Here is a 144,179-nt window from a genome sequence, read left to right as displayed (position 1 = left end):
ATAATACATGCATACCTCAAATCCAAGGGCTTGGGGTGGGATTTGGGTGGAGAGTGAGAGAGTTTGAGTGTGGGAGGGAGGGAGCAGCAACTCCTGCTGCTGTTTGGGCGTGTGGGAAAGGAGAGGAGAGTGAGGGAGTTGAGGTGGAGTGGTGGGGTTGCTGCCCAAGTGAGGGAGATGGTGTGGGTCCGGCCAAAATGGGTCCCACGCGTAAGAGAGAGCAAAAGTTCAGCTGAAAAACAAATCTTTCTCTCCCCAATATAATAGCCCAAAGATTAGAACTCTAGTGTTTCAAATATTCTAGGAAATTTGTGACCCAATTTCAAAACGAGATGAAACCTTTCTAAAAGGATTCATTTACATGCATAAGCGGAGGTTTTAACTAATGACAAATTTGTCATCGGGTATTTTTAAAATACATATAAATAAACAAATCGTCAATTGATTTAATCAAGCAATCCAAATGCTTAATAAATAAACATAATGCTTATGATGCTTAATTATGCGTAATGACATGATTAGAAATTGGGATGTGACAAACCTCCCCCCCCTAAAAGAATCTCACCCTGAGATTCGGTATGAGTCAGGGAAGAGTTCGGTGAAACAAGGAACTTCATGATTTCATGAGAAACCATGCTGTGAGGATTTTAAACTAGAGCAACACTCACGAGTTGGAGAAGAACTCGGGATAATCGTCACGAAGTTGATCTTCCCGTTCCCATGTTGCTTCATCTTCGGAGTGATTACTCCATTTCACCTTGAGAAATTTGAAGGTGTTGCGTCGTGTCTTCCGTTCGGCTTCATCGAGGATATGGATAGGGTGCTCGCTATAAGAAAGGTCGGGTTGAAGTCCTTGGTCATCCAATGTCACAACTTCGGTTGGAACTCAGAGACATTTCTTCAATTGTGAGACATGGAAAACGTTGTGCACGGCAGAGAGGGATGGAGGTAGCTCCAACTGATAGGCCACCTCGCCACGCCGGGCAACAATTTTGAAAGGACCAACATATCACGGCGCTAACTTTCCTTTCATTTGGAAATGCCGCGTTCCCTTGAGAGGAGAGACCTTGAGATAGACAAAATCTCTGATTTTGAAAACAAGTTCACGCAGGCGATGATTGGCGTAGCTTTTCTAACGAGATTGAGCTGTGAGGAGATTCTTGCGGGTGGTTAGGACATGCTCTTCTGGCCTATAAAAGCTCTTTCACCAGACTCGGACCAATTTAGAGGTGTTCGACACCTCCATCCATAAAGCGCTTCAAAAGGCAACATCTTGATGCTAGATTGGTAGCTGTTGTTGTAAGAAAACTTGGCAAATGACATCCAAATCTTCCATTTATTTCCATAGGTAAGAGCGCAAGCTCGCAATAGGTCTTCAAGAATTTGATTCACCCGCTCGGTTTGACCGTCGGTTTGAGGATGGTAGGTAGTGCTATGGAATAACTTGGTACCCATGGCTGCATGAAGGCTCCTCCAGAAATGAGAGACAAAGACGGATCCACGGTCAGAAATTATCTTCGTGGGAATGCCATGCAGGCAAACTATTCGAGTGAGGTATAGCTCTGCATATTGCTTAGCAGAGAATGTTGTCTTGACAGGGAGAAAATGAGCAGACTGGTTAAACGGCCCACAATGACCCAAATCGAGTCATACCCCTTAGAGGTCATAGGAAGTCCGGTAATGAAATCCATTCCGATATCCTCCCACTTCCAAGAGGGAATGGGCAAGGGTTGGAGTGTACCAGCCGGCTTGAGATGTTCGGCTTTCACTCTTCGACAAAGTTGCACTTGGTGACATAACGAGCAATCTCTTGCTTCATGCGGCTCCACCAAAATCTTTGTTTGAGGTCTTGATACATTTTGGTGCTTCCAAAATGAATAGACAACGAGTCATGAGCCTCATCCAAAATCTTCTTCCTTAACTCATGGACCCTCGGGACATACCCTCCTTCATCTTATCACGAATTCGGGACATACCCTTATCATTCTTCTGTGCTTCCCTGATTTGATCGAGGAGTGTGGATTTGACCTCAATATTTGCAAGAAATCCCTCCAAGACCATATTGAGTCCAAGTGTCCAAAATTCATCACAGAGTGTGGCATTTCCATGCTTGACCACAAGACCATTGCACCAAGCCTTTTGGCTCAAGGTATCGGCAACGATGTTCGCCTTGCTAGGATGATAATGAACCTTCAATTCATAGTCCTTGATCAATTCAAGCCATCTTCTTTGCCTCATGTTGAGGTCGGCTTGAGTGAATATATATTTGAGGCTCTTGTGATCAGTGTAGATATTACAAAGATTGCCAAGAAGGTAATGACGCCAGATTTGTAGAGCATGCACAACGGCATCAAGCTCTAAATCGTGAGTTGGATAATTTTTTCTTCATGGCGCTTCAATTGGCGAGAAGCATAGGTGACAACTCGGCCCTCTTGCATGAGAACACAGCCGAGGCCTACACGGGAAACATCACAATAACTGTCGAAACTCTTGTCCACATCTGGTTGAGAAAGGATAGAAGCAGTTTTGAGAAGATTCTTCAAAGTCTGGAAGGCTTGTTCACAAGCCTCGGACCATGCAAACTTTACTCCTTTCTGCAAGAGTTTGGTCGTAGGCTTGGCAATTTTGAAGAAGTTCTCAATGAACCGGCGGTAGTATCCCGCAGGTACAAGAAAACTCTAGATATCGGTGACATTCTACGATTGCCCCTAATTGAGCACATCTTGAACCTTGCTTGGGTCGACAGCGACACCATTTTTGGAAAGGACATGACCAAGGAAAGCACTTTTCTTGAGCCAGAATACGCATTTGCTAAACTTGGCATATAGACGATGTTCACGGAGCCTTTCAAGAATGATTCGGAGACGCTAGGCATGTTCTTCTTTGGTCTTGGAATAAACAAGGATGTCGTCGATGAAGATTACGACGAAAGAATCCAGCTCTTCCATGAACACTGTGTTCATTAGATACATGAAGTAAGCCGATGCATTGGTTAGGTCGAAGGACATGACCGTGTACTCATAGAGTCCATAACGAGTGGAGAAAGCCGTTTTAGGAACGTCCTCTGATCGAATCTTTATTTGGTGCTAACCCAATCTTAGATCAATCTTGAAGAAGAAACGAGCACCAGTCAATTGATCGAACAAGATGTCAATGCGGGGAAGCGGATATTTATTTTTGATGGTGACCTCATTGAGAGGATGATAATCAGCACACATCCTCAAAATATTATCCTTCTTCTTGACGAAGATAGCTGTGCATCCCCAAGGTGAGGAGCTCAGACAAATGAAACCCTTCTCAAGTAATTCCTTTATCTATTTCTTCAATTCTATTAACTCATTCGGAGGCATATGATAGGGTCTTTTAGACACCGGGGCCATTCTGGGTGCGAGTTCCTTGACAAATTCAACGTCCTGGTGGGGCGGCATCTCGGGTAATTCTTCAGGAAAAACATACGGGTACTCGCACACTACTGGGATATTCCAAAGGTCAGTGGTTGCGGCACACTCCAAACCATAGAGATGGGAACCACCCTCTCCCAAGTGGAGGGGGATTCGGACACCGGTCAAATTTTTGAGAGAGATGATCCTCCGAGCGCAATCGATGAGAGCCCCATATTTGGTCAACCAATTAATTTCTAAGATGACATCCACTCTCCTAGTATCAAGAATGATCAAGTTCGCAGAGAACAAAACTTCTTCAATGAGGATCTCGGCCAAAGGAACGACTCTATTGGTTTGCATCTGGGTGCCGGGTGCACCAAAATTATATGAACAAGGTAGAGTCTTGGTGACCATATTGTAATGCAAGACGTAACCCTCCCTAACAAAAGAATGAGAGGCTCTGGAATCAAAAAGTGCAACTGTAGGGTAGGAATTCACAAGTATCGTACCAACGAGCATGTTGTCGTCCGCCTGAGCCCCTTCAGCGGTGATGTGGTTCACTCGGCCATGCTTGGGAACTTGCATAGCCTTGGATGCCTGCTGAGAGGGTTGTGCTTGCAGTGGCGGCCTTGGAGCATTTGCCATGGCTCCCATCTTTGGCAAATGACACTCTCGGGCGAAGTGCTCAACACGCCCACAATTGTAGCATGGGCCATCGGGACCACCAGTCACACTTCCTTGTGACACTGCAGGCCTTGGAGTCTGACCTGGCAATGAGGAGTATGAACGTTGCACCACCCACATTGGACATGGAGCAGACGGTGTTGACATGGCAGACGGAGGGAGTTGATTCCCCGCTCGCTGATGTTGATAGCCCCCGCCCACAGAGGATGATGGGACCCTCTTACGCTTCTTCTCCTCCTGATGGTTCTTGAACTTGTGCTCGATGGTGAGAGAGGTACTCACCAACTTATTGAAGTCAGTAAACTCATGAGCTAATAAACGGTCTTACATCTTGATGGAGAGACCATTGACAAAGTGATCTTTCTTCCGAGCATCGATACCGATTTTCTCTGGCGCATATTGTGGCAAGTGGTTGAACACTTGCACATATTCCATGACCAACTTGCCTCCTTGCTTAAGGTCCAGAAATTCTTGCCGCTTGATATCCATTATCCCTTTAGGGATATGATAATCGCGGAAGGCTTGACGGAACTCTGCCCATGAGACACGATGATCGGTGGTGTGCATGGCGAGGTAGTTGGTCCACCATGTGCCAGCCGTGCCTTGGAGTTGATGTGCGGCAAAGAGGGCCTTATCGTGGTCTTTGCACTGTAGGAGAGCGAGTTTTTGCTCGATTGTGTGTAGCCAATGATCCGCGTCGAGAGGATCCTCGGCGCGTGTGAAGGTGGGAGGATTAGTATGGAGAAAATCCGAGTAGTCATCACGGCACCTGGCTCCTCCTCCTACTTGAGGAGTCATGTTGCGCACCAGCACCTCGAGAAGAGTTGTCTGCACTTGACGGTTCTGCTCGATTTGCATGAGCACATCTGCCATGCTGGGTGGCAGAGGCGGCACATGATTGTTCTCGTTGGACCCCTCAGGAAGATCTCCCGAATTGCCGCGGGTCCTCATCCTGCCGTCAATTCCAAGATTAGTGACGACAAGATCTTGACAAGGAAGATAACAAAAAGGAATTTATGATGACAAGGGATGGTTAATTCAATATGAATGCGGTCGGGCTCCTTAAAGCCCATAATCAGTAAATGCGTGCAAAAAGAGACATGAATGAAGTATGCTCGATCCTTATCTATGCGTATCTTTCTCGAGTGCATCACTCCCCACAATCATCACAGACACACATATGCATTAATCCCCAATCATCATCACCCTTCACATGAAAATGAAAAATGGTGTTCGCACGAACGGTGCTCGTGCAACTCGCCGCACAAGCGACATTTCATACGTTGTTGCCAACGTATTCACTTCCTGTACTATCACCTTATAGGACACCCCATGTAATCGTCACATGGGTAGATGACCATAACTATCATCGTATGGTAGATGTTCATACATTATTGTTAACATATTCATTTCCCGTACCATCATCGTACATGACATACCAGGCCTCTACCTTGCACTGGCTGAACCCCTGATATTTACTACCATCGGGATGCGTCCCTTACATTCTTACCTTTTTGTCGATTGCATTGATGCAGTATGAGTAAAATGACAGAATAACTGAATTGAAAGACATATTAAACAGTCATAATACTCATACAATAAAAATGTATAATATACAAGTCTCATACATAGGGCATAGTATAACTAATTTTAATCATCATTTTTTTTGCGAACAAGAAGCTACACCCTAGATCTCGTGACTTAAGTTCAACTAATTCTAGCTAACTAGCCCTGATCCCTATGCACTTGTTTAATCTAAATCCTCAGCGTAGAAGACCTGCTCCTCGTACATCTCTATCTCATCTTCCCTTGGTCGGTAGCTCCCACCACTGCATCGTTAACAAGAAAAAGCACAAATGTGTGAGAGGGGACCAATGGCAAGGTGAGGTCCAATAGATTATGGATCAAGAGTTAGATAAGACACAAGTCCTTAAACAGAACACCGGAACTAAGAGTTTTTCAAACTCGCCTTTAACCCAAGGGAGAATAAGGTGAGTTAGAGAACAAATTGAGTCATATTAACAAGCACAAGACAAGGGACAGCTCTAGGAGAGGTAAGAACCAAAGGGGAGCACATCCTTAGAGCATGAAATTAAATGTTGATGGGTTTCATTAGTGAGGTTGACATGTTTTATTAACCCATCCTAAGCATTTTTGGCTACTTTATTAAACCAAGCTGTGATGCCATGTTGTGGGGAACCGTCTAGATAATATTCTAATTAATCATCAAGTCGGTCATTTGCATAACCACAACTACAACGATTAATAAGAATATCACTCTGGTAGCCCCGGCATGTGTTTCCTCCAGGATCGGAAAACACTCCTTTACAACAAGCACATCATCAAGACATAAAAAGTGTGAGTAATTAAATTAAGTTACAAGTCTTTAAGTAGATTAACTTTATGACAAAAGTATAAACCGAACAATATTAGAGTAGCAACGCAGCGGAATAAAATACATGACAACAAAACATGAGTAGCGCTATTTTCCCTCAGGCGCTACTCTAAAATAACATCAATCAAGTATACGACACTACTCATGCCCGTCGCCAACATCGGCGGGCGTAATGTAGCCAAAAACTAAACCTTCCTCACCTGAAAAGCAAACTAACCACGTGAGTACGAAGGTACTCGCAAGACTTAATCCATAATAGACACTTATAATTAGCCTGACTCCAAGGAGAATGCAATTTGGATAATTAGCAAGGACTCGACCACAAGTCAAGTGAATTTTATATGCAAGAGTAAATTTTGACTCAAGTGTAAGCATCTACATCTAACCATAAACAACCTTCTATCCCGAGATCATTTCCATACCATAATTTTAACTTGAGCCATATCAAAACTTCAACAACATCACCATACTTTTCCCAACATACCATCACAAGCATAATCGGAACTCTACGATTGATGCAAATGGACAGAAGTATGCTCATAACCGAGAGCGCGGCAATTCAAATTGTTTTACACCCTGTAGGGGGTACTCCATTACCCACACAACTTGAGGACCACATGGCTTGCGTGACCACATAGGTCCACACAAGGGGGTACTCATGTCAACCTTTCCCAAATAAGCCCCGATCGTTTGAACATGCGCCTCGGCGTGCGGGGGTCATCTAGAACCACTCCCAGAGCAAAATAGATACCCCTTCCAAGCCTATTATGCCGACAACACCCGAGACTAGTGCGCCAAAAGATCACAGCTACATAAGGTATTCGGCTCATCTGTCCTATACACGGATACGTGGTAAGTACGGATAAATGCTAAAGCCAACTGCAACAACAGACGGTGCTTAATCGATTCAAGAGGGCCTATAGCATCCGAGACTCCCTTCTCGAGCTGTCCCTATTGCCCGCCTGAATCTCGGCTCATCCTCACTAACTTACACCATTCCCCATCATCATTATCTTTGTGATATAAAGTAAGCCCTAAGCTCGCGAACGATGGCCGAACCACTGCTTGACTTCTATCGAGGACCTAAGCCATGCTAAGCATAACACATTTTTTTTTAAGTTAGACCATTATGTGACATGAAAAACCTAGGTTACAAAGGATCAAGTGATAAACAATGTCAAGGGAGGGTAACGCAATAAATAGGATCTAACCCAAAACCCGACATAAGACTCATTGACATGCAAACATACATAAAGCATAACTTATCAATTGACACAATATATGATCTAAATTAATGGGATGGAAATGCTTATATGCTTGCCTTGTTGATCAGCTTCACAAGCAAGGGAAACAACCTCCGTATCGCCCTCGATCACGCCCACGTCACCCTTCGGTCTTTCGTTCACTAATGAAGAACGCATGCAATGATGAGTATGAAAGAGATGCAATGAAAATGCTACAAAATTTTAATGAGGATGTGGTACTAGGTAATGAACATAATGCAGCAAGAAACACTCGAATTTAAATATGTAAGCTCATGGTAAAAAGGATTTATTTAAGATCTATCCAAAAAGGATCTTAATTAACCTAGCTATCAGGACTAAATGAGCTTCAACAATTTAAACAGAACTTTCATACCAAAGTATATTTTTCCTAGATAGCACTGATCATAATATGAATTGTACAAGTGGTTCCATAATTTTAGAACATAGCATTAGTTAACTATGATTTAATTAAGCTGAAATGCATTTAAATAATTAATTAAATATAAGAAAGTATTTATTGAGTTCCAACATTTTTAAAATGTAGTTCATACTCATACAAAGCTAACACAACTGGTCATAATTTTTGGAGTTTGTATGAATTAACTATGAAATATACATGCTATTAGGACAAAAAGAAAATGCCTGATGAACAGTAAAATCCGGAGTCTCCAGGTGAACTTGGACTCTCCGGGTTCCGAAGTATCTGGTGACCCTCCGAGAAGGGATCCTCAGGTATTTTTGGTTAAAATCACCTGGAACCTCCAGGTTTACCCGGATAGTCCGGGTTTTAACAGCAGAACACGAGTTTTTTGACGATTCTTCTGCCAATTCGACTTGCATGTTGAAATCTATGCCACCTAAACATGTAAAGGTACTAAAGCATTGGTTCTAAACCGAATTTAGTCTCTCTACAAACTCGAATCATTAGCTCAACTCTATCTAAACATTTCTTCTAACTTTAATGTCTCAAGAACACATGGTTGCATCACCATTCTTCAACTGCAGCTCCAAATTCAAAATCCACCATTCCAAAACATGCATTTTCAGCAAGAAAACCTAGGAGACTTACCCAAGGTGTTTAGCCAAGGTTTGTGGCCATCAATTTGGAGAAGAATCGAAGGAAAGCTTGGAGAAAGGAAGACCAAAGGTCTGCTGAAATTTCAGAACAGATGGGGTGACGAATTTTGATTAGCAAACCTTGAAATCTTCATGCCTGTGGGCAAGAATTAGAGGGATGGAGAGCTAGAGAGGAGGGGATTTCAGTGATAAAACATGCATACCTCAAATCCAAGGTATCGGGGTGGGATTTGGGTGGAGAGTGAGAGAGTTTGAGTGGGGGAGGGAGGGAGCAGCAGCTCCTGCTGCTGTTTGGGCGTGGGGAGAGGAGAGGAGAGTGAGGGAGCTGAGGTGGAGGGGTGGGGTTGCTGCCCTAGTGAGGGAGAGGGTGTGGGGCTGGCTAAAATGGGTCCCACACGTAAGAGAGAACAAAAGTTCAACTAAAAAACAAATCTTTCTCTCCCCAATCTAATAGCCCAAAGATTAGAACTCTAATGTTTCAAAAATTCTAGAAAATTTGTGACCCGATTTCAAAACAAGATGAAACCTTTCTAAAAGGATTCATTTACATGCATAAGCGGAGGTTTTAACTAATGACAAATCTATCATCAGGTATTTTTAAAGTACATATAAATAAACAAATCATCAATTGATTTAATCAAGCAATCCAAATGCTTAACAAATAAACATGATGCTTATGATGCTTAATTGTGCATAATGACATGAGTAGAAATTGGGATATGACAACCTGGGAGTTCACAGCTGAGAAGGACCTGACCCAAGAAGGTGAGGCGGGTACTAGTGTGTCCCGAGAAGGTCAAGGGTAGGAAGTACTTATTTCTTATGAGTTATTCCTTACTGCAGATCTCTCCCCGCCGGAAGTAGAGCAGAGGTACAAATTCCTCTACGAGATAGCCTCGAGGGACACCACCCAAACATCCTAATCCCCATCATAGAAATGGAGGCCGAGGCTAGGGATGAGATCTTTTTGGTAAGCCTCACTAACATTTTATCCTCTTCTTTCCGAATAGCCCTGATGAAGCACTTGGGACCCGGGGGGCCTGACTCAAAAGCTAAGAACATGGACGTGCGAGATGAGAACCCGGACAAAATTGAAATCATAGAGTCCATGTGCATAAGTGGGAGCATAACTGTGGCTACCACGCCACCAACCTCATTCTCTATCGATAAAGACGTGCTGAAGGACGTCATGGGCAGTGGTGAGTGGTGATCAGTCGGCCGGTGATACTGTGGTACTGCTTCCAGCTTTGACTCCAGCCCCTGAGCCTTCATCCCCGCCACTCGTGGCTCAGGTGAGTCCAAGCTTTCGGATGAACTTCTATCGCAGCAATAAGGATTAGTCTGAAACACGAGTAGGTGCAAGACTAGGACTGTGGAAAGGCAATCATCGGCACAGGGACCTCAGCTAAATGGCCTTATCCATGCCGGAGGTAGTGATCGAGGTGGTCATCCCTCACGAGACACCCAAGAGGGTGGTCTTGTCAAGTTAAAGATGACTCATGAACTCAAGAGGCATAGGAATGGGCGTTTGCCTTGACACTCTTCTTACATTCTAGAAACATGATTTTTTAACTTCTTTTATGGATTGTCGGATGGAGACTCGCCGCTTCATGCGCCAGTACCCGTCTTTGAGCCCTAGAGCTCCATGCTCAGGAGGGTAATGTTTCCAAGATCGGAGAAGACCATCCGGGCGAAGGTCTGGTGAATGGGATCGCTGAGCCCCCAGCTTATGCAAGAGGAAGCAGGGAAGCTGAAATCATGGCACCTCAGGAGCACGAACCCACTTTCCTCGTGCTGCCTTCTTAGATGACATGGGGTGAGGTTGTCTAGGGGGCCCGATCCGATAGTGGACACAACAAGGAGGACTTTCTAGGTTCCTTTCTCACGGTAAGTTATACCCTACAACATAACCTTTAATCGAATGACCTTACATGCACTAATCAGAAGCTTTGCAATTAGCCATGTCGAGGATGCACGCTCTTCGCATGAAGAACCATCATCTAAGGATGTAGCTGGCCAGACATAAGGCAGAGAAGGAGTGACAACTAACCGAGAAGGACAACCAGATGGCCAAGAAGGACCTCCGACTATACAAGGAAGCCACCAAGAAGGAGGGACTACGCTCCGAGTTGGACACCAAATCCTAGGGTAAGCTTCTAGTACATTACATATATCTTTGTCATACTATACTTGTCTTCTTTTGATCTGGATGTCATTTCTTGAAGAGCTATCTGAAGCCTAGGATGCCCTAGTCCAAGAGGGGGGCCGATGAGCTCCGTCCAACAACACCTTGCCTTGGCCCTAGACATGTTCTAGGATGCCCTCAATAGAGTAAGACTCCAAGAGAAGCCTTTGGGAGCTGCTACCACCAGTTGGCCAGTAGGGTCACACAACTTGGTTAGGGCTTCAAAGGTTTCTGGCCATGGCACACTATGTGGAAATTGACATCGACGTCCTATAGGGGGACTTCCCTGGGAAAACCGAGGAGGAGGCTATAACACCTAGTTTTAAATGAACAAAACCGGGCACAACACATGTATGCCAGGATCAAGTTTCATACATGTGCTTACATCATTAGTAATATCATCACAGTGCATTTATTACAACATCGTAATTAAATTAATATAAAAGGACCCGAGGATCTAAAGAAAACACAGCGGGGAAACTAAAGGGTCTTCAGCGCCAGCGGCTCCATCTTCCACAGGCATCGACCGGGGGCAACACAACCTAGAACAGCAGCTCCGGGTCGAAGTCATCGTCGAAAGCTCCAGCTTCATTGCCAGCTTCTGAACAACAGTAGATTGCAGGGTAGGGGACAACAAGTGTGAGTACAAAGATTGTACTCCGCAAGCGTAGGGAAAACATGATATGCGGCTTAAGTCAAGGAACGGCTTTGACACTGGCTAACAGCACTAAGCAACTACGATCTGCTTATGACTCCAACATTAGGCATCCTATTTACTAAGTGAAGAGACACGACTGTATCCAAAGGTTTGACTCATTGGACTCCATCCGACTACCAAAACTCACCAGATAATTCCATTACCTGGCTACCCCAACCCACCATACCAAACCCTGACCCCAACTAATCCTGAAGAAGTCCAAGCTCGCTCTTATCCGTGAGCACGGCTGATTGACCAGATGACACTCTGCAGAGTTTGCACTGCTTTCCCCACGAGTCGTGATTCCCTTGTTGCTTCAAACTTCCAGGGTGTGGAGTCGGGGTCTCACTACAAGGCCTTTACAAAGCTCCCTCTAACCCGCAGACACCCACTGAGGTTTCACCGCTAACAGGCAATTACATTGCTGTAGAAGCCCCCTCTTGTGCCACTTATACCAACCTATGGTGCCCACTAAGCTAGAAGGTGACTAATCAGTTGGCCAGACCGTACCCATATAGGCCTCGTGGTTGTGCGGATAAAACTTGGTTACATGCCCAAGAACCGGTCCTTAGGACCCCACACAGATACAAACACAAACATGCCATAGGCTCCACCTCAAACCATCTATTCTGTTGGGGAAAACCTATACCATGTTGCTACAAAAAGAATTACCATCTCCCAACATTGTTGCATAGTTCATTAATTAATATTAAGATTTCCCAGCCAAGACTGTGCTAGCATAAACTACCCATTTTCATAACATGATGAACAACGGCGACAAGGAAATATTGATTCAAATCTAGTAAACCCTAACATAGGATTCATGTTTAGACAAGCATGCATTTTGAAGGTTAAAAACTACACCTGCAAATTCTAAAACAGGATAAATATGCTCAAGGACACTTGCCTTCAACAGGGTGCTGCTCAACGTCCTCAAAAGCTTGGTCTTCGAGATTGCCGAACTGCTTAGCTCCTAAACGACAGACCAAAAAAGCACACACAAAACAAACTTCTAAGATCAGTACACCAGATGATACAGAATCTAAGCAAAAACCCTATAAAAAGATTCTACACGTCGCTACAAACATTTAGAAGCGAAAATCGCCCAAATCGGAGCTACGAGCAAAAAGTTATGCGATAAACAAGTTTAGGGTTACATTTGTAAAAGAAAAGGACTTATATTAAATAAAAATAGAGAATTCAGGGGCCTTTTGTAAAATTAGAGGGACCTATTTGTAGCGATGAGAAAGATTATAGACTAAGATGTGAAAATACAAGGGCTTTTAGGTGAATATAGAAAAGTACAGGGGCTAAAGTGAAAAAGTGCCATTTTTCTGATTTAAAATAAATCGAAAAGTTGACTGGATAAAGGGTCGATGATGTGGCATGACACGCGTGCGAAAATGCTGAGGTGGGCGACTTACGTGGCAAAGGGCGGCTGATTGGGATACAAATGACACGTGGTGACACACGATTGGCTCGGCGAAGGGGTAAGGCTACATCTAATCGTGGCCGCCCACGAGAGATCCGACGGCCAACAGCAGATGGGGGAGAAAGGGGTGGCCGGCAGCAACAGAACATGGCGGCGCCGCCGCGGGCACGGCCGGAGCATCGCCGGCGAAGCACCGGATTGCGCTACCGGCTACCAAATTCAACGGGAAAAGGCTCAATCGAAAGAGACGGCGACAAGGAGTCTCACCAAGGGCTTCTCAACGGCCGGAAGAGCTCGAGGACGGCCGGCAGCAACGAGGAGGCGACGGCGGGCTCGAAGCTCAGCGGGAACGGCTTCCGGCAGTGAAGGGATGTCGAGGAGCAGCGGGGTGGACACCACGGGAGCTCGCGGATCCGGAGATGTCGTCGGTGAGGGTGGAGACTGCTTGGACGTGGAGATCCTGTGCGGTGGAGCTCCTCGCCGGAGCTCGGGAAGAAGGCGGCACCGACGGAGAAACTGTGCGGAAAAGAGGGCGTGAATGGGTGGAGAATGAGCGGAACTTCACGGAGGTGGCCGAGGGCGGCTTAAATGGGCGCGGGAGCAATTGGAACGGCTGGGCGCACGGAGAAACAGCCGGCGACACAAATGGCCATAAGAGCGTCGATTTCCGGCATTCAATCGAGCAATAGAGAGGGGAAACCGTCGGGGAGGAGGGAATAGGGGGCGTGGAACCCGGCAACGGTGTTTAATTGGCAAGATAGTGCGTGGGGCGGCTCGGATTTGAATCGGCGGTGGTGGATTTTGGGGAAAAATGGCCAGCGGCAGGAGGTGGGAGAAGCAGAGCCACGGCTCGGCTCAGGCGGGGCTCGCTGGACAGAGAGACAAAGGGGAGAGGGGTGGCTCAGCAAACGGCGTAGGTCAGCTCGGGGCGCGGCCCAGCCCGGAAAGATGGGAAAGCAGCCCACGCGGGTGAAGGGAAAGGGAGGGAAGCAGTGGGCCAGAGAAGAAATTGGCCCGAGACTTTTTTTTTCCAATTTGAAAATCCTTTTTCTTTTAGAATTTTGAGCAATTTTCAAAAGGATTTTAAGTGAGCGACTTCTAGCGACTTTTTGCAAACTTTTTCCATGCATGAAAACCTATTGCAACTACTATGGCATGAATGCATCAAGAACAAATATAACCTATGGCCAAATTAAATTTAGAAATTAATTTATCTATTGAACAAAATTGCAACACGTAATTAACTTCTAGCAAAATTTTAAATTATTGCAAAAATTGAAATTTGGGGTGTTACAGAGGCGAACTAGCTTGTGGAGGCAATGTGCGCGCTGGCAAAAGAGTATGTAGACATAATGACCTTTGCATCGTTGCCTTAGGATCCTTTATTTCCCGTATTCTTAGACAATAACTCGATATTTTGTTAATAACTAAGATTTTTGTCTAAAATGCCTATGCACAAAAAGGGAGCTTCATAGGTGTTGGATATCGAACACATCCGATAACTTATCATGTTTAGCATTAATTGTTTTTTCCTCCGATTAGTATAGGAGACATTAGCCACTATTCGGGGCACTTATTAGGGTCAGCCTAAGATTCGACTTGAGTGGAAAGTGTCGTGGCCTCCAGGACTCATGGACATGATAAAGAACCATTTTGCAACCCCAAGGTCGCAACTTAGAACACCATCCCTTCTTATTGGAATCCACTTTGGTGCACGATCAATATGCTGTTTTAATTTTTAGTACCAAATACCTGTTAAGCCCCTGACTGGTTATCTAGGAAGAGTTCCCAGATAGGTAGTCTAAAAGATGAAAAGTAAATTACCGGCCGTAAGGAATTAGTTTTTGGGCCTGGATAAACAATGTAAAGAAGTAAAAACTCATACTATCCTTTAGTCGTAGAAAAACTTTTTGTAACCTCGGCTAGAAGCTTACCCTTGCATTAAGGTGCAAGTTAGAATAGATAAGGTCAAAAAAGAAGTTCATGCAACTTCTTGGGCAATATGTACAACTAGTACTTACACATGGAACTTACAAAGCTAGTTGATGTTCCAAGAGTTATTGAAGACCCAACAAGTTTCCATCGCTAACCTATATGACCTAGGATGATTGGATTTAACCACTGTATAAGGACCCTCTCACTTCAAGGATGGCTTATTGCTATTTCATTGGTTTTGAACAAGTCATAGAACCATATCCCTGGGTTGTAGGGTTCACTTCCGGACGTTCTGGTTGTAGTAGCGATGGAGACTTTACGACCACTTTTAGCCTTGAGTTCTAGGTCTCCATGCCAGGTTGGTGTTGTACCCCTATGTCAAGGCTCTGCTTGTTGCAGCGTAGACCGTCTTGGTTCAACCCCGGATGGTAATGACTCACTTGCGCTCTAGAATATTCACACACTGGTCAGCGTAGTGTGTGGCAGCCATGAATTTGTCTTGGGTTACTCACCCTAAGATGACATTGAATGTCATCTCAAAATTGACTATGTAGAACAGAATTTTCTCTATTTGGAACTTGTGGGCTTCCTGAAAGTGACGAGAAGCGTTATCTATCCAATAGGCATGGACAAAGACCTAGGTATACTGTGGAAGGCTTGGGTAACTGGCTTGATGCCAGATCGAGAGATCTGCATCACATTGATCATGGGAACTTCCTCCGTCTATTAGCACTTGGGTAACCTTGTAGTTGTTGATCATGGGCTTGACCACTATTAGGAAGCACCTTGAACTAACGAAGTTCTCCGGGAAATTATCTTGGTCGAAGCAGATCTCAACGTTTCACCACTTGATGGTGTGGAGATTCTTGGGGATAATCGATGGTATTTCTTTGGCCACCATCTTGTACTACCTTTTATATTCATAGGATGCCAAACCGCTAAACATATGGTTGACGGTCCTGTCCTTTTTCTGGTAAGATAGCTTATCCAAGTTGTCACTGGAACTAGAGTCCCCACTCAGGGTTGCGATCGGAGTCAACTTCCCCTTAGCCAAAATATTACCAGCTTTAGTTTTCTTACCTTTGCCCCCATTCGAGTTCTTCTTCTTGGGCTTGTTCTTCGACGAGTTTTCAACTAGTACGGGTTGAGGGCGCTGGATGCCTTGATCCCTTTCTTTCATGAATAGGAGAGCCTCCTCGGCATTGGTTTTCTTGTTGACAATCTCCATTAGCTCTTGGACTATAGTAGACTCTTCCATGAAGACATCATCAGCGCATCGGCAGCTCCTAACCCCTCGGATGAACGCTTGGCTGACATAAGAATTGGTTATCATCGGGATGGTTTTTTGGGTGTTTCAAAGCATTGGACGAATTCACACAGGGTCTCCTTCTCTATCTAGATAACATGGAAAATGTCATTTTTCTTGCTAGTATGAACGTACGTGCCTTGGAAGTTTGCTCAGAACAGGTCATAGAGCTACTCCAACGAGTAGATTGTCCCTAGTGGTAGATTGGTTAGCCAAGTCCTAGCCGACACTTCAAGAGCTATAGGGAGGTAATTTGCCATAACCTTGTCATCCCCCCAGTTGGTTGGATATCCGTAGTGAAATTTGGAGGAACTCAACGGGATTGGTGGTCCCATTGTACTTCTTGATTGACCTGGGTTAGAACCAAGCCAGCTAGTACCTTTCTAGAGATTTTGAGAGAAGACATGATACCCATTAATGGAACTATGAGAGATTTGAGCAACAACGAGAGCTCTGCCTATACAAGTAGGAGACCGGCCACGATTTCTAATCAAACAATTGTGGCACTGAGGTGATCTCTAGTTCGGTCATAGAGGAGAGGTCGACTATTCCTCAAGGGTCCTTGAATGTCTTCGATCATCGATGACTTCACGCATGTCAATGACAGGATGGTTTCTGACTGGTGAGGTCTTGTGGTGGCGATGAGCTCGGTTGTCTCCTCTGCCTATTTTATTTTGGGGATTGCGTCTTTCTGGATCTAACACATCACAAGAAGGAGTGGCTTGAGACTTGCCCTGAGTAGAGCTTTTCGTGGCCACTACTTGATGAGAGGACTTGACCTGAGCTCGTGCTTTCTTGGTGAGATCATCTATCAAGTTGAGCCATCTCTTACCCTCAAGAGTAGACAGATCTGTAGTAGGGGGCTATTAGAGCACATCATGTAGACTTATGAGCCTTTGAGCAGCCCCAGATCTAAAATGCTAGACACCTTTCTAATGGTGCAGAGTGGTAGGCTCCAGGTTCCCAGTAGGGTTTTGGATATGGTCTGAGATGTTGTCATTAGTGGGGGTTGATTATTGTTTCCCCTTGCGGATCAACGATATCTTGTGGATTCGTGGGTTATCGTACGGATTAGATGGAGTGGTGCTTCCATCCCTGATAGCGAAGACTTCTCGGTGGTATGCCCCACTGGAGGAATCAACATCCATCATGGATTTGTCATCGGATGATGCCTCTAGATAGGTTCTTAGATAATCCATGTTGTCAAAAACCGCAGGGAAAGATCTTGCCTTGTGGTGAAAGTCGCTTGCGCGATTGTCTTGGTCATTGAACGATTCAAGATAAATTCAACAATCTCTAGCACACTGGTCTATAAAATGACTTACCACATTGCTGGACTCATCACTAGGAAGGTCATCTCCTAGATCCACCAGATCAATCATCAGATCCTTGTCGGTTGAGAGGGTGAAGTTGTCGTGGAACCCCTCATCCGAGTAGCCGATTCTTGTTGTAGACTTGGGTGGATTCTGCGACATATTTTGTGGCAAAGATTCGGCATCATTAGTCATGATCCTCACTGATGGCGCTAGCTACTGATGCTTAGTAAATCGTTGATCTTATGAATACGAGCCTAGAGTTGGGGATACTCACTGTTGTCGAATCATGCACCAGAAAACATAGATTTATACAGGTTTAGGCCTCCCGAAGGATGATAACCTTATGTCCTTTGTTCTTGTATTGATCTTAAAGACATATTACAAGTAAGGTCTTGGCTAGTCTAGATGGGATCTAAACCTAGTTGGGGGCACCTCGTGTGTAGTTTCAGCTTATTGTGACTTGACTTGTTCTTTGCAGGGTTGCCTGGCTCTGTATATATGAGGGTTGCCGTGTAGCCTCCAAACTCTTTTCTAAGTAAGATTCTGTTATCCTTAGAGATAAACTTCCTTGTTTATGGGATATCAGGGTACCTACAGGTAGTTTCCATATATCTAAGGATTCCTTTGCTAGAGACGAATGTATACTCCGAGAATGCAAAAAAAAAAAACCCTAGGGGATCTGTATTCATATAGAATAGTCATATATAGTAGTTTTATACTACCAATCATCACATTTACACTATTGCAGATCTGGGACACACAAACATAACTCAGTACAGCCCCAAACCTTCGTCATCAAACAAAATGCATAAAAAACTTCAATGCATTTTGAACTCACCTCAGTGCAGCCCCAAACCTTGATTCGTCATCCGGATCTCAATCCTCCCTCATAAAATCAAACCCTAAAAAAGTGTGGAGCATCAAAGAAATTCTAGGGAAATGGATGAATCACTCAACAAACTGAGTAGATCGAGTATTAAACAAAGTAAAATTGCCCAAATATGACATTGAACTCACCATTACGTAAGGGGATTAGATGGTAACCAGGGAGAAAAAAGATGGATGAACTTCATCGCTTTATATAAGGGGGAGATGAGTGGTTTGTATAAAGGGGGAGATGTAGTGGGGGAATAGAGTGGTCAAATTTAGGACAGTACCGGGTCTTTAACTATAGGCGGATATTTATGAAAACTGTTTGTGTTCATCAGCTAAACACATACGATTTTCATAAAGAAACTATCTACATCATAGTTACAAACAGCTTTCAAGGAAACCCGTATGTAGGAATTGACATGCCAGATGGCGGCCTATGTGACAAATAATTGTTGCCTAACAGCTGTTTGTGTGTACTTAGTGAGTGACGGGTCCTAGGTTACCATGTATGACACTTCGTCTACTTTGACTGTTTCTGTAGTAGTGCACAAACACACTGTGAGGCCTCTTCGCTTGACAACATGCAAATGGGCTGTAACATTAGATGTATCAGCAAGTATAATGGGAATAACCACATAGACGTTAGCTCCATAATTATGGTTATGTGCGTATTATTGCAAACTACACAACATCATTTCTGAATAGATGAAGTATTGCATATAGACGGACGGGGATCGTCTGATGTACTGCACAGTCACTAACACATGGGGCCCGGGCCCGCATGTCAACGACCGTGCAGTAACTGTGCAGTACGTTAGAGGATCTGTGTCCCATATAGACCTCACTGTAATAACAACTTGCATTGACGGATTAAACCATCTGGACCGAGTATACAATAATTAAGATAAAAAATTTGCCTAGTTACGTATCATAATCTTTGGTTTGCTAAAATATGTAAGTCGATCTTATGTTTGTTAGATCAACCTTTTTTTGCCTACTATCAACTTTAATTTATTTTTGGAAAGCAATTAGTAAGATATAAAAAAGTTTCTCACAACCTTATAGTATAGTGCCTTCTTAATGATGGTAGAAACGACTACGTGCAAAATATGAAATTAGAGGGGGTGAATGATTGTAAAAGCCAAATTTAAATTTTAATTCACCATAATTAAATATTCAGTTTAATATCAAAATCAGTTCAGGACAAACTGCTATCACATCACAAAAGCTATGGATAGAAAGATCCGATAGTCCGATTGCCTTCAACTTTTAACTGTAAAGATCAAGAGTTATGAATTTTGTAATCAAACAATAACATATGGTGATGAAAATAGATTAAACACTAAATTCATGATTATGCAACAATTACAAAAATTCAGCCAACCAGAATTTTCACAATTTTACCTTGATGCTCTAGGATGATTTTGTATGGATCAAACTAAAATCCACCAAAAATCAACTTCAAACAACGAAAATGAAAAAATGGGTTGAAGAAACGAAATTACCAACTCATCAACTTACAAAATTTGTTCTTAATTGCATGGATGAGTTCACAAGATGCATCTCCAAAGCATCTCCAATTTTTTTTTTGATGAAACCCTAATCCTAGATGAGTTTCTCCTTTTTTTCCTAAAAGAAAAAAACTCTAGCTCTTGGTTACTATTCCTATCTATCTCGCATTGTTCCCAAACCGACAAACTCCTGAGTTTTGTCGGTACAGTAACAAGTCTCTCGACCTAACACGGTCACCGAACTGCCTTGGCTTTAGCCTTCTTTTTTTTGAGGGAAACAACCCCGAAGGGTCTAGAGTGCTCCATTAAATTCTTTTACAACTCCTTTTACAGAAACACATTTGAACAAAAAGAAAATTGCAGACACACCCTTGGGAATTCCTGGAACTGTTTCCATCGGAGAAGAAGACGATGGCTCCATTGTCTCCAGTGCCAAAAGCCGCCGGAGGATGGCGTAGACCCTGAAAGAAACAAAAATACAAGCAAAAGCACACATGTCCTGTTCTTCTTCTCCGGTTGTCCTTCTCCCTGTCCGTCGAGGGCACATAAACTTTTTGATGCCGCAAGAGTCAGCACCTTGGACAAACAAGGCACATATGAACCAATGAACGAACGTGGCCAACACCTCGCCGGAGTGAGAGGAAGGTCAAATCCAGAATGACTTAGATGGGGGCCGCAACTTGGAGACCCAGAAATAGGAGCACGAAGAAAAGGGGGAGAGGATCTCGCACTCAAGGGAGGAAAGCCCATGGACGATGAGACACGATCCAACTCCACCCATCCACATGAAAATCCACAGAAGGGGATGAACTGAACTCCTTCCCTTTCGCAAAAAGGAGGAGGTATACTAATCTCGAAGCTGCCATACTGGTGAACTCGAGGACGCTGTCGCTGCCATCGTCTCCTTCACTAGACCTGCCTTGGAGGGACAAAAGCCCAGGTGGCTGTCGCAACATCACCATCAGGGGAGCAACTCCGTCTCCAAAGAGACGACACAATACAACTTGTAGATAGTATTAGTAGAACTACTAACTACCTATACACCGGCATGGATGCCAAAACTATCGGAGGCGAGGGGGACCAGCGGAGATGGCCAGCGAAAACGCGAACGATGAGTCTCCTTCTCTCTACTGTAGCAAAGGGGAAAAAAGTCGAGGACTCTTCTAGGGACACACCAGTTAGGTTGGCTTTAGCGTCCTAGGATAACCTGGCCTTCAACTGGGCTGTGACTTGCCGCGAGTGGGCCACGCGTTGCAGTTTGGCTTGCTTGCTCCTACGCGCTTCCCGCTATGGCAGCCCATGGCAGAGCCACCACGCATGCCCCATCGCCGGCCCATCTTGCCTTGGGCTGCCGAGCTCCCAACTATGTCTGGGCTAACGCCCACCTGATTGAGCCACTGTAGCACCTCTCGGTCACCTGGGCCGAATAGAGCGCACACCCGACCGGATCGGCCACATCAGAAGACCTCCAGGCCGTGCTCGTATGCTCCACACCCGTGAACGGAGCCATCGTAGCACAATACTCCTTTTGCTTTTTCTTTCTACTAGCTACATGCCCGTGAGTTATAATAGGAGAAAAAAATTTCACGAGATAATATAATTAATTGAATGAAGCACATACAAAATAACATTCAAATTCGAAGCCCAACAAGTTGACCGATCAATGCAATCAAAACTTCTTAGCCAGTTTGGTTATTAAATATGTTAGGACAAGTATGATCGTCTGACATTAGTTGGGAACATTTTCACCAGTGTTATTCGACTCTATTTCTCCCACTTTACAAAGACCAGTAGTACATCGAAAAAAGCATCTATCTTCAATGCTCTTGTAATGAGCAATCCTATGTATTTGACAAATGCATGAGTAAAGCCACTATTAGAGAATTCATTTGTACAGAAGGTTTGCAACCCCCGTACGGGACACTTTTTTGAACCGTCTGTGAAAAAGAGTCTGTACAAATCAGATTTATACAGACGGATTTTGAACCATCTGTACAAATGATTAGTATAGACGATTCTAAAACAAGAACAGTCTGTACAAATAATTAGTACATACGATTCTAGTTTAGAACCGTCTGTACTAGGACAAAAAAATACAAAAAATAAAATAAAATTGCAACTTAATCAAAGCTATTGTTCCAGTTTAGAACCAAATTTAGTGCCACATAAGGTTCCAGCAAATCATCAATCTTCATAATCAAAACTATCAAATATTACAACTCAGGATTTCATAATCAAGCTATTGTTCAGGCTATTGTCCAGCAAACCATCAATCTTCATAATCAAAGCTATCAAATATTACAACTCAGGATTTCATAATCAAGCTATTGTTCAGGCTATTGTCCAGCAAACCATCAATCTTCATAATCAAGGCTATTGTCCGGGAAATGAAAATGAAAGGATCAAAAGTTGCCTTTGCCTGTGCAGAAAGAAGCATCAATTCCACTGTCTTCCTTGTCCATGATCTCATATTCCATCTGCACAACAATGAATAACCTGAAACAGACAGAAAATAATGGATAAAACAATATAGAACTGCAATAGCTAAAACAAAAAATAGATCTGAATATATGGGATTAAGTTCCAAAAATAGATCAGCATCTAGTTTGTTGTGTTGCTAAGCGCATGAATCTAAGTAACGAATACAAGATCCATACATGTACAAGCTAATTAAACAGCAATACGGTCTCTCTAGTCTACCTTCGTAGTCCAACACTTGCCTCACACAAACGTAATGAACCAAGCTACATACATCGGAGCAGAGTGGATGATCATACCTTTGGGAGGCGGCTCGAGGGTCCGGAACTTGCTGCACTTGATCTGCTCCGCCTCCCCACTGCAAAAACGCCACCACAACCATCAAAACCCCCGCACAAGTGACAAATCGACAGGGCACGAAGCATTCAAAGGGAATATATGAGATCTACCTAAGGTAGCGCGACTCGAGGCTGATGAACCTGGCCTTCTCATTCTCGTTGCACAAAAATAAGGGCGAAACACCCAAACAATCGTCCGACGAGATTTGGTGGAGAGTGGAGTAGGGGACTTGCCTGATCTCGTCGAGCTTGGCGACCGTGGTATGAAGAGTCTCGAGCTTCTCATCGACCGACATGGCTATGGTGGTGGCGGCCATCTTTGGGATTCGTGAGGCTTGGAAAGGAAAGGACAGGAGGAGATGTCAGACAAGCAGAGGAGTGCGGGCGAAGGGTCGTGACCATGGCAGGAGATGGCCAATAATGAAGGTTTATTACAAAATCCTTAAAGAAACCAAATTACTTGAATAAGGATCAACACTACAGAATTGCAATATTAAGTACAGAATGCACCTTCATAAAGAAACCAAGAAAGAGTACAAGGCTACACAAAACTAATACAATTTTTCTTTGTCCATAAGTTGAACATAGATAACAAGGTTCATGCATGAAACTGAAGGAATAGAGGAAATTAAATATAGCTATTGCTCCCTACTAATCGAATTCAAGTAACCAAGAGATTAATATAGTTTTTAGCGCATAAAGAACAGAAGACATATAAAAATTTCAAGAGACATAAAGACCTTTTTTAGTTTGAGATCTTGCCATAATCAATTATCCTCCTTATATTTTTCTGCTGCTTCATCACGTTCCTGTAGAACCATCCTAGTAGCCGACACTACATTTGCATCACCTCACTGTTGAGCAGATAAAGCTTATTCAGATAAGGAGGTTCTGGTGAGAAACAAAGTTGCATAAAAAAAAATCAAGAGATTCATCTCAAAGCACTTCCACTCCAGTTGGTAGAGTTATGATCACAGTGAATCGAAGGACCAAGATAGCAAAACATTGGTTTTAAAAAGTACCAATAAAAAATTTAACACAATGATACCTGCATTCCATATCAGTTGAGGCATTATCAAGAATATCACATATATAGTCAAAATAGTCCGTGATACCTGCATTAAATTTCAAGAGAGCTACCATGACACTCGTACCTTATTTGTTCTAATTGTACTAATTACCGTTCAACATTAACTAAATAGATGTTACATACCTATAAAATTTGTCTCTTTGAGGCCAAACAGGACCATTGAGCAAAGCATTCTGATAAAAAAAAATGGCAGCAAATTGGGAACATTAGAACAACCTACCAAGCTGTCATCCAAGAATTCTGTAACCCTTGTTTGAAGTATAACAAATCTGAGAAGCTACACTAGAACCCGCCCTTTCTACCCACTCAGCCTGAACAAGACTTTTGCACTGCAACTGCACAACATTATCTGACTCTAACAATCAAGAAAATTCAAAGGCAAAACTACACCTTGAAAGGCCAAACTCAAGTCACCCAGATTAACTACATGCTGGTGGAACAATGCATTGAGCTCGTCCCACCAGCATGAAAAATAATTGATTGAGTAATGCTAAAGAAGCATACTACTATGCTATAAGCAATTACTTGATTGAGTAATGCTAGTGGCGTAGATCTGCATCACATGATGCTAATGGCGTCCTTGACAACGTCAATAACAAGTGCAGCACACCTGCCAAAACAATGCAAATGAATAGACTAATCACATGACGACTGAAGGATCAACCAACATATAGCAGACATCGCCAAACATCATGCAAGCACTGCGAGTAAAAGCATAGCAGTATTCCAACAGCAACCACAAGCAAACAATCGTAAAAATCATCTGCAACTGCAAAGTAAATCACTAACCAATCATTCCGTACACCACGCACATCTCGAGATCTCACCGCTAATAGCGCTCACGCAGACTACCAACTCAACTAATCGACAACAATGCAGGCAAGGACGAATCAAAAATCGATGGAAGGGAAGGCAGGGCAATACATTTGGCGAGGTTGGTGAGCTTTTGGGAGGTATGGTGGATCCTGAGCCTGATCTTGGAGGCACGACGTTTGAACTCTAAGCGCGTTGATGAGGCCTCGAGCAACGCATCGAGGGGCCGCCACCGCTGCTGCTGGCCGGTGTGGCGAATGGGGACAGGGTGGCATGATGACGCGTGCTCTCGACGGTGATGCGAAACACGTTGGTGCACTCATGGAAAGATGCCTGTGTGGGCTGTGTTGGGTTCATGGCCAGCGGCGTTGGATCTAGATCTCGCGTTCGCCCTCGGCCTCAATGGTTGGGGAGGACCGGAGGAGCACGTGAATGAGGGAGGGAGACACGGAGGTAGAGCAAGAAAACCACAGATCAGAGCTCACATTCTCTGGCGCCTGCGAGGCCTAGGGTTTAGCACCCCGTCGCGCGAGGGAGGGGAGGATAGGGGAGGGGAGCAGTGGAGTTGGATGCAATGATAGACTAGAAATGGATGGCTCACGTGTCACTGGATGGCAACAAGGCGGTGCGCCCATGTGTCGGCGCGCCCATGTGTCGGCGCGGGGGAGAGGGAGTGTGCAGCGGACGATGGATGAAGTGGCCAGGAAAAAGCAGACAATTCATGATTTATCGCTTTTTTAAGTATGAGAGATTCTATAGCACACATGCATGCATGCTCAATGGAATAATTCGTTCGCGCTCATACATCAGATGACACTCCGCACCATAGACCGTACAACTCCCGTAGACGTCTCGTAGTGCAAACCGTCTTCACGCGCACCACTCCCTAATCCAAACGTCACGTGTGACCTCCTGCCACCTTGACCTCAGTTTCTCCTTGGATCTAGTCTTAGTCCCTGTCACCGATCACATCCGCCCTCAGGACACACATGTACACGAACAAAACCAATAAAAAATTATGAGCACAAGTTGTCACAAACTTGACTCACGTCAATTTGCATAACACAACTCACACGAGTGTATTGTACATATCAAAATCATAAAAATCATTACGCTATCATGAGCATATCAAGCAACATATTAGCAACATATGCACATCATCATTGCGCTTTTGCTTCACAATAAAATCAATTTTCATCATACATGATCTCACAATGCTCATTCCCTTCACTCGTCATTATTGCACCTGGAGTTTACCCTGTAATGACCTCAGGGTCATTACAAACAAAAATATTAAATGTGGTGTTGTAAGGTGGGCCAGTTTTGAGTTGTCCAAGTTGAGTAACACGCTAAGTAGATATCACGTTGAGATTAACCTTGACATTAAGTGTTTGGATGTTGGTTTACAAGTGTACTTTTTCTTGCTTAATACAGCTATAACATGTGTATCAATTACCAGCCCATTGATTGTTACTGCCAATCATGATCTAGCCCTATTTATATCGTGTCAAGATTGTGTATGCTAACTCAGTATAATCGAGTGACACGGCACAACATGTCGGCAAAATGGCTGATGTGGCTTGCTGACTGGGCATGCTGATGTGGCATCAAAGGTGTTAGTCGGATCGAGTGACACGGCACAACATGTCGGCAAAATGGCTGATGTGGCTTGCTGACTGGGCATGCTGATGTGGCATCAAAGGTGTTAGTCGGCCGACTAACGGCATTGTTAGATTCATTAAATCTACACCGTCGATCTATCATGGGATGGCTCAAACTTAATCGGCCGAAGGGGTAGTGGCTATCTAATCTCGACTAGTCATAGCAGATCAGACGACGGATAGCTCACCTTACTCGACTCTGACAGGCTGGACGGTGGCGAAAACGATCTCTATGGTGACTATGCATCGGAGTTCAACCGAAACCTTGTCGTTGTGCTCCTTTTACACTGACGAGTGGTAGAACAGGACCACGAGCTCACAACGAAGTTGTATGGGCTACATGTTGATGTCAGCGATGTCTCGGCGATGCTGGCGACGGTGAGTGGTGGACCTAGGTTTCAGAGCTCGTCGATGATGAGGCTCCGATGACAAATTCATGTTGAGAAGCTAGGCGAAAGGTGCTGGATGCTCTGAGGAGTACGTCTAGGTGCATATTTATACTTGGGAGGGCGTAGGGAGGCTTAATCGAGACAGACTTGATTTGCGGCGGTGGAGAGGATCCGAACTAGATCTCTTTCGTTGATCTGGCTCAGCTATGGATAGATTGGGTGAAACATGGCGTGAAGCTCCTAGAATCTTTCCCTTAAACCACATAGTCTCTCTCTTTTCCCATCTCATGAATTTGGTTGATTCCCATGTGGCTGGCGGACTCAATTTTGAGGTGATCTCCTTTTTCCCTTTGGGCTCAGTCGGCAATGGCTTGGACTCTAGCTTCTAGAGGTCTAGGTGACCTTGTTTTGGTGATGGATGGGTGTTCTCCGGCTCGGTTACGACAAATCCCATTGTGTCTTCCTCTGTTGTCGGTGGTGTGCCAGACGTGAACAGAGAGGGAGAGTGAGAGGAGGAAGGGAGAAGGGGAAGGAGGCTAGATTGGCACAGGCTGGCGCACGCGTGAGCGGGATGGACGGCATCGGCCCATGAGAGAAAGAGAGAGGGGAGGAAAGAAGGCCGGCAGGCCAACAGGCCGAGAGGGAAGGGGAGAAAGGCAAGTGAATTGGGCCGGTTTTGAATGAAGTCGGACCAGCTGAGTTTAATCTTTTTCCTTTCCTTTTCTTTTCTATTTCTTGTATATATATACATGTATGCTTATACGACATGTATATTGCATATACATATATATATATATATATATATATATATATATATATATTCTATAAAAAGGCATATATAGACTCAGCCAAGCAATATTTATATATTCAAACATTTCAACCAACCAATATATGGGTATATATACATGTACCCATATATGCACTTAGGTTTTATTTAACATGCAAATTTTATTTTCTTTATAAAATTAATTTTTATTTAGGTTTGGGATGTTACATATCATCAATTATATCTCAATTCTCAGGAGTGATGTCAATATTTCCGTGGCTGCATGCAGCACTTCACTACTTGGGAATGAGCAGCACCGGGAAATAAGACAACAAAGATATAATGGTTGTGTTTGGTTCTCGCATCTCTCCCATCTTGCCCCAGTAGATACATGGAATCCTGAAAATAAGCTAGTTTCGTTGCCTACGTTCACTATTGCAGCCTAGTCTAGCGAGTGAAATATACAGTCTCATCCTGACCTGGCGGATGTAGGCTTTGTATCCGCTCATGCAGGTGGGCTCACTTGTCAGTGACATAAAATTATCTTCATACGAGTAACTAATCACAATCTCAATTCTTGCACCTGCTCATACGGCCTCAAATTTAATAAACTAAACAGAAAATTAGCTCAACTTGTTCAGACAAACACAACTAACCAAACACAATTTTTAATAAATATAACTCCACTCAACCTTCTTCCCCTCAACCTGCTTATACTATGCAGCTCTACGAAACCTTGTACAAAGAACCAAACACACACACTACTACAGAACACCTCATATGTAGCGCCCCATCAGTGCCGGTTCAACAGTAACCGATATTGTTGATGTATCAGTGCCGGTTGTTAAACTCCCGTGCGTGAACAACCACTGAGGAGTTAAGAATCAGCACTGATACATCACTACTGGTTCCAAGTATGAACCGGTACTGATAGTGTCTATTAGTAATGGTTCTATATACCAACCGACACTGATGGGGCACTCCAGTATAAAGCCCACCTTCTCTCCCAAGCGCGATCAGAGCCGCCGCAAGCCCACCAGAATAGCGTCGATCGCCATTTTTGCCATCTCTACGGTTGGAGGATTCAAGATTTGGAAGAGTCAAGTGCTCTAAGGTTAATAAGATGATCTATATTTCTTTTTTAGATAGATTTACTTGGTAGATTGCTCTAAGGTTGATGGTTAGTGCTTGTTCTATGGTTATGGATTTAGAGATGCAATTGAGATCTAATTTAGGAAAAGTTTTCAACTTTGTCATTATTAAATGTATAGAGATCATATACATTTGATTCTTAGTTAGATTTAGTTGCTATATTGCTCTAGATTTGAATTTAGGTGGTTCTTCCTTGGTGTTGAATTTTGGAATGAGCAAGAGCTATCAATTTACTTCAGAACCCCTATGAAGGAACAATTTATTAGTACAACTATTTGTGATTATACACAAAAGAGATAGCGCAAAGAACATATTTAAAAAAGTATTGTGTTGATATGCTTCTTTAATAAGAAGACTTTAACATTAACAAGTAGTTGTGGCAATATTGTTCCATCTATGTCCTAAAATGACGTAAGTATATATATATGCAGTCATGGAACGAAGACCTTATGTCTAGCACATGTATCACAAAAGGTTTTTTTAGACTCATCACACAAGCATTAGAAGAGCTCCCCTGAAATATTAATTGAATTAGGGCTTATTCAATGCATACATACCATCTAAGTGGTGGAAAGTAATACTATCTTTTGGCCCTGTTTGGAACAAATGAATCTATATTAAGAATTTCACAAGAAGTCCATGTGTGTGTGTGTGTGTATGACTTGAGGCTACAAAACTACAAGAGAGAAGACGATGTGTATTATAATCATGTTGCACTTTGCTACATCTTTTTTTGTTTCATAGAAGTTTATAGATGTTGCATTTTTTTTGTTTCATAGAGTCGCTACAGGAAGGCATCCAATGCATGCACTATCTCCAAATTACATACCTACACTTGGTCCATACACCATCGGGACTTGTTGTATATAAACAAAACTCAATCGATTCTCAACTCACACATCATCTGACCTTGAATTAAATCGAGACAATGGCGTTTCCTCATCCTCTCGATGGCCCCATCGATCCACCACCTCCACACCCCCATTTAGACGTCCATGGCAGATATTTCTATGGAAACTACATGCTCCTCCTTGATCGTTTTGGCCACCATGTTGACATGGAGATAATGTTGTAGTCCAGGTTTATGAGCATTTAGGTGACACAGGTCGTCGCTTCTTTAGTTGTCAACATTTCAGAGTATGAACAAACAGTACCTACTTTTTCCTATTTTCTCAAAACTATTTACTTATCTCATCTATCACTTTTTCCAAACAGACGATTGTGGGTTCCACTACTGGATTGACCCGCTGATAGAATCACACATTCAAGAATACATCCGTCACCTGCACGTCGTTATCGAGGAACTATAGGAACAATTGCGCCAAGAGAGATGCAACAACATCAGAAGGCGCTCTATCCCACCTCGTGTGGTAGGTCAGAGGAACAATTGGGAGTAATAAGGATGTGTTCTAGCGGTCGACCGAGGATTTGATTTCGTATTTGACCTGTACTATGTTACCATTCTCTAAATGTGTGAATCCCAATAAGTACCCAGGAGTAACCAAGAGCTTGCTCCCCCACCACCACCACCACTAACGCTTTATGGTGACGTGTTACCTCGGCATTTTATTATATTTCCTTGTACCGTGTTGTTCATAATTGAATAAAGTGTACCCCATCATGTAATGTTTTATTGTATTTGCAAGTGTTATAGTAGTAGGGTTTTTTATGCGAAGGCTTTTTATTTTGAAAGTTGCAAGTGAACGATTTAAAAGGGGATATGATCGCACGATGGTCTTCCTTGGTATCGATCGAGAACACAATTAATAAAAACATGACTGATAATGAAGATCCCATATTAACATCTAACATGATATGATAGGCACATAATATAAATACTAGAATGGAGTACACGTAAAACAGTAACACGGAGTACTACTATATAACACCCTGAAACTAAAAAAGACATAGAATCCTACATGTTACATCCCCTCTTAAGGACGACGCCCCTGGTCGCATCTGTCCTGGGGACCCTGCGCCTCATCACTCGCAAGTGGTGACCTGAGTACGTCAGGCGGTCTGGTGGAATGACCGGCCGCTCAGGTCGGCCAGCAGGCAGTGGAGTGGCATAGTCGTCCTGGGAGGGCTGAGTCCCCGGGAGTGGCGCACCAAGTAGCTACGATGCACCGAGCTCGTCGTTCTGTCCGACAATGAAGTCGTACCTAGGGACCTGACTAACGTCCCTGCTAAGCAGCTCCATGTAGCTACCATGTGCCTCTATTTCCCGGAGATCGTCGAACTCTGCACATGGGACAACAAAGAAATCAAGTTACCACCGGTAAACCGTGACATACGTAACAATATGGTATGCATGAAGCGAGTGTCCTACCTGCGCCAGGGACGCGAGAGGAAGAGTGTGTCGCACCACTGAAGGCGTGGAAGTGGCCAGCGGAACTGTAGCAGGGGTCACTGACGCCGGAGAATGAAAGCCGAGGCAACGTGCCACTATAGTGGGGGTGACAAGCAGTAGTGAAAGACTGCCTCGCTGTCGTAGGGGTCAAAGAGGAAGACGGTGTCGAAGACATCCTCGACGGCTCATCGGCGAATGGTGGAACTACCGGTTGGTGCGGCGGCACGATAAATGTGGCACACGGTCGTGCTGGCATTTGTACCGACGCTCATGGTCCAGTTGTAATGTTCAAGGATGAACTGCAGCTCAACGATCTTAAGGCCTTCACCACGTTCTAGATAATCCGACCAAACGATGCGCTCATCTCGGCCCTGGGGACCTCACCCCCACTATCAAGCCGCAGTCTCGACGCACGTGCTTTGGAATCAATCTGGCGTAGTATGTCCCTCTGCAAAGATAAACTTCATCTCACTTCACAATTTTTAAGCTAACAATTGAGGTAAATGATGAATCGCGTAGGGTTATTCGTACCTCAAACGAACGAGCCTGGTCCTTGTGCATAGGGAACGTGTCGCGCACGTCCGCCACGTGCCTTGGAAACTCGACTGATGTGTACATCACTCGGACCCACGTCTGACGCACGAACCACGAGAAGTACTCCACGTACGCCTCCTCCGAGTATGGCCGCTCCTCATCCACAATGTGCTCGACAGTTGCGCCCCATTCTTCAACCCACCTCTGCACACGCGATGCAAACGCACTAGTGGAATGAGCCTCCCTCCGCGTCAACCTACAGAAACATAAATCCGTGAATACAAGGTGTACACGTTGGTCGTATGAAAATCTAATTACAATGTTACGCACATGTGTATGTTGATAGGCAACGACCTAGTCAACGGTAGCAACCACGGCTAGAACTTCCCAAACTACTGCATCACGCGATGCGGTGAGTACTCAACGCAAATGTCGAAGACAAGGGCACGAGTCATGAGCCAGTACTCCCGTTCACATAGGCAAAGCACCAAAAGTCTAAATGAAGTGCATCAAAATACCTCGGCCTGCGTTAGGGCCACCGGCACATACAGTCCACCATCAGCTCATCGAACTAGCGAACGAAGTTCGGGTACGCACGGTGTATCTGCATGCTGGGCCAACTCAGTTGTGCAACCTAACTAAGTTACAATACAATAAAGCAATCAACATAAACGTACACAAATAGCATTGCACTTACCCTAAGTCTGCACCACAAGGACCCCTAGTCGGGCCGTCGACGTCGTCTGCACCAAACTGGTACGCGTTAAGGTCCATAACGGGTCTGCCGATGGCGATATGCTCGTACGACCACATCAAAAGCAGCAGAGGACACCCGGTCAAGATCGCGTTGTCGTCGATCTTCGTGCACCCATCGCACAGGTTGTGGTACGTCGCAGCCAGCATAGCTGATGCCCAGCATACTACGGGACCTCCGCAACCTCTCTGGCGTAGGGGATCATGCTCCTCAAGACTGTGTTGTTGTGGGTCTCGGTGAACATGACCCACCCGAATAACCACAAGAGATACGCCTCTAGGTGTCAGAAGACGTCCTCGGTGCCTGCCAGTGGGTGGATGGTGTCCGCCTATCAAACAAGGAAGAAGTACGAATATTTGCGTCCATTAATGACGTAAAGGAGATGAGAAATCATTAAAAGACATACATATTACAAACTGAATGAGAAAGGCCTTCGTCGGGTCGTACTTCTCGTTCGCTGGAAAAGGCTTGAACGGGGCTACGCCGTCCATCCGTTGAACGACAGAGAAGTGGCCTAGCATCTCATCCTGCCAGCCCACGCCCACATCCCTAGCCCCAACAACGGCACCCGCACAAGGCAGGCCCATCAGGAGCGAGACATCCTCGAGAGTGGATGCCATCTCGCCACACGGGATGTCACCTGTCGACAAGGGCCGTGAGGAGGGCCCTATCGTAGCTGAACCGTGTCACCGCCTCTGAGGCTCCCGCCAACGCGCCCACCTCCACAAACCAACACAATGGAAGTATGCCAGCAGCACGCAACCTGCAAGCATACTACAGTTAGCGACCAATATCGTGTCTAAATCCGTATTGAACCGTAAATTCAAAATTAACAAATCTCAGGATCTAGCGCTCGTCAATCCTCATTAGCTCATCCGGCACACGAGGTCGAAGTACCGGAAGTTCCTCACCCTGCACAGTGATACGGTATGAACGGTGTCTGACGTCGATCTGGGGGTCGAGCAGCTCCGGCTCTGCCATACCTACATGTTCACAAGTTATTTACATTTTTATGTGCAAAAAAACAAAGAGTAAAAAAGTGTCAACTGGTCTTTATTTGTGGAACTGAACGAGTAAGCGTCTAGCATATAACATGATATAATACATTATTCAGATGGTACATAAATATATGAACAAATCATAACATGTTACAACCTCGAACATTGTGACCGTCTTGGCACTAACACAGTGAAGTACAATGGTGTGCACATGAATATCCATCACACACGAAATTACAACATTAATCAATCTCAATGAACCGACGAAGCCAACGATTGACGACTACGAGGATGTCTCCCATCTCCAACAGACCCAGACGGACCTGCTTCCGCGGGGTTCACATTTGGGACACCAACGGTGCATTTCTTGTAAGTATGTCCTGTTGTTGCACTTGATGCACCATTTCATGCGACGTCTAGTTTTCTGCTTCATCCATGTTATTACAGAGCCTCATAGTCTTGCGCCGCCCCTTGTTATGCTTCATCTTGTCAGGATCTGGTATGAACAAAGCATCGGGCCCAGGTTCCTTCATGAAAGAACCATAAATCCCGAAACCATAGACCTCATGGTTCCATGTGTCAAACAGAGCTTTCTTCTTGAAGTAGTCGCAGACGAACCTCCGAGTCCTCAGCCCTGTCACAGTACACACAGCAATCACATGGGAGTATGGATTATGCAATAGCATCGGCTTGTAGCAGGTGCAAACGCACGTGTCATCGAAGATGGTGCACTCGTGGATAACTCTCTCATGCGTGCCCCTTCTCCTTGCTTTGTCCTTGCATAGAATTTCGCATCTCTGCTATGCAGTTCCCATTGTCTTCACCCAGTGTATCTTTGCCTTCTCCGTCTTGTCTTCCATGTACTTAGTCATCATTGTCCCATAAATCATACTAGTATTATTCAGCACCGTGTGCGCTACTGCATAGCGGTCCCTGAAATACTTGCATGTCCCTTGAAGTATGAACTCTACAATCCCCACCAGCGGCAACCCCCTCACACCTTTCATCACCCAGTTGTAAACCTCTGATAAATTTGTAGTCATAATACCGTACCTAGCCCCGTTTGTGTCGTAAAGAAGAGCCCACTTCTCCTTGGGTTCATTCTCAATCCACTCGCTAAATGACCTGGTACATGACCCGCTCCTCCACGTGATGCCAACTTCATTGTCATTTGGCAAGGACTCAAGAGGTACGTCCCCCGCTCCCATCACGGGCCTCCTTGCACACTCCTAAGTTTGCTTCTTCGTCAGCTCATCCAGTATCTTCCAAAGAGCATCAAACTTCTGCTGCTGGTTCTGACCGCACAGCCTCTTGAACATGTTCATGAGGTTTTTATTTTTGAATTGCAGAAGAAGTTTGCACCCAAATGCTTCATCCACCACCTATTCTGCAGGTCTGGCCACACAGGTCCAATCAAGCCATCGTTCGTTCCATTTTGCAGATTCAGGATTGCCTTAAGTATCCCAGCATACCGGTCATTTATAATGCACATGTTTGGCCGAGAACCAACAATTATCATCCTCACACGGTACAGAAACCAATACCAACTATTGTTGTTCTCACTCTCCACAAATGCAAAGGCCAACGGTAGAACTTGATTATTCCCGTCAACCCCAATAGCAGTCAGGATCTGTCCTATGTACTTGTCGGTAAGGAAAGTGTCGTCGATGCACATGATAGGCTGACAATGCTTGAAAGCTTCGATACATGCCCCTATTGCGAAGAAACATCGCTTCAGGATGTACTTGCTAGGTTTGGAGATCAATGGGTACTTATCAATGTCTTAATATGTCCCCAAGTTCCATCGAGCAATAGTCTGCAGCAAATGTGGTAGATTCTCATACGACGCTTCATAGGTCCTGAACCTCATCTCAATTGCATTCCTCTTCGCCCTCCATGCCTTGTTGTAGCTGATAGTGTACTTATACTCCTCCTCAAATTTACCTGATTATGGACCCTGGTTCGTAGTTCAGGCTGTCCACAATCTGAGCGTACATCACATTGGCAACAAAGCCTGAGGTGATATTCATGTGGCTGCGCTCAAGTTCGTCCATCATGCAAGTGTGTTCCACCACAATCGACACCTCCCAATAGTCAACCCACTTCCTCTTAAAGCCGTGCACCCGTCACGCGCAGCCCTCATTCACGCACTACATATCATATTCCTTCTTGCTTGACTTGACAACATAAAACTGACGTCGAAGCGAGGTCGCTCATTGAGTCACAACATCCTTCATGGCTTGACTGGTAAGATACCTAGTACCTTGGGTCACCTCATTCTGCATATACTCCCAGACTACTTGATTCCTCTCATTCACCACAAGGTTGTTGAAGTTTGGATTGTTCCAATCCGTGAGAATGGGAACATCATCCTCATCATCCGAGCTGTCATACTCAGGAGTTTCATCAGCCTGAATATCATCCCGCTCCATCTGTTCAATTAGAGAAGGGATTTGTTCCCCCTCGTCTGCCTCACCGGTCAGTTCAGTCGGATAATCCGATGAATGTGCACCATCCAGATTGACATCTTCATCATACTCTTCCTCATCACCCTCCTCTTTTGCGTACGCTCCACCCTGTATCTCCCCAACTGCCTTCTTATTCTTCCATTGCACAATCAACATAGGAGGCCAACCTCTGTGCACAACATCATGCAGGTACCTCTTCCACAATTCATCTTCTCATAGCAGGAACACCCCCCCAGTACACACATTCTCTGTAACGGTTGCCAACGATGCTAATAGTCATCTCTTGAACCTCGGGGTCAATTTTGAAACCCCGCATCAACTAGGCATACAAGTGTCCGATACTTTTGTGCATTGATCTGGATATACCCTTTTCTCTTGACTTAAATACGGACAGTACTACCCCTTCCGGGCCATATAAGATTTCACTATCCCTATAAAAAAAATCCTAAATTTTCACATATCTGTTATACTTGGCAACCATCGACAAAAACTATGACATTATTGCGACATAACAGAAAGAATCATGCTAAACTACATCTACAATGCAAAATTCATTACAAGCGTAGCACAACATGTAATCTATACTGCAACAATATATTCTCGATTTGCTACATCAAACACATCTAAATCCTACATCTATCATATCAATTATGACTACACTATGTCTATATCCTACATCTAATACCTAAAATATGTCTAAATACTATTTCTAATTGCTAAAATATATGTATAAATATGATCTAATTGTTGAACTATATCTAACCCTAATTCTAAACCTAGATCTATATTTTATCCTACTTCTAGTGGCTATACTACCATGTATGTAAAATAAAACCTAGATCTAACATCTACCTATGTCAAAACCTAGTACTAGTTGTTATTCTACCGAGTTTGTTAAAAAAATAGAAAATTTTTACCTCTTTTCTCCCTCCGTTCTCCTCCCTCTCCTCTCCTCTCTTGGCTAAATGAGTATCAAATGAAGTGCTGACGTCGGTAGGACCGGCTGGGCCGGCCTAAATACTCAAAAGACCTTGCCCCCTCAGCAGGCGAGACCTTTTGGATGGACCTTGTTCTCGCCAGCTGAACGAATGAGACCTTCATCTCCCCGATTATTAAGTACGCTGCTAACCGATACTCACAAGATGTCACCCGTTCAACGGACGATCATAGGGTAGACTTCATTATTTTTAAAACAGACATGTAATTTTGAAAATTTTGGAAAAAATATATAAGAAAATCATCTATCCACATGGAGGTGAATGTTCCATTCCATGGAGGTCAGGGTATTCGGCTAAGACAAAACAACCCTAAGGTGTAAAGGTAACGCATGTCGAAACAGTTGTCACAGCAAAAATACTCCGTCTAGTTCCGTCTAGTCCGTTCTGTTTTGCTTGTAGTTTAGGGAACTAATATTCAATATACACCTTTCAGCATTACTTTAAATTATATGTCTGCAAGAGTCATTAAAAATATACGCATTCTAGGTGACTAGAACAACATCCATTTTGGACAAGTTGTGGTAACATAAAAGGAAGAAATGCCACCTTATCTTCAGCATCATAAATGATCTGATGGCTTCCAATAAGGTCAATTCAATAATCTATGCTTAGAGCAAATTGTTGGCACTCAGATACAGACGGAAAAATCTATTGCAGGGGAGAGGCGGTGGTGTTAAGAAGCAGAGGATGGTGAACCAGACATTTGGAGGTAACAATTTTTAAGAACTTTTCTCCATAAGCTGGATCGGTGCCAAGATGTTCTGTTTACTTGTCTCCACAATGCAACCATTCATCACCATCTCTTCCAGCATGAAGTGCACCTTCTCCAGATGGAACATGATGTCAAGCTCACACTGGCAGGGAAAAGGAAAGAAAAAAGAATAGTAGCATTAGCCCTAGTTATGCGAGTATTTTAACAATTCTGAGAGACATAATGCTTGGGATTATGCAAGCTTACCACATTGCCAAAGTGGCGGTCCATAGTTTCCACAAATAGATGTATGAATTCGAGGACAGCTAACTCATTCTGCCAAACAGGATGAAATAGATACGTCAGATGTACCAGTGGGAGCTAATGCCTCAAGAATTTCCATAGTTCAATCAGGGAAAAAGAATAGTCCTCTTTGGCTCATAATGAGCCTTTCTTCTTCAAAATGCAAAGATACCTAGTTCCTCTATTAATTCTCCTTTTTTGATAAGAAAAAGAATTGAAGAAAAATTTGAATGCAATCTAATTGAAACAAAATTGACAAACTATCTAGCACCCATTTGCATAATTCAAGGAAAGAATGAAAGAGGTGTTTAATACTCCTCTTTGGCTCAAATTGAGCCTTTCTTCTTCAAAATGCAAAGACACTTAGTTTCTACAATGTATTCTCCCTTTTTTTTAAAAAGAAGAACAAGGAATGGGCGAATAACTAGAATGCAATCTAAGTACAACAAAATTGACGTATCATCTAGCATCCATTTGCAAATGATAAGCTGCAATATAAACTAGTTAGAAATATTTTCTTGATAAGACAAACAAATTGTTATGAATGATAATACTAGAAGGAATAAAACTCTAATGCACAAAATGGAATATTGGCAATTACAACTATACTCATTCTAAGCCAGGGACTAGAGAAGTGAGAACCAGACAATGCAGCACACACAGGATATAGATACATATGCAGAGCTGTGGATTTCTCATAGAGCAACAGTACTTTGAAAGGGCCAACAAAGCCTTTTGTCCCAAGCAAGTTGGGGTGAGCTCAAACAAAGATCATCTTTTAAGATATGTCTACCCTTCGGTCAACAAATATAAAAGTACATCCCTACAAAAAGTGCCATCAAAGAACAATCTAATAGTACTAGCAATACTATGAAAATCCCATGAAAGGTCATTCCCACTGGCATATCCATCCCATATGAAATCCTGCTGTGTGCCAATTTCCTTCAATGAATGAACAAGAGATAAATCCATGGCATCAAACCTAATACCAAGATTATTCAATTTCGTTTACAATAGCAAGTATCACTCGATCAGTGAGAAACTAATCTGGATTGGTAATCGGTTCTCTTCGATATGGAGTAATAACTGTACAGTCGCCATGGAGTAATAACTGTACAGTCGCCAAATTCAGACTTGCACATAGCAGTGCCAAGGATGGATGATTGTTCAATAGTACTTATACCACAGTACACGTAAGAAAGATCACTGCTTTAAGGTCTTTGTACCCTTTGGTCTACAAATTGCACAATGTCTGTCCCTATTGAAACCCTTCCTCCGCTACTTACCAATGGCTGAACAAAAATAGTTGGCAAGAGCTAAAACCTCCACCACAAAAGTGATATTCCAAAGGCTTCCAAAGACAGCCTAATTGGCGTGGTAGTGATGTAAATTCACAAAGACGGGAGACGGGGGAGAGGTCCGAATCACACCTCATCGTTGTCGACGCCGACGAGGAAGAAGAGGGAGGCGTAGCGCCTGTACACGACCTTGTAGTTCCGGTGCTCCACGAACGAACACTGCAACAGCACAACCCAGCACAAGTCTCAGAAATCGGAAGGGCAAAAGAACTTCTACGGATCCAGATCCAAGAACACGCCCTCCTCTCGATCTGGGCCCAAGATTTGCGAGGGGGATAGCTACGATTCTTGGATCCGCAAAGGCAAGCAAGAACCGAGCAGGTTGGGGATCGAATCAGCGGACGGGTGGAGGAGATCGGGGTGAGGAGGATGAGGCTTGCGAACCTGCTGGTCGGTGCGGGCGAGGCACTTGCGGACGATCTCGCCCTCGAGGGCGCGGCGCTCGTCGAGGGAGAGGTGCTCGTAGTACTGCGCCAGACGTGTCTGGCCCTGCTTGTTCACGAACAGCACGAACCGGATCGTCATTTCGCCGTTGCTTCCCTCCCCTTCCTCTGCTCGGCGGCTTCTTCTAGCTCTGGACTCGGCTGTTTCTTTCTTCTCCGTTCTTCGGCTGTAGTCGACCAAACGGCCCCACCCAGAAAAAAAAGCTTGAGGAAACTACTGAATTTCGGCTCGTTGTAGGCTCTGCTCGAGCTCGACCTTGAGCCAAAGCTCAGCCTTGGTGAGCTCAGCTCGAGCTCAAATAGCTCGAGTAAACTGGTTTGTTTATTTTTTTAGAGGAACTGAGTTATCATTTTATTGATATAACATTAAGATTATAGACTTCTGAGAAATATTACATCGTGAAACTTGCAAAGAGTTTCCTGTCTTCTTCGTCATAGGCGATCGGAATAGCGACTGCAGCTTAAAGCTGACATCCAACCTCACGAAAGGGTAAACTGGTTTGTTTATGTGGGCCGTGCGTGTGTCCTAATTTCCTTGCCCAACCTAACTGAACCCGCAGGCCCAAGAAATGAGACAAAGGCCCAAATCTAACTATTTTAACTCTACTAACTCCAGCACATGTTTTTCCTTGTTTCCCATCTCGTGTTTCCAATGCCTTTTTTTTTTTCCTTTGATGCTATTGAGGATAAAACATTTCTTGTTGTGCGTGTTATTCAGTAGCATGTATGCATTAGAAACTTAAATGCGAAATCTAGGGTATGCTTACTTGCTTTAGGAACAAGAAAAAAAAATGTTTGTGTTTGTTTTAGGAACTTGGTTCTGAGATACTGTTTGCTTTTTTTAAGTTGTGTGTTGACAAGCTTCTATTGGGCGAGCTCGACGTTGAGCTCCACACTACCTCGGAGCTCAACGGCCAACCAAGCTTATTCAAGCTCGGCTCAAATTTGTGCCAAGCTTGAGCCTGGGTACTGACTTGCTCGAGCTCAGTTGACAGTGATAACTTAAGTAGAAGATCGACATGAAAATAACTTATATTTCTAATTCTAAGGTTTTTGAACATAGAGTAGAGTTAGTATACTTGTTTAGCCAATGCATAAACTGTATTAGTTTACAGTAGAACAAAACTTGGAAACTCCAAAAAAAAATTAAGATCTGAAAATACCGACTCATATATTAATAAGAAAGAATCAGATACATGTGCAACGGGCGCAAACACAACCGACACTCTTGCTCACCAAGGATTACCGAGCAAGACAAGACCTTAAGCGATTACTCACAACCAAGGGCGCAACAAGAAAAATCAAACGAAACTAAGTGCCTAATTACTCATCTTCTTCCGCAGCCAGCGTTGCAGCAGCTTTCCTGATCGAACCACTGCTCACCAGAGTTAGAGACGCAATGGCTGCAGTCACCTTTGGAGGAGGAGGCGCCTCGCAAATAGTCTTTTTTTTTTAACGGAAGGACAGGAGAACTACCCTTTATATTAACTAAGAAGAAGTACCGGCAGAGTTAAAAAAAGAAAAAGAAAAAAGGGTAGCAAAATCCTACTCTCTCCGTATTATGCACTCAGGCACCACGCTCCTACAAGATCCCACAATTCAGCCTCTTCTTGATCCTTTGGGCAACACTGAGAGCCAATTTGTACGAGCTATTGAAAATTCTATTGTTGTGCTCCTTTCAAATCTCCTAGCTGATCAGGATAATGAGCGATTTGAGCCCTTGCCTCGGCGTGTTCGGTGTATTAGCCATAGCTGCCCACCAATTGACGATGCTATCGATACGGCGTCAGACCATCAGCTGGATGGATGGTTGCAGAGTCCAGACCCCGATAAAAGACTAGACATGTTTGGTGAACGTACATTATGCGAAGAGATGCTGCCGCGTGTCAGTCACTATGAAAAAACTATTTTTTAAGACATCCAGAGTTTATTTGTATAGGCGGTTAAAATGACAAACCGTCTGAGTAGTAAGTTAGGGTCCCGTGCGATATCAGATCGTCTGTGAAAATTAATTTTCATAGGTGGATTCTTATGTGAACCGTCTGTAAAAATTATTTTCATAGGCGGTTCATATAAGGAACCGCGCTGTGGAAATACAGGCGGATCCTTATGTGAATCGCCTGTAAAAATCATTTTCACAGACGGTTCACATAAGGAACCACGCTGTGAAAATGAAACATTTTCACATGCGGTTCCTTATGTAAACCGCCTACAGAAATAGATTCATTTTCACAGGCGGTTCACGTAAAAAACCGCCTGTGATAATTGTTATTTTCACAGGCGGTTCCTTATGTGAACCACCTTCGATCACACGTGGGTTAGCTAAGCGCCTGTGGTAATGGGTTATGACCCGCCTCTAAAAATAATTTTTGTAGTAGTGAGTCTCTCTTCTGCAAAAATAGGCAAATCAAGTTGTGCGGCCAACCTCTATTGGCGAGTCTGTTTGACGTCCATCGTCTGTTTTGAATGCATTGCACATATTCAGGTATACATGAATGACCTCATCTCCAATTGGTTCACCGGGGACCCGGGGTTGATACTACTATCCATTTGCTAGGCTAAGTGGGGTATTGCTCTCTTTGCGTCACCGGCACTAGGGTTCAAAAATGAGACGGTAACCGTTTGGTTATCATGGTTACCGATCAATTCGGTCCACACCGTATTTAGAAACCGAACGGTTACCAATCAAACTCAAATTCAAAATTAAAAAAAAATCAAAAATTTGATAAAATTCGATCGGTTTCTACCGAATTCCATCAAATTACTGTATGGTTACCGCGGTTACTAACCCCAAGCGGTTTTCGAGAGTTTATGGAAATTGTAAACCTTATCAGCACTATGGGCGGTCTGGCCGTCAGTCGTTCACTATGCTATGGTGTAGAGTTGACCTTTGACTGTGCTCGTTGACCATGTTTGCCTTTCATCGGTGTGGTTAAGACTGGCTGCGGCCTGCGGGGGATGGAACTCTCAGCTACAGGTGCAAGAACGGAGGCCTCAGTGCTAGTGCATTCCTCTAGGGGTGTGAAGTTGTCCATGGCCGATGAACCCTCACACTTCTCCAACTATTGGGCGTGAGGCTTATGCATAGTTGGGTGGAACTCAGATGGGACCGAGCATTCCACTCTTGTTTCATGGGAGTTGACCCTATCCTACTCATCCTCCGAGCAGGGGGGAGCCCCTAGGAGCGCTTGTGAGTGAGGCAGAACTCCAAAAGAATAGGGTCATCTATCGTTGCGGTGACGATGGTGACGTTGATCATTGTTGTTGGCCTAGTGCGGACTAATATTAGATAGTTAAATTAATCTTAGGAGCAAGACCTTGTCTAATCATATGAAAATGGTAATTAATATGAAATTAGGGATTAGGAACCTGAACTTGGCGATGTCATTCCCTCTCAGTTAGTGTAGACGCCTAATGACGGTCCTAGGAAGTCCCAAGCGATGTGGATGGCCTACAAATTAGTAGAGCGCCTTCCAGATGGGTTTGGAGAAGGGTATGTTGGAGGCACTAGCTAACCCTAGTGTTGATGACATGATTAGGCACTGGTGGCAGTCCCTCCCCCCCCCCCCCCACAATATAGCACATACTGACTTGAGATCTAACCAATTTATGCTTAGCCCCCAATCAAAGCCGAATTAGGTAGTTAATCCTCAATTATAGCTTATTTACATAATTAAGTTATGTTGTACATTTAGTCATGTGCTAACTTCAGCCAAAGATCATATTGTGGTCAAACATTATCCCACTTGATCAAATGACTACCATTATTATTCAACACTCGACATAACCACCATAGCAAGGTAATGTAGTTACAACAACTATCTAATTATCACTGAAATCCCCATTATATATAGTATAATATATTTTTACTCATATTTACACACTTACATTTGAATTTGTTGTAAATTTGAAAAGTTCAAGTTTTTAGAAATAAGCTGAAACATATGGTGTTACACTATCACTGCCTGTTCATGTCAAGAACCGACGCTAATACTATCGTTGCTCGTTCATGTTATGAACTGACAGAGAAAAAACATTATCTTAATTGGTTCCTATTAAAAACTGACACCGATAAGAAAGAGAGTATTAGTGTCAGTTCATATTAAAACCGACACTGATATGGTTTTTTCATCTCAATTCAGAAATTTGTAACTTTTTCATATGAAGTCTAATGGAGATTGATTTTATATGAAAATTAGTTCTCAACGAGATTTGTAGTTGATTACTTTTTTATTGTAGTAATATAGGTGACTAAATCTGGTTTACAATCAATTTGGCAACCATAACTTAACTGGCTTGAGTCCTTTCACCATTTTCAGTCATGGGGGTACCTAGTACTCCTAAACTACATGGAAAAGATAAAATTAGTAATACCATGGTGAAATGATAGTATATATGATACTTAAGCACTAAAAAATGATTAACATGTTATATATATATATATATATATATATATGTAATTTTACTTTTAGCTCCTTATAATTTTATTTAATTGCATATAGATCCCTAAAATTTTACAAATAAGTCTTTAGAACTTTCTGTTTCTACAATTTAGCTCTTGTTCTTTTTCAAAAATGCCCCCAAATCTTCCCTTGTCTGATGTTTAAATAGGTCAACTTAGTTGCAAATCGGATAAAATATGGAATGATATAAAAAAATCTAAGTTAGATAAATAATCACCTCTAATGGTAAAATGATAATATATGTGTTGGAGCAAGAGTTCGTCTTGCCCCAGCATGTACGGCGAGAGTTTCTTCTAAGAGGAGACTCAAGCTTGGAGATGAAGTTTAAGAGGAAGGAACACCACGAATGTATTGATGGTAGAAAAATAAATCGCTCTGGGAGGAGTATCACAGCATGACTTGGTGTGTTTTCACCTTTGTGTCTTTTTTGTTGTCTTGCCTGTCCCCGTCCAGAGGACCATGGCCTCCTATTTATAGGGTCGTGCATAGCTTGACGTACAAGTTATCATAATGTACAAATATCCGGGATCTGATCAAATTACTGGGCCTTATCCTGGATAACTACCTTCTGCCCTATCGGGGAGATAAATATCCACCGTGTTAATTATCGTGGTTCCTGCCCTCTGAAGGGGGCGAGCCGGTCGCCGATTGCGGCCCGGCACCGCACTGTCAGGGGTGTCAGGATAGCCTCCATCACGGCAGGGTGTCAGAGCGACGTCCCTTAGCCTAGGCTTTTAATGCCTGTCACTTCCTTATAGGCAAAGCACGACCGGTGCTCTCCTTCCGGCAGATCTTTCCAAAGGCCTGCTGACTCACCTTGCTGCCTTCAGGAAGGCAGCCCAAGCAGCCCGAGGCGGGGGCCTCGGGAGGCATGGAACCGGGAGGTGAAAGCTTTGGGAAGCAAGACTCTGGAAGGCCAGGGCTTCAGGAGACCGAGCCGGCTAAGCCAAGGGAAGGCTTCGCAGGTACGAAGGGGTGCCGTGAAGGGATTTGATGACTTCGGAGATCAAGCCTTTAACTGAGGGTTCGGAGATCAAGGCTTCGGAGGGACCTGGATGATAACCTTCGATAATTATCCTCAGGCTGGTCTATTTTCCCCCTAACAGTACCCCCTCATTCTCGGGCCTCGATGTTTCGGAGGGGGGAGAGGATGCAGAGGAAAAATCAACCCCAGCCTGGTATAACATCAAGGATGCCTAATGGCAATTCTCTGTCCTTTAAGAAGTATTTTTAGAAACCTTTGGACGTCAATGGCGAGCCCAAGGCTGATGGCGTACTGGTAGTGGTGATCTGCCCCGGAGCTTGTTGGAGCTATCATGCGCGGCGTAGGGACCCTGGGTTAGAGGGACGTCGATGGATGTGGTGTACTTTCGGGGTCTGTGTTGGGACCAATATGGGTTATCCGAGTTCCTTCGGTATGGCCTTTCTTGCCCCTTGAGGTTGCTAGAGTAGAGGTTACGTGTGGGATTAGAGAATCCCACGTGTTTGCCTGGCGGGACAAGATGTGCCACTGCCGTGCTCTGACTGGAAAATGCGGGGGGTCGTTTAGGGTCGTGTGCCCACGCCCCTGTCATGCACCGAAATGGGTTTGGGTTATTAATGTGACGAGACATCCGTGTGAGAAAACGAGGCATTCGTCGTGAAGTGCTGCCACGTGTTGGAGGTGATGATGTATCGGAGGCGCAGCTGAAGGCTAGGTGGGAGAGGTGGTCCGTGACCCCCTCAGCCCTTAGCCGCTGCCTGGCTCCAAAGGTACTCCGTCCGGAGCCTGGTGACGGCGCGTCAGAGGTGAAGCTGAAGGCTAGGCGGGAGAGGTGGTCCGCAACCCCCCCGACCCTTAGCCGCTGCCCGGCTCCAGAGGTACTCCGTCCGGAACCTGGCGATGGAGCGACGGAGGTGAAGCCGAAGGCTAGGCGGGAGATGTGGTCCACGACACCCCCCGGCCCTTAGCCGCTGCCTGGCTCCAGTGGTACTCCGTCCGGAACCTGGCGATGGCGCGATGGAGGCGAAGCCGAAGGCTATGTGGGAGAGGTGGTCCGCGACCCCCTCGGCTCTTAGCCGTTGCCCGGCTCCGAAGGTACTCCGTCCAGAACCTGATGATGGTGCGATGGAGACGAGGCCGAAGGCTAGAAGGGAGAGGTGGTCCGCGACCCCCTCGGCCCTTACCCGCTGCCCGGCTCCAGAGATACTCCTTCCGGAGCCTGGCGATGGTGTGTCAGAGACAAAGCCGAAGGCTAGATGGGAGAGGTGGTCCGCGACCCCTTCGGCCCTTAGCAGGCCAAAGGGTTTCGTATCCCTTCGGTGGAGGCATTAGCCTTCAAGATGCCGGGGTACTCTTCCCGTTAGGTCCTTTCAGAACCTTTTCGCCCGACGGAGTTTTCGGAAAACATCCCTATCGCGGGGGTTTTTGGAAGTCTCTCCATTTTGCTGGAGGTTTTGTAAGGCTCTCCGTTGTGTGAAGGTTTGGTAAAGCTCGCCGTTTTTTGCCGAAGGTGTTGGTAAAGCTCTCCATTTTTATCAGAGGTTTGGTAAAACTCTACGTTTTTACCGGAGGTTTGGTAAAGCTCGCCATTTTTATCAAAAGGTTTTGTAAAGTTCACCGTTTTTGCCGGAAGTTTTGTAAAGTTCTCCGTTTTTGCCGGAGGTTTTGTAAAGTTCTCCGTTTTTGCTGGAAGTTTTGTAAAGTTCTCCGTTTTTGTCAGAGGTTTTTGTAAGACTCTCCGTTTTTTGTCGAAGGTTTTCGTAAGACCCTACATTTTTGCTGGAGGTTTGTAAGACTCTCCGTTTTTGCCGGAGGTTTGTGTAAGACACTCCGTTTTTGTTGGAGGTTTTTGTAAGACTCTCTATTTTTGTCAGAGGTTTTGTAAAGCTCTCCGTTTTTGTCGAAGGTTTTTATAAGACTCTCCGTTTTTGCCGGAGGTTTGTGTAAGACTCTCCGTTCTTGTTGGAGGTTTTTGTAAGACTCTCCGTTTTTGTCAGGGTTTTGTAAAGCTCTCCATTTTTGCCATATGTTTTTGTAAGACTCTCCGTTTTTGCCGGAGGTTTGGTAAAACTCTCCGTTTTTTCCGGAGGTTTGTAAGACTCCTTGGCATGTATTAATGCCAAAGGTCCTGCTCACTATCGAAGCTACGCAATACCTTCCAGAAAACCTAGGCAGTCTTGCCTTCCAGGTGACCTTAGGCATGCTACGCCCGCAGTGTGTAGGCTTGTCGTGCTCCTAAGGAAACGTCCGGGGTGCACCGCAACACTGTCCACCAAGGATGTGTCCTGGCATGTGGCATTTATATGACTGAAGCTATGCAATGCCTTCTAGGGCACCATGTGCATAATCTGCCTTGCAGGTGACCTAGGCACAAGCGATGCCCGCGGTATATAAGCATGTCGTGTAGAGAGGATTCCTTGCGTGTAGAGAGGATTCCTTGCGTGTAGAGAGGATTCCTTGCGAAAGCATTCCTCAGAGCACCGTATCCTCATATCAGGGCAGTCCCCTGATATGCGGCGTCCACACAATATCGAGGCTACACAATACCTTTCAGAAAACCTAGGCAGTCTTGCCTTCCAGGTGACCTAGGCATGCTACACTCGCGATGTGTGGGCTCCACTTCCTACCAGGGCAAAGCCTACCCTTCGGGAAACCTTTTCAGGTGACCTTGTGTTTAGGCAAGCAATGCTTACTGGTGCGTAGGCTTGTCACGCCTTCGGAGAAATCCCCCAGGGGCGCCGCAACTACATTACTAAGGAAGTCCCTTGATAACCGGCATCTACACACTATCGAGGCTACACAATACCTTCCAGGAAACCTAGGCAGTCTTGCCTTCCAAGTGACCTAGGCATGCTACGCCCGTGGTGTGTAGGCATATCGTGCAACGAGGATTCCTTGCGACAGCATTCCTCGGAGCATCGCAGCTCCGCCACCGAGGACATCCCCCGGGGCGTGGCTTCGACACCCGAGGCTATGCAAATGCCTTCCAGGGCACCCTGGGCGTAATCTGCCTTGAAGGTGACCTAGGCATAAGCGACGCCCGCGGAGTGTGGGCCTCACTGTCTACCAAAACTACGCAATGCTTTCCAGAAAATCTAGGCAGTCTTGCCTTTCAAGTGACCTAGGCATGCTACGTCCACGGTACATGGGCTTGTCACACCACCCGAAGATGTCCTACGGGTGGCACCACAACACGGTCTATTAAGGAAATCCCTTGATACGTGGTAACTACACTTCCGAGGCTGCACAATGCCTTCCAGGAAACCTGGGAAAACCCGCCCCCTAGGCGACCTAGGCATGATGCGTCTGCGAGAGTGTAGGGATTTTGCATGGTTATACTAGCTAAGTTTTGCAGTCTACTGTTGGCAATAAGAAGCTAGTAGTAGCGTAGAATATAGCTAGGTTATATAACTGTTCATGCTAAATGAGAATGTAACTTAAGTTTTACTGCTTCTACCTAGTAGCTATCTATTGAAAGAAGACTTCTAGCAGTAAGGTTGGAGGCCTCCAACAGACTCTAACTTGGCCGTATGAAAGACAGGTTACTAGGTAAACTACTTGGTGGTTAATAGCGGTACCTTTGTAGGAATAAGATCTCTTTTGCGAGGTCTGGTGGCCTCGAAGCCTTTAGCCGTTGCCCGGCCCCAGAGGTAATCCATCCAGAGTCTGGCGATGGTAAGTTGGAGGCGTAGTCGAAGGTTAGTCAGGAGAGATGGTCCTCGACCGCCTCGGCCCTTAGCCGTTGCCCGGCTCTGAAGGTGCTCCGTCTGAAGCCTAGCGATGGCGTGTCTGCGACTCAGTTCTTGTTGCTAGTTGTGGAACTGTTGGTAGGGTCGGTAGCGACGGTGTAGGGTTCAGGAGCTGAGGATTTTCCCGGGAGTTGGCCCCAGGCCTCCGGACCCTGCACCATCCTTCGCCCGCTCCTTCTGCGGTCAGGTATTTTGCTTGCCTTCTGAGGTATTCCTCCCAGAAGGTCATGAGGGTGCGACAGTCGTTGGTGTTGTGGCCGTGCCCTGGTCCGTGCAGGACGCACCCTTGTGCCTCCGGGGGTGCCAGAGCTTAGAGTTGTCGTTGGGGTCGCTGCAGAAGGCGGTGTGTCCCGAAGCCTGTGGTTTCCCCCGGGTCTTCTTCCCCCTTAGGAGACCATCAAGGCTGCCCGGTGCACCAGTTTTTGGGGCCAAAGTGGTTTTGACTATGCCTCCCCGGACGAGGTGGGCTTGGGGTTCCCTGTGCGTGGTTGGCATTGCGAGGGTGGCGTCGGAGGCACTGGAGGGGTCCACGCATCCCGGAGCCCTCCGTCTCCTTGGAACCTTCTTTCGCCTAAGGGGCCCAAGGAGGGCGCTGGGTAGATAGACTTTCCGAAGATGTTGTCTCACTCGGGGTATCCCAGGTATGGTCGAAGGGGATACCTGGGGACCAAGTCCAGGTGGGAGCACTCCTGGGTTGGACCGCCCAGAACCATTGGAAGGCAACCTGCTTGATCGTGGCTTCGGCCGCGTCCTCTCTTGAGGCGGTGAGGTCTTCGTCGTGCAGAGGCTGGAAGGCCTCCACACCGTCTGGAGTTCCTGTACCGACCCAGGGTTCTGAGTTGGTCAAGGTTGAAGGAACGCCGTCCCACACGGTAGCGGGGCTGGAGCATGCATACAGTATGTATGGCTGAGGCAGCCATGCATATGGTTGCATGCTTGCAACGGTGGGTATGACGGCTTTAGCTAACCCTTTGGTGATTTTCCTTGTGGATTCCTACCTCTCTTAGCACTTCTGTGTTCGAGTCCCCACGTACTGCATGCTATTGGAGCAAGAGTTTGTCTTGCCCCAGCAAGTACGGCGATAGTTTCTTCTAAGGAGGAGACTCAAGCTTGGAGATTAAGTTTAAGAGGAAGGAACACCACGAATGTATTGATGGTAGAAAAATGAATCGCTTTGGGAGGAGTATCACATCGTGACTTGGTATGTTTTCACCTTTGTGTCTTTTTTGCTGTCTTGCCCGTCCTCGTCCAGAGGACCATGGCCTCCTATTTATAGGGTCGTGCGTAGCTTGGCGTACAAGTTATCATAATGTACAAATATCCGGGATCTGACCAAATTACTGGGCCTTATCCCGGATAACTACCTTCTACCCTATCGGGGAGATAAATATCCACCGTGTTAATTATCATGGTTCTTGCCCCCTGAAGGGGGCGAGCCGGTTGCCGATTGCGGCCCGGCACCGCACTGTCAGGGGTGTCAGGATAGCCTCCATCACGTCGGGGTGTCAGAGCGGCGTCCCTTAGCCTAGGCTTTTAATGCCGGTCACTTTCTTGCAGGCAAAGAACGACCGGTGCTCTCCTTCCGGTAGATCTTTCCCAAGGCCTGCTGACTCACCTTGCTGCCTTCAGGAAGGCAGCCCGAAAAGCCCGAGGCGGGGGCCTCGGGAGGCATGGAATCGGGAGGTGAAAGCTTTGGGAAGTAGGACTCCGGAAGGCCGGGGCATCGGGAGGCCGAAGCTTCGGGGGACCGAGGCTTCGGGAGGTTGGGTTTTTGGGAGGCCTCGGGAGGCCGAGCCGGCTGAGCCAAGAGAAGGCTTCGTAGGTGCGAAGGGGTGCCGTGAAGGGATCTGATGACTTTGGAGATCGAGCCTTTGACTAAGGGTCCGGAGATCAAGGCTCTGAAGGGACCTGGATGGTAATCTTTAATCATTATCCTCAGGCTGGTCTATTTTCCCCACAACAATATGCAATGCTTAAGTTGATCATATTTAAGCCGGAGAAAAAAAGTGTCGATGTGCAAATTTATAGTAAGATATTCAGAAATTCCTAAAATATGTATACAGATTCAGGTGAAGAAATTTTCTATATGAAAATTGGTTTCTCAATGAGATTTACAATTTTGTAGTTGACAATGTTTTTATTTGAAGTCATTTAGATACCCAAATAATTATCAAAAGTTTTGGATAACAAGGTTCAACATAAAAAAATGTTCATTGCTGTTAGCAAACACTATGTGGTGGGATGGTAATCAATCTTTGCGTGAGGTGAGAAGCCACAGGATCGAATCCCATGGACCACAAGCATATGAAAAATGGTGAAATTTGTACATCGGTGTTGTCTAGGTGTAGATAGTACAAGTGGGTAATCCGGGTGTGAGAAATATTTTATTGGCATCAAAATGTTAAATTTATGAGGAAGCAGTAATAGTCGTCTAATTCACTGTCGTTTGTTTAGTACTAGTTCAAAAAATGATATTGTTGATGACAAGATTTAGTATCTATAGTGGTCATTGCAATAATGATCGGTTTAATAGCATATTGTTGGACCTTATTGAATGCATAGAAGTGGTCGAATCGAGCAGGTGGTCGTTGACTAGGTGATCTTTAAATATGGTTATCCTCAACCAGTTGATTTTTCATGCAAGTGGTCTCTTGCTAAGGTGGTCTCCAACTAAGGTGATCTCTAGTTAAGGTGGTCTATGTGATGCATGTTTGCCCGATCTTCCGAAGATAATATAATAAGTCGATTGGTGGAGTTTCGACGTTAATGATCCAAAGCCTCTGACCAAGACAGATCGAGAACCCTCGCAATTGCTACACCACTACTCCATGGTTATCAACCGTGCCAAGACGCAGTTGACCTCGCCAAGAAGAATTTTCCTGCAAGCGAATCGACAACACAAGCAAGAATAGGTAGATGCAATCTGAATATTGCTAATAACCAATGAAGTGCTCGAGTTAGGGTTCCACAAACCGAACAAGCGGCGAAACTCTAATCTAAGCAAAACCCGAGTCTAAACTACGGCTACTGTATATATATAGGGGGGATATGAGGAGGTCAAACTAGAGTTGTACAGCCATGGAAAGAGGCCTACACAACCTAGACTCTGACACCGACATATATATAGGGGGGATATGAGGAGGTCAAACTAGAGTTGTACAGCCATGGAAAGAGGCCTACACAACCTAGACTCTGACCCCGACATGATTACAAGACCGAACTAGGTCCAAAACGGTGGTGCAGTACCTTATTTCTTTTACTTTGACTAAACTATAAGGAATATTAGGTCGAGCTCATAAGTGTTGGAAATGACTCGTCGTAAGCTTTCTAGAATGTCCAAGTTTGCCTAAAACGGACTTCGTATGAGAGAGTTATGCCCATTTTACTGACATGTTGTCCTGCGACTCGACCACGACCATGACTAGAGGTTAGCCTCGAGCCCAAGTAGACTTGGCCTTTGAGGGATGACGTACGGGTAAGGTTATGATGCTTCTCCCACGTTCCTAAGCAACAAAATATCACAAGAATTTAGTAGGAACCCATCCAAGGAAGCATGAACAGCGAGAAACGAGTTCACCTAGTGGTCTAATTGTCGTGCACGTGCTCTTGTAATTGGACCTTGTATGATTTGAGGATTATTGGCGGTATTGATCATATCCGAAGGATCCATGGGCTCATCATCCTCCCCCTCTTGAATTGGAGTCGTCCTCGACTCAAGCTCTTCTTCTTCTCCCAAGTAGGGCTTCAGATCTGAAATGTTAAATGTGAGACTAACCCTAAAATCTACAGGTAGGTCTAATTTGTATGCATTGTAATTGATTTTTTTCAAATATCTTAAATGGTCCATCAGCTTTAGACATCAATTTTGACTTAGTTCTAGAAACACATCCTTCCTCAAATGCAACCAAACTAAATTACCCGGTCCATGGAAATATCCTCTCAAGGTGCACTAGGAACAGGAAGAGGCATGTAAAGACCATATGTATTTAAGTAGGACTTAGCTTTATTGTAAGTGGTGCAATGTGACACGTAGCGCTTGACATCACATCTCATCTTCGGCCAAAAGAAATAAGGGGTCATCACATCTTCAGTCTTCTTTGCTCCAAAATATGCCATCAATCCTCCTCCATGCAGCTCCTGCAACAACAAAAGATAAACGGAGCTAGCTGGAATGCATAGCTTGTTAGCACGATAGAGCAATCCGTCATTCAGCACATGTTTATTCCATATTTTCCTTTCTTTACAATGTTCAAGAACTTTTTTAAAATCCAAATCAGTAGCATATAATTCTTTAATGGTCTCTAAACCAAAAATCTTATGATCAAGTTGAGATAACATGGTATAACACCTAGAAAGCGCATCATCAATCACATTGTCCTTTCCTTTCTTATGTTTTATGACATATGGAAAAGACCCAATAAATTCTACCCATTTAGCATGTCGTTTATTCAGTTTAGCTTGACTTTCAATATGTTCCAACAATTCATGATCATAATGTATAACAAATTCTTTGGGTCATAGATAATGTTGCCAAGTTTCAAGCACACGAACTAAAGCATATCATTCTTTATCATAAGTGGAATAATTCAGACTTGATCCACTTAATTTCTTGCTGAAATAAGCAATAGGTTCACCTTCTTGAATTATCATACCTCCAATTCCAATCCCACTAGCATCACATTCCAGTTCAAAGGTCTTACCAAAATCAGGGAGTTGGAGCAATGGAGCATCGGTGAGCTTCTCTTTCAACAAGTTGAATGCTTTTTCTTGTGCAGGTCCACATTTAAAAACTACTCCTTTCTTTGTCAACTCATTTAATGGAGCAGCAATGGTGCTGAAATCCCACACATATCGCCGATAGAAACCCGTAAGACTATGAAAGCTTCTCACTTGTATAACAGTCTCGGGAGTTGGTCAGCTCTTCATGACTTTGATTTTTGTTTCACCCATCTCTATTCCCTACGGAGTAACAACATAGCCAAGAAAAGAGACTCGATCCGTGCAAAAGGTTCACTTTTTGAGTTTACCAAACAAACATGCATCTCTCGAAGCATTAAAAATAGCACGTAAATGATCAAAGTGTTATTCTTGTAACTTACTATAAATCAAGATATCATCAAAATATACCACCACAAATGTTCCAATGAAAACACGTAAAACTTTGTTCATCAATCACATGAAAGTACTAGGTGCATTAGTTAACCCAAAAGGTATTACTAACCACTCATACAAGCCAAACTTAGTTTTAAAAGCAGTTTTCCATTCATTTCCAAGTTTCATCCTTATTTGGTGGTATCCACTTCACAAGTCAATTTTAGTGAAAATTATAGAACCACTCAACTCATCAAGCATATCATCTAACCTAGGGATAGGGTGACAATATCTTATAATAATATTATTAATAGCTCTACAATCAACACACATACGCCAACTACCGTCTTTCTTAGGAACCAAAAGAACGGGAACAACGTAAGGGCTAAGACTTTCTCATACATACCCATGATCCAAAAGGTCTTGGACTTGTTGCTGAATTTCCTTAGTCTCTTTCGAGTTGGTCCTATATGCAGCACGATTTGGCAAAGTTGCTCCCAGAATCAAATCAATTTGATGTTCAATCCCTCGAATAGGTGGTAATCCTAGGGGTACCTCAGCTAGAAATACATCCACAAACTCCTGCAAAAAGTTGGCAATAGTAAGAGACAAAGAGCTAGATATATTCTCGAGTGAAACTAAAGCATCTTTGCATATAAAAGCATAGCATGGCAGCTCATTATCACAAATTTCAGCAAGGTTAGATTTAGTAGCAGACATAACACACCCTTTTAGTCTAATTCCATCGAACTTAGAAGTTTTTGTTGCTTTCTCTTTTTTAGGTGAAAAAACTTTTTCCACTACTTACTGATTTTCAGATTCATTCTCAAACTCTTTTCTCTTATTTTTAGCTATCTCTTGTTCACATTTCACAATTCCAGCAGGGGTTAAAGGTAGAAAAATTATTTTCTTTCCTTTATGCATAAGGGTGTACTTATTACTTCTACCATGATATGTTGCATCAGTATCAAACTCCCATGGTCGTCCTAACAAAAGTGAACATGCTTGTATCGGTACTACATCGAAATCAGCACAATCACGGTATGAACCAATATAAAAATGCACCCTAGCTGTTTGCATTACCTTCACCTTACCACTGTTGTTGAACCATTGAATATGATAAGGGTGAGAATGGTTTCTTGTCGGTAAGGCAATCTTCTTGATCATATCTGAACTTACCAAGTTGTTGCAGCTTCCTCCATCAATAATGACTCGAACACGATAATCCTTGACTATGAGGAACATCTGAAACAAATTGTGGTATTGTAGCTGTTCCGCTTGCTCCATTTGAGTGATTAACACTCGCTGCACAATGGGTGTCCTATAATCCTCTGTGGCAGTGGCGTTGAACACTTCCTCATGGTTGATATCCATCTCATGACCATCCTCATCACCTGCATGGTTAGCTGCAAGAGCATATTCATCCTCAACATCACTAGCACTTACATATTCACCGTCTTCTGTTACAATGTATGCTCGCTGACTTGGGCAATCCTTCATGACATGGCACATTCCTTTGCATTGGTGGCATATATTCCCGGTCGATCGGCCTGTAGAAGCAACCGAAGAAGAGCTTTTGGCTGGACTCTGCACACTTACAGATTTGCTTACCTTGGGAGTGTGCGACAGTATCAAAGGTACTGCTGAACGCGCCCTACTCGAGAAGGGGGTAGCAGATCATGTAGCTGAACGTGGGGCTATTTTGACTTATCCCGATGTTGATTTTGAAGTGGCCGTGCTTCCAAAATTGCTCCTTGACCTCTGTTGTCGTCCCTGCAATTCTTTTTCTGCCAAACATGCGAGTTGGAACAATCTAGAAACACTATTGTATTCTTTGTAATCAACTATGTCCTGAATTTCACGTCTTAACCCTCCATAAAAGCATGCCATTACAGCCTCTTCATCCTCAATAATATCACAATGCAACATACTAATTTGTAGCTCCTAATAATATTCTTCTATGGATCTATCACCTTGGTTTAAGCGCTGCAATTTCTTACGCAAATCACGTTTAAAAGAGAGTGGAACAAATCTGTTACACATAGCAACCTTTAAAGCATTCCATGTGGTAGGCACTAATCCATCGATGCATACTCTGTTCCACCATATAATTGCAAATTCTTTAAATTCACTAGTGACTTGCCTAACTCTATGCACTTTAGGAACTAAATGAGCATTAAACTTCTGTTCAACCGTCATCTTCCAATCGAAATACTTTTCAACATCATAAGCACCCACAAAAGATGGTATGGTAAACTTAACCTTAGCAAATGGATCATCAATAACACGTAGGTTATGTTGCTGAAAATTATTGCCTCTCATACCTTGACGGTTGAAGTTTAATCGGTCCCATTGTCGTGCATCAAAGGTGTCTTGTTCTTGCATCAAAATTTTATCATCTACGACAGACTCCTCTTGCTCATGGTCTACGCCACGAGAATCAACACGCCCATGGTTTGGTGGCTGATTAACCACTCAATCAAAGCGTGTATTGAGCATGGTAATACTATCATTAAGTCATTGCAATTTAGTGTTTGTCTCCGCAAGCTTCTTATCAAAGTCATCAGTAATAGCTTGTCGATGATCATTCAACACCATTGTGAGTTCTTCCCTCAAAACACACTCTTGTGCATCCAATGCTTCTCCTGCCATGGTTAGTCGAAGATAGAAAACAACGAAAGATAAATTATCCCTATCGACTACTAGGTGGTGGAGGTAGAGTCACACACTCTCAAGCGTCTTACCACGCTCTTGCAAGTGTTCTTACCAATCACCGCAGTTGGCACAACCGGTGGCTGGTTTGTGATACCTTATCGGGTGCGACTGAGGTAGTTGCAAGGGGAGAAACCGTTCTGATTGAGAGAAAGTATAGGATGGACAGGCAATATTTAGTAGCAAGGAATAGCAATAATTGAAATCAAATTAGCAAAGTTGAATAAAAGTCCACAGTACTCGTCACAGTTGCTGGCCCAAACACATTCCTAAAACTAGCTCAAGTAAGCCGAAAACTATAACAGACACAAGCACAATGGAACAAAATTCGCAATGCAAACTGATTCTTTTTTTAATTCTCTCTCTCTCTCTCTCTCTCTACACTCTTTGCTTCTTCTTTTTTTTTTGCACTCTTTGCTTCTTGTTTGCTTTTCTTTCTTTTTTTTTTTGCGAATGTGACACAAACTCAAAAACTCTTGTATTGCCTTTTCTAAGACCAGTGAGGTATGTGGGTCACAAACTTTTTCCAGAGAGCAGGGGTATAAAGGTAATAAAAAGACTCTCTCTCTCTCTGAACTTTGGCTACCTCTGTTTTGGCTATGGATTGCTACTTGAACTTTGTCAGATAATGTTCAATATGAAGGGTGTATGGAGGTGTCCGAGAGCAGCCAGAAACAAATATACTAGACTGGACTGTGGAGGCCAAATCAAATGAATAGTCAAATCCGAAAGGATGATCGAATCCAACTAGTGGTCGAATCCGAAGAGGTGGTCAAAAACGACTAGTGATCAAACTCGAGTAGATGGTTGAAGCGACTAGCGGTCGAACCCAAATAGATGGTCAACTCAACTAGTGGTCGAACTCGAGTAGATGGTTGCGAGCGACTAGTGGTCGAATACGACTTGATGCTCAACGCGACTAGTGGTCCAACTGAGTAGATGGTTAAAGAAACTAGTGGTCAAACACGACTTGATGGTCGACTCGACTAGTGGTCGAGCTCGAGTAGATGGTTAAGCGACTAGTGGTCGAACTCGAGTAGATAGTTGAAGCGACTAGTGGTCGAACACAACTTGATGGTCGACTCGACTAGTGGTCAAACTCTAGTAGATGGTTAAAGCGACTAGTGGTCGAACACGACTTGATGGTCGACTCAACTAGTGACACAATCTCGTCTATAGCAAACAAGGGTAGGCCGAGATACACGTCGACTAAACAGTAAGACTTGACACTAGAAACTAGATCACGATGACTCGACCAGCAATAAAGACACCGACGATGGACTCAAACTTAACAACACGAATACTGAAAACAAAATTGCGAAGGCACAAAGTGGTTTGGACAACGAAAAAACTAAGATCTAAATATTTTTATGGGGTAATTTTCTAGACTCTAGGTAATGGAAAACGATGAAACAAAGGGGATAACTGAGATTACCTAATGGGCAACCGCGGCTCTGATACCACTTGATACACGTTTGTCCAATCTTTCGAAGGTAATATGATAAGTCGATTGGTGGAGTTTTGACATTGATGATTCAAAGGCTCTGACCAAGACAGCTCGAGAACCCTCGCAACCACTACACCACTACTCCGTGGTTATCAACCGTGCCAAGACGCGATTGACCTTGCCAAGAAGATTTTTCCTGCAAGCGAATCGAGAACACAAGCAAGAACAGGTAGATACAATATGAATATTACTAATTACCAATGAAGTGCTCAAGTTGGGGTTACACAAATCAAACAAGCGGTAAAACTGTATAAAACAGAATAATCTGTGCAAAACCCGAGCATAAACTATAAAGGCTACTGTGTATATATAGGGGGAAGTGAGGTAGGGTTCAATTTATTAACGGTAACCGGTCAAAATTCGAGGTTACCGAGCTTACCGCTCCGGTCCGGTTTATACAGTTTTGCGGCAGGGGAGCAGGAGTAGGGGAGGACGATGGCGGCCGAGGTGAACACGAAGAGATAAGGTAGCGGGAGTTGGAAGAGATAAGACCATCGTGAAGAGATAAGGTAGAGAGAGAGAGTGGACAAGAGCGGACTTAGAAAATTAGATGAGCGCGAAGAGATAAGGTCACCCGACGATCGAGCTGAGCAGATGTGAGAGAGTCAAAATCCCATTGAATGGAAATTTTGGGTCTGAGCTACGGTCCAGCAGTACGAACCGGTAGTGATAAGCTATTATCAATGCCAATTCTTTTCTAAAACCGGTAGTGATTCTATTTTTCTTACGAACCGACAACGAAAATCGTATCACTACCGGTTCTAATTGATCCGGTAGTGATGAGACGGTAAATAAAACCATTTCTATAGTAGTGTATATTACTATGTCATAGTGTTATACAGATTATGTGAACCCTCCAATTATAGTGCCATAAACGTTATATGAGCCCTCTAATGTTATCTATACCTATACTAATCATAGACTAAAAAAATTCCTAAGTTGTTAACGATTGGTAAAGTTAATTATATAAATACTTATTTAAAGTAGAGATATTTAGTCATCAACTGTGCATATCGAATAGTGTCACATGGGTATAGTCGATTATGCGAATATTTGTTTAAATGTATGGATATCTGGTCATCTATATGTATTGAATAATAGACACAAGGTTTTTATACAGGTTTAGACCCTGTTATGATAATAGCTCTACATCATGTCTTACCTTAATTAATCCCAGTGAAAGATGATTACAACTAGTGGTTTATCTAGATCTAATCCTAAGGTATTTGGCGAATTCTCTTGTGTTATAGGCCATGAAGCTCTTGCCGGATGTATCCGTCGTAGTAAGGTGTTGTTGTTGATCTTAATTCACTGGGTGTTTTGGGTCCTACCCAACCACTAGGCTTGATTTATCTTTCAGATCTCTAACTTGGTATCATATATCTTTGATGTATCTTCTCCCTCTTCTTATATAGTCGGGACGAGCGTATTCTGCTCATATTCCTTATATAATCGGGGCAAGATAACTACTACCAAGTATCATTTTGAATTAACTAGAGGAATTGTCCGAGGTAGGGTATCTCACGAAGCTCATGGAAATTCGGCTGGACCTTTATTCGCAGTAAGGAATTCAGGGATAATGTGCAGGACCTAGTAGCGGAGCATCCTAACAATGTCAGTGTGAAGCGGATGTGAGACTATTACTTTGGTTGGAATATTGACGTTGATCTGGTCAGCAACTCGATCACAGGAAAACATGGAGCTTCAGAAGGCCAAAGCTGAAATGGGTCGTTCACCTTCCAAACGTGATGTTTCTGCTCGCTCTGAAACAAAACTTGAGAGAAGCTGCTGCTGCGTACGCATCATGTGGATGGATTGGATGATAGGTTGTCCTGGTCCATCAAACCGTCGGCAACTACCTCCGTGCTCCATTTTATAGAAGAGTTAAGCTGACTTAGAAATTGCAAATCATTAGTTCACCCAAAATCAAAGAGCCCATATCAACCCAAACAAGGTGCTAACATTACTTGCAAATCGAGGGATTGTCTCCGGAACCAAAATCGAAACGTTTTAACATAAAATTCATGTGTTTCAAACAGGTCAGTCCTTGGCGGATCGGCAGAGCAAAACATAAGTTTTTATATTGTGTAGAAACAATAGCCACAAAATATGCATAAAGAAAACTGTACTTACTAATATTTTTAACCCATACATTTGTTTTCACCCATGCGTAAGGTGGGGGAAACGGACTGAATGCTGCTCAAATATTTGGCCAAATCATACATTTCACTTGAATTGAAGTGAGAAACAAATTTCTTTTGCAGCGAAAAATGACAAACACATGAATGCTAGAAAATTGAACATTCAAATAGCCCATCCATTTTTCACACGCAGAAGAAGCGTTAGGTACATATCAATATCATTGTAACTTAAGATGAAGACTGCTTGGAAAAAGAAAAGAAAAGGAAAATATAATTTGTTAGGTAAGCTAGTGTTGCTTTTGTCGGTTAAGTTGGCAAACGAAAGGGTTTTTGCGCTCAAACCTCAAACAAAGCAACACTCTGCTATCATATTCATCTTCCCCCCCGCGCGCGGGCAAACTGCAAGCATCGCTCTTAAAAAAATTATCGCCAGCATGGCACGCCTGTTCCGCCATTCCTCCTCCTCCTGCCACTCCAGTGACCTCCCCGCCGCCGGCGCCGCCACCTCCTCCTCGCCGCCGCTCCCTTCCCCTTTCCCCGATCTCGGCGTGGCCCTCTCCGACGCCGACCTCCGCACCACCGCCTACGAGCTCCTCGTCGCCGCCTCCCGCGCCACCGGCGCCAAGCCCCTCACCTACATCCCTCAGTCCGCGTCGACCTCCTCCTCCTCAACCCTCCAGACCACGACAGCGTCCGGCAATGGGAAGGGGGCGCTCGGGCTCAGGCCCTCGGCGTCCTCCAACGACGGGCGCCCGGCGACAGCGGCGGAGCTGGTGCGGGTGCGGATGGGGGTGACGGAGCAGGCTGACGCGAGGATCCGCCGGGGGCTTCTCCGCATCGCCGCCGGCCAGGTCGGGAATCCGGTTTCTTTGAAATGTAGCTTAATTTCTTTATTAAATGTTGGCCTTTTCTGTGGTTTGGATTAGTCCCGTGCGGTTGGTAGGCTCGCTGGTAGTACGTCGGACTACCTGAGTGTGTATCAACTATCAGATGCCAATATGGTTTTCTTGGGGATCATGGAATTTAGGTTCTTTGGACATGGGAGTGTGCTGAACTGCAGTTAAGTTGTCTATCTTGGGTTTGCTGTTGATGAGTTAGTTTGTAATTGAGATTTCTTTTTCGAAACGGTGGCAGGAGATCTGCCAATTTTATTAGAGCAGAAGTAAAATGGTTCAGAGAAAAAATAAAAGATAAAGGGCAACAAAAGGGCTCTCCCATATCCGAGAAAGTCACACAAGCCAACGTGACTTATAACCAAGAAATAATATCTACTTAGCAACTACAGGCATGCCCAAGGCGAGACCCATCGAGGTGTAGAAAGCGCCCTAGTGTGTCGTGTGCAACACATCATCATTGCCCTATGATATTCTTCAATTTGGCCCATTGTTGTCTCAGCGACCGAGAGCGCATCCGCTGTGGTGTTTTGGAACGTTCTTCGATTTCTCTTATTCCAAATGTTCCATCATAAGGTTATGACCACACCATTGAAATCAGGTCTTAGTTGCTTGTCAACTTTGTTTGATGCCGCCTTCCACCAACCACTCAGTGTACAGAACTGAGAGAGCAGCGGCATGCCGGTGATTCTTAGCCTTTGTGAGATATGCATCCACACTTCCTTTGTGAAAATGCAGTCCTTGCATATGTGTAGCGGGGTCTCATCTTCTTGATCACATAGGGGGCATGTTTGACTCCGAGGCCAACCTCTTTTCGCCAAATTATCTGTGGTAAGTATTTTATTCTGCGGTAGGATCCATGAGAAGAGTTTGCATTTTTGTTCGGTTCTGGCTTTCCACACGGACTGCATGTTGTGTTTTCTTATTAGTCCCACAAATTGTAGCTTGTAAGCACTTCATGCAGAGTAGTTGCCATCTGTCGTCCATCTCCAAGTTATGCTGCCCTTTATATCTGGCCGTAGCACCACTCGAAACTGTGCCCACAAGTTTGCAATTTGGTTGAATTCTCTGTTCGTCTCGATTTGTTCAATATGGCCTAGTCATCGGTGATCTGGAAGTCCTTCCTTGACCGTAAAATTCTTTCTTCTAGATTTTGCGTAAATGAGCGGTGTGATGTTTCTTGGGGCTTGTCCATGGAGCCAACTTGAATACCAAAAGCTTGCCCTTTCGCCATCACCAATTGTTACCGTGGTTGACGCATGAAAAAGATTTCTGTCGCCTTGGTCACAAGGCACCGGTTGCACAGTTTGTGATTGAGATTGCAAGCACATTTGAGGCAAATGATCTGTGTTTTCTCCCAGCAAAGGGAGACAATTTATTTATATGTCTGGTGAATTTTCATCATTTGTAATTTGTACTGCGTTGTAGGTTGTGCTTGAATGTTTGCTTAACTATGACATTTACATCCTTTTATATCGGGTTGTTTCACGTGTGTGCTTCAGTAATGAGGGGCACCAAGGACCTTCGCAACCAAAGATAAGAAAATAATAGGTTTATGCTAGCCTGGTGTTCCATTTGACACATAATATTAATAAAAAAATCATGCATTGTTTTCTCTTGTTACGAGTTTCCCTCTCTACCCCAGGTGATAAATTGCAGTTCCTTGTGTAAATTTGCTAATTATGTTACTTCTAGTGAGATTTATGTCCTGCAGTTGTATTTGAAGGTGCCCAATTAGTCATTTGGATGGTCATCCTGGCTGGTATTACCGTGCATTCTTATAAAAATTGATGTTTGCTCTGCACTTCTTGGATAGTTAAGCAAAGCTGGGTGATGATTTTTCGGAATATATGCATTGGTTATTCTGAGAACCTAAAAGTTAGGTATGAGCTTTATATCCCTTAGGTTCTCCGAGATTTGTATGGTAACCTGAGCTTGTTGTTTTGTTGTGGATTTCAGGACACTACATGCCAAATGTGAAATGTAGGTTTCCCTTTAGACATGACAGACCTGAACTTTATGTTTCCTTTTTTTTTTCTCTCATTTTAGACGACGAAGGAAGTTCCCAGACATGATTGTTTGCTCTGAAATTTCCAAGCTTCAGCGAGCGTTCTATTTAGGGAAATTAATTACTTGAGAGTACTATTGACTGGTATTGTTGAGTCACTGTTGGTTTCATAGCCCTGCATTCATGTATCTAGAATTTTAGAGAACCATTTTTGCTGTGTATAAAAAAGGTTGAATTTAAGTTTATTTTCACCTTTTATTTTCCTTGAAACAGCTTGGCAGACGTGCAGAATCTATGGTTTTGCCCTTAGAGTTCCTGCAGAAGTTTAAAGCATCAGATTTCCCTGATCCTCTAGAGTATCAGGCTTGGCAGACTAGGAATTTCAAGCTTCTCGAGGCTGGTTTGCTGGTCCATCCGCTTGTTCCTTTAAAGAAATCAGACATTTCTGCACAGAGACTGCATCAAATAATACATGAAGCATATGATGGTCAACTTGAAACTGGGAGGAACTCAGAGTCCATGCAAAGGCTGCGCCGTGCTGTCATGTCCCTTGCGTGTAGATCCCTTGATGAAGCTTCTGATGAGTGCCACTGGGCAGATGGCTTTCCCTTGAATCTCCATATCTACAAAATGTTGTTAGAAGCTTGCTTCAATGGTGGTGATGGCACTGTAGTAGATGAGATTGGTGAAGTGGTGGAGCTGTTAAAGAAGACTTGGGTTATTCTTGGAGTCAATCGAATGCTCCACAACCTTTGCTTTAATTGGGCATTGTTCAACCATTTTGTCATGTTGGGCCAAGCAGATAATGAGTTACTTTCTGCTACAGAGAATCTGTTAGTTGAAGTTGCAAAAGATGCTAAAATAACAAAAGACCCAGATTATTGTGATGTATTGAGCTCCACTTTAAGCTCGATAATGGGTTGGACAGAGAAAAGACTGCTTGCTTACCATGAAACTTTCAATACAAGTAATATTTATACCATGCAAGATATTGTCTCAATAGGAATCTCAACTGCAAAGATTCTTGTTGAAGATGTATCTTATGAATACTGTCCTGGAACGAAGGAAGAGACTGATGTAGTGCGCAGCAGGATAGAAACCTATATACGGTCCTCACTCCGCACTGCCTTTTCTCAAGTAAGTTCCAAATAGGATGACCGTTTGTGCTCGGTTTTTTCACTCTTTAAGTATGAATAATTCAAAGTTCAAAGTTTTTTTCTTTTGTTTTTTTTTTATCATTTTCTGTATTATGTCACCATAAGTGCCAGATTTTGTAGAACATAGCTGAAAACTTGGACATTAAACGCCGCTGATAACTGTCTGAAAAATGTTTTTCTAAACTAAGAAACATGCCTATTTATTTATAGTTTTAGGACAGGACTATGAACTGCTAGATTAAGATTTTGCACTTTCAACACTTGTACCAGTGCTTATCTTTTGTGTAGTGTTGATTTGTGCAGAAAATGGAAGAGGTGTATTCAAAGCGGTCATCAAGGAACCCTACGCTTATTCTGTCTATTCTTGCAAAGGAAATTGGTGACCTTGCTACCAAGGAGAAAAATATGTACAGTCCAATATTGAAGAAATGGCACCCCCTTGCTGCAGGTGTTGCAGTTGTAACCCTTCATGCTTGCTTTGGGAATGAGCTGAAGCAATTTATAGTTAGGCTTACAGAACTCACACTGGATACAGCTGAAGTGCTTAAGGCGGCTGACAACTTAGAGAAGGTCCTAGTTCATATTGCTGTTGCAGATTCTGTGGACAGTGATGATGGAGGAAAGTCATTGGTCAGTGAGATGCCACCGTATGAGGCTGGAACTGTAATTGCTAATCTGGTGAAAGCATGGGTAAAAGAACGAGTAGACAAACTTAAGGGATGGGCTGACCAGAATTTACAGCAGGAGGTGACCTTATTTTCTTTACTCCAATATTTAACATTTTTTGCATAGCAGTAACCTTGACATTTTATTAACTTCTAAGTCTTTCACAGTATTGTTCATTGTTTTGTAATTGTTGCAAGCCAGCAGCCGTTCATGGTTTTTTTCATAGTTTGCATGAGACTAGATTAGTCTTTTTGTCCACATGTAATGCAATTCAGCAAATACTATTGCTAAACTGTAATATGGACAGCAGAAACTGCAATTTCCTTTGTTGTTATGTTGCATGCTTCGGCATCTTGATATGTTGTGTCAATTGTGATCAACAATAACCCCAAATCTGTTACGCATATCAGCCACTAATTATTACACATAAATTTTAACTTCATATGAGGCCTTAATACCTGACTCAAATGATTAGCCATTTGGGCATTCATGATTCATCCATTCTCAGCTCTCCTGAAAGGAAGACATAACATAAAAAAGTCCATGGCTGTTTCATAATATTTATGCAACATTTGAGAATGTAACTTCAAAATATATATAATGCTCCACTAATTTTATGAATTGGTATGCAGACTTGGAACCCAAAGGCTAATAACAGGGATAGTTTTGCTCCCTCTTCTATGGAGATGCTGCACATAATTGATGAGACTTTGGATGCATTTTTTCAGTTGCCTATACCAATGCACTCTACTCTGCTTCCTGATCTGACAGCTGGATTCGATGCATGTCTGAAGTATTATGTCTCTAAAGTGAAGTCTGGCTGTGGTAAGTTAAGGTGAAGATAGTTCTTGCGTATAATAACCCCATGGTGAATTCATGTAATATTCATTTACAGGAACACGGAGTACTCTTTTTCCTCAGCTACCTCATTTAACGAGGTGCGACGTTGGATCCAAATTATTCAAGAAAAAGGAAAAACCACAGTTTCTTGTGAAGCGAGGATCACAAGTTGGATCAACCACTGGAAATGAAGCCTCGAGTCTTCCTGGACTATGTGTACGTATAAATACTCTCAATTACATCCAAAATGAGCTAGAGAACCTGGATAAGAAGATGAAAACATGCTTGCAACTTGGTGAGTGGGCTCAGTCTGATACGGTTGATGGACTGAACATCAACTTCGAGCTATCCAAGGCAGCTTGCCAAGAAGGAATCCGACAGTTGTGCGAGACAACTGCATATAAAGTAATATTCAATGATCTGAATCACGTTCTTTTGGATACGCTGTATGTTGGTAGCCCAGCATCAAATAGGATAATGCCTGTGTTAAGAGAGCTTGGCCCTATACTTAGGATTATATCTGCCACAGTGCATAGTAGGATGCGAAACAGTCTGATAACAGCATTGATGAAAGCCTCTTTTGATGGATTTTTGTTGGTGCTTCTAGCCGGTGGACCTACACGTGCTTTCAGCTGTCAAGACTATCAGATAATAGAGGACGATTTCAGAGCCCTCAGAGGCTTATATTTAGCATATGGTGATGGCGTGGCAGAGGAATTAGTTGGCAAGGCTTCCTCGGAGGTTAAGAACATTCTGCCACTCCTACGGACAGACACTGAAACCCTCATTGGACGGTTCAAGCAGATAATTTCTGAATCTTATGAATCTACAACGAAATCTAGGTTCCCGATTCCTCCTGTGCCTGTCCAGTGGAGCCCAAATAACCCCAACACAATACTGCGTGTTTTGTGCTATCGAAATGATGAGGCAGCTACTAAGTTCCTCAAGAAAACATATGATCTGCCAAAGACACTTTGATTTGTGCAAAAATGCACAGCCAATTGTGTATGTTTGCAGGTTCCAAAAGATGTGTTGAATTGGAATGTACTGCCTCCTTGTAAAGAATACCAGCATGAACATACAAGGGGAGAATTACGCAGTCTGAATGTGGACGGTCACATGGATGGAGACAGGAGATTCAGTTCTTTGAGTTGGTCCACACCAATCTACGATGTTGTGTTATTTGAATTGGTTGTTTTTACAGCGTAATTGGATGATTGTTGTTCAAATCATTTGTTTCTGCTGATCCTGGCATTTGAGTGCATGTGATATACTCATCTGTGAATAGGATCTATACAACATAGGGTGCTCAGTATCTGTATATGTGCAAATGGTTACTTGGCTGGTATTTTTGCAGTTGACTGCAGAGGAAAAGATGGCAGCTGTGTACATATGTGATACGTTTTACAGTAATGTTTGAGAAAACTAGCTCAATAGCACGCACTAAGAGGATGCAAAGATGGGAGATTTGATGTGTGATTGAAAATATACTTGTATTTAATCTTGCCCTACCACCAAATTATGCTGTTTATATCTTTTTATTTGTCTTTTCTCTAGAATAAGTAGCGGTAGAATTTTCAGAAATTTAAATTGTTTGTTCTTTTAAGAAAAGGGAAGGAGCTCTGCCAATCAATTGAACAGATAAGAGAAAGACGTCTACACCCCAATAGGCTGTAACAGTCCAAAATTCTGAACCTGAGAGAGAAAAAAATAAAAAAAATTATAAAGGAAATAAAATTTGCAAGAAAAATAAAACCTAAGAGGAGCATATATGTGTATATGTATATCTATACTATTTAAAAAATACGTAGTGGTCCGTTCTCAATAGGCAGAACGTTCTGCCTCTCCTCCCCTTTATTCCTGACAATGTGATCCCTCTTCACCTAAGCAAACTCCACGACTCATCCTCCGCCTCTTCCTCTTGTGGTTCCTGCCCCATCCCGTCGCCGCCGCCTTCCACACCCCCTCCCCGGATCCCGCTACCGAGATGGAGGACGATGATGACTTCGGCGACCTCTACACCAGCATCATCATCCCCACCCCTGCCTCCACCTCCACGCCCACTGAAACTCTACCCCGGCCGCCCCCAAACCCTAACCCTACCCCTGCCCTCGTTGGCCGACATGGTGGGAGCAACCCCATCCTCGGGGTCGACCTGCCCGGTGACTGGGCCGACGAGGACGACGATGGCAGTGTGCCCATGCCACCCTCAAAGTTTTAGGTTGCTGCGCCTGCTTCCAAGCCGCCCGTGCAGCGAAGGATTCCGATCCGTTCATGGGGGATGGTGCGGGCGATTCTAGGCCGGCTATCCTGGGGCTCTCGTCGTCTACGGTCGCTAGCATGGCGGCGAGCGACGAGTGGGATAACAACAGCAAGGATGACATCCAAATCGTGCTCAACAAGACGGACGGCCGCCGGGGGCTCGGGGATGATGAAGGTGACGACGAGGACAGCAAGGACCTTGTCATCGTCGCGGACAGGCCCTGATGCTTCCTTATTGGGTGATGCGCAGGGGAAGAAATGCATGGCGTACCTAGCTGTCAAGCTCGACATGATGCTTGGAGGCGCAACCTGGCTGGAGCCTAACCCCATCGACCGTTGCTTCCTGATGGCAATCTTTTGATCGGTGCCACTTGGCCCAAGCACCCGGAGTTCGTTTCCCAGCTCATGTCTTTACTTGGCGTCAAGGTTTTGGAATGCTTTACATGTTTTTTTTGTTGAAATTTCGTATGCTCGGTGTATAGTGTGTCTGAAAAATAATTATTTTGTGTACAACATAGAACTATTCCGTGTAAAATAAGGGGACCGTTGCAACACACGGGCATTGAACTAGTATAAGTATATATACATATATGCATGTACATGAGAATAGGTTTTTAATCTTCTTATTAAATATATATACATATACATATTTTGTTTGATTGAATGTTTGATTCTAAATATATATATTGCTTGAACTAGATATATATATAAATGTATTGTTCTTTGAGGTTTGTATACATATATATGCTATGGGGCCAATAGTATATTAAGAGTATATATATTGTATATATATAAGTATACAAGTATAGGAATACAAAGGGGAGAAATGAAAACAGGAAAAGAAATAGAAAAGGATTTTGAAAAGGAGAAAATGTCTCTAGCCGACATCTCAACCAGCAACCTACCCTTTCCTCTCTTTTCCCCTTTCCTCTTTCGGCCCGCTCAGCTGACCGGCCCAGCCGCTCTTCTCTCTCTCTCCTCTCTTTCTCTTCTCCCCTAGGTCGCACATGCTTGGCTCTGATTCGGGCCACCTCACCGCACGTGTGTGACTGAAGCTCAGGCAGACTCATCTTCCTCCTCTTGTCGTTCCTCTCCCCCTATCTACTACTCATGGTCCGAAACCTGCTGGAATCCCGATCAAATACGCCATGATTCACATGGATGAAAGCATTCTAGAAGACCGTCATCGTGTTGTATGAGGACATCACCATCGAAACCCTCTATCCTGAGCTGGATTCAAGTTCAAACGAGGGAGATCGACTCGGACTAAGACGTGCGGGTGCCGAACTTCACCCTTTTTTGAAGTGACAACTGGAGCTTTGCTGTTTTTTTTCATAGAGTCATTACAAATTTAAACGCAGCATACTCTGACAAAATAAACCTCGCCCGGGCTGGGAACGACATAGTAACCTAGGTGCACCGAACACCACACAGGGACAAAAAGAAGAACCTGAATAATTGGACTTCCCCCTAACCCTAACTGACTCGGTTACGAGCCCTCACCCTCCCTAGGTATATATATGTCGACCCCAGTCCCTCCTCTCGACATTTCCATCGTTTTCGCCAAATTTCCAGAGTAGAAGCGCCGCTGGTGTGCCCTCTCATTGAGCTTCGACATCCGTCGTCGCATATCGTGCTGTCAGGTCGCTCTGAAGCACACAAACATCCACGTGCTGGTCAAACGGGATTGTCAGTGTCTCCTCTTCGAGTTCCGCCACTTGTCAGAGACGTACAAACAACGTGATGCGAGTTTGGTGAAACCCTGATGGAGCACCGTCGTACCGAGTGGATGATGTGGCCGTCCAGAGCAGGAAACTGTAAGGGCAAGTCCACCACAGTTTGATCCAAAACCTGTAGGTAAGATTATAAGTAGCCATACCCATTCGAGCCGATAGATCATGACCGCTCAATCTGAGATAGATGGCTCGGATTTAATGTCGGTAACGGCACTATCAAGCAGGCCGTTAATGCCGTTAGCTAGCCATGTCAGCAGGCCGCATTAGCTGGTTCGCCTACATGGCAGGGCCACATTAGCGTCTGTGTTGATGTGGCGTACACCTTCAGCTTTTATTTTCTTTTTAATTATTTTTTGCTCTACAGACGTCATATATAGAATTTAATAATTGAATCAATTATGTTAATGCTTTAAATAATGTTTTCCTTTAGTAAAATAATTCTACAAAATAGGAATAAATTAGAAAATAGTGTTAATAATGTTTCAATAATGTTATTTAAATTCTATTTGATGTTTTATATAGTTATCTCATTAACATAAATGCTAAAAAGTTTTAGAAGAATCCTACAAAATTTCAGAAAATCATAGATTTCTCTAGAAAATTCTAGACCATTTTCCTAAACACATAATTTCATTTGTAGTTAATCTTTCTGTTCTGTTTTAATCTTTCGGAAGCTATAACTTGTCAACCAGAACTCTGATTTGACTGTTCTTTCGCTAGATTGTCTAGAAAAGTGTGATCTTATGTGTGATGATGTCTGTGTTGTGATATTTGGTTCTTTTTGGATCTTGGTTTTCCTATGTTGTCTTTTCACTTATGTTCGTGAGTAGATGCCAATGTTCCAAGGGAGCTAGAAGGACGTCAAGACTAAGACTTTGATGATCTAACTGAGTATAGTGAAGGTAAGTTGTGTTCTTGAATATATTGATCTCAGTTTTTAAAATATTTTATTTTACAAACATGCATGCAAATAATATGTTGGGAATCTAAAGTTAGGCTTTACCCTAGTTTTCCTTGATCATCCTTGTCGCCATAGTTTGGTTTGGTTATAGAAAGGTAGATGATGCTTAGCCTTGCTTTGGGATGGTGATCATGATAATAGTTCAACTGAATATGATAATGGTCCTATGCAACTATGATAAAAGATGATGATATAACTTTTGTAGCAACATAGAATTAGGTTTTGAGAAAATTGTTTGGATGAGACTGGTACAGGATGCACCATTGGGTTAGCGGTAGTTTTTTTCTCAAATCTAAGGACCGGTTCATAGAGTGATTGTTCTGAGTTAACAGTACAACAACAAGCCTGGTATGGGATGGGCCTAGCCGATTAATTTGCTTTACTCTCAGCATTGTTTAGACCGTTTGGTTGTATGGAACGGATGGATGTACTTCTAGGGTTTCCATTGGTGTGAGAAGTTGCTTTCGTTATTAAGGTGTATTCACGTGCCAGAGAAACCATAGCGGGTATGCACATGCTGAGAGGGTCTTTGTAGTGGTCACTCGGCACACACCTTGAAAGTGTGTAAGGTACCGATGGCTACCGACAAAAGAGTTGATCATGACTTGTGGGTAAAATCTACAACCTCTGCATAGTGTAAAACAGGTTAATCAGCCATACTCACGGTTACAAGTGGCAAGAAAAACATCACATGATTAGAACCTGATGGTTTGGTCAGTTTGGTCAATCATAGTGGCGAGAACTATGATTGAGGTGTTGTTCAACCTTGGTGGTGGTAATCATGGTTTATGTGTTGGAAGGTTGGTTAAGTCAAGCTGGTTAGAATCTTGAGGTGGTTTTTTACTTTATTATTATTCACTGAATCATTACTTGTCTTCAAATTGTTTTAAAATAAATGTTGTTTATGCAAAAGAGTCATATTGCCATATTGTTGTTCAAGGCTTCATATGCATATTATTTCATCACAACTTACTGAATGCGATATGTGCTCACACTTGCTATCACTAAACACTCAGTTGGAGAAGATATGAGAGAGTTCACTGTAGACTGATCATTCTAAGCTGTTTTCTACATCGGTTTGCCTGTGGAGTCATTATGAAGGATATAATCTATATAGTTCTGCTATAGTTTTATTTGGATCTTGACTCTTGAAGGTCAATTTTTAAGATGTTTTATTACCATTAAGTTGGATAGATAAAACTTGAAAACATAAGAGATATGCTCAAAGACTTCTCATCTCCCTCTCTTCTTTTTTTATGGTTTATTTATCCCTCCCTATGCTTAAACCAATAGATGGCCTCAGATCTCAATGAAGTGTGTCACCCAAACGAATTGCGCTATGGGATTCTACCAAGGATGCTTTGGTCTGTGCTTTTGGATATAGGACACCAAAAGAAATCGTTGTACGAGGGAACAAGCCAAGCAAACGGAACATAGTGGAGTGTCACCATCTTCGTCTATGGAAGCCGCACCGACAAAGGAGAATTCCGAGTCGCTAGCACCTACTCGATGGAGACAAGAAGAGCTAGCTTTGAAGAAGGCATATGGAACGCCGCATGCCAAGCTCTCTACCGTGTATACTTGGACTATGGACCATGTCATAGGGACTCGCTGTACCACTACATCCCCATGCTTCGCCCTACAAGCCCGAAGATAATTGTCCAATGCTACTGCAATGAAGCAAACGACACACTCTAGTTGCAAGTTTAACTCACCATCACTCTGGAACAATTCTAAGAGCACGCTATGTCAGAGTTGAAGACCGTCTACCAATGCTTGGAAGATGCTAAAGAAGAGAATATTGGCCTTCACTGCCGCCTACGTGATGGTGCTACACCTACACCACCTTCACCTCCAAGCAAGAGACACGCTCCGAGCCTCTTTCAGACTCTAGATCCAACTATTGAAATTGTGACTCTAAAGGAGAACCTACAACCCCACCATTTGTACCCAATAGGGAATTAGCAATCCCATTAGAAGAGATTGATCAGTAGTGTCGCTTAGGTCATTTTGGAGTTATAGGAATGCCCATAGGCACCCCTGTCTGCATCCACATCTTAAAAGTATGGTACAAAGATGATTAATTAATATAATAAGAGTTTTTAAGTAAAATAAGTCTCTATCAACTTGGACCTTCTTTAGAATCTTATGATTTTCTCTCATCTATGTCCTACCCCCACCAGATGGTCAACACCAGGAACAACCCAGAAAGCAGTGGCAACCGCTCCACACCCCCACCTCCTCCACCATCCCCGATGAGTATGAAGCAGCTTATGGCTATGCAAACTCAGATTATGCAAGGTATGGATCAAACAATGTCCAACATGCAACATGCACTACAGACTCAACCTCCACCATAGCCACAACACCACAACCAATCTAGATTGGGAGAGTTTATGAGGACTAAACCACCCATGCTCTCCCACACCACTAAACCACTTGCTTATGATGATTGGTTGAAGACCATAGAGAAGAAGCAGTTGATCATGCAATGCAATGATTGTGAGAAAGTTCTGTATGCTACTCACCAACTCACAGGTCCTGCTACCGACTAGTGGGATGCCTTTTGGAATGCTCATGAGGGCCATGAGTAGATCGCCTAGGTGGAATTCAAGGAAGCCTTTCATCACCACCATATGCTTGTGGGAGCTATCACTATGATGAAGAAGGAATTCTGCAATCTGAAATAAGGATTTATGCCAGTGAACGACTAAGTGAATTAGTTCACTCAGCTTTCAAGGTATGCACCAGAGGATGTGGACACAGATGAAAAGAAATGGGAACATTTTTTGGATGGATTAGTCTACGGGATGTAGGCTCAACTAAGCACCCATGACTACCTAGATTTCTAGCATTTGGTGACGAAGGCACTAGAGTTGAAAGACAAGAGTCTCATGCTGGGAGAGGACCACAAGAGAAAGATGGTTGCACAAGGACAACACTCAGGTAGCAATTCTCACTCACGCACCATGCCTCAGCAAGGTCAATAGTATCAAGTACGTAATCAGTTCAAGTATGAAGCATCAACACCGTATCCTACATATCAGTAACCTCACTCAAGCAACAACACACCAGCCCTAGGTAAAAATCCCAATCCTCGGGTTCAGCCACTTAAGTTGGATATTGTAATGATTATCATCCATAAAGTCACTATGTATTGGGATTGATTTTTGAGCTCAACACATAGATTAGATTGGTAATTTTGTTGGACCAGTCTCGACATATGGGATAAGGACATTCCCTATGCGGAGTTCTCCAACAACAACAGGTACCAGTCTAGTCTACATATGGCCATGTTTGAGGCACTGTACTGGAGAAAATGCAGAACCCCCTTGTACTGGTCGAAAACTAGAGAAGGGCAAGTGTTTGGACCTGATATTCTGAAGAAGATCAAAGAGCAAGTGCAAATGATCTAGGAGAACCTGAAGACCGCTCAATGAAGGTAGAAAAGCTATGCAGACAATCGATGTACAAAATTGACTTTTGAAGTAGGAGACTTCGTGTACCTAAAGGTGTCACCCATAAGAGGACTACACTGATTTAAGGTTAGAGGCAAGCTAGCACCATGGTATATTGGCCCATTTAAGGTGATAGTAAGATGGGGAGAAGTAGCCTACTAGCTAGTGTTGCCACCTAAGCTCACTGATGTACATGATGTCTTCCACATCTCTTAGTTGAAGAAATACCTACAGGTACCAGAAGAGCAACTAACGTTAGATGAGATAGATCCAGAAGGAGATGTCACCTACACAGAGTATCTGGTTAGAATTTTGGACATTTCAAAATGGGTGATTCGAAGAAAATCACCCGTATGTGTAAGGTACATTGGAGCAACCACTCAGAGGCAAAAGTAACTTGGGAATGCGAAGAAGATCTAAAAGCGGAGTTTCCCCAGCTATTTGGAGATTAGACCAAATCTCATGGACGAGATTCACCCTAATAAGGGTAGGATTTGTAACAGCCCATTTTTCAGAATTTGCCTAATATAGAAATCACAAGGAAAAATCAACAAATAAACCAATTAAATCCCTAGTGAGATTGTTTTCCCCTTTGCTAGTTCTCCTTTTCAGAACCAAATAATATGCAAGGGATAAAAGTGAAACGATTGAATCCCCTCAGGTTGAAACCCACTTCCCCCTCTCTTTTCCACATGTGAATCATTTTCTTCCTTTCCTTAGCCCACCCTCTCCTCCTGTTGGGGAACGGGTAGGCTACGATAGCACAAATCAAAATTTTCTACCACGTTTAACCAGAAAACCATACGAGTAGGGGATCATAGATCGTTACCACTTAACGCGCAACGTAGCAGAAAAAGAGTTGGAGCATACCAGTCCAACATCGTGCGCGTCAATGTAGAGGAAGCAGCCAGTAAGCTCAGACAAGCTTTCTGTCAAGCTCTGACAAGCTCCAAGCTTCTTCATTGCACCTTACCGTCGTCAATATGATTAGCATCGTAATAGCAACAATGCCTTTATGGTATCCACACGTCCTGGGGTAGAACATCGAACGTCAGTGTGCTAGCACCGCACGTACAACTAGGGTTCGAGAGATCAGGTGGAGAGGGCATGGCTAGGGTTCGGAGTGGCCAATTGTACGTGCCCCTCCTCACACCTCCCTTTATATAGATCCTACAATGGGCTCCCACGTTGGTATCCCATTAGGACTCAATCCCTTACGGATCACAATCTGATCAAACTCTCTTACAGGTCCAATCTATGTGTCATGTTCTAACCCATTAAGTGTGTGACCTGTTAGGTTCATGTACAAATGGCTACAACTCAAAAACCTCTTTTTGAGCCAAAATCAATAGCGGTCCCTAGCATGGCATATTGACTCCCGAGTATACATAAAGATCATATCGGTTGAATCTTGATATACACGTGCATCAATCCCTTTGTCTCACGATACTAGTCAAGCTCAAGGCGAGACACGTACCATCCTTATCATAGCTCAACCATTCACTCAATCTTGTAATGGATTATTCAACTCATGATTAACTCTTTAATCACATTGTCATGGGCATCCACTTTCTAATCCAACCATATTGAGGGGCTGAGATATCTCTCTCATTATATAGGAGGAAAAAATTCCATCTTTATTGTTTACACCTCATGATATGTTTTATGATAATCCCGAAAACTACCTTTATGTCTATCTAATTACGGAGTAGCATTTTGGCAGCCCCAAAGTGTGCTACTATGAATTCTGGGAATCAATGACGATCTTAGGTCTAACGATTTTTTAGATAGACCATTTAAGATTACAACTAATGGCACATCATATAACAATCCCAACGGTATCTCAAGATGGGTCTATCTAACACTATATTCTCTAACATATGTCCATATTATGATTTGCTATCTCTATATCTATGATCTGTGAAATATGATCATCAATCAATATATGTGCTAGTCTGTGAATCATCATTGTCCCACATAATGATATAAGACTAAAGATCATTTAGAATAACATCACAATAAAATAAAGAGCTTCACAAACAAGTCACATACTTGCTAATAAATATAAATAATAATTATCTAAGGAACCAAATAACACATTATTCAAAAGTACATAAACATAGACGCGATACAATTATCTCTATAATGGTCTCTAGAGCATAACACCAACCATCTCCCTCTCTTTGGACCGAAGCCGGTCAGCCGAGAACCTAGGTCACATCCCACTTTCTTTTCCCCTTCCTCCATGCATGTTGACTACCTGGGTCGAGCCGATCTCAGCCTAACCGAGCAACTGTTGGCCTCTCTCTCTCTCTCTCTCTCTCTCTCTCTCTCTCTCTCTCTCTCTCTCTCTCTCTCTCTCTCTCTCTCTCTCTCTCTCTCTCTCCATCGGATAGCACTATCTTCAACCTCTGATCCCCTTCCTTATTTTGTCTTTGTGCATTTCCAAAAAAAATCCCACCAAGTCCACCATGGATTTAAGGTATTAAATGGACCAATTGATGCCGAGAATGGAAACTGAACAACCACAAATCAATTCTGATTTTTTTTGTTAAGATCTCGTGCTCAAGGAAAGGAAACTGACACTGGCGCGTGCGCGCACCACATTAACCCTAGGCAACCTCAGACCTGCGCCCTCACCTTATAAAACCACTCGAGACCCTCCCACGAGAACCCCCACACCACACCGAACCGATTCCATGCCTCCTCGCTGTGAGAGCACTGCCCGAGAGCATCCCCCATCGAGTTAGCATCACCACCATAGCACCTCGTCGTCACCACACCATAGGACAACTTCTTTTTGTGAAGCCCTCCATCGAGTTCATCATCCTTCCTCGGTGCTATTTCACCGCTCACCGAAGCTCTGCGACCACCACAGTGTCATTTTTTCTCAACTCTGGCGACACAGCGACGCAGGAACTCGCCATCGTAATCAAGTCATGCTGAAGCTAAGGTAGGCCATCTCTAAGTCATCCGATCTAGCGCTAGCGGTGAAGGTTAAAATGTCGCATAATCGCCCTTTTAGATTTCAGCCGTCGGATCCAAGATGAGCGCCTTAAATTCAATCCATCATAATCCCAGTCAGTCCACGTAGTTGCCCATGTGAGCAGTCATATCAGCGCCACCTCATCCTTCTATCTGACGTGTCATCCTAGTCATCGCCTAATAAACAACTTTCTGTCCTTAAAGCCCTTTTTCAGTAGGAAAATAATTAGGATAAAACTAAAAAACCCTTAATAGAGTTTTAGTTGGTAATTTAATTATGTTTTTTAGAAAATAAATTCTATAAATTTATGCTAGCCTTCTTAATTAGTTTTAAGTCATAATTTAATTCAATTATTTTTTTGTCCATAAAAAATCCTAATAAATGCTAATAAATTTCAAAAAAGCCCAAGATCACTATGAAAAAAATATGGAAAATTGAAATCTCTGTATAATCTTATGCCATTTATCCTTTTTGCCTTGATTTATCTTGCAATAGTCCTATCTTAACCGTTGTAGCCTTGATTTGATCTTTTGATTCACCATAAAATTCACCAACAATCCTAATCTACCTAATTAAGATGCTTTAAGTGTGTTCTGGTTTATTTTGGCTCTTGTTGTTTATTGGCTTTACTTTCTTTTCACGCTTAGACACTGATGTTCCGGAGGAGGAGTTTGCACCTTCAAGACCAGGATTTCGAGGAACCTACTGAACAAGAAGGCAAGTTGTCCTTGATGCATTTCATACCTATTTCGCAAATGATTTGAATACAAAACTGGATGCTAACAATCTTGTTGGGAATCCTAAAATAGGATCTACCTTAGAATTCCATATTTTCCTTGTCGTCTAGTTTTTGTGGGTTTATGGAAAGGGTAGACCTGCTTAGCCTCATTTTGAGAGTTTTGGTACATTATAATTGTCTAAAGAATTTTGATAATGGTATTATGCAATAGAGATAAAATTGATGATAATGTTTGTAGTAACATGGACTTAGGACTTAAGTGGATGGTTGAGATCTGTGTGGGTAGTGGTAGTCCTTCTCGAGTATTTTAAGAATCGGTTCGTGGAGCAACCATTCGCACAAAAAAGAAAAAACATTCGCACGAACGGTGCTTGTGCACCTTGCCACACAAGCGACATTTGTATACGTTGTTGCCAACGTATTCACTTCCCATACCGTCGCCTTACGGAACACACCGGGCCCCTACCTCGCACCGGTTGAGCCCTCGATACTAGTCGCTATCGGGATGCGTTCCTTACCTTTTGTCGTCGATGCAACATGAAACACTTAAAGCAAAACAAACACTTAAGCGCCGCTCATTTCCACGCATTACTCTTAGGGGCATAACATAACAATTTCATACATATTGGCTAGAAGAAACACAAATAGACTTTAGTGAGTTGCTTGGTGAAGTTGACATACTTACTAAACAACATTCTAAATGTGTTTAGGCTACTTAATTAAACCAATTTATGATGCCACGCTATGAGGAACCGTCCAAATAATATTCTAATTAATCACCAGGAGGATCATTATTCATAATCACAACCCCGATGATTAACCAAAATATCATCCCGGTAATCCCAGTACGTGTTTTGTGCCTAAGATTGGAACACATGCCTTTCCAACATATACATCACAATAAAGCTTAAGAAAGAGCGAGTAATTAATATTATATTACAAGTCTTTAGCCATCCAACCATTTACACCAATTTACAACAAAAGACAACAACATCTACGCAGCCGAAACATAAACTTATACAACAAAAGAGAGTGGAGCCACCCCAAAAGCACGATCTCCGAGAGTAGGATGAACTACTCTTGCCCACCACCCTGAACGGCAAGCACGAAGTAGCCAAACATCGGCTCTTTCTCACCAGCAGCACCTGAAAATACAGGCATGAGTACAAAGGTACTCGCAAGACTTAAACTATAAAGAGCACATATACATAGCTCGACTCCAAGAATTATGTATTGAGCCATTAGCAAGAAAATGCCACATGGTTATGTTAAACATAAGCGGTAAGCAACATAGACACATAGATGTAAGCAATTAACTTAACCAACAGCAACATAACTCTACCCTGCCATAACCAACTGAACATAAATAAATAGAACCATTATGAACATACATGAACAAAGACTAACTCAACCATCTCCCACATATCCAACCATCAACCACAAGCAAAAACTCTACGACCGATGCAATGGACTGAAGCATGCTCATTACCGACAACGCGGCATTTCGAAATGATTTTACACCCTGTAGGGGGATACTCCTGCACCCACACGACTTGAGGACCATACGGCTTGCATGACCACACAGATCCATACAAGGGGTACTCACGTCAACCTTTTCCAATAAGCCCCAACCATTTGGATCATGCATCACTCAGCGCGGAGGTACTAGAACTACACCCGGAGCAAACTAGCACCTCTTACAAGCCCATCCGCTCACACCGTTGATGTTCACGCCCAAATGATCCCAACTACAGAGGTATTTGGCTCACCTTACCATTAGATCGGCATGTCGTGAGTAAGGTAAGTGCTAAAGCCAACTACACCGACGATCGGTGCTTAAATGATGCAAGCGGTCTACGGTGTCTGGGTTCCTCTCCCAACCTGCCCCCAGGACTTTTCTCCGGAGCAGATAACACCCCTAGCACCGCACACATCTCGTCTCATACTCACCACTCATCCAACTATCATCAACCCATATCCAATATTGTGATCATTGCGAAAGTAAATAACGCCTATGCTAGCGAACGATGAAACAATTCAAGGTACAAGTAATGCATTCAACATAGGATCTACCAACTTGTACCTGATCTCGACTCGACACATGCAAACATACATAAGCATAGTTCATAAATTTTAGACTTCATTCAATTGAACAAAGGTGCAATATGCTTAGTTACTTGCCTTGCTGCTCTTGGGTTTGCCTGACACTCCCCGCATAGAATTCACAGAAATGCAGGAGCTCGCTGCCGCCTTCGCTCACACCCACGTCACACTTCGGTTCTTCGTTCACTAAAGAAGAGCGCATGCAATGATGAGTACGAATGAAGTGTAAATATGTATGCCACAAAAATGCATATGATAAATTCAAAACAATTATGCCTTATAATGTACAAAAACATTTTTTCTAAATAGAAAAAAGTCATAAGAAGACTAGTAAAATTGGTTTCACCCATTTTGGGCTTGCGATGAATTAACGGTGAACTAAAGAAGCTTTAACCTATTTATTAATCTCATAAAATTATTTGATTTTTTAATGTCTGGAGACATTTTTAATAGGTATATTAGGTTATTATGAAACCAAAAAAAAATGGTTTCATAATTTTTGAAGCTACACAGAGAATTTATTATGAATTTTACAAATTTCAACCAATAGTAAATTTTGCTGAAAAAGGTCCTGCTGAGTTGACCACAGTCAGACCGCCAACAGGGGTGGTCAGACTGCCGAAAATTGCGATCAAACTGCCGGCATGCAGAGAGGTTTGGGTTCTAGCGGTCATACCAGCCGAGGGGCGGTCGGACCATTGGAACAATGGTTAGATCGCCGGAAAGCATGGTCAGACCGCTAGGAGCGGCCGGGGGCACTAGGTAAGCTCACCGGCAACGATTCCAACGATTCCGGTGGCTTTTGAGGTGGGGATTTGGACCTAGAGCACCCTCTTGACCTCCTCTACCGCATAGGACCACACGTATAAGCCAAAATCGATCAAAACTTGGCTATTGCCTTCAATGCTCAAGAACACTAGAACTTCACAACCTTAGCTCCAAATTCGAAATCTATCCAACCAAAACATGGATTCTTGACATGTAAGCCTAGGGGACTCACCCAAGGGTCTTTGCCGAGGTTGTTGACCACCGGGTGAAGGAGGAAACAGAGGGAAATCGAAGAAATCCGGTGTTCCTTGTGCTTCAACCAAGAACACCAAAAGACATCAAATCCGACTCGAATCCTTCGGAAAAACGAAAATGAATTGGATGGATGGATAGCTTATGAGCTCGTGATCATGTGAGTACCACATGCATACCTCAAATCCTTCTCTTGAGGTCGGATTTTGGGAGAAAGGGAGAGAGAGCTTGAGATGTGAGAGGGGGGGGCAGCTCCCCTGTGCTAGACTGGTGGAGAGGGAGCACGGGAGAGTGATGGAGGGCAGGTGGCTGCACGTGAGGGAGAGGGAGGGATGGTTGGCCCACTCCGGTGGGGCCCACGTGCTAGAGAAATAAAGTATTTCCAATGCGATTTCTATTCTTTCTCTCTCGGAATAGTTTCTCTCATCTGAATGACTTTAAATGAATTGCTCTAGAGTTACAAAACAAAATCACACAAAATTAAACATAATGCTTAAGAAGCATATTTATGCTTAATTATGTAATTACGGATTTTGGGATGTGACAAACCTCCCCCCCCCCCCTAAGAAGAATCTCGTCCCGAGATTCAGTAAGGTTAAGGTGAAGTTGACGGCGACAAGGCGGGAAGGATTCTTCCATGAACGGAGAAGAATTTCACCGAAACACATCGGCGGAATGAAAAGACGGCCAACGGACCCCCACTGTGCCCTGGCGGTCAGGCCGACGCTAGGACCGGTCAGACTGCGACACGCTTGGACCGCGGGTTTGTTAGTTAGACCAAAATCTATACAGAGAGTTTTTGGCTCTGACGGTGGGACCGCAGGTCTTGTGGCGATCAAACCGCCCATCAACGGTCAGACCGGCAAATCAATTGCGGTCAGACCACGAGCCAGCAGAGAGCAAAAACAGGTTCCACTTGCTTTGGGTTGGGTCATCTTCCAAACATAACTCCTTTGAGACTTGATTTCCATTCAACATGGCGATGAATATATACATGCGAGAGGTTCCAAATGTACACATGTTACAATGGTATTTACAAATCCTCAAAGAGTTTGGGATACTCGAAGCAGATTTTAGCCTCACGCTCCCACGTCACTTCGACTTCCGAATGATTGCTCCATTGGACTTTGACGAACTTTATGGAATAACGTCGAGTTTTGCATTCCGCTACGTCCAATATCCAGATCGGTCGCTCACAATATGTAAGATCCAGTTGCAACTCTTGGTTTGCAACTTCGATTACCTCGGTTGGGACTCGGAGGCACTTCTTCAACTGCGAGATGTGAAACACGTCATGCACGGCGGAGAGAGATGATGGAAAGTCCAATTGATAGGCTACCTCTCCACGCCGGCCAACAATTTGAAAAGGCCCCACATAGCGAGGCGCTAGCTTGCCTCGAACTTGGAAACGTCGGACGCCTTTTAGAGGTGAAACATTAAGATACACATAATCTCTAATTGCGAACTCAAGATCTCGGTGGCGGCAATCCGCATTGCTCTTCTGTCATGATTGTGCCATGAGAAGACACTTCTGAATAGCTAGAACATGCTCTTCGGCCTCTTTGACCAAATCCGGGCCTAGAAAAGCCCTTTCCCCGGATTCAGACCAATTCAATGGCGTTCGGCATCGTCGGCCATATAGAGCTTCAAATGGCGACATTTCAATGCTCGTTTGGAAGCTATTGTTATATGAGAACTTGGCAAATGGCAAGCAAATGTCCCACCTCTTCCCATAAGTGAGAACACAAGCCCAGAGCATGTCCTCCAGAATCTGATTCACCCTCTCAGTTTGACCGTCGGTTTGAGGATGATACACGGTGCTATGGAAAAATACGGTCTCCATAGCCTCATGAAGGCTCCTCCAGAAATGAGAAGTGAACTGAATGCCTCAATTAGAAACGATCTTCTTCAGAATCCAGTGGAGGCAAACAATCCGATTGAGGTATAGCTCCGTATATTGCTTGGTCAAAAATGTGTTTTTGATGGGCAAGAAGTGAGCGGACTTCATCAACCAATCCACAATGACCCAAATTGAGTCACAGCCATGCAAGGTCTTTGGCAATCAAGTAATGACATCCATGCAGATCTCCTCCCACTTCCAAGAGGGAATGGGCAAGGGCTGGAGCGTACCAGCTAGCTTGAGATGCTTGGCCTTCACCCTTCAGCAGATATCACACTCAGCAACATATCGAGCGATTTCTCGCTTCATGCGAGTCCACCAAAATCATGGCTTGAGGTCTTGATACATTTTTGTGCTCCTTGAATGAATGGATAGCAACGAGTCATGAGCCTTATCCAGTATCTTCTTTCTTAATGCCTCAACCTTTGGAACCACAGAATACCCTGGTCATCTTTAGAAAAGCACACGGCCTTTCCGATCTTCATTTTCTCTCAGATTCTGGCCATGATGCCCTTATCATCCTTCTGAGCTGCCTTGATATCATCCAAGAGAGTATATTTGATCTCTAGATTGGAAATAAAACCATCTGGAACCATTTCGAGTCCAAGCTTCCAAAAGTCATCACAAAGTGTGGCATTCCCGGGCTCGACCATAAGACAATTGCATCGAGCCTTTTGACTCAGTGCATCGGTGGCCACATTCGCCTTGTCGGGATGATAATGAACCTCCAGCTCGTAGTCTTTGATCAATTCGGGCCACCTTCGCTGCCTCATGTTCAAATCTGCCTGAGTGAAAATATACTTGAGGCTCTTCTGATCCGTATAGATACGACACATATTCCCCAGTTGATAATGGCGCCAAATCTTCAGAGCGTGCACAACTACCGCAAACTCCAAGTCATGGGTTGGATAGTTCTCTTCATGGTGTTTCAATTGCCGTGAGGCATAAGTAACAACTCTGCCCTCTTGCATAAGGACACATCTGAGAACTATGCGGGAAGCATCGCAATACACGTCGAAACCCTTGTCCACCTCAAGCTGAGCGAGAACGGGAGCGGTCGTGAGCAGTTTCTTCAAAGTCTGGAAAGCTAACTCATATTCACTCAACCACTCAAACACACTTCCTTACTTCAACAGCTCAGTCATCGGCTTGGCAATTTTGGAGAAATTCTCAATGAACCGGCGGTAATAAGCCACAAGTCTGAGAAAACTCCGGATATCGGTGACATTCTTGGGTTGAACCCAATTGAGCACACCTTGCACCTTGCTCGGGTTAACTGCGACACCATTTTCAGACAACACATGACCAGAAAAGCGACCTCCTTGAGCCAGAACTCACACTTGCTAAGCTTGGCATATAGTTGGTGATCTCAAAGGCGGCCAAGAACAACACGAAGGTGCTCTACATGCTCTTCCTCAGTCTTTGAGTATATAAGAATGTCGTCGATGAAAACCATGATGAACTTGTCAAGTTCCTCCATGAACACAGTGTTCATCAAGTACATGAAGAACATTGGGGCATTTGTCAAGCCGAAGGACATGACGGTATACTCATAAAGACCATAACAAGTTGAGAAAGCCGTCTTTGGAATATCCTCCGGTCGGACCTTAATTTGATGATAGCCCAATCTCAAGTCAATCTTCGAGAAAACCCAGGCACCGGTCAACTGATCGAACAGAATATGTATCCGAGGAAGCGGATCTTGTTCTCGATAGTGACCTCATTCAATGGATGATAATCAACACACATCTACAGAGTGTCATCCTTCTTCTTCACAAAGGGTGCCAAGCATCCCCAAGCTGAGGAGTTCAGACGTATGAAACCCTTCGACAACAACTCCTGAATCTGTTTCTTCAACTTAACTAGCTCAACTGACAACATCTTATACGACTTCCTCGAAACTAGGGCCACTTCGGGCACAAGGTCAATAGAGAATTCCACGGCGCTGTCGGGTGGCATCCCTGGCAACTCATCAGAAAAGACATCCGGGAATTCACACACCACAGGAATACTCAACAGATCCATGGTGGGGATAGCCTTCTGAGCGTAAAGGCAAGGATCAACGGCCTCAAGCTTCAAATGAATTTGGGTGCCGGACGGACCATTAAGGGTGATGGTCCGCTGAGCACAATCCATGACAGCTTCATTCTTGGTAAGTCAATTCATCCCCAATATGACATCTATCCCCTTTGAGTCCATCACCAACAAATTGGCACGGGAAGGTATCTCGTTGATAATCACCGATGCGTTGGACACGCATTAGCTCCGGGTGCATGTATAAGATAAGACGTAGGGGTGGTGCCGATTCTCAACCCGTGCCGCCGTGTATAACTCGTCGCTAAGAAACAGTGAGAAGCTCTAGAATCGAAAAGAATGACTGCAGGAGCAACGACAAAATTTGAATGCATAAGCAAACATACCCATCAGCATGTTGTCACCCTCATGAACCTCTTCAGCGGTGGTGTGGCGCACTCGGCCACGCTTGGGGATGTGGGTGGTCTGAGAAGACTGCGGTGCAGACTGAGCAGGTGGTGGCCTTGAAGCAATCACCACAGCTCCCTGCTTTGGATATGGGCAATCCTGAGCATAGTGGCCGACACGACCATAGTTGTAGCACGGGCCGCCAGAGCCACCTGTCACGCTCACTTGAGAGCCGACGGCTCTTGCAGGCTGCCCTTGTGGAGCGGACAAAGCCGGATGCTACACCAACCATATCAGTCGTGGAGCAATCGATGCCGACTCGTGAGATGGTGGGGGTTGACTCTTAGTGCGGTGCGTTGAGAGCTCCTGCCCATGGAAGGCGACAGACCCCTCTTGCGCTTCTTCTCCTCCTAGTGGTTCTTGAGCTTGAACTCCACCATGAGAGATGTGCTCACCAACTTGTTGAAGTCCGTGAACTCATGTGCGGATAGCCGGTCTTGCATCTTCGAGTTGAGGCCATTAACAAAGCGGTATTGCCTCCGCTCGTTAGTGTTCACCTCATCGGGAGCATACTGTTCAAGGTGGTTGAACACCTGCACGTACTCCATCAATGATTTACCTCCTTGCCTGAGGTCCATGAATTCCATTCTTTTGATCTCCATAAGACCCTTAGGAATATGAAAATCCCGAAATGCCTGGCGGAACTCCGCCCAAGACACCCGATGATTAGCAGGGTGCATGGCCAAGTAGTTGGACCACCACACGCTTGCCGTGCCTTAGAGCTAATGGGCGGCGAAGAGCGCCTCCTCGTGGTCCTCGAACCAAAGGAGAGCGAGTTTCTACTTGTTGGTGTGAAGCCAATGGTCAGCGTCGAGTGGGTCCTTAGCCCGCGTGAAGGTAGGTGGCTGAGTCTGCAGAAAATCCGAGAAGTCATCTCGGCGCCTGACCCCACCTCCTCCATGAGGGGCCGTGTTACGCACGAGAGCTTCAAGAAGCGTCGTCTGAGCTTGACGGTTTTGCTCAATTTGCATTAGCACCTCCGCCATGCTCGGCGGTGGAGGCGGGTTATTCTCATTAGAACCTTCAAGAAGATCACCCAAACTGGCATGGGTTCTCATCCTATGGTGACGATGAAAAGAAAGAGAGGCAAAAGGTTAAACTCTGACATAGGTGAAAGATCAAACTCCAACTAATGCTACTTTGCTATATCGGACCTCGCTTATTTGGATCCGTATACTACATAATGATGAAAATGTATGTTCAAAGGCATGGTGCAAAATGAACAATAGAATATGAAAATATGCTCGACCCTTAACTATATGTTTCTTTCTCGAGTGCATCTCTCCCCAAACAAGCATATCATACATCACCCTTCACACGAAAAAGAATAAACATTCGCGTGAACGGTGCTTGTGCACCTTGCCGCACAAGCGACATTTGCATATGTTGTTGCCAACATATTCACTTCCCATACCGTCACCTTACGGAACAAACCAGGCCCCTACCCCGCACCGGTTGAGCCCCCGATACTAGCGCTATCGGGATGCGTTCCATACCTTTTGTCGTCGATGCAACATGAAACACATATGCAGCACAACACGAAAACAAACATTTAAGCGCCGCTCATTTCCACGCATTACTCTTAGGGGCATAACATAACAATTTCATACATATTGGCCAGAAGAAAAACAAATAGACTTTAGTGAGTTGCTTGGTGAAGTTGACATACTTACTAAACAACGTTCTAAATGTGTTTAGGCTACTTAATTAAACCAAGTTCCGATACCATGCTATGAGGAATCGTTCAAATAATATTCTAATTAATCACCAGGAGGATCATTATTCATAATCACAACCTCGATGATTAACCAGAATATCATCCCGGTAGTCCCGGCACGTGTTTTGTGCCTAAGATCGGAACACATGCCTTTCTAACATATACATCACAACAAAGCTTAAGAAAGAGCGAGTAATTAATATTATATTACAAGTATTTAGCCATGCAACTATTTTCACCAATTTACAACAAAAGACAACAACATGTATGCAGCGGAAACATAAACCTATACAACAAAAGAGAGTGGAGCCACATGCCCTTAGGCTCCACCCCAAAACTATGACCTCCGAGAGTAGGATGAACTACTCTTGCCCGCCACCCTGAACGGCAGGCACAAAGTAGCCAAACACTGGCTCTTTCTCACCAGCAACACCTAAAAACACAGGCATGAGTACGGAGGTACTAACAAGACTTAAACCATAAAGAGCACATATACATAGCTCGACTCCAAGAATTATGCATTGAGCCATTAGCAAGGAAAAGCCATATGGTTAAGTTAAACATAAGCGGTAAGCAAACTAGACACATAGATGTGAGAAATTAACTTAACCAACAACAACATGACTCTACCCTGCCATAACCAACTGAACATAAATAACTGAAACCATTATGAACATACATGAACAAAGACCAACTCAACCATCTCCCACATATCCAACCATCAACCACAAGAGAAAACTCTACGACCTATGCAGATAAATAGAAGCATGCTCATGATCAAGAGCGCAACATTTCAAAATGTTTTTACACCCTGCAGGGGGATACTCCTGGACCCACACACGACTTGAGGACTATACGGCTTGCATGACCACATAGATCCATACAAGAGAGTACTCATGTTAACCTTTCCCAATAAGCCCCAACCATTTGGATCATGCATCGCTCAGCGCGGAGGTACTGGAACAACTCCCGGAGCAAACTAGCACCTCTTACAAGTTCGTCCGCTCACACCGTCGATGTTCACACCTAAATGATCACAGCTACAGAGGTATTCGGCTCACCTTACCATTAGATCGCCCAAATGATCACAGCTACAGAGGTATTCAGCTCGCCTTACCATTAGATCGGCATGTGATGAGTAAGGTAAGTGTTAAAGCCGACTACACCGACGATCAGTGCTTAAATGACGCAAGCAGTCTACAGTGTCTAAGTTCCTCTCCCGGCTGCCCCCAGTACTTTCCTCCGAAGCAGATAACACCCCTAGCACCACCCACTTCTCGTCTCATACTCACCACTCATCCAACCATCATCAACCCATATCCAACATTGTGATCTTACAAAAGTAAATAACGCTTATGCTCGTGAACGATGAAACAATTCACCGCTCGACTTCTACCAAATGACCTATGCATTGCTAAGCATTACTATTTAACTTGTAATCTAGACACCAACAACATACTCAAGGCAACAAGGAAAGGATGAACAACAATTTGAGGTATAAGTAATGCATTCAACATAGGATCTACCCACTTGTACCCAATCTCGACTCGACACATGCAAACATACATAAGCATAGTTTATAAATTTTAGACTTCATTCAATTGAATAAAGGTGCAATATGCTTAGTTACTTGCCTTGCTGCTCTTGGGTTTGCCTGACACTCCCCGCACAGAATTCACAGAAACGCAGGAGCTCACTGCCGCCTTCGCTCACATCCGCATCATGCTTCGGTTCTTCGTTCACTAAAGAAGAACGCATGCAATGATGAGTATGAATGAAGTGCAACTATGTATGCCACAAAAATACATATGATGAAATGCCATAAAATTATGCTTATAATGTATGAAAACATTTTTCCTAGATAGAACAAGACATAAGAATACTAGCAAAATTGGTTTCACCCATTTTGGGGTTGCGATGAATTAACAGTGAATTAATGAAGCTTTAACCTAATTAATAAATCTCATAAATTTAATTAATTATTAATGTCTGGGGACATTTTTAAGAGGTAGATTAGGTTATTATGAAACCATCAAAATTGGTGTCATAAGTTTTGGAGCTACAAAGAATTCATTATGAATTTTACAAATTTCAACCAACAGTAAACTGTGCTGAAAATAATTCTGCTGAGTTGACTGCGGTCAGACCGCCGAGAGTCAGGGTCAGACCGCCGACGTGCAGATAGATTTGGGTTCTGAAGGTCAAATTGGCCCGAGGAGCGGTCGGACCCCTGGAACGACGGTCAGACCGCCGGAAAGCGCGCTCAGACCGCTGGGAGCGCCCGGGGGGCACTAGGTGAGCTCACCGGCGATGATTTTGGCGATTTCAATGGCTTTTGGGGTGGATATTTGGACCTAGAGCACCCTCTTAACCTCCTCTACCGCATAGGACCACACGTATAAGCCAAAATCGACCAAAACTCGACTATTGCCTTCAATGCTCAAGAACACTAGAACTTCACAACCTTAGCTTCAAATTTGAAATATATCCAACCAAAACATGGATTCTTGACATGTAAGCCTAGGGGACTCACCCAAGGGTCTTTGTCGAGGTTGTTGACCACCAGGTGAAGGAGGAAACAGAGGAAAATCGAAGAAATCCCGTGTTCCATGTGCTTCAACCAAGAACACCAAAAGACATCAAATTCGGCTCAAATTCTTCGAGAAAACGAAAATGAATTGTATGGATGGATAGCTTATGAGCTCGTGATCGCGTGAGTACCACATGCGTACCTCAAATCCTTCTCTTGAGGTCGGATTTTTGGAGAAAGGGAGAGAGAGCTTGAGAGGGGAGAGAGGGGGCAACTCCCCTGTGCTAGACCGATGGAGAGGGAGCACGGGAGAGTGAGGGAGGGCAGGTGGCTACACGTGAGGGAGAGGGAGGGATGGTTGGCCCACTCTGGTGGGGCCCACGTGCTAGAGGAACAAAGTATTTTTAATGCGATTTCTATTCTCTTCTCTCTCGGATTAGTTTCTCTCATCCGAATGACTTTAAACGAATTGCTCTAGAGTTACAAAACAAAATCACACAAAATTAAACATAATACTTAAGAAGCATATTTATGCTTAATTATGTAATTACGGATTTTGGGACGTGACAACACAAGAAACATAATGGTGTAATTCCCTAGATTCGTATAGTTGAGGTGTAATTCATACGGCGGTGAAATCTTAGCAGTTCGACACTTATTTGGAGGGGCTTTGTAAATGCCTTGTAATTGGATTCCTAGCTCACACCTTGAAAGTGTGTAAGAGTTTTTCGTCAGCCAGATACTTGGCAAAACGGGAAGACATGTCTTGTGGGTAAAGTGTACAACTCCTGCAAAGTGTAAAACTGATTAATCAGTCGTGCTCGAGGTCAAGAGTGGCAAGGAACCCTCACATGATTAGAAACAACTTGTGATCTAGTTTGGTCAGTCACGATTGTGGGAATTGTGGTTGAGGTAGTTGGATAATTGATCAACCATGGTGGTGGGAACTATGCTCGAGGTATTTGGAATCCTGGTTAGAGAAAGGTGGTTGGAACCTTTGGTTTGGTCAGGTGGTTGGAATCCAGGGTTAAATCAAGATAGTTGGAACCTTGAGGTTATTGATTAATTGCTATTCATTTAATTTAATTACTCACTTTAAATTATTGTTTTTAGTCAATTTTGGCATTTATGTAAATAAGCCCATGTTAGCTTTATTCCTGATTTATGCCCCATATGCATTTTTACCACAACTTGTGGAGTATAACATATACTCTCACTTGCTATATCCAAACAAGTTTCTTAATCGGGGAAGATTTTGAGGACTTTGTGGAAGATGGCACATTCTAAGTTGTGCTCTCTGTCGATTGCACGTGGTATTGCCCAGTTGAAGATGAAGAATTTATGTCGTTTCCTATGCCGTTTTATTTGCTTTATATGGATTTGTTATCTATGAAGTCCTCGTGTATTAAGATTGTTTACTGGCTCAATATATGATAAGGGATTGGTCTTTTCTTAGATCGGTCTCGACACCATGCCTTCAACTTGAAAGGCCCACTCGAAGACGCCCAAACGCATAATGGCCTTTGGCATTAGCTACTGGATCTCCAGGTCGAAGAGCACCAAAACATCCTCCATGAACATGGAGAGGGGAAAATGGAACCCGGCATCTAGGAACTCCTAGAAGACGATGACTTTTTCATCCTCATGATAGGAGACAGCTTGGCCCTTCGGAGGAGGATGAGCATCCGTGATGCTCCGAAGGACACCTTTCTCAAGCAAGCGCTTCAGAAACTAATGAGAAACTCGGCACGGATTAAGGATGGTTGTCGAAGGATAATCTTACATACCCTTCACTTTTCTGAATCTGGATTCAGGGCAACAACCTTGCCAGAGTGACCCATCTCCGAGAAATGAAGGTCGGGGAGAAGGAAAGATGAGGATGAGCAACCCGAAGATGGTGATGGAGAGTGTGGTAGGAACAGACAAGTGTGTTGCAAGCAAATTAGTCAATGATGAGCACCGCGTCATTCTCTCAAGATCTTATTTATATAGGCCAAGAGGGACCGATCATGTTGGTTCAATGACCAATGGATGGTGGACGTGTGTCCCGAGCTCACCCAGGCGTCAGCATTAATGGCATGCCTCCCCACATCAATGCCTTGAATACAATAAAGAAGTTTGTTGATTCCAATTTACCTGATAGAAGAATTCTGGTTCGAAAGGAGAACGATAGGCGGAGAACGTTGTGTTAAGTAAACACGCTGGAACATTTTGTGAGATTTCTCTAGTTTCTGACCAATCGTAAATTCTACTCTGCTGCAGGTTGATTTGGTTTCTACAGTCCACATTGCTGACAAAGAGTATGTGCTTTTGGCTCGTTTCATGTTTAAGAATTATTTTTCATGTGTTTCATAGCTGTTCTCATGTTGACATACATTGCCTATGAATTATCGTTGTGCTTATTCCAATATCCCTGCACCTGTTTCGGTAATTGAATGTTTTTCTACAAAGTTAATTTGCTGAGATTTGTTATTTTTCTTCAGATACGTTGATAGACTGCAGCAAGCGGTTGAAGATTATGATTGTCCTGTATGAAATGGTGACGAGTCGGGAGAATTTGAACAATCCGAAAGAGGTGACGAGTCCTGTTTAGCATACATTTCCACCTGATTTACAAATTATGTGTACAATTTTCTATTTTTATTTCCCTGGCCACTTTATTAGACTTTATTTTAATTGAACGTTCTTTGCCTTCCAGAGTGAAAGAGGTGAAAGTATTCACATTTGCAGTAGAAATAACACTGAAATCGACCAAAGGCTTGGTACAACCAACTTCCATGCCAGATGGTCTTGACTTTTGGAGATCGAAATTGCTCTGGGCCTCACGTGTACTACCAATGCCGCTCATTGGACTACTCGTCATCACTGGGCTTTTGTTTTTGCCAGTGGAAAATCAAGATGGATATCCTGAGGTGGAGGCATTGTCTAGGCTAGATTTTGGAGCTGCACTGAAGATTTTCTTGGCAAAGCAACTGACATCTGAGTGAGTAGTCTGAAACCAGTTAGGCAAATAAAGTGTAAATAAAGTAATGAATTAATTATTTCTTCTTTTTTGTATTTTTAAAGTTTCACAGCTGTGATTGCCACTGAGAAGATAAAGGAATCAATAAACCGTGGGTACAAGACAATAGCAGTCTTTTATGGTGGTGGGTAGAGATGGTCAAATGGATCAGTCGTGCTGACCCGACATGGGCTCAGTCCGGCTACGGCACGGCCCGATAGGCTCAGATACTGTAACGGGTCGTGCCGTGTCGGTTCGTGTGCCGCGCCCTCGGTCCACAGCACACCACGTGAAGTACAGTACCATGCCGGACCGGTCCGGGCACGGTTGCGGCAAGACAGGCCGGTCCGGGCACGGTTGCGGCACGACAGGCCGTGCCAGGCCACTGGGCGGTGGGGCCGAGCGGCGGGGCGAGGGCGGCGTGACCGGGCAGGGTGGGCGCGACCAGGCAGCGGGGTGGGGTGAGACTGGGACGACAGGGCGGGGGTGGGCGGCCGGGACGGGGTGGGAAGCTGCCGGAGTGACCGGGTGGCATGGTGAGGCGGCGCAGGGGCGGGGCAGCGCGGCGAGGTGGCGCGGGGGCGGGCAGCCGGTGCGAGGGGGGTGGGTCGTGCCCGTGCCGACCTGTCTAAACCGGGCCATACCGTGTCGGCCCACCGTGCCGAGGTGTCGACCCAGGCACACCCCTACTAGTCGTGCCGTGCCAACCCGATCCGTCTACCCTCGTGTCTAGACCGTGCCTACAGTGCCGTGTCTTAGACCGGTTCAGTAGACACGGCCTAGTTGACCATCTTTAGTGGTGGGCATATGCCAGACCTGGGATCACGTCTTCGAGAAGAGCTGAATATGGTCCCAACTGACGTGCAGTGAGTCACAGCATGGTCAATAAGAAGCCAGGAGCTAGACAGCAAATCCATTCCAATGTTGAAGATAATGGCTGAGGTTTCAGGCTGGCCTTTGAATAGATACGAGAAGCTTGCTCTGCTCATATTTTCATTAGTTCTCGCAGTGGATCTTTGGTTCTGGGAGCTCCTTGTGGGTACTGCCGTGGATTGGGCATCTTTGCTGGTTCCTGGATTGATCAGTTTAATGGTCCATTGTGACCAACAAGTGGGAGGAAGCAGAAACCTAGCAACACACTACTATACAAGTGGCAGTGTATAAAATAGAAATTCATTTTCTGTTTCAATTCTGTCCAGCTATCGCTGGAATACCGCAACATACTTTTGTAGATAAAACATTTGGTTTCCATCAAATTGAAATGGGATTAGTGATAAAGGTGTATGTACTTGCTCTAGTTTTTATGTTGACTTTTGCTGAATGATATTTGGATCAACAGATATAGTTTACTAGTATAAACTTGTCATTGTATTTATTTCTTCCTTCTTATCATCTTATACAGGGTGATCAAGAGCAGTGACAGGCTATAAGTACAGTTGACGGTACAAGGCAATACCATATGTCCTTTGCCAGTCCTTACATATGTCGTGTATCTTTCTACTCTAGTAATATGATATCATTGACGCTAGGTCATCCACGGGCTCCTCCAGCTGCTTCTGCCCCATAGCAGCAGCACAAGCACCCACAAAGGCTGCATTGATGTATGTCGCCGGCTCAGAGTGCGTGGAATCGCCCCTGTTATCTCTGAACTGGTCGTTCCCATCAGGTCCTCCGACGATGGCACCGACATGGATGTTTGGGTTCAGGTTGCTCGTCGGAAACCATGATGAGAACCCCTCGTTACAGGTGACTTTCCTTGGGAGAACCTTGATTGATGGGATCGATGAGCCACGGTGGTGGATGCGCCTTGCGAACTTTGTGCCAAATCCTACCATGTAGGACATCCCCATCGGGTTCTTCCCCAGGATGTAATCCACCTGAAAACCAGAAGCGTGTCGGATATTGTACAGTACAATCCGACGAAACCCTGAAATATGTGGGAAGCAATAGTGTTGCGTACCTGTGATGCGGCAAATGACCTGATCTGATATGGAGAAAAACTTGCAGCGCTGCACTGGACTCCGCTGGAGCCTGAAGAACTCAGTGTTTTCGAGTATATGAACAGCAGCAGGGTTGCAGTCGTCGTGTACTGTAGATTGATCGAGTCGCGTGTGAATAGAAGCCCTCCTGTTGTCAGAAACAGGTGCACAAATCTTCTCAGAAATAAATTAACCGTAACCCTGGTAATCACCTGTTCAGAATGGAAGTTCCAGCATATCAGATTAAACAACTTGGTTCATACCAGGAGTGGTGCGAATCTGCACATTGCCGCTGTTCGGCATCACGGCGCAGACAAAAGAGTCCAGGCCTCTCTTGTAGCTTTCCAGCTCTGTCCTTCCAGCCAAGTACTCCTGAAGCGGCATTCATACGGTCTCGTTGTTTGCGACGTCCAGAAGTTGAAGTTACTAGAAGGTTGCTGAGTGACTAGTTGGGATGTGATGACTGACCTGTGTTGCAAGCATCTGAGCTCCAACATACTTGTTGTCCCAGCTAAATTCGGTTGCAGTTCCGCCCTGGTTGTTTTGCAGGAAGTCGAGGTACTTGCCGTCTTTCGTTGCCCGGAAGAGCCATGCCGAGGCCCAGAGGAGCTCATCCTGGTAGGGAAAAAAATTCACCGTCGATCAGTCAATAGAACTTCTATTGCAGTTCTTGCGGATAAAGTGTGTTCATGCTTCAGTATAATTGAATACTAATTTGATGGGTAATCACCTGAAAGCCTGAGTAGGAGCAGTAGAATGGGCAGGAGGACTGGAAGGATCCCCTGTAGTTGTTGGCGAAGTCGAAGAGCTGGTATGTTGGTGATCATCAATTGAAAAACAGTTACTACACAGAAAAAAGCATTCAAAGAAATTTGATTTTTTATCTTCAAATTTATGTTAGATGAACTAGATTTAAAATAGAGATGAAAATTTGTAATTTTTTCAAAAAACAATTTCGAATGTGAGCCTAAATTGTATTTTGACTGGGTTGCAGGGTGCCAAGGTGACGGAGGTTCATCTTGGCTGTTTACATTGACATTGCATGCACGCAAGATGTTGCTCGCTTAGTCGCTTGTGGAAATTTTGTTGCTTTGGTGATGTATAGCAAATCAGAAGAAACAATAAATCATGCAACAAAAATCCAGATGCTTCGATACTCAGATAGGTGTATCATGCATGCATGGAAATGTGAGACGTGACGTACGGATCTGGACGCGGCCAGGAGCTGCGTGGCGAAGGTCTTGTCCCTGTCGTCCTTGAACACCATGTACGCTGCGGCGAGCGCCGCCGCCGCCTCGCCAGCGGCCTCGGACCCAGGCAAGTTCTCAGTGATCTTGTACAGCGTCCTCGGCGTGTCCATGTCCTCCGGCCGCTCCCAGCACTGGTGGTCGGCGTTGCCATCGCCAACCTAACTCCATGCATGCAAACATCATCGGCTGATCATTAGCCTATATATAAACCCTATTCATAAATGTAAAATTAACACGAATTATAGATATACCTGAGTGTAGAGGGTGGTCGGAGAGGTGTGGGCACGGAGGAGGAAGTCGGCGCCCCAGTGGATCGCCGACCGGAGATGGCTGAGCTGCCCTGCCGCCGCCACCTCATTGCGGTATTCGAGGGCGCTCCAGCTCAGGAGGGTGACGGTGAACGCCATCGGGAAGCCGAACTTGACGTTGTCACCGGCGTCGTAGTAGCCGCCAGTCAAGTTCACCTGAACAACAACAACGATGAACTTATTAGTTTTTATTTTTTGGGTAATAATCTTACGTTCTTCAGGAGGGAGATCATGCTCGTGCATGTACAGCCTACGATCATGTATGCATGCATGCTTGTACAAATTCAGAAATGTGGTGTTCCTTCCAAAGTCTATACATAGCAAAACAGTGTAATGCTGAATTCATCAATATATGTTCGTATATATGATGGATTGATGAGTGCAAATCAGTACGTTTTCGCCTTGGCCGTCGGTGAGCGCCGAGTTCCCACGCCACTTCACCCTCTGGTTCGCCGGCAGCCTCCCCGACCGCTGCCCCTCGAAGAACAGGATGGCCTTCGCCAACGAGCCGTGGTAGTTCGGCGAGCTCAGGCTAAGGCCACCGCCGCCGGAAGCGTCATCATCAGCTCCAATCCCTACACTAACGCACATCAGTGCCATGGACACCCATACCTTGATCACCGCCATGCTAGCCATGGATATGAGCTAGCTTGATCTTGTAGCAGAGTTATATGTGTATATGTGTGTTCTTGCTTAATTCTTCGATCGATCGTGATGCAAATTGCCGTGGCTAGGGCAGCGTATTTATAGTGTGATGAGATATCAAACCGCGTGTGGTTTGCAAGAGCTTGCAAGGCAAAGAGTGTAGCACTTGTGCACCATTAATTTTCTCTAGCTCAATTTCTGACCCTCCAACAGTTAGGCCCATGCACTTGCATTGATCGACCTATGGATGTTAGGCCAAGCAATGGATTATTTCCATATACATACTATAAGTTTTATTTAGGTTTGTATGTGTAAGAAAAGAAATGATCGATGGTTGCAAGATTACGTCACTAACCATTCACTGGCATTGGGCAAGCTTGATCACTTCATCTTCATTCATGTGAAAGCTAAGAGAGCACCGTTGAGATAGCTTGCTGATCATGCAAAATTTGCTTGCCACCATCGTTTCCTTTCTTGCCCAACTTCAAAACCATTGTCTTGGTAGAGCAAGAGATGAACTTGTAGTTTTGGGGAAGGCCATCCACTGGCGTATAGGATGTAGAGAGTGGCGTCGTCTGTAATGATTGGTGATAACAAACTGGTAACAGCATTGACTTATCCGTCAGCAGACCTTAAATTTTACGGGAAATTGTTTAAAATTGAATTTTTCTACACAAAAATTGATTCTTCAAAAAAGATATATATATAAATTAAACAGTGAAGAATAAACAAAATATATTTAGATGAAATGTATTAGACTTTGCAAAACTATATGAATGTTGTAAAAACTGATTTTTATTGAGCTACATACACCAATCAGTTCAACTAAAAACCAAAGTTGATAAAAAAAATGGACAATTCACTTATACTTCAATACTCTCCCTCATGTAGATGTTACATTAGGCCTCATACGTGAAAATATAAATCAGCTGTAATTTTTTTTTATTACAACCGTCAGGACTGAAACTCGAGACATTTAGCTCTGATACTATATCGAGCTACATACACCAATCAATTCACTCAAAAGTTTAAGCTGGTAGAGAAATGTAGATAATTTACTTTTACTTCAACATTATCAAAACTTGAGGGAGGACGAGGCGAAATTGCCATTTACCAGCAGTAGTCATTCGATAATCTTTCTATGGACTTTACAATTTCATTTAAAACGATGTTGCAAAGATTAAACATGAACATTTAGTGGCTTACATTATTCTTGTTCTTCACACAATGTACAAATTGAACATGAACGAAAGGATAAGAGCCGTTCCTGATATGCTAGTTGCTACAAGCATATTTGGACGAGTTATTATTATCTAACACATGCAGATCATAAATCCTAGTGAAGGCTTATAACTCAAGTCTCAAGTCTCTGCAGGCATACATGAGTGAAATAGGAAAGGCAGCCTGCCCAACATACTGAAACTGAAGATGCACATGACACAATTGATCACGGGAAAAAGCAGATCTGTACAGGCATAGTGGCGTTTAATTTTGCATCCATTTTATTAAAATTTTAAAAAACATAGAGACACAAGGATAAAAGCAATGGTATCGTCGATGATCTAACTTGTGTGGACCGTTAGCAGTTTTTTTTTATAAAGGGAGTTTTATTAGCTCTTATTGTTATATCTAAGAGTTCATTTTTAATTTTTTATAGCACGGATGTACATAGTAAAAAAGAGAAGAAGAGAAAATAATAAAAAAGGGGACACAAGCCCTACAAGGGGACCAGCTCGCGATATATATCAGGTCTCAATCCGGACCTAGCCAAAAATCTTATTTACCGTCCGCTCCATAAGAGTACATGTCAAACTCTATCATATATTGATGCTCTTGCTGTTGCAACACAACATATGTACGCAGCAGTCGTGTACATGTATAAATAACTTATAAAAAAGTTAATTTTTCTCTTACTAAAAATCATGTCATTTCTAAAAGACATAACGATCAACAGAATGTTACCGCCGCTACCATTATTTTTACTTTCCATTCCTTACTAATCCCACCCAAAGTTGCCAAATATATTTTGTACATTTCTTGGAGAGTAAAAGTTAGAGGCTACTTGGATGATAAATCATACAAATCTTGCAAATCAGCAGTTAAAAAAGAAGTGTTTAATTATCGTATTTTTTTGAAAAAACAATACTTCTGACTACTTGACCGTTAGCAGGTGGGCAACTTTTTTGATAAACTACAATATCTGTTTCGAAACATTTTGTTGCCTAGTTTACTGAGTTTAGTAGCAGGAAAACGAAAGTCATATTATCTCTAAACAAAAAATTGCCACGTAAGATGGTTTGCTTTTCAATGCTGGATTACTGAAGATGTTGTAGAGTCTCACGCCTGTCAGCAAAAGTCAAGATCAAAGTACTGTTCAGGTTTCCACTTCTCCAAAAGTCCAAGAATCCAGTGCATCTTGAACTGCTGGTGCGAGAAACCAATTTTGCCTAGAAAATTTTGAGGAGCCACAGTCATAAATACACTGCATAAAAAATAGACAAATAAAATGTTATATAAGTGATGGGTCACTAGGATCCATCATTTAAGAGTTGACAAACCATGTTACGATCCATCAGTTATATAGCCTCGGGTCAGAGCCAGATCATGATCCGTCACTTATGACAGGTCATTAATGACGGATCGTCTTAGGTTAGTTATCAGTGATGAGTCACGTTACGACCCATCACTTATAACTTATCATCAGTGACGAATCTCCATGAATCGGTTATAAGTGACAAGTGATATTACAATCCGGTACTGTCTTTTCTTACTTAATTTGCCCAACTAAATTCTATTATTAAAGCTCACTCGGTACTGTCTTTTCTTACTTAATTTACCCAACTAAAAATTAAATTTATTGTTTACATTAAAAAGATATTATGCAGAAAGGCTACAACCATGCTATAGCTGAACATTTACGTATTAAAGCACAAATATAAACACTAAACTTATAACCATGCTATAGCTAAAGTTCAAACCAAAGAGGTATAAGACTACAAATATTTACAGAAAAATACATCAACAAGTTATAACTTATATTTAGCCTATTTCATTAATTTCTATTCACACGATGAACAAAACTGGTGTAAGTACGATGGCGTAGTAGGCACAAATATATTTTTATTTTTTTTATTTTTCTCTTATTTTTCTCACCTCCACAGCACTAGAATATGAATCGTTGTACATTTCTACTCAAGTTTAATGGAAGGGATGGTGGTTATGGATACAAACGTGTGTTCTGAAAATGATGCAAAAACTTCAGAGGGTGAGAACTCAATTTTACCAGCCGAATTTAGCCTCGAAAAATTTTCCGAACTTGACGAAGTGAAGGAGAAACGGATGTAACTTTTCTTATAGATGTCCGTAGAGTCAAAAAAAAATATTAAAATCAGAGTTTGTATGTAGAAGTTATGCTCGTTTTATCAAAGGCACTTCAAATCAACTTTTGCAAAAATAGTCATTAGTGACAGGTCAAGATTACGACCTGTCACTATAATGCAGTCATTGATGGGTCATAACCTTTGGCAAAAAAGGTTAAAATAATAAAATATTCTGCTTCATCACAATACACGCGAGGGTATGGTGGTAAGAGGGCTACGCGCGCGAGGGGAGGTCGTGAGTTCAATACCTACGAAACGCAGAGTATAAAAATAGTACAAAAAATAGTAAGTGACCCATGACGAGTGGTGATGGCCCCTGCATTATGATGACTTGGGTGGAAAAATATATATATTTTGGTTTTTTTTTATATCCAAAAACACGAAAAATGTTCCTCGGTCATTAGTGACGGTCAAGATTACAACCCACCACTTATGACTTGTCATAAGTAGTGAGTCACGATAATGACTCGTCACTGATAAAACATATTATTGACGGGTCATAATAGTGACGCGTTCAGGATGACGAGTCATTAATGATATATTCAAGACGATAGGTACGAGATCCGTCACCTATAATAATTATCATCTGACATTAAATTTTTTTTTTTCAAATAGTGATAGGATCATATAAGAGGAAACGTGACACCATGTTTGAAAGCTCAACATATAACAAAAATATATGGGGCATGGTTGGCTGCACTGCACTGCACCCAAGTCAACTGCAGTTCCATACTTCTCCATTCCCAATGCGGATTTGGAGGAAGTGAGCAAACAAGGAAAGGAACATGTCATGGAAGATGACAATAATGATGATGATGATGGATCCGTGAACTGTATTACAACGAATGCAGCAGCATCAAGCCATGCAGCATGATCGAGCTGATTAAAACGGGCTCCATGCATCATCAAGCCATGCAGCATGATCGAGTGCAGAAGCAATTCAGAGGGTTTGGTTACTTGCGCAGATTCATCAGGGAATCAGGGCTCTGTAGGACGCCTGCTCGATTGCAGACACAATGATAAGTGCTTCAGCCGTCAGAGGTCACTGGCCCTGTCATTTACCCAGCCAGCCGAAATCTTACCTGCAGTTCAATGATTGCACCTGGCAGAAGAGAGTGTATACCTAGTTCATTCATTCATACGATTCCAGGGTATGCGCATGATAACCGGTTGATCGTTTTGTGTTGTTGTAGGTGATTATAGGGTCCATCATAAATGTCGAAATGGGAATATAATGGCACCAGTCATCAGAGGATCCCTGAACGGAAAGAGTCTATTTCTTGTCCCTTAACTATGGATCAGGTTTAATTTCCATCCCTAAATTGGAAAACCACATTATTTTCACCTCCCACTTCTAAAACCGTTCGGAATCCGTCCCTCGAATCTTTTGAGGCTGGTTTTGCTTACGTGGCGACACTAAGTCAGATCCGACGTCGGAAAGACATGCTGAGTCAGCATATCTCTTTATCTCATCTCTTTTCTGTCTCCTTGTTCCTTTGCTAAACATCCGCCATGACTAATCTCTTCCCTGTTCCGTTTCTTCCCCAAATCCAAAGAGCAGATGAGCAGCATCATCTCTTCTTCCCCAAATCAGAACAGAGCAAAATCAAATCCAAGCCACCACATCCAAGCAAACCAAATCCATCTCTTCTCAGAGTATATCCATAGCCAAAAGGCCCAAATCCACTCATCTCATCTCTTTCTTCCTCACCAGACACATCATGTGCATATACATCTCCATGGCCACACCTTGTAGCTTGGTGCTCGCGACATGGAGTAGTCCTGCGGGTGGTTGCTCTGGCTCACCCAAGCTGTCCATGGGGGCCTTCATGGCGACACCCAAAGCCATCCCAAGGACGACGCCCGTGACAGCGAGGCTGAAGAAGGAGCATGCGCAGATGGTCACATAAAGGCCTCCAAATCCGTGCTCACCCTGTGTTCCTTGCCTCCCCATCCAAGGTCACTCCGCTTCCTCAAGCTTGGCTATGTCGACCCTGAGGTGGCCCCTCACCCCGAGCTCACCTCACAAGGAGAGTGGGCGTGCCTCCTCCGGTGGACCTTCAGCCCTACCCACGCCGCATCCCCTTAAAGGTCGAGCTTTGTCAGCCTCACAACCGCCTTCTAGTGCCGCGACGTGACTCGGTGAGGAGCCACCCATAGAAGACATGGCGCCGGCGACTTCTTGTAGGCCACGTGCGAAATCCGAGGGGCAATGACTCCGCTTCTTGCCAGCCGTCACGGGAGCGAAGGATGGATACAGGCCATCGCAGGAGCGGTGGGTGGACGCGGTCAAGGAGGAGGGCGACCGGCTAGCCATCGCGTAGCAGAAGGTGGACGAGGTTAGGGAGGAGGGTGACCGGAGTAAGGGGAAAAAAGAGAGGTAACATAGTTGACCGAGGGGTGCACGTGGAGTTGCGAACGACGGCGCCCTTGAGTGGCTGGTCGAAGCTATCGGCGGCTGCAAAGATCTCAAAGCGGCGCTTGGCTACGAAGGTGGCCATGGTGCATGGTTGATCTGAGCAGAGGAGAGAGGAGCGATGGCAAGTAGAGTCAAACCAGTGAGGGTATTGGATGGATGCAATAGGCTTGGAGCAAGATTGTAAAGACTAGATGGAGACGAGGAAGACGGTAGGAGAGAGGAGGGATAACTAGTTGTGCCACATCAGATCTGATTTAGCATCGCCACGCAAGCAAAACCAGTCTCAAAAGGCCTGGGGGACAGATTCTGAATGGTTTTAGAAGTTGGAGTGAAAAAAAATCTGGTTCTCTAGTTTAGGGATGAAATTTAAACCGGACTCATAGTTGATAGACGAGAAATAAACTTAGAGACTGTTTGACAGAGCTCCTAGGGCAACTCACAGGGTGAAATCAGTGGAAGCTCTGCAAAATGGTAGTTTGCAGCTTTCATCTCTCATAGTTATTCTGTGCAAGTGATTTTTTGAAATATACTTAGATGCTATGAGCTAAAAAAAAAACCTAGCTTCCCATGATTTATTTGTCTCACAAAATCATTTTTTCTATAGAGTTTATCCAAAGTAATTATTTTTAATAAAAAATCACTTTCAAAAAATTTATATTAAAAGAAACTCTGTCAAACCGACCTTTAAGATACCATCGAAGAAACGCAGAAACAGGGAATGACTGATTGTGCAAAAAATTTCATAAGCGCTACGTGTCATCTATCGGTCAATGGCTGATAGACGAAATTTAGGACACGCGATTTAGTTATCGGATCAACTGGAGAAGCAGAAAAAACAGAGAAAGGCAAGGCTAGAAAAAAGAACACTGGTTTCAAAAAGACGCCGTTGCCGGGGATCGAACCCGGGTCACCCGCGTGACAGGCGGGAATACTCACCACTATACTACAACGACTTGTTTGTTGGTAAGAAGGAAAAACTTTCACATGTTAGTATCTTCGCCAAAGATTTTAGCATTAGGAAAGCTTCAGAAGGCGGATCCAGCGAACGCCATAACTACAGTAGCCATTGTGATCATGTTTTGGTGATGCAAGTTACTCTAGTTGAGATTCACGGTCTGAGTGCCTACTGTATTCCGTGTTCTAGTATCATCTGGGAAAGAGGGCACCCAGGCTCAGACACAGCTCCCTTTCTCTTCAACACAACACATCATGATACCGCAAAACACGTTAGAATTTTTTTTAAAATAATAATACTTTAATTAAAAATTGCAAAAATAATATTTATTTATAAAAATCGCCAAAATAGCACCCGTCGACATTTCGTCTGACGACATGCATGTATCGTCATGTGGTGCTCCGATTGGTGATGGGTCACAGCTTTTATTGCATTGGCAGTGCTGACGGGTACCTCTGTATTAATGCCCGCTGCACTAGCAGGGGGAGAGTCGTGCGCGTGAGAGAAGAGGAGTGCAGAAGAGGATGAGAGCATCATGGATTCTCAGAGGAACCACCCCATAGAAGTACCACACTAGCATGAACATTCGTTTGCCGGTGTGGTAAACTAATCTTTTTAGACGTAGACTTTTCAAACATAGTCCTCTCAGACGTAGGATTTTCACATGTAGACTTTTTACGTAGGATTTTCAGACATAGGCTTTTCAAGCTTTTTTAGATGTAGCCTTTTCAATACACATGATCACTCCAGGCGGAGGAATCAATATCTTATCCTAACTATTTATCATGGACTCGGTGCATGAACCAGCATGGATTTTCAGTATAAATAGCAGCCTAGAAGGCCACTTCTACAACAAAACCAAACGCTTCAAGCTCTTCTCCTACTAAAATGACCTCTGATCTTCTACCAAAGAAATATATGCTAGCTGCTATGCCTACTGAGGTCAAAGTACCGATGTGCTAGTGTGGATAACTTCTCAGACACCTATGGAAGGAAGTTCTTTGTGTGTTCGAACTATGAGTATGACCCACCAGAGAGTAACATCCATGGTGGCTACCGTCAGGTACACATTTGTGGCTAAACTATACCATAACTATATGTCATTTATCACTGATCATTTTGTTCTCTGTTGCTAGTCTCCGCCACCACTCTGTGAGTTCGTACAGTGGCTGAATATTGAGCAGAATACAACATATGTGTTCCTACTACACGAGGAGCACCGGATGGCATGGAAACGTTTTCATCAAATGGAAGTGGATGAGAGGAGGGAGACTGAGTGCAAACGCATGCACGAGTAGCAGCGGAAGCTAAGAGAGCAGCAGACCCGCCTGAAGGAGTAGGCCCATGAGGCGGAGAGGGAGAGGAAGCGCGAGAGGGTATGTCGGACGTGTGAAGCAAGACCAGGTGCTGCTAGGAAGGGAAAGTACCCCGCTATACTCAATAGAGTAGCGGTAGTAATCAACTTGTATATATTCTCTAAGGTATGTTAGGTTTAGATACGGTACATATCTAAGTTAGTATGAAAGTGTACCGTATATGTCATCGTATCTATTGTTTGCATGAATAAAAATGTCATGTTTAATTGTTCTTGTCGGATGATTCCACTTCAATTGTTTTCTCCTCAATTAAATCCTTTTGGCTTATAGGTATGTATGAAAACTCCTTTTGTATTCAAATAGCCTAGAATTTTTCTTAGAGATATCGCCCCTCGAATGTTTTACCGAGGAAGGAGTATCTAAATAATACAAGCGTTGTTGGATATATCTTTATCACGAGTACTTGAATAAGAGCTCTTCACTGCGTAAGTAAGGAAACCAGGAAAAAAAGAACATCAAATTCTAGGAACTCTACCAAAAACATGCATATGTTGTACCACGCCGAGGAGTTCGAAGAGAGCAAAGGAGCCGCTTGGATCTGTTCAACGAGGCCTGCACAGTGTATCAGGTGGTGTACGAGCACGCTTTGGCAAAGTAAATGTTGTTAAAAAAAAAAGTAAATGCTGCTAAAAAAAGTAAAACTTATTAAAAAAATAAAAAAGTAAAGTAAATGTTTCTAAAAAAAGTAAAGCTTGTTAAAGAAAAAGTAAAAAAGTAAAAAAATATCGGCATCTGGTTTGGCGACAGACCCATGTCAGCAAAGTAGAATTGCCTGTCAACATGATAGATGCTTTCAAGCCCTGTCAGTAAGCGAAACACGGACAATAGGCCTATTAGCAGGTGAAGTGCTGACATGGTACTAGCCAACATTTCGCCTGCGGACAAGGTGCTATTTTAGCAATTTTCCGTACACGAATATTATTTTTGCAATGTTCCATTAAAATATTATTATTTAAAAAAATTCATGGATCAGATCCCTTGAGGCCGAATAGAAATAAAGAAATTCTCACATTTTCATGGCAGTACAACACATGTTCATCATCAGGTTTCATTTACAGAGTTCCGATTGCCGAACCATACATTGTATAGTCAGCAGTTGTATATCTCCATTTGTTCTCGAACTGCAGAGATCCATTTACATATTGACTTCTTTACACTCCTTAGAAGGGAAAACGGATAGGAAAAAGGAGGGTAACTTTGAATCAACTATCATCATCATATTGTCAACGAATAAAACGAATAGCAACCTTAGGAGGCAGATCCACCCCCGGAAGAAATAGTATCCGGTACTGTACAGTGTACATTTAATTGCACTCATCTTGGAGGTGGTCTTAAGAATTGTTGAGATGAGTATGTCGATGATGCGAGTGGAACTGTTGAGAATTCGGAGTCTGGATGACCGAACAGATGCGGCCTTGTGGAAGGGCCAGGTGCCAGGTTTGGGGGATGCTGTGATCCTTGGACACTCGATGCATTGCTGGTACTAGTGGCAGTTTGGCTCTCTTCCTGTGACAGCCTTGCCGCTTCTGAAGCTTCTCGTTTCTCCCTTTCCTGTTTCTCCCTTTCTTCGGTCTCCTTGAGCAGAAAGTCCACCCATAGGTCTGCAAATGACTGCACATAATGGCACAAGGACGATACCAATATCAACCAACTGGGTTTCTGGGTGTAACATAATGCAAAAATACAGCTTAATGGTTCTCGAATGTCTGCTGAACTTCAGAGGTGACAGGAATATGACTATGAATGAACAAACTAGGGTAACGGACATATAGATCTCACCTGGCTATCCTGAGATGCTTGAATAGATTTTCCGCCAGAATTTCCACCAACAATTCCTCCAACTAGGCGTCCCGGGAGGCCCAAAACACCACGGACAACACCCTTACCAGTATTATTTTGTGCAAGACCAATCCTTTGCTTGTCTTCCTCGGAGAAGCCAAGCATGCGAACCATAAGGTCCAAAACCTGGGCATACCCAGCATTAGAATATTTGATAACAAATTTGTAGTTGAGAAGTCCATAATACTAAATACTTTGGACAAGCCAAGCACCTCTTTGCTGTGATTCCGTTGGAAGTAAGTGACTAGAAGTTTGATCACAATCCGCCTGCAAGGAAAATTTTGATTATTTGATTTGCTGCATATATCATATAGCATCTACTGATAGGTCCAATGAAAGTGCAAGAAGAGAACAGCTATGTACACAAAATATATCTTGCGAAACAGAAAACTTTGGTACAGAACATGACCAAAATTAAATTTGAAATGTTAAATCTGCAGATACCATGGTATGATTGTAGATTAACCAGCTGTCAAGCATTGATCATCAATTGTTTCAGGAACAGTAACAGAGAAAAGGTGAAAACAAGAGGAAAAGAAAACTTCATAGGCCTTTCTAGAAAAGGTTACGGTACGAACGCTTGTCCATGGGCTAATTTTGGAAGTCTCAAGTCTTTTAACTCTTACAGTATTTATCATGTCTTGTGCCAAAAATATATTCCACACAGAATGCATAACTATCTCTATCATCGGTACATAACACTAAATCATATATTCGTCCATAGATGCATTCACTAAAATTATCACCCAAAAATAAAATGTTGCCGCTAGAGAAGGAGCCCAACCTGTCAACTGAGTTATCTGAATCTAGTGACATCCTATTGACTGTTGTCATGCTTTGTTCTAGCGCACGTCGCAATCTTGAATTGTCATCCTCAAGCTTCTGCATTGAGCGTTTCCCATCTGCTAACATACTCTCTGCTTGTGAAAGCTTGGTAGCTATATCTTCCTTCTCCCTTCTTGAAATCTCAATTGTTTGATTTGCCACCTGCATAAAAAGGATATGCTTTAGCAATGTTATTTGAAGAAATTAAAAAAAAAAAACATTATCGAAGTATGTGCACTCACGGCATACTTAGGTATTCATGAATCTAGTAAAAATAAGAGGAACGATATTGACAATCACAAGTACTGAAGTTGGTCAATGCTCACTCAAGGATTTACAGGGTATGCTCTGTTTATACCTTCAATGACTCCGACAGTTTAGCCAATTCTTCCCTAGCAATAGCTAAATCACCTCCAAGCCGGTCCTACAGACATTTAATTTATGACCAAAATCAAGCCAATATTTGCAAAATAAGAAGTTCCAAACAAAGAATACTCTCAAGAATTCAATCACCTTGGCTTCGCTCTCAGCATAGTACTGTCCAAGGGCAGTCTGAAGATTAAGCAGCTCCACGTTTTTTGATTCAAGTGCACTCATACAGCTTGAAAGCTTGTACTTCAAATCTTCCATCTGTTCATTTGACCTCTGGTGTTCTTCATTTATGATCTTTTTGCTCTCCTCCTGCTTTGCCATCTCAACCTTTAAAGCTCTCTCTAACTGCATTATATGAGCTCTTTGCTGCTCACAGATTACCCGCAATTCTTCAATGAGTTTACTATCTTCATCCATCTTTTCTTGGTCTTCAATGTCCTAATGAAGAACAAGTGATTTGTTAGTCAGTTTGCACATCATATTATTCCTTTTAAATAGCTTATCACATTTTGCATAAGATATTGGACATAACTTGTGTTTAGATAGTACAAAAGAAGCAAGGGACCACATAATAATGAGGCTAAAAAATCACAAGAAAATTACAGAATAAGATTATGTTGTTACCTTATCTAACAAATGCTGCTTCAGCCGAGCCAAATCCTGCACCGCTTTATCTCTCTCACGGGAAGCATCCTGTAATGCTCTATTCAATGAAGCCATCTCTTCCTTAACCTTCACAGTGGAACCACAAGCACATCAGTATGTTTATTTTCTTTGCCATTTAGTGGCATCACCAGTATTATACACTACAAAACATTGTATTGTTGGCCATAACTCTTAGCTAACAGGTAATCCATACTGAAATGTACAAACTTATAGAAAATTTTACAGTTTCTGATGGCTCTTACTAGAAAACACTGTAGAAAATTTCACTTCAGCAAAGTAAAAAACTTATAATGCATTGAGGCCTTGATTCACATCAAGGTTCTGAAAAAATTCAAAATAAACAACAAATAGTGTTGCCATCGAAGAAAAAAAAAAAGCTCACAATCTGTCCCGTGCATCTTCCAGAGACATCAGCTACCTTCCAAATTATATATATATATATATATATATATATATATATATATATATATATATATATATATAGGAAAACTAGTCTGTACTCCAGGGAGTACATACTCCCGGCTCGATCCATAGTTGATCCTGTTATAACTAAAGTATATACTACTTTCTGAGATGTATATACTACCTGGGTTCAAAACTTAAGAGCATGATTGTACCTTTTCTAAGTCGGAAATATTGTTAATATCTGATGTACTGTCGACAGTTTTTTCCGAGGTATTCTTCATACTTTTAAATTCTGCCTCAAGCCTGACTTTCTCTATCTGCAGAAGCAAAATTTTGGTAGTCAAAATCTTTCGCCATATGATCATTGCCCTTGCACTATTAGTATAGAATTGTTAAAAGCCTGAAGTAACATGAACAGACTACTTCTTTGAACATCAATTAAACATCTGATTAATGAATCCATTTATTGAGACCTTTAGGTCAGAGTTCTCCTTCTGTAGAGCCACCACCATACTTCTTAGGCTCTGAATAGACCCGTCCGATATGTGCTCCTTGTTCTGTCTGCTCAACTCATCTTTCACACGTCTCAACTCTAATTTCTCTTCACTCAGTTCCTTATGTAGCTCTTCCATGCTAGTTGATATCTGTAAAATTATATAGAAAGAAGGAACTTCACACCAAAGGAGTCCCATCCATCATCTTTATCCAAACGTACAGCAGATCAAGATACATATCCATCTACTTACATAGAAAACAAACTTACCCTCTCTTTGTTGATCTTGAGTTCATTTAGTTGCTGCTGAAGAAATTCATTCTGCTTGTTTTTGTCTAAAATGTGTAAATAGAAGATTTAGACAAAAAAAAAAGCTCAGTAACTTTTAATAGTGGCTGCTGACTGTTAAAAGATGGAACAGTTTGGAATTAACTCAGACATACCTTCTAGCCTCCTTTTTATTTCAGTTTCTTTCTCAGAATTATTGCTGAGTTGCTGTTTCAGTTGTTTGATTTCATTTTCCAGACTAGCCTGCTTGGTAGCAAAGGATGCTCTCTCTTCCTCCAATACATTTTCCTGTAGCATGTGCATTCAATAAAGAGCGGCAGTTATTTCACAAAAAACACAGGGTTTCTTTCGTGTAATAAAAAAGATGTATAAGATCAAAATTGTTTTTTAACACTAAACCATAGGACAAAAAGGATCCCGTCAAAAAACATACAAATAGGATGAGCATGTGAACACAACACAAGCTATGAATTTATAAATTGCATACAAGGCAATGAAACTGCTTATAAATACCTTATGATACCCTGTCACCGAATGCAGACCATTTGGTTGGATACCGTGGGAAGAACCACCACCATATCCATTCTGCTTGGATACATTCAATGAATTTTCCTGAGTCCTTTGTACTCTGCTAGGTGACCTTTCCAATGTGCCCTGTGAAATTTGAAGTTAATAATGTATCATATTGGCATATTGCATGATAAATGATAAATAGTAACTTCATACAAGTTGATAAAAAAAACCCAATTACATTAGAATTGGCTGAAACTGCCTTAAAGCTCTCCAAACTTCTTTTAAGTGAGCCATTTTCTTCACGAAGTTTTCCAAGTTGTTCCTTTCAAAACAAACACACAACATGTAAGAAAGCATGTGAGCCGCATAAAGTCAGCAAAACTTGTTTACTATTTCAGTGCATCAAAATTGTACATGCAAATACCTGTTTTTCATGTGCTGAACTAACTGAAAACATGGTCTTGGTATTGCAAAAACAATATATCCGGTAAAAATGGTCTGGCAAGCAGACATGTATAGAAAGGAGAAACAAAGACCTTTAAAGCAGGCATACCTCTTTTTCCTTCAATATTGCAGCATAATTGAAAGATAATGCCTTTATTTCAGCCTCCGAAGCTTGAAGCTTTTGAATGTCTTCCTTGAGTTTAGAAATCTGCAATAAAAAATGCAACTATATCAATGCAAATTGTCCTACACTGTTTTCATAATTTGTCCAACTATGAAATGAAACCAAAAGAAACGTTCGTAGAACAGGTCGACTTCATGCAACTATGAACTAGTCGATCTTCATGCAACCATACTAAATAATAGTTCGCTTTGCATTTCAGTATTTGGAGACATGGATATTTGATAGTATTTATACAATCTACCAAATCCTAATGATAGCCAATCAACCATTTTGCTATCAACATATAGTCCACCTGCCCCTGGATAGCTTTTTGGTAATGTCCTGTTAAAAGATCACTAACCTCCCACATTTGGATCACACGCTGTCCTAGCAAAGGGGTTTAATTCTCACTGATTTCAACCATCTACTAGTCCAACCATTTGGCTTCCCATTATTCACAACATTTCCATGCAAACTAGTGTTCACAAACTATGATTTCAGCACTCTACAAAATTAGTGTGAAGATACTATCAGCTATCACCACAGACTTGTGCACCCCTACGCGAGCCACACAAACGCTCGATCAATAAGACTCCAAATATTCCTTTTTCTCCCAAGTAACAAGAGCTAGTTCATCAATGCAAGTTGCCTTGTAATACCCTGGCTATGCGTGTGGGCTGAGCAATTCATAGTATCTCAAAGTCTAAGCACTCGGCCTCTCATAGTTAAGAGCTTTGGATCGCGCAAAGAAACCCGACGCACCGGAGCCTGACCGGAACCAATTCGCAAGGGAAGTTTTGCGCGCGGAACGGGGTAGGTACCTCGTCGGGCTCGGGGGGGTCGGAGCCGGGGCGGGAGTACCGTCTCCGCCTCCCCGACGACGTCAGCGTGAGCGCGTGGTCCCCGCCCCTCACTGGAGAAGGCGTCGCGGGGGCCTCGTCGGCCGCGGCGTCGTCGACCTCGCCGGCGAGCCGGGAGAGGCTCTCCCGATAGGTTGCTATGGAGCTCCGCATCGCCGCGGCGGGCGCCACCGCTCGAGATCCTGCGGCGAGCGGGCTTAGGGTTTGGGGTGGTGGCGAAGCGAGGCGGGGAGATCTAGAGGTGGGCAGGGGGGGCGGAGGATGGGATGGTTGTAACGGAAGGAAGGAGGCAACGCCAACAGCGGGGTTCGGGTGTTCGGGACGAAGACGAGTTTTTTCCTTTTTTTGTTTTCTTTTTGTTTTCTCCGTTTTATTTCCTTAAAAGTTTCCGTTTTCCTTTCTCGTTTGACTTTCTTGCGCGTGTTAGGTTCTATTTATTTCAGGTCAGAATTATAATAAATGACTTATAGACGATGGATTATAATAAATTAAATTATAATAAGTTGGAGGAAAATAAACTATAAGCTGTTTGACAATCTAGGTTATTGGTAAAAGTCTGCAATACTCTCAATAGGGGTGGAGAATTCAGGTGTAGGATGGGAGGAGTAATATTGACAGGTAATTTCTCTTAAATTTAATGAGTAGTATAGTAGAAAATCAAAATAAATTGAAATAAGTTTCTTTTCGCAACTTATGGGATTATTATAATCTGAGCTTCAGATTATAATAATTTAGATAAATAAACTAGATGTTTGTTTCAGCTCAGAATAAATAAGCTAGCTTATTATAATCCTGAGCTGAAACAAACAGAACCTTACACTCGTCACCGCACAAGGACGCGGTAGGGCGAGTGGATTTCGGGTGGTGTGCTACGACAGGGTGATCTTTCCTTTCTTTTCATTCAATTCCTAACTTAAAATCTCTTTCAGGAGGGATTCGAACTTAAAATCTCTTTCAGAGGGATTTTTTTAACTCGTTCCTTCTAAATTCTTGCACTTCAATAATATAATAAATATTTATTTCTGTATATCTCTGGAATTTTCAAATACTAAAATACCCTAAATACTTTTGTTACTCATATCTGCTTAGCTCTTCTCTGGATCAATGGACCCGGGTCCACGGCGACTCAGTCTAAATCGATAGAAGGGGAGGGGAACGGCTCATTGACTGACGGTTGACCGATCGGCGACGGTGAACGACGACGAATCCCGGAAGGTTCCTATACTCCAACAGTATTCTCTTTCTCATTCCCTTCCCCAACAATGTAATAAATATTCATTTCTGTATATCTCTGGAATTTCTAAATACTAAAATACCCTAAATACTTTTGTTACTCAGATCTACTCAGCTCTTCTCTGGATCTATGGGCCTAGGTCCACGACGACTCGGTGAACGACGATGAATCCTAACGGGGGGGTGGTACCACCAGAACCAGTGCACGATGGCGAACCCGTTTCGGTGGTCGGTGGCGACATGCATGCCGACGAGGTAGCTCGTTGACAACGATGGTGGATGATGGCTTAGGATCGACGACGACAGTGCGCTACGATGAGGGGGAGAGGAAGGGGAAAGGCCGGAGAGCTTCAGTGAAGCATGGTGGAGCTCACCTAGTGCTCGCTTGGGCGGGAAGGCGCTGGAGCAACCGGTCGACGGAGAGGCCGAAGGGGAGCTTAAGGCAGTGACCAGAGAAGAAGGAGAGGGCGGCACGGGCAAAGCTCCAGTTTGAGCGCACGAATGGATATGAGAGAATCTCATGCCCCTAGGAACCTTTCTCCTCTTCCGTCCCACACCAGCCCCCAACAGGAATCCCTTGGAGCCCGACGGTCGTTCCCTTCGCGATCTCTTTCCCATCGCGAAGGGAACAGGAAGTGCGACAGAAGCCCTTGGAGATAGTCTTACAGGTGTGTCTGGACCGTGTTAGTTAATAAAATTACACGAAGCATTTACAGCAGGCAAATTTACCAACAAATTGAGGTTTTCTATGGGTCTGGTGTGTTTTTAGAAAAGCAATCTAAATTATCCTCAGTTTAATCAACCCCTCGGGTATCTACGAAAATGAGAGCTAGCATTCACTTGCCTTTCAACTATCATGTGTTGACCCATATTTAAATGACAGCTCAAGGAGACATTAGGTCCATTGAAATGAACACAATTATAGTAGTCCCTGATATTCATCTCAAGACATAGATAGAGGGCAAGTTGTGAGAATTTGGCAGTATTTATGTCATGACCAATTAAATTGCAGATAATTTTTCGCATCATTCCAACACCTGGATGACCCAGGCGATCATGCTATATTTGGAATGTGTCAACATTCTAAAAAATTACCTTATACGCAATATGTGGTACGGGCTTGATGTATGTATAGTACAATCCTGTGGATAAAGAGAGAATTTTCTCTAGTATTTGTTTTGCATATCTGATATTTTTGGTAATGAGCAGATATTCCTCTTTGTTGTCATCATGGGTTTTGATATGGAAACCATTTTAACGGATATCTCTATAACTTAGTAGGGTACATGTTGAATCAGGATACAAGAGTGCATCTTCGATTGTAATTTGAGTATCCATAGGGAGAGTGATTATGGCGCGACTAGAGCCAACAATCATAGCATCGTGTCCTGCGATCGTCAAAATATTTCCTTGACTCTTTTTTAGAGTTTGAAAATATTTAGTTTCCCTTAGTATAGAGCTAGTGGTACAACTATCTACTAAGCACATCTCCTCTTTATTTGGATTGTCTCCCGTAATCATCTATATATATATGAAAATAGAGAATGTGAAACATAAAACAAATAAATTGATCATCCAAAGAAAGATCTACCACAAAACAATGAACAAACGGATTTTCTTTGCTTTCTCCAATTGCACTGAATGTGGCCATTATGGGCGCTAGAAAACCATATACTAATCCAGAAAGGACGCTTCCTGGGATGCCAACTATCAACCATAGGATCAAGATTGCAGTAGCAGCAATAAGAAGCAGAAGCTTTACTATAGGTCCCACCAGCTTAGTTCTGCCTTCAAGAAAAAGAGGACGCAAAATGTGAGCACTTTGATTGGTAATTTGATGAACTTGCCAAAAATAGAATGCAGAACATGCACACTGTACCTGATAATGCAGTAGTATGTCCAAATCAGATGCATGGGCCATAAGCCTAGAATTAGTGCAGATAATCCAATTGCCATGATAAGATATGCCCAAGGGCACAACAAAACACCTGGAATAGAAAATAATGTGAAATGAGGAGTGCATATCATGTCAGAGTTTAAAATGAATAGATAGGTAGCTGACCATATACAGGTAATTGTTCAACAACACAAAAGCATTGAACTTTTGAAATCTACATATGTCAATATTCTGTGTCATTCCATCATTCATCTGCAAAGTTACATTAATTCCATGGATCACAGCTACTTGCGATACTGGCTGTGGTAAATTAGTACATAACAGAATTTGCATTAATAAACCAGAACCAGGACATTGAACTAAACCTAAGTTTGAGAAATTTGATAAATTCTTATACAAAAAGGGAAAATTACATATTCTATGATTGGCCTTCAACAATGCCATGCCAGTTCTAGGCAAATCCAGCCCAGGAATTTCCAAGTCGGAAAATATACATAATTAGCCATTAAATCAACATAGTTAATTGAAAGCACGCTGACCATCAGTTCAGCACCTAACTTCTTGTATTGCAAATTGATCATTCAAATCAAGTCGATGCAGTTTGGTCCTAGCATAACTAAAATTAGGACAACACGCCAATTATTTAAACAGGTCCTAACTAAAATTCTCCCAAGAAAAGAGAGGAAATGATGAATCAATCATTCCCTCTACAAGGGTAACAGGAAATCAAGAGAAGCAACCGCTTAAAAGCAAGGAAATGTCACAGTTGCACACATAGCCCTCCCAGTTTATCACGCTTGCACAGTGGGATGCTAAGCTGCCGCGCGAGCACGCCTAGCGGGTTGGCGTGGATGCCGGTGATGACGCTGTCGTTGAGCTCGATGGCGGCCTTGTCCCCGCCGAGGCGGGATGTGTAGACACGGCCACTGAGGCGCGAATGACCCTCGAAGACAAGCACGCGGAAGCTGAAGCGGAGGAGATGGCGTGCGGCGGCGATCCCAGCGAGACCCATGCTGGCGACGAGGATGAAGGTTGTTGCAGCGCCCTGAGGCGGGGCGTTCGGGGGCGGGGCGGTGGGGAATGTGGCGGACACGCCGAAGTTGATGTGGCCCTTGCGGACGAGGAGCCCGTGGGCCGTGGCGACGAGGTGGTCGTAGGTGGCGGCCACGGTCTCGAGCACGCGCACGCGGGGGAGCGGTGCACTCAGGTCGGCACGCCAGGAGGCGAGGATGTGATTGCAGACGACAATGTAGTCGTTGGGCGCATCAGCGATGGGGGCCGGGAGGAGGGGCCGCTCCTCGGGTAGAAGCTCGTCGATAGGGAACCCGAGAGATAGCACGATGAGCGCCTCTGTCTCTGTCTCCCGTTGCCGTTCCTCGGTCGAGAGGCACCACAGCCGGCGGATGCGCCACGACGGGCGAGAGTAGCGAGGGAGGTCGGGAGATGGGGGCCAAACGAGAGGAGTTGAGAGATGGGGGGCAAACGAACGATGCAGATGATTTGTGCGATGGACGGCGACGCTTCGTGCGAGCGAGTGGGCACGATCGGACGGGCGATGCTGCATCGGTAGTCCGAATGTGGCAGACGAACGAATTCATTTGGTTCTTTTTAAGTAGTAGAGAAGTATGTAGTGGTTCTCGTATCAGGCAGAATGTCTTGTCTTTCCTCCCCTCTATTCCTAACAGGTGGTCCCTCCTTCCCTTCTGCCCCTGCACAACTGTGTCGCCATCCTGCCCGCGCACACCACCTGCTTCGAGACAGTTCCGCCAGCCACATCGCCAACCCCATCACCCCCTTAATTGGCCACAAACTGCCGCCGTCGCAAACCGCCCTCACTACCACCTCCTTCGAATCCTACCAGTTCGACTGCGGCATCAACGCCTCCCGCTCCTCGTCCAACTCCCATCCGCTCCGCGACTAGAGGCCAGGTGCTGCGACCAACCCCTCCCCGAGGCCGGCCACCACCACGGCATGGATGCACAAGCCTGCCAGTGCCAATCCATCGTGGACCCACCAACCGTCCCCTGTGGCCGCAGCAGCAGTGTCGCCTGGATCCGAGCCAACCTCCATGGTCAGCGATATCTTAGGTCAGAGCTGGTCCTCCACCGCGTCCTCCTCCAGGCTCAGCATCTCTAGGCCAACAATCCTAGCCTCTTCAGTGACCTCCTCGGCTCTGGCTCCTCGCGCAAGAAATCCACCATGCCTCTCAGATTCACCGCGCTGCAGGCCTCCAAGCTGATCGGTGCTAATCCCAATGCCAGCGCCAGCAGCTCTCCCTTCTCGACGCGCGGCATGGCGAGCTCACTCCTGAGAACAACGAGGGCGCCGATGGGCTCTGGTGGGTACAACGTTGGTGGCTGGCCAATGAAGCCCGCGGGCATGCCATTGGCCACCTCTTAGCTGATGGGGCAAAAGAAGGACCCGTTGGGCTCGATAGATCCCTTGTCTCCGAAAAAACTGAAAGGGATGGAGGGGGGGGGGGGAAGAGACCAGTGCTAATGCATGGCGCGGCCTTAGCCGCGGTTTAGGGCTGTTATGGTGCCGACCTGAATCAGCTTCGGCCAAGATCGAGGTGTCACCCTATCTCTGTGAGTTCTTGATCTCGCTCTCTTTCTCTCATATGCGAATGGATTTGGGGTGAACCTGCCATGGTGTTATTACTTCGTGTGTTGATTTTATGAGTAGCTGCAATGCAAGGTAAGATTTTCATGAGTAGCTGTAATGTAAGGGAAGATAAAGGTCTTAATTATTCGGTGAATGGCAATATTAATTTAAATGTTTCATTGTTACATATTAGGGTTTCAGGCCTTAATGATCTATCGGTTCCAATAGTGGATGCTATCATGAGACATTTCCTAGACGCTTCCTAGGCCGTTAGTATTCGAACTAATCATTTTATTTGACTTGCTATTTTCTGAATACTAGGTTGATGTCACATCTGGACCTGACAAACATCTTTTGCCGCACATCTATGACATGTTCTGTGGCTCACATTTATCCTACAACATCAACCAATGCCGTATGGTAAGTTGCATTATACAACTTTTGTTATTCCACCATATCAATGTTTCCTATAAAATTACTATGATTCACCAATATGTTCAGATAGGGTCTGTGTGGAGTTGTTATGTTCGGGATTTACTAGTTTTCTACCCGTACGTTGCAACAGATGCCAAAAATTTGTTAAGCAAAAGTGACGTGACACCATGGCAAGCATGACACAACCCGTGCAAAAGAGCATTTAGGTATTGTCGGATTGAAAATAATGTCAAGGTGCCAAAGAGATGCACATCGTACTCACATGTGGACTGATGGGAATGCAAATATTCTACCGGACACTTTCACAATTGCATCCCCTACCAACATGAGATCTCATCCTGAAATTCCCCAATTCAGCACCCCAATAGAGAGATCGTAGCAGTCTACCTGGGGCAAATATCTCAGTATTATTTGTGGGGCAGAGGACTAACCAGCAAAGGTAGGGATCATATGCACCCCGGCACCATAGGAACGGACGGCCTCGGACACCTTATCCACCAGCAGTAGCTCCTCAGCTGGCGTCTCCTCCACGTCGACCCGGATCATGTCGCCCTCGCCCTCACCCTCTCCCTACACAACACCCACCCCCACTGCAGCCTCCACCGATGTGTACCCCTGTGGCGCCATAGCCCTCTAACACTGATGCTCAGAGAAGTTCTTCCCTTCAATTCAAAAACCTAAGCTAGAGACAAAAGGAAAATAATTTGTTAAGACCATTCAAATTTCAGAATAAATAACACTCCAAAAACAACAGTTATTATCATGTCCTGAGCCCCTACATATACTTGAGCCGCCCATTGGATTTCTTACAGTTTTGGGCATGAATGTTGGATGCTCAAAGCAGCACCCTCCAAGCTATCTATTTTTGGAAGCAAATCTATGAGTTTAATGTTTGCATGAAAAGAGAAAGATGAGGATTATTCAAATAGGTGAAAGATCAATACCAAAATAATTTAATGGATTGTCTACCTGTCATTAAGCAGGGAACTCCCTGTACAATGGCTTAGCATGCAGAAAGACTGCTACAGAAGAAAGAATCTGATCAGCTTAAGCTATCCAGATATTGAAAACTCCATTGCTTCATTAGCTCTCCAGATATTGACAACTGCATTAAGGAACTTCAAGAGAAAAACAGAGGGACAAAAATAAAAGGATTACAAAGAGATCCAGAATGTCAAATTTTTTTTTATAAAAGATAGCATTAAAAACCTACTGCACGATGGTCTTGTTGCTGAAAAGAAATCATTTTGTCTCTGTTTAGCTTACGCGTTATGGTCCATTGCGTGTGTTGTATTTTTCTAGTTTTCTGAAACTCAATGTTGATAAAAAGAAGTATCTGGAAAGCCAAACAAAACCTTTTCAAAGATGATTCAAAACTACTGTAAAGTGAACAACCAGTACATAAAAATGTACTGAATCCATAGACGCAATGGTGCAATGGAAGTACAATTATTTAATCTGTAATGCTGTGAGTTATGCACATCCAACTATAAAGCACAACTTAGGATTTGCCGTGGGGTATTGAGTTCGAGCAAAGATTGGAGTCCGGCGAGGAATCACCTCGCGGAATGGACGGATAGAGGCAAGCGGCTTGTTGACCGCGTACTCGGATGTCCACCCCAACCCAAAATCTAGCACAGAGGAGGACAGCCCCAGGCGAGAAGTGAGTGCACGAATATTGCCAGAAGAGACGCGGGGGAGGGGGGTGCTGGCGGGCCGCCATTCTAGGGCGCGTGGATCGCGGACAGGAAAGGAGGAGCGGAATGCGGGGATTAGAAAGCACATTCAAATAAAGCAATATAAATAAATTAGAAGAATTTATTTATAAGTAACTGACTTGCATTGAAAAATTAAATGTTATAAACTCTACTATAGGTCGAAGACCATGGTAGGCAGCACCGACACCAATGCTAGTAAAACCAGCATGAACAGAAACAAAGCAATTCAGTATTAATATGTGATGACATCAAACTGACAGCTTATGAATGGACAATGATGATTGATCATTTTGCAGGTCTATAACCTCAGTGATTAGTGTATCAAGAACCCTATCGGGGCCATACTTGTCTAGCAATCCCTTTGATATCTGCAAAGAGCACCAATGGAGAGAAGCTCAACACCAATAGCATTCGTATATTAATTTTCAGTTGCCACAAGGAGATAGAAGGAAGCATACATCTTTAGAAATATTACTGACCTTATATGCACCTTGGTACTCCCCAACCTATCACAAAAATAATAATTATTAGACCAAAAGAAACAAAGGGGAGAAAAACAGACAAGTGGGGCTACTGGTAGTACCTCTTCTCCCATCAAGAAAATAGAAGGATCTGCAGACATTTCCTCATCTAAGGAGGAATTCAACGCTTCCCGCACAATCATCTAAAAGCAAAAGAATAGTTGTCTAAACTCAAGTCATGCATAACAGAAAAGTAATTATCTAGAGAAGCATGCTATTTTCTTGAACTAACAACCTAAATGGTTCCCTATTTCGGGGCCAACTTCCAACTCTCTGCTTATGAAAGTTATTAAACGATGAGGACATGAGGAGAAGCAGACAACCGATAAAGCCTTTGTCTAATCAAAATTAACACATCAAAAGAGCAGCTTATAGCCCACCAGAACAGCAATGAATAGCACGCAGCAAGCTAAAGCGATTAGCCCCCCAGGACCGAAACCCACCTCCATGAGCTCAATTAGTTCAACACTCCATTTGAACCCGCATCAACATCAATAGCATGCAGGTAGCCTCCCACAAGCGGGGAAGAAGAAGAGAAACCGAGGCAATCACCTTGAGCGCGAGAACGAGGACGAGGAACACATGCGCCACCAGATTCGCCAGCACCGTGACGGGCACCCGTGACCACAGCACGGTCACAAGCCATTCCCCGTCACCACCTGCCTGGGCCTCATCGTTGAGGAGCGATGCCGCCCACCACTGCAGCGCAGTGGCATTAGCCTTTGCGGAGGCGGCTGTGACGTAGAGGCAGTTCACCGCCATCATGCGCGGCGCATCGGCGTCGGGGTTGGTGCGATGACTGAGCCAAGCCAAACCCTAACCCTAGCCCCGACCGAGGCAGGTGTCACGATCCAGCTCGTCAGAGGCAAGTACCAAGGCCTTTGCTTAGGATGCGTGCCTCCAGCTTTATTCACATGGGATGGGAAAGTGGAGGGGCAGAGGCGATGCTGCTATGGCGAGGGCGGCGCCGTGACGGGAACGCAACAAGGAGGAAGAGGAGAGATCGGGATTGGTGTTGGATGAGAAAGAGGGACCACCTATCAGAGCTCAGGGGAGGGGTGGCAGGACGTCCTGCCTGGTGGGAACCCCTACGTATTTTTTAATTAGTAGAGATAAAAATGAAGACAACTGTTATCATCGACCCAAGCAGAATGTGCCATGGGATTGATATTAAAGCTCACAGTGCGAACATACAAGCTATCGAACCCGCAGCAGCATCAAATTGTCCGTTGGATTTTTTGGATTTGGCGGAGCTGCTCATGCGACCGGCGCGGGTGGCCCACCGCGTCGCGGAGTGAGCTTCGGATCGCCGAATTTCGAGCTCCGGTGCTCAAGTAAGTGGGCCCATGCTGGCCTACTGGGGGCGGTGAGTGTGATGGAGCTTGTCCGGTGGTGGGAAGAGTAAGCTGCCTCCGCGGCGGCCACGATGGCGGCCGGCAGTGATGGCACCGCCCGCGCTCCGCCTCTCCATCTTCCTCACTTGCTTCGTGCTCTCCGTCGCTGCCCCTGCGCTGGCTCGAAGCTGTAAGTCTCCCTCTCTTTTTCTTTTTTCTCGTTCAGCGTGTACATGCAATAATACCATATTCGGCACGCCGTGTGCTGAATACAGTCCATTTTCGGCATACGGTGTATCAAAAATCCATCGTGCACCAAATATGGATGCTAAATTAATAAATATGACTATATGTTGTCTATTTCGACAAATATCCTTATATATTGTCTAATTTTAGATTTTTGCCCCTCTCTCCGCATGGTTGATGTTTGTTTATTATACTGCTGCCAATTGTGTGGTAACATGCTATAATTTCATAGTTACTGATGCACTACCGACGTGATGATGTGACAAATGAAAGTTATCTTTGTGATAAACTTTTAAATGTTAATTGCCAACAAATTCTTTTTATGGATTGAGCATTTATTTAATTTGCAATTAGAATACGACCAATACTGTCGGAGGATGAACTCCTCAAGCGGGGATCCTAAGGGACCCCCTTTGAGATTCGGCCGGGGGGATGATTCTGAATCTACCTCGTACATGAATTTAATTCGAGTATATGAGATGTAGGGGCGACGGATGATCGGATTCTAGTGGGAGTAAATGCTCGAGGGATTTTAGACAGGTTCGGGCCACACAGAGCGTAATATCATACTCCTGTGTGTATGCTATTAATGCTCTGGGAATACATTTCTCTGGATCTCTTGTGTTACAAGAATTTTTGTCTAAGTCTAGAGCTTCAGTCTTCAAGCGCCGATCTCTTTGAGCTTCTACTTGGCTTCGTGCTTCATATGTCATGACCTTCTGCTTCTCCGAGGTGCACCCCCTTTTATCCCGTTGGGGGAGGCTTGGCGTGCCCAGAAAGGAGGACGCGAGTCCCCATGAGCCATAAATGGACAACAACTATCATAGGGCTGCAGTTTGATGTTACAGGAAGTTGAAAATGCACCCTTAGGCGGTCCTGTCGCCCATTACGCCACCTTTTAGCGGGTACATTAGGGGGGCCTACCAGGCAGCCGCCGAGCAACCCCGCGTGGCCGCCCGGTCAGAGTAGGTCTGACATAGCAGAGCGGCAGGCGATATGCCTTGAGCCCAGTGACGATATCTCCAAGCCGCGCAGGATGACATGTGATGAGACCCGTCGCATTAAATGTCCCCATGCCTCCCTGCCAAGCGGTGGCAGGGACTGACAACAGGCGTGGGGGGAGTGGTTGGAAGTGACAGGCCACGCTCCCTCTTAAATACAGCATCGAGCCTCTCACCAGTTGACACCTCACCGCTAAGCCCTTGTGGGGTCCACCGGTAAGGGGCTTCTCAGGTGCTCGAGGAACTCTGGGTGCTCAAGGACTACTATCCATAGCCCCGAGCACCCTCTCCCGGATACGTCTCTTCTCGGTCCTCGGGGAACTCCGAGTGCTCGGGGGCCACTGTTCATAGCCTCGAGCGCTCTCTCCTGGGACGGTGCCTTCTCGGGTCCTCGGAGAACTACGGGTACTCAGGGACCACTATTCATGGCCCCGAGCACCCTCTCCCGGAACTGTGTCTTCTCGGGTCCTCAAAGAACTCGGAGACCACTGTTCATGGCCCCGAGCGCCCTCTCCCGGAACTGCCTTCTCGGGTCCTCAGGGAACTCGGGTACTCGGGGACCACCGTTCATGGCTCTGAGCACCCCTCCCGGAACTGGGTCTTCTCGGGCCTCGGGGAGATAGTCCCCGAGAGAAGGCGTCACGTGGCATTCTGCTGTTCTAACCTCAGAACTCGAGGACCCCTGGTTCCCATATCACCGATAAATACTTTCTTCACAAAAAATAATACTTTATTAAAAAAATAATACTTTATTTTTAGTTATTCAAAAAATACTTTGTTTTCATTCAATGGAGGGCCTCTATTTTGTTTTGCACCCCGAGGCCTCGGATATCTCAGGACCGGCCCCGGGGTATCCTAGCCTCCAAGTAGCGGCACAAATTACTGCACGGAAAGACTTTTTTTAAGGGTAAACACACGACATACTTGTGGAGGAGGTTTTGCCGATTCTGCCAACACATGGGAACCTTTTTTAAAAAAAACTTTTTTTTTTCTTATTCCGAGACATACCGGATGTTTTAGAATTTCCCGTGGGTTTGTTTTTTTTAATCCATCTATCATGGCTAAACTCCTCAAGATCGACATGCATTGAAGAAAAAAATGTCATGTGAGGATAGTGCATTTGGATCACTATACTAAGGGTATGTATGCGTGCGAGGTGCCTGTGCTAGGCAACCACTAATTCCGGAAACATGGGCATGTGGTTGGCCGTGTGGATCTCTGTTAATCCAAACGAAGGAAAGAGGTAATTTCTATTTCGGCACGAAGCTATAATAATTATTTAGGTTATTGACTAGGCATTGTGCGGCTATAATAATCTTGCAATCATATTTGCACTTTTTAAGAAAAGGCAACTATTTATATGAACACCAACCACGCCGTGAAAGTCTGAACATCAAGTGAGATCCCAAGTCCCCAACGCATGGCTCGACATCTTCATCTCCTCCGGCTTCTCTGCCTCGCCGTCGTCGTGACGGCTGCCCGTGCCATGTTTCATTTCAACTTCGGCAACGACCTTGGCCACCCCTTCGGCGGCAGCTCGTATACCAGGCACGAGATCTGGCGCCGCGCCGCGCTCGCGAGCAAGGCCAGGGTGGCGAGGCAGACAGCGAGGCTCGGAAAGGTTCTCGGCAAAAGCGGAGACATCTCTGCGGCCGACGTGACCATCTCCCCGTACGCCGACCAGGGCCACTGGCTGACCGTGGGCATCGGCACGCCGCCGCAGCCGAGCAAGCTCATCATCGACATAGGCAGCGGCCTCACCTGGACGCAGTGCAAGCTGTTGAGCCCCATGGCGAGGCAGCTTGAGCCACTCTACGACCCGGGCAAGTCCTCCTCTTTCTCCCTGCTCCCCTGCAGCAGCAAGCAGTGCCAGGAGGCCGTGTTCACCAACAAGAGCTGTACCAATAATAAGTGCCTGTACGAGAACGACTATGGCAGCAACGTGAAGGCGAGCGGCGTCCTCGCGTCCGAGACCTTCACCTTCGGCGTGCACCGCAATGTCTCCCTCTCCGCCCTCGCCTTTGGCTGCGGCAAGCTTTCCAGCGGGAGCATAGCCGGCGCCTCCGGCATTATGGGCCTCTCTCCGAGCCCCTTGTCTCTGATAACGCAGCTGTCCATACCAAGGTTCTCCTACTGCTTCACTCCTTTCGCCGAACGCAAGACTAGCCCGCTCATGTTCGGTGCAAAGGCCGACCTGAGCAAGTACAAGACTGCGGGGCCAATCCAAACTATCTCCATACTGAGGAACCCAGTGGAAGACATCTATTACTACGTGCCATTGGTAGGGCTCTCGCTTGGGACCAAGCGGCTTGACGTGCCGGCGGCCAGCCTCGCATTGAAGCCCGACGGCACCGGCGGCACGGTCGTCGACTCGGGGACCACGATGGCGAACCTCGTGGAGCCAGCCTTCAAGGAACTGAAGAAGGCCGTGCTGGAAACGGTGAAGCTGCCGGTGGCGAACCGGACCGTCGAGGAGTACCAGCTGTGCTTCGCGTTACCGCGTGGCGTGTCCATGGACAAGGTGCAGACGCCGCCGCTCCGTCTACACTTCGACGGCGGCGCGGAGATGGTGCTCCCGCGGGACAACTTCTTCCAGGAGCCAAGTCCGGAGCTGATGTGCCTGGCAGTGGTCCAGACGCCGGACAGCTTCGCCCCGTCCGTCATCGGCAACGTCCAGCAGCAGAACATGCACGTGCTCTACGATGTGGGCAACAGAAAGTTCTCCTTCGCGCCGACGCAATGTGACCAGCTCTGAGCTATGCGCATCTGCAAACATACATTCATAATATATATAATACCGATTAATTCCTTTTCAAAGGCTGGGTAGTTGTCATCAGAGATAGACATGGCGAGTTCAAGGCTGGTGCTGCCGGCAAGCTAATTGCCATTTGTGTCGGTGCGCGACAAGCGTGTGTAAGCTGAGGCGTTTATATCAACTTATTCCATAGTTTGAGGATTGGGAGGACAGTTCTGGAGTCAGATTCATGTAATATGATCAATGCTTTAAAAAGCAATGCTCTTGATTTTGTGAGGGTTGGCACCCTGGTTAGAGAAGCTGAAAGTCTTTCCCGTTTGGTCGAAGATGAAGTTCAGTTATCTTCCAGTTTCAGAAAATGTAATAGTGTTGCACATGTTTTAGCTAAATATGGTGCTGGGTTCGGGCAAGGCAACCAAATGTGGGTTGACAATGCCTCAGTTTTTGTATTAAGTCATTTGGTTGGACAGAGATTTATCTGTGCCAGCTGGTTAATGGAATGCTAGGAAAGGATGCGAGGCTGTAGGGAACCTAACCTTGCGATTGACAAAAAAACAAGGCAGTGCAAAATGGCCTATGCCTATGTCTCGCTGTAGCCTAGTTCATTTCTTATGTTTTTTGGGGGAAAATTGCAGAAACCCAGGTACAACTTTGGGGTTTGTTAAAAACCACCTACAAGTTCGTATTCTCTAGCCTACAAGCTTCAAATATTATATGATGTCACACTATTATAGGACAACACAAAGATGATGGGATATGACATACAGTTAACACATAACCCGACTGTGATAGACATATTACAGATGGTTGTACGTAGAACTATCTGCTAGTAACTTAGGGGGTGCCCGTTTCAGATAGAAGCACATCGAGACCGTTACCCTAATCTTCAATGATATTATCCCAGATGGCTCATATCAGAAGCTGTCTGCAACGATTCTTAATACAAGTTGAACCGTATGTGATATATTTTTAGACAATGCTCCATAGGAGCCATCTACAGTATTTTCATCATCATAGAAGATTTTGAGGTAAAGACCATATGGAATATGATGAGTCTAGAAGCCAAAGTGTGGTGCTTCGCGCAGTTTATATTTGCACCCACCAGTTAGGGTTTACACAGACTCGCTCACTTCCCTCATCAATCTCTTGCACAATCTATGCCATGGTATCTTCCTTGCCATTCCCACTGGTCGTCACCTGCATTGTCCTCCAACAAGGAGGAGGACAACAACTAGACGGTGGCACTCTATTGAAAGATCAATGGGCTTAGCATTGGGTCAATGTGATTTTGGTGATTAATATCAATATAGTTAATGGGATTAACATTGTTTGCTAGTATGCAAGATTTAGTCTTACGGATGCTATGTGATGAACTTGGGGTTCAACACTTCAAGAGGATGATTATCAATGTCAAAAAAAGAGCTTCGAGGACCTATTATTTAGCAAAGCGATTATGGTGTTGAGAGCATCACTTGTGTTATTTTCTTTGGTCATATTGTGAGAAGAGGTTTAGATTTAGTGGCTTGATCTAGTGTTTTTAAGCTAGTTTTAATGGACCAGAATGAAAACCCAAGAAATCAACGAAGTGAAGCTACGAAGATCGGGACTTGAGATAGTTTGAATTGAATAAGTACCCCTAGGAATCTAGTCACCGCATGATGTGGTCACGTCACCGCATGATATGGTGAGGTCATCGTATCATGAGCAGCTAGTGTCGAAGGATTTCCAGGCTTCAGAGATGAAGTCACCGCATGATGCGGTGGCACCATATTATACAATGATTTATAGGACGGTGCATCATATGTTAGTTGTAGAGAGGTTGCAAGGCAAGGAGATCTTAGATTAATTCACCTCATCATGTGGCGACCATGGGACGGTGCAGAGTACTTCATCTTTAGCGGTGTCAGGCTTCAAACAAGAAGGTCACCACATGATGCGGTGATTTTCTAACCATTGGACATTGTGGTGATTGCATGATGCGGTGACTTTCTAACTGTTGGACACTATGGTGATTGCATGATGCGGTGACTTTCTAACCATTGGACACTGTGGTGATCGCATAATACGGTGAGTAGGGATTTCGATTGATTCAGTCCAATGGCTAAATTTGGGGGTTGGCTGGCCATTAGATGTTGTTGAAGCTCTAGGGGAAACACTCACTCATATTGGAGAGTTTCATAGCCACCTTTGAGTTAAAGTTGAAGATCAAGGAAATTATCACAACATCAACAATGGTTGAGACACTGACATTTGGAACCCATAGTTAACAGTCAACGAGCAGCATTGTTTTGTGGACCACGTTCGCAAGGATGTGGACTGCGAGCGGTTTCGGTGTGTCATCCACGGTGGACATGGCAGGGCCAGTTTGGTGGGACCTACATGGCAGGCACACATAGAGAGAGATAAGGGGGCGGCAAATAGAGAGAGATTGGACATTTTGGATTTCTTATATAGAACTAGCAATCATCTGATCTATAACCACATTTCAACCTTTCGTTGCCAGTTGTCAGTACTGCACAATATTATGAAGTACAGAACGCGGTCCGTGATTTGTAATTAGCACATGTCTCTAGCAAGTTATGATCACAGCCTCAAAGGATGAATTGTTGTACACATGAATTTCTTCTTTCTTTTAACGTACGATAACCCAAGGAGGACTGGTGCTCTAACAATTTCCTGATGGTACAAGAATTGTAACACCCTGTGGACTACCACAAGTCTGGAATGTCACTCAAACCAACCTACAGTGCTGTCAAAAGAAAACAATTTGGTAGCACCTCCCCTGAACCTTGAGGTTAACTGGCCATAACACATAAGAGACATATAACAGTTTATAAAACATCACATTAGCAATATTAAAATCATAGCAAATGAGGAACAAGCCTCGATCATACATCCAAGCCACCACTGGCCAAAATATACATCACAGGGCAAAGTGATGTCATCTAACCACATAACTGTTGGGGAACGGGTAGGCTACGCTAGCATAAAACAATTTTTCTCTAACGCGTTCAACCAAGGAACCATGCGAGTAGGGGATCATAGATTGCTACTACTAGACGCATTGTGCAGTGGAAGAAGTATTGGAGTAGACAGATCCAACGTCGTGCGTGTCAAACTCCTCGAGCAACTTCTCGATCAGATCCACAATTAGCCCTGCTCAAGTGGTCACACTCCTTAACCAGCTCCGAGCATGTGGTCATGCTTCTTGACCAATTCCTCGACCAGTCCCAACCACGGGCACGACATCCTCGACCAGCTCCAACCAAGGGCACTGCGTCCTCGACCAGCTTCGTGACCACATAGAGGAGTAGTCGATCACGTCGACCACCTCATCGACCATAAACAGGAAGCTTCGATCGCAATGAGGAAGTAATTGAACACATCCTAGTATCCTTGTTGCTGATCAGCACCACAACAATCGTAGCAGTGCCTCCACGGTATCCACACGCACAGGGATGAAACACCGTACACCGATGTGCTAGCACCGCACGCCCAACTAGGGTTTTGCAGGGAGTTCGGGAAGAGGTGGCGGCCAGGGTTTAGGCGGCAAAATCAACTCCTGAGCCCACAGCTCCTGCCTCCTCTTATATAGAGTACGCTAATAGACCTTTAATCACATTAAAGCCCATCATGACTCTAAACCCTAATGGACATTCAATCATATTAAATCTCATTCGCATATCCAATTTGCATACGCAATCGCCTCTAGGGCATATCAGCAACAATCTCCCACTTGCACTAGAGTCGATTCATGCAAGTTTTAAATTCCATCCCTTTAAGTGTGTGACCCGTTAGGTTCATTTGTAAATGGCCGCTACCCAGAAATCCTTTCCGAATTGCAAGTCAATAGCGGTACCTAGTAGCACATATTGACTCATGAGCAAACATAAAAATCATATTGGCTGAACCTTGATATATATATATATATATATATATATATATATATATATATGCACCAATCCCTTTACCACACGATACCAATCAAGCTCAAGGAGATATTCGTGCCACCCTTGTGATAGCTCGACCATTCACTCGATCAAGTAGTGGATTCATCATGATTAACTCTTTAATCATATTGGTATGGCCATGCACTTTCTAAATCCAACTACCTCGAGGGGTCCAGAGATATCTCTCCCGTTATTAAGGAGGAGCAAATTCCATCTTGATCGCTCACATCCCATGACATGTTTCATAACATACCCGAAAGTAATCTTTATAACTACACAGTTATGGAGTAGCATTTAGAAGCCCCTAAGTGTGTTACTACACATTCTGGAATCAATGATGATCTCAGATCAAAGGATTCTGCAGGTACACCATTCAACACCACAACTGATGGCACTTCATATAACTATCCTAGTAGTGTCTTGAGGTGGGTCTGTCCAACATCATGTTCGCTAACATGTGGTCACATTATTGATCTGATATCTCCATATCTATGATCCATGAAACATGATCATCAATCAATATATGTGCTGGTTTATGAGTCATCATTGTTCCACATGATGATATGATACTAGGAACCATTTTAGAATGACATCAAACAATGAGTCTCATGAGCAAGTCACATACATGCTGATCAATGTCTATAATGATCATTCAAGGAACAGAGTAACAAATTACTTGAGACAACACAAACATAGAAGTGATACAATCATCCCCATGATCGCCTTTACAGCATATCACGAAAACTTTCCTACTTGCACTAGAGCTAGTCACATAGGTATGCAATACCTATTGCTCGATAGTGCACCTTCTTTCAGGCTGTAGGATAAGACAAGCTAACGGATCCAATCCGGTAGGTATCCAATACCAATTGCATATATTTACATCACTTCTCCATCCAATTCAAATGATGTATCCATTCCAAAGTGCATGCTCGAAATTATGGTGATACCAATGCACCCAGTGCTCGGGCAATAAGTCAACTATCGACAATAGAAATCCATTAGACTGAACACATTGGAAACCACACATAACTCAGAAACTAATTTTCTAATCCAAGCAATTTCCAATGCGATTTCAAAAGCGGTGGTGTACTTAGCAATAGTTGTAGAGTAGGCAATGGTTCTTGCATGGGACATTTATAGCTCACCGTTCCATCATTTACATAAAACAAGATTCCACACCATGATTCCTTTGTTGGTTTGTAATGTAGCATCGATGTAACCATTTACAATGACCTTTTCTTTCCTTCAAAAACCATGGTCACATCCTCGTTCTTATCCAGTACTAGAGGATAATTTTTCCTTATGACTATCAACAGGACTTGTGATTGATATCAAGATTTCACTCCTCATTAGGTGTCGCAATACGCTGAGTCTCACAAAGATTGACACTACATGGTATTGGCAAGAAACCTTACTTGGAATCCTGCATATTAAACTATTTCAATACCTTGTCAATGTGCGTTCTTCGGCTTAATCTCATTAGCCTTTTTCTAGGTATTTTATTCATGATATCATACTCATCAGGTGTCATCACACACTGATTTTCTCAAGTGCCAACACTTTGGCATCCTTTTATCTATCTCTATAGGTCTTTATGCCCTATTTATATTGTCTTTCCCACAACTTCATCTTGAAACCATTTCTCAATGAAGATTTGAGAAACTTAATGCATTGGATTGTCATCTTGATCAATAATATGTCATATGGATCAAAAACACAAAATGTGATCCCACTAGCCTTGTTATAAACACAAGGTTCTTACTCACTCTTGATGGAGTCAAACTCTTTTGACCACCTCATCGAAGTGAAAATTCCAACTCTGATATACTTACCTCAATCCACAGATAGGCTATCGAAGCTTGCATAGCTTCCTAGCATATTTTAGGATTATCAAAACCATTAGGTTGTATCACATACATGCCTCAATTTAGGTTTCCATAAGGAAAGCTATTTTGACGTCCATTTGCCATATCACAATATGCAGCAATCGCTAGGATGATCCCGGTATACTTTTAGCATTGCGACGGGCAATATGTTTCATCATAATCAACAATTTGAATTACCATGAAACTTCTCACCACCAATCGTGCTATACAGATGCGAACATTCCAACAGTGTCTACCCATTTTTCTTCAAACCCATGTACACTGTTTTTTTACACCATTGGGTTGACCGACTAAGTTCCAAACTTGGTTTTCTCGCATGGATTCTAATTCAGATCTCAAGCCATCTCTCAGAGTCTGGTCCCACCATCGCTTCCGTATAATACTTGGGCTCATTATTATCCAACAATAATATATCATGCTGCTCCGTGGTTAGTAACATAAACCTCTTAGGTGCACGATTGACCCCTTTCTGACCGATGTGGGGCTGGTGTCTCCACAACATGTTCTGCAACATCCAGTTTTGGTTCAGTAGGAGTTGAAACATTTTCTGATGGTTCCCGAATCTCTTCGAGTTGCACTGTGCTCTAACTAATTTTCTTTGAGACAAACTCTTTCTCCAGAAAAACACCATTCTAAGCGACAAACACTTTGCCTTCTTCTCGGTTATAGAAATAATATCCTTTGGTTTCCTAGGATATCCCACAAAGAAGCACTTATCTGATTTGGGAGTGAGCTTATTCGATGTCAAACGTTTTACATAGTCTTCACAATCCTAGATCTTAAGGAAAGACAACATGGGACACTTCCCGGCCTATATCTCATATAGCGTCTTCTCCATAGACTTAGATGGAACCCTATTTAACGTGAAAGCAACGATTTCTAGAGCGTATCCCATAAAGATAATGAAAGATCAAATTGGCTCATCATACACCGAATAATGTCCAACAAAGTACAGTTCGTCCATTTAGACACCCATTTCATGGAGGCATGTCGTGCGGAGTCAATTGTGAAACAATTCCACATTGCTTTAGATGACCATCAAATCATGGCTCAAGTATTCATCTCCATGATTCAATCACTAGAATGTAATTATTTTGCCCGTATGATTTTGTACCTCATTCTGAAACTCCTTGAACTTTTCAAAGGATTCAGATTTGAACCGTGAACCACTTTTAGCTATAGAGCTCCTCAACCCGCATACATCTGTATGTACAAGAGCTAATAACTCATTCACCCTTTCTCCTAGACCGGTGAAAAGCAACTTAGTCATCTTGCCAAGTAAACAAGATTCGCACATGTCAAATGATTCAAAATCAAATGAATCTTGAAGACAATCTCTATAGAGCTTCTCCATGTGTTTCTTATTCATATGACACAAGCAACAATGCCGAATAAAAGTGGGGCCAATCAATGTTATAGATTCACATATCCTCAAAATCCATTCACCAATAGATCATGACTGGACCAAGTTGCTAGAGAGCTAAACAACATTTGTCCACAATCCTCTACTTCCAAAGCAAATTTTATGATCATAGTCAAGTTAAGATCGGAATAACAATTATTCCATTCAAAACTCCGAGTGTAATAATGAAGCTACAGTGCCAATCGGCCAACACAACAGCCATTTGCTATATTGCAATGCATATATCAACTTCATATTTTGCCAAAAACTCCAGTTTGATTCTAGTATCAACTACCCAAGAGTTACAAGAGAAAATAGCAAGATCCAAGTCTATATCATTTGTATCTAGGTCTAGAAGTCACACTTCCTTTCCTTTTCTCGAGAACTTCCAAGTATTCCAAGTTTCCCTTTGAACTATCACCGTATGACTACGACTCTTTAAGTGCTACGCCCCACTTTCTAAACATGTACATAAGCGCAGCTTTCATGATGTATCGTGTAGCCAAGCTTGGTTCTCCATAAAGAAATATGCCCTTCAATCATATTGAAGTCATATTAAATGTGAGGTAATGGACATAAAGTGAGTAATCATGACGTTTCTTATAAACTCCATGAGTTACAAGATAGCATCTTTGAGCTGGTTCATCGGGACAAGAACCTCTAGAACATATCCTTTGCATCATTGAGTGAGAACAATTCCCAATTCAATTTCATATCAATAATTACAATTTAATCCGGAATTGTAAGGGGAACTACTTCCAAAATCTACAACAAAAATATATGCAACGCTTCAACACAATGTTTGTGTGTATCCTCCAATAAACAGTTTATCAGAAGATACTCCCACTATATGTTTTGAAACCGTTTCCCTCTAAGGCCATACAATAGGACAAGGTTAATATTCAACCAGGTTCTAGTGAGCTTTGGCATCACTACTAGAAACATAGGTGACATAGGTAACCAACACATTGCTAATTACATCTCTATGTGACTCTTGTTTGTTAGGTGGCATCCAATGCCCCGGCATCTAGCACTATGCCTCAAGCCCACAACCATTTTGATAGCTTGTTAAGTAAACCAACACTATGCATTTAGATGTCTGATATCCACCCTAACTGGTTAAGATAAATGATGGCAACCTGCTTTGGCAGACCTACCAAACAATGATCAAAACCTATGTAGGTGGAGCTATTGGAAGGGAATCAAGTACTCTTAATTTTTTTGAGGGAAGATATTCTATCATGGTAATCATATTCACCGCATATACAACATGAAGGAATAGTATGACATGAACATAGATAAATATCACAGGCAATCATATTAACTGTGATATAGTATGACCCCTTCATATGGTGATCTCCATCGTCACGGTCCTGTCCTCTGGGTTATCATGCTTCAAGTCTCCATGATCATATACTAGACTACTACTCTTAATAGCTAGCAATGAATTACATAAGAATATGAAGCATCACAAGTCGGCACGCAGACCGTTATACAATAACACGACAGCCTTGGCTGCAATTAACCATGGCATGCAAGCCATGAATATTACAAACATGCATCGTATAAACAAAAGGCCATACTATTCACATCAATCCCTGCAAAAACAAGTTAAGCGCAGAATCGAATTCTAACGACATGATGTAAACATGGTATCCTCTTTCGCCTCCCTAGCGCAGCCCAGCCAGCCAGCCCGGCCTCCTTTCCCCCTTCCCCCACGCGTGCAGGCCACACAGCCCCGTGCGGCCCAGCTCCCGCATTCCCGGCCCGCTCCCACATGCACCGACCTACCCACCCACGCTCGCCCGTGCGCGAACTGCGCCCTATGTGTGTCGCGCATTCGTCGCTCGCCCATGCCTAGACGTGTTCCCCGAGTGCCTAGGTCGTCGGCATGAACTTCCCGTCGAAGAACTCTGACGGGGGCGTGTCTCTAGCTAGCTTCCCAGTTCACGCTACCGTAGATTCCATGCCGCCGTCAGTTTTCCCCTCCCCTTCGCCACTCAGCTGTGTCGCATGCCCGTGCCCAAGTGTGGCTGGGCCGCCGTCAGTGCGTCGCTCAACCTGGCCGAGTAGGCCTGGCTCAACCCAGTAGTGGCCAGCCTAGTCGCCCAAAGGTCGTGCCCCATTGGGCCGGCCTAGCTTCTCAACCCATTAAAACTGGCCAGCCCAACCCAAGTGGGCTAGTACTGTGTAGCCTACTATTGTGCAGCCTAAGCCCGGCCCGGCCCATCCAGGTCCAGACCTGGCCCAATTTGAGCCCATTTTGGCCCAGCATGTTACTGTTCATGTGGGCTCAGGCTACTGTTCAGTGGCCCCACCTATGGATCCCACCTATGAATAGTATCATTTTGTAATTTCTCAATTTTATTTTTGATTAAATCTTTCGGGAGCCATAGGCTCTGATTTCGGTGATTCTTTCGCTGAAATTTATCTAAAATCAAGATCTACTTATCTATCGCATTGTGATATCTATTAGGCCTTATTTGGCTTTACATTTGGTGTTATTTGATTCTTCTCTAGTATAGTCGTTATTGATCGTAGTCACAATTGCTATGCTGGAAGCATGAGGAGCAAGGAGGATCCTGACTACAACTAAGACTTTGAAGAGAACTTCAGAGAAGGCAAGTCCTATCTCCTTGATTATATTGAACCTATGTTTCTTCAACTAATCTAACTAATCAACTAAAACTGGACTTATATCGCATGTGCTATGTATTGCGCTTTTACCAACTGCTTGCAGTAGTTAATCCTATTGAATACTTGTCATGCCAGAAAAGTTATCATCCAAAGTACATATCACCATTGGATTACCTGTTGTTATCTATATTAATGATAGATGATGTCTTGATATCTAGCATGCTTTGGATTGAATACCTCTTCTTGGTGACGTCGCTTTGAAAACACCTCTCCATAGAAATAAGATTTACTATTATCAATGATAACTCATATACCATGAATTCTTGATGGTTGTGAATTCTGTGATGGTTGTGAAATCCTTGATGTCATGTGAGATATGGTGGGAGATGTGTAAACATGGGTGAAAACTGTTTGGCGGGGGCAAGTGGAGTAGTACTCTGGTTGAGGATGCTTCTGGGGGCTTGAGTCACCTATGTGGTGTTCGTGGCCAGAAGATACCTAACCTGGCCCTAAAGGAACGAGTCTTGCGCCGTCATGCTTAGCCACCCCCGTGCAACCATGCGTCCTGAATGTGCAGGACTTGACTTTTCTTCACCAGACTGAGTTGGGCATCATACTAGGAGGCTGAGAGTAGAGAGCAATCAAGTGACTATGTGGCCCTCTATTTGAACGTGCAGAGATCGGCAAATGCTTAAAAAGAGAACCTGGCATTCAGTACAAGACCACTAGTACTTGGGGGTGAATGTCGTATGATTGAAGGGTCTCGGTATGATTCGCTCCTCCTCTTACAACAGATAGAGGCTGAGCATATCTCGTGGGTACAGTGTACAACCTCTACAGAGTGTAAACCTATTCGAATAGCCATGTCCGCAGTCATGGACAGGCGAAGGCATGGTCATGCTTGAATAGACTCCGAGTGCGTGTCTCTTGATGAGTGAGTGTGTGGACTAGATGTCTGTGTGTTGAGGTTCCTAGCTCAATCCGTCAGAGGCGTGTGGTTCTAGAGGTACACCGGATGTGATGACAGGGACTGTGGAGTGAGGTGTAGCCCCTCCCAGGACCAAAAACCCCAGATATAGCTTGTTACCTAGTTTTAAACTACTTAAACTATTTTAAAAACAATCATAAATGAAACATGGAATACCAGCACAAACTGCTTTACGCTTAAAACAAAACCGTAAAGCCTAATCCTTGGATTACCCCTTTATGCATCTATCAACACCTTGAAGTAGTATAGGGCTTGCTGAGTACCTTCCGTACTCACTTTTGTCCTCATTCAATTGAGGAAGCCGATGCCGACTTCATCAGAGTTGGATGGGGGAATGAAGAGTAGTCTTAGAAGTCACGCTCGCACCCTATGCTACTTGTGGCTTGGGCTTTTTCTTTCCGCTGTGTTTTGTTGGCCTCTCGGCCAGGTATGTAATATACAGTATGGGTTGTAACCTTTTATACTCTGAACCATAATACTTCTGTACGAAGTTTGACTTTGATACTACTACTGTTATACTGTGCGTATCAGCTACTTGATCCAAGGATGATACAGGAGGTACAGGAGATCCCCGGTTTGGGGTCTTACAGGAGTGATATCAGAGTCATGCTTAGCTGTAGGACATGACCTTAGGATAGAATTGCTCGTGTGTTTTTATTTTTCCAAAAACTATGTTATCAAAACTGCTTCCGTATTTACCTTTTGTCTTGTTACCTTTGAAAACTTGTTATGCTAGTTCTAAACTATCCTTTTTCTATGCCAGATGGGAGACGAGTATTGGAATACAGTGTGATGTCTATGAGTGAAGGGCTTTCCCAAGTTGCTGTGGGAAGCTTGTTGTTGCCTAGGATATACCCAACGCCCAGAGTACACCAGGTATGAGTACGACGAGGAAGGATCCCAGAAGTGTCAGGTTATGCTACAGATCTTTGATTACCCGAGGCACCCTAGCTGGCGATCGTGGCACGTGAACACCCTTGGAGTATGGTACCCTAACACGTACCAGTTGGTGGCCTGTGAAGCACTTTAGCACCTGTGCGGGAGACATGTCAGAGAGGTGGCACACACTCCCATGAGGCACTTTCCATCTACCGTTGGCTAGCGAGCCGCTTGGTGTGCACGCCTAACCGCCATGGAGGATGCAGAATAGGAGGAAGAAGAGGACGACACCACCGTGGCCATCATGGCACAGTACCTCCATGCCTTGGAGCACATGCACAATGAGACCTATCAGCTGTTCCAGGATCGTCGCCAGAGGGCAGAGGAGTCAGAGACACGTGTGAGATCATGTGATAAAAAATTGGTTTGATTGATGAAATTGGCAGAGCAAAGTGATTTAGCATAATGATATTCAGTTGATGGTCATGAGTTGCTAAGATATGCTTGGATAGCATAGTTGGTTTGATGCGTTATCATTAGTTAGGTATGCTTATGTTAGCATGTTGGTTTTGCTTGGAGTTTGCGTGATGTTGCATGAACTGATTCTGAGTCAAGTCGGGAAGGACTTGTGCTCGTACTCGATTTATGTTTGATTCATGTGCAGGTGTTGCTCAAAGGTGAACGTGGTCGATGATGGATTGACGAACTAAGTTCAGGGAGGAACTGAGGTTCGACGACTAGATTCATGAGGAACTGAGGTCATGGTGATCGAGGATGTCATGCAGGATGTCCGAGCTGAGAGAATAATGCATATGGAGACAAGGCTTCGCGATGGACGCAGGTGGCGATCTGATCATGAGAGGACGTCAAGACTAATTCGTGTTCGAGTCAGAGCAGACACAAGGGAGTCGTGTGGTGGCTGGACTTGAGACAAGAGTTAGTATGGGAGACGAACTCTGAGTTGGTTACGTATATGCATTTATGCATGGGAGATGTGCATGCATGATTACGTAAGAGTTGTTGGCTAATTAGCTTAATTAGCGGAAGTTATTTGTCCTCTTGTGATTAGAGAATGATATAGACCAGATTGAATACGACACAGAGTTGTAGTTCGATTCGGTCACGTTTGTTCGTGCGGCTACCCTATAAATAGAGAGTGCAGAACAAGGCAGCACAACACAGCATAGAGATAGAGAAACTCGAGAGAGAGAGAGAGAGAGAGAGAGAGAGAGAGAGAGAGAGAGAGAGAGAGTTGTTTTAGGATTTTGTGGAAATTTTTGTTGGATACTTTCGAGAGGCATATTGTGAACTTATTTATGCAATGAAAATCAAGTTTCGTAAGTTGATGAGTTGCTGATTCGGAATTTTCTCTCTGTTCTATATTCTGCATGTTCAGTTTTGGTTTACAATTAATTTTATGTTTCTACGAAGTTTCATCTTGGTTTAATCCATCCAAAAACTTGCTATAATATCTAGTGTTTGATCTGAGAAATTTTTGAGTGGATTTGGTTTGATCTTGAGTAGCTTTTTGTCAACTCGACTAGGTTTTGATCTACTTGATTCTAGTTGACACAGACTACTTCAACTAGGCATAATTCTTGATCCACATAGCCGATTTACTCGATTCTTGTGGGGTTAGTTTCTTATTTGAATCTAGTTTCTACTGACCAAAATTCAGAGCAATCCAATCATCAAATGTTTCTCTACATTGTTTTTACAAGAGCTTGTGCAATCTATTTTGAGTGGAATACCTAGTTTAAATCGAGTTTCGACTTGGGTGAGTTAATCTTTGAATTTGGTTTCTGCAATCATTTACCCCCCCTCTAATTGGGTATTTTGCGCATATTCGATCCTACAACATGGGAGAGAGCCCTCCGTATGATGCTGGATCAGATCAGAGTCCAGGTTGCAGCCACCGAAGACACCGCGGTAAGGAACCGTGAAGGATGGCAGAGGGCGGTAAGGGCCCATCTTAGATCTTAATAGACAGAATGCCATGAATGGTTCCCGAGTTAGAACCACTGCCAGGAGAAGTACCTTCACGCTACCCGCAAGTCAACCTAGCACATCGTCCTTTCAGGTGTACCCCTCCTACCAACACATATAGTAGCAGCTACAGTAGACGGCAGGATTGGCCCCTCGCCAGTTTCAGTAGCCAGTGGAGGATTAGTGCCCGCCAGGCTGATTTAGGATGGAGACATGGTGATATCCACCGATGACTCGGAGGAGGAGGACCCTAGCGAGCGCAAGCTCATTAGTGACTGTTGGGGGTCGTTATTAAGGACCCCCGACGGCCCCTTGGCTTAATTAGCTCAGCCTCCTAAAGGCTCAGCCTGTTTCCGCCTTCCAAAGCCCTGGCCTTCCGGAGCCCAGCCTCCCGAAGGTTCGGTCTCCGAGGCTTTGGACTCCCGAAGCCTCCCCCTTCCGAAGCCCCAGCCTTCCGGAGCTTAGCCTCCCGAAGGCCCGATCCCCGAGGCTTCAGCCTCCCGCTGCCCGGGCCGGCTTCCCGGAGGTTACTGGGTGAGTCATCAGGCCTCAGGAAAAATCTGCCAAAAGGCAAGAACCAGTCGTACTTTGCCTACAAGAAAGTGACCGGCATTAAATGCCCAGGCTAGTGGACGCCGCTCTGACACCCTAGCACGATGGTACCTATCCTAACACCCCTGGCGGTGCGGCGCCGGGCCGCAATTGGCGACCGGCTCGCCCCCTTCAGGGGGCAGGCACCATGATAATTACCACAGTGGATATTCATCTCCCGACAGGATAGAAGGTAGTCATCTGGGATAAGGCTCAGTAATTTTGCTGGATCCTGGATATTTGTACATTATGATAACTTGTACGCCAAGCTACGCATGGCCTTATAAATAGGAGGCCATGGTTCTCTGGGCAGGGAACGAACACAGAACATGCATCACAGTGAACCTGTGATACTCCCCCAGATTGATCCATTTTTCCTACCATCAATACATTTGTGGTGTTCCTTCCTCTTAAACTTCGTCTCCAAGCTTGAGCCTCCTCCTTAGAAGAAACTCTCCCCGTACTTGCTGGGGCAAGACGAACTCTTGCTCCAACAATGGCGTCGTCCATGGGGATTCGAACACAGATGATCTAAGAGAGGTAGGATGCCACCCAAGAAAAAGACCACCAAGGCCACATCGGCAGAGGCCGACCCCCCAGTCATGCCTTCGCGGTAGTCCAGTCGGCTATACGTGGCCAGCACCGACAATGTCCCCCCAGTCGGGGGGAACGGGAACCTTATGGCCACCACCGACCCAACCATAACTACAGCTGCGGGCGACACCAAAGGGTTCTCTACCCCGGGGACCCAGCAGCAGCAAGGTGAGGCCCCCGCTGCGCCCCTAGGGGCTGCGGCCGACGCTGCCGCCGGAAACACTGCTCCGCCCGAGCAGCAATCATGCTTGGCGGCACTCCTGGCACAAATGGAGGAGCTACAGACGGCCCTACGGGCCGAGCAGGAAGCTACCCACACCTTCGCCGCCGCTCCCGGGACGACCAACGCGTTTTTGACCCAAGCTCTACGAATAGGCGAGCCCCTCGGTGCAAGGACATGACCTGTTCGATCCCCGGGGCCAGCGTCGTGAGGACCCTCTGTAGGACCACGACTCTCCCCTGCGGGCCGACCTGCAGGCCATACCCTTCCCGGATGGTTTTCGGACCCCGAAGTTGCCCAAGTTTAAAGGCAATTCAGACCCCGATGAGTTCGCCCGATTCTATGCCCTAGCCATAGAGGCTAGGAGTGGCGGACCGTCCACCATGGCTAAATGCTTCCCCCTCGCCCTAGGAGGGGTGGCCATACACTGGTTCTGGGCGCTGGACCCCGGCACCATTCATACCTGGTCCCAACTTTGAGACCTTTTCCGCAGCAACTTCCAGGGCACCTTCATCGAACCAGTAACCTCCGGCAGCCTATTCACTATCAGACAGGGGCCAGATGATACCCTCAGGGACTACTTTCGAAGGTTCTCCCAGACCAAAGCCTAGATTAGGGGCATATCGGACTCTTCAGTCATTGATGCCGCAACCAGGGCCTGGCCAAAGGAAGAATCCTGGTGCACTCTACATGGCGTGGGACGAGGGCACAATACCGATAACTGCCGAACCCTCACCATCTTCCGAGAGGAGTACCTCGGGAGGCAGGCAGCCCTCACCTCCAACAGTGGGGCCCCATGGGGCAGTCCAAAGATCGTAGGCCATCGGCCAACTGACAGGTAGACCACCTGGCCCTACAAAATCCTCCGCAGCTGGCCCTACCTTCACCACCCCAGTCATCCCTAGAACCGTACGGTGACGAAGGAGTGCCGGGCAAAAGGATCAACCTCGCCATTACTAGCGGAGGGAGCTTTGAAGGCACTTTGAAATGACAGCGACGAGACTATGGTCGCGGGGTGCATCACATCAGAGCAACTAGCATCCACCGACAGGCCCCCAACTGGGCCGACGCCCCTGTAACATTCACCGTCGATGACTCCGAAGGGGTAAAATTTCCCCACTCCGATGCCCTGGTCCTCTCAGCTAATATTGCCGAAGTCGAGGTCCAAAGAATACTGGTCGTCGGAGGTAGCTCGGTGAACCTCCTATTCATGCATGCCTTCGACCAGCTCCGAATTCTGCGAAGCCAACTCTCACCAAGCAGCAGACCCCTCCAGGGATTTAAAGGAGGCCCCCTCAATGCCCTAGGATAGATAGAACTCCTGATCATCTTCGGCGAGGGCTCTGCATCACGATCCGAGGTTATCACCTTCGATGTCATGGACGTACCATACGCCTACAATGCCATCCTAGGACGGGGGACCCTGAACAGATTCGAAACTGTACCCCATCACAATTACCTCTGCCTAAAAATACCCGGACCCCAGGGGCTAATAACCATCCACGGCGACCAAGACCTGGCTAGACACATCGAGTATGGGCACCCTGCTCCGCTCCCTAGTCGCCATATCCACACTATGACATGGGAGGACTCAAAAGATCCCCCGTCAGCGCACCCCGGGCACCACTTCCCTCCGAGGCCACAGCTAGAAGGGGACATAAAGCTAGTCCCCATACACCAAGACCAACCCGACCGGACCTTCCAAATAGGGGCAGACCTTGCCTTCGGGCAAGAAACCCAACTTCTGGCCATCTTACAGAGTAACTTTGACATCTTCGCATGGTCCTCACAGGACCTCCCAGGAGTCGACCGTAGCATCATCGAGCACTCGCTCTAGGTCGACCCGAAGGCAAGGCCCGTACGCCAGGGGCTTCGTAAGCTCTCCCTAGAGCGGGCAGAAGCCACAAAAGAAGAAGTCCAGAAGCTGCTGAAAGCCGATGTTATCCGAGATGTTATCCACTCCGATTGGCTCTCCAACACCGTCCTGGTGAAAAAACATAGCGAAAAACGACGTTTGTGCATCGATTTCACGTCATTAAACTAAGTATGCCCTCGGGATCCGTACCCTCTCCCCCGCATCGACCAGCTAGTGGATTCTACCGCCGGCTGTGAAATGCTAAGCTTCCTCGATGCCTACTCTGGATACCACCAGGTGTGGATGGCAATGGAGGATGAAAACAAGACCAGCTTTATTACCCCCTTTGGAGTATATTGCTACGTCCGGATGCCCTTTGGTCTTTGAAACGCTGGAGCCACGTTCTCCCGCCTAGTACAGAAGGTGCTGCAACTGCTTGTTGGGCCGCAACATCGAGGCCTACGTAGACGATATCGTGGTAAAAAGCCAACTAGAAGCCACCCACATTGCCGACCTACAAGAAACATTCAACAGCCTCCAAGCCGCTGGCGTACTACTAAACCCAGAAAAATGCGTATTTGGCGCTAGAGGTTGAAAAATGCTAGGGTATCTTGTCTCTCGAAGAGGCATCGAGGACAACCTGAGCAAGATTCATGCTATCGCAGAAATGTCACCTCCCGCCAATCCTAAAGAAGTACAGCGCCTGGCCGGCCGCCTCGCAGCCCTCAGTCACTTCCTCGCGAAATCCGCTGAGCACAACCTCTCTTTCTTTAAAATGCTAAGGGGCTCCGAGCCGTTTAGCTGAACACCGGACTGCCAGGAAGGATTCGAGGCCCTAAAAGCACACCTTTCCCACCTCGAAACACTCGCGATGCCCCTCCCCAGCGAAGGACTACTCCTGTACCTATCCATCTCCGCATCCGCCGTCAGCGTCACCCTGGTACGAGAGCAAAAAAGTGGCAGTCGCCCTACTCAAAGGGTTGTATACTACGTCTCAGAGGCCTTAACCGAGGCCAAGACACGTTACACTGAGCTCGATAAAATAGCCTACGCCCTGCTGATGGCCTCGCACAAGCTCCGGCACTACTTCCTTGCCTATGACATCACTGTCCCAACCTCGTACCCGCTAAGCAACATGTTTCGCAACCGGGAGGCGACGGGACGCATCGGCAAGTGGGCGGTAGAGTTAGCCCCCTTCATCGTAAGGTTTGTAGCCCGCACCACTGTAAAATCCCAAATCTTGGTAGACTTCATCGCTGAATGGACCCCAGCAACAACCGAACCCAACACCACGCCCACCCAAGACATCTGGACCATCTACACCGACGGAGCATACTACTCCACGGGTGTCGGAGCTAGCGCGGTCCTCATCTCCCCCACTGGCCAGCAGGTCCAATACACCACTCGCCTAGATTTCAAGACGACCAACAACATAGCCGAATACGAGGCTGTCCTCCGAGGCGTCCGAAAGGCCCGAGCCTTAGGAGTAGCCAGAGTCATCATCCGAACCAACTCTCA

The 144,179-nt window shown here is 44.3% G+C and overlaps 5 protein-coding genes, 1 non-coding gene and 1 pseudogene across 7 annotated transcripts; 3 read left to right on the top strand and 4 right to left on the bottom strand.

The window, feature by feature from the left end:
- Window positions 1-37,313: 37,313 nt before the first annotated feature.
- On the bottom strand, window positions 37,314-39,829 carry LOC133896355 (AP-4 complex subunit sigma-like). The gene is made up of 4 exons (XM_062336943.1): window positions 39,585-39,829; window positions 39,273-39,359; window positions 37,807-37,875; window positions 37,314-37,702 (listed from the first exon to the last, which is right to left on the bottom strand). Exons 1-4 carry the CDS (start codon window positions 39,723-39,725, stop codon window positions 37,568-37,570), a joined length of 432 nt encoding a protein of 143 aa, XP_062192927.1. The 5' UTR covers window positions 39,726-39,829; the 3' UTR covers window positions 37,314-37,567.
- Window positions 39,830-60,645: 20,816 nt separating this feature from the next.
- Window positions 60,646-67,390, top strand: LOC133896329 (protein unc-13 homolog). 2 transcript variants are annotated; one of them, XM_062336907.1, is made up of 5 exons: window positions 60,646-61,139; window positions 63,463-64,326; window positions 64,650-65,093; window positions 65,645-65,837; window positions 65,908-67,390. In XM_062336907.1, the coding sequence occupies exons 1-5, from the start codon at window positions 60,723-60,725 to the stop codon at window positions 66,828-66,830; spliced, it is 2,841 nt and encodes a 946-aa protein (XP_062192891.1). In that variant the 5' UTR covers window positions 60,646-60,722; the 3' UTR covers window positions 66,831-67,390. The 2 variants fall into 2 exon arrangements, with proteins under 2 accessions (XP_062192891.1, XP_062192892.1); XM_062336908.1 differs by lacking the exon at window positions 60,646-61,139 and adding an exon at window positions 61,708-62,012.
- Window positions 67,391-86,223: 18,833 nt separating this feature from the next.
- On the top strand, window positions 86,224-93,849 carry LOC133895104 (uncharacterized; annotated as a pseudogene).
- Window positions 93,850-94,248: 399 nt separating this feature from the next.
- On the bottom strand, window positions 94,249-96,910 carry LOC133896227 (endoglucanase 20-like). The gene is made up of 8 exons (XM_062336791.1): window positions 96,677-96,910; window positions 96,227-96,439; window positions 95,930-96,133; window positions 95,456-95,533; window positions 95,194-95,340; window positions 94,989-95,097; window positions 94,707-94,873; window positions 94,249-94,623 (listed from the first exon to the last, which is right to left on the bottom strand). Exons 1-8 carry the CDS (start codon window positions 96,908-96,910, stop codon window positions 94,249-94,251), a joined length of 1,527 nt encoding a protein of 508 aa, XP_062192775.1.
- A 6,698-nt stretch (window positions 96,911-103,608) lies between these two features.
- On the bottom strand, window positions 103,609-103,680 carry TRNAD-GUC (transfer RNA aspartic acid (anticodon GUC)). Its single transcript has one exon. It is a non-coding gene; the product is annotated as a tRNA-Asp (tRNA).
- A 2,369-nt stretch (window positions 103,681-106,049) lies between these two features.
- On the bottom strand, window positions 106,050-112,211 carry LOC133895597 (golgin candidate 4-like). Its single transcript, XM_062336028.1, has 15 exons — window positions 111,888-112,211; window positions 111,013-111,111; window positions 110,698-110,781; window positions 110,460-110,600; window positions 110,102-110,234; window positions 109,929-109,993; window positions 109,639-109,809; window positions 109,378-109,482; window positions 108,719-108,826; window positions 108,236-108,532; window positions 108,081-108,146; window positions 107,682-107,884; window positions 107,110-107,164; window positions 106,838-107,023; window positions 106,050-106,669 (listed from the first exon to the last, which is right to left on the bottom strand). Exons 1-15 carry the CDS (start codon window positions 112,077-112,079, stop codon window positions 106,373-106,375), a joined length of 2,202 nt encoding a protein of 733 aa, XP_062192012.1. The 5' UTR covers window positions 112,080-112,211; the 3' UTR covers window positions 106,050-106,372.
- A 12,124-nt stretch (window positions 112,212-124,335) lies between these two features.
- On the top strand, window positions 124,336-125,870 carry LOC133895102 (aspartic proteinase nepenthesin-1-like). Its single transcript, XM_062335295.1, has one exon. It carries the CDS (start codon window positions 124,336-124,338, stop codon window positions 125,668-125,670), a length of 1,335 nt encoding a protein of 444 aa, XP_062191279.1. The 3' UTR covers window positions 125,671-125,870.
- Window positions 125,871-144,179: the final 18,309 nt, after the last annotated feature.

This window comes from Phragmites australis, chromosome 16 (genome assembly GCF_958298935.1).
Source record: "Phragmites australis chromosome 16, lpPhrAust1.1, whole genome shotgun sequence".
Lineage (NCBI taxonomy): Eukaryota > Viridiplantae > Streptophyta > Magnoliopsida > Poales > Poaceae > Phragmites > Phragmites australis.
This window is presented reverse-complemented; position numbering and strand designations above follow the sequence as displayed.

Coding starts and splice junctions, on each gene's coding strand:
- LOC133896355 (XM_062336943.1), bottom strand. CDS start 39,725: ATGACGATCCGGTTCGTGCTGTTCGTGAACAAGCAGGGCCAGACACGT. Junction 39,360..39,584: donor TCGCCCGCACCGACCAGCAG/GTTCGCAAGCCT, acceptor GTGCTGTTGCAG/TGTTCGTTCGTGGAGCACCG. Junction 37,703..37,806: donor ACCGCCACTTTGGCAATGTG/GTAAGCTTGCAT, acceptor TTTCCCTGCCAG/TGTGAGCTTGACATCATGTT.
- LOC133896329 (XM_062336907.1), top strand. CDS start 60,723: ATGGCACGCCTGTTCCGCCATTCCTCCTCCTCCTGCCACTCCAGTGAC. Junction 64,327..64,649: donor TCCGCACTGCCTTTTCTCAA/GTAAGTTCCAAA, acceptor TGATTTGTGCAG/AAAATGGAAGAGGTGTATTC. Junction 65,838..65,907: donor TAAAGTGAAGTCTGGCTGTG/GTAAGTTAAGGT, acceptor ATTCATTTACAG/GAACACGGAGTACTCTTTTT.
- LOC133896227 (XM_062336791.1), bottom strand. CDS start 96,910: ATGGCGGTGATCAAGGTATGGGTGTCCATGGCACTGATGTGCGTTAGT. Junction 96,440..96,676: donor CCGACGGCCAAGGCGAAAAC/GTACTGATTTGC, acceptor GTTGTTGTTCAG/GTGAACTTGACTGGCGGCTA. Junction 95,098..95,193: donor CTCAGATGCTTGCAACACAG/GTCAGTCATCAC, acceptor ATGCCGCTTCAG/GAGTACTTGGCTGGAAGGAC.
- LOC133895597 (XM_062336028.1), bottom strand. CDS start 112,079: ATGCGGAGCTCCATAGCAACCTATCGGGAGAGCCTCTCCCGGCTCGCC. Junction 110,782..111,012: donor CAATATTGAAGGAAAAAGAG/GTATGCCTGCTT, acceptor TTGTTTTGAAAG/GAACAACTTGGAAAACTTCG. Junction 108,147..108,235: donor ATGCTGAGAGCGAAGCCAAG/GTGATTGAATTC, acceptor AAATGTCTGTAG/GACCGGCTTGGAGGTGATTT.
- LOC133895102 (XM_062335295.1), top strand. CDS start 124,336: ATGGCTCGACATCTTCATCTCCTCCGGCTTCTCTGCCTCGCCGTCGTC.